The 144,179-nt window shown below is 35.1% G+C and overlaps 7 protein-coding genes across 10 annotated transcripts in view; 3 read left to right on the forward strand and 4 right to left on the reverse strand.

Moving 5' to 3' along the window:
* Positions 1–964: 964 nt before the first annotated feature.
* sec22c (SEC22 homolog C, vesicle trafficking protein) lies at positions 965–10,220 on the reverse strand. Its single transcript, XM_051097991.1, has 7 exons — positions 10,047–10,220; positions 9,005–9,216; positions 7,517–7,680; positions 7,213–7,392; positions 7,009–7,127; positions 4,757–4,822; positions 965–4,642 (listed from the first exon to the last, which is right to left on the reverse strand). The coding sequence occupies exons 2-7, from the start codon at positions 9,184–9,186 to the stop codon at positions 4,442–4,444; spliced, it is 912 nt and encodes a 303-aa protein (XP_050953948.1). The 5' UTR covers positions 9,187–9,216; positions 10,047–10,220; the 3' UTR covers positions 965–4,441.
* Positions 10,221–10,746: 526 nt separating this feature from the next.
* Positions 10,747–27,365, forward strand: nktr (natural killer cell triggering receptor). Of its 3 annotated transcripts, XM_051097978.1 has the most exons (17): positions 10,747–10,880; positions 13,235–13,313; positions 15,183–15,257; positions 16,371–16,478; positions 16,575–16,619; positions 18,628–18,715; positions 20,291–20,320; positions 20,408–20,553; positions 21,842–22,052; positions 22,593–22,751; positions 22,990–23,077; positions 23,271–23,419; positions 23,533–26,214; positions 26,299–26,382; positions 26,468–26,524; positions 26,611–26,703; positions 26,786–27,365. In XM_051097978.1, exons 2-17 carry the CDS (start codon positions 13,256–13,258, stop codon positions 26,850–26,852), a joined length of 4,140 nt encoding a protein of 1,379 aa, XP_050953935.1. In that variant the 5' UTR covers positions 10,747–10,880; positions 13,235–13,255; the 3' UTR covers positions 26,853–27,365. The 3 variants fall into 3 exon arrangements, with proteins under 3 accessions (XP_050953935.1, XP_050953936.1, XP_050953937.1); XM_051097979.1 differs by lacking the exons at positions 10,747–10,880; positions 13,235–13,313; positions 15,183–15,257 and adding an exon at positions 16,886–16,913 and having other exon boundaries at positions 16,403–16,478; XM_051097980.1 differs by lacking the exons at positions 10,747–10,880; positions 13,235–13,313; positions 15,183–15,257; positions 16,371–16,478; positions 16,575–16,619 and adding an exon at positions 16,626–16,913.
* A 532-nt stretch (positions 27,366–27,897) lies between these two features.
* zbtb47b (zinc finger and BTB domain containing 47b) lies at positions 27,898–61,272 on the forward strand. Its single transcript, XM_051097987.1, has 7 exons — positions 27,898–28,175; positions 35,422–35,524; positions 49,991–51,222; positions 53,115–53,262; positions 55,686–55,801; positions 57,434–57,578; positions 58,999–61,272. The coding sequence occupies exons 3-7, from the start codon at positions 50,062–50,064 to the stop codon at positions 59,400–59,402; spliced, it is 1,974 nt and encodes a 657-aa protein (XP_050953944.1). The 5' UTR covers positions 27,898–28,175; positions 35,422–35,524; positions 49,991–50,061; the 3' UTR covers positions 59,403–61,272.
* A 4,460-nt stretch (positions 61,273–65,732) lies between these two features.
* Positions 65,733–72,058, reverse strand: klhl40b (kelch-like family member 40b). The gene is made up of 6 exons (XM_051097988.1): positions 70,785–72,058; positions 68,911–69,071; positions 68,651–68,758; positions 68,380–68,565; positions 68,124–68,273; positions 65,733–66,292 (listed from the first exon to the last, which is right to left on the reverse strand). Exons 1-6 carry the CDS (start codon positions 71,916–71,918, stop codon positions 66,181–66,183), a joined length of 1,851 nt encoding a protein of 616 aa, XP_050953945.1. The 5' UTR covers positions 71,919–72,058; the 3' UTR covers positions 65,733–66,180.
* A 4,093-nt stretch (positions 72,059–76,151) lies between these two features.
* Positions 76,152–83,320, reverse strand: hhatlb (hedgehog acyltransferase like, b). 2 transcript variants are annotated; one of them, XM_051097989.1, is made up of 12 exons: positions 83,178–83,320; positions 82,312–82,432; positions 81,365–81,432; positions 81,164–81,277; positions 80,875–81,069; positions 79,207–79,416; positions 78,940–79,114; positions 78,710–78,854; positions 78,587–78,622; positions 78,290–78,491; positions 77,953–78,094; positions 76,152–76,850 (listed from the first exon to the last, which is right to left on the reverse strand). In XM_051097989.1, exons 2-12 carry the CDS (start codon positions 82,415–82,417, stop codon positions 76,624–76,626), a joined length of 1,620 nt encoding a protein of 539 aa, XP_050953946.1. In that variant the 5' UTR covers positions 82,418–82,432; positions 83,178–83,320; the 3' UTR covers positions 76,152–76,623. The 2 variants fall into 2 exon arrangements, with proteins under 2 accessions (XP_050953946.1, XP_050953947.1); XM_051097990.1 differs by having other exon boundaries at positions 76,155–76,850; positions 78,940–79,111.
* Positions 83,321–85,583: 2,263 nt separating this feature from the next.
* On the reverse strand, positions 85,584–95,244 carry gars1 (glycyl-tRNA synthetase 1). The gene is made up of 17 exons (XM_051097986.1): positions 94,952–95,244; positions 94,403–94,504; positions 92,347–92,449; positions 91,888–92,029; positions 91,718–91,806; positions 90,335–90,411; positions 89,912–90,057; positions 89,668–89,817; positions 89,401–89,563; positions 89,166–89,330; positions 88,966–89,074; positions 87,839–87,983; positions 87,647–87,732; positions 87,459–87,568; positions 87,275–87,368; positions 86,096–86,286; positions 85,584–86,015 (listed from the first exon to the last, which is right to left on the reverse strand). The coding sequence occupies exons 1-17, from the start codon at positions 95,204–95,206 to the stop codon at positions 85,890–85,892; spliced, it is 2,253 nt and encodes a 750-aa protein (XP_050953943.1). The 5' UTR covers positions 95,207–95,244; the 3' UTR covers positions 85,584–85,889.
* Positions 95,245–100,964: 5,720 nt separating this feature from the next.
* The window catches only part of ctdspla (CTD (carboxy-terminal domain, RNA polymerase II, polypeptide A) small phosphatase-like a), a 55,863-nt gene continuing 12,648 nt past the window's right edge, over positions 100,965–144,179 (forward strand). Inside the window, 5 exon segments of the mRNA XM_051097992.1 lie at positions 100,965–101,390; positions 129,658–129,815; positions 132,940–132,972; positions 138,007–138,108; positions 143,870–143,926. Of these exon segments, the coding sequence (XP_050953949.1) occupies positions 101,315–101,390; positions 129,658–129,815; positions 132,940–132,972; positions 138,007–138,108; positions 143,870–143,926 (426 nt within the window). The 5' untranslated portion in view covers positions 100,965–101,314.

Consider the following 144,179-nt stretch of genomic DNA (forward strand, 5'->3'; position numbering starts at 1 on the left):
AATCGTGACAAACAGTTATATTGAGAATAATATTGATTTATTATGTTTGCTTGGTTTATAAATGATTTATCTTACAAATCTGATGAAATGGCACAGATTGTGTACCCTGATTAACATTATATTAAACAAACTAACAACAATATGCAGAGATATTCTGGTTAATTATCAATACCATTTTTGAGTCAGCTATCTATTAGGAAAAAATGTGAACGTACATACACAGCTTCAAACATGAAAAAATGATCAGTCAAATAAGACACAGTTTTCATATGTTCAGCTGTTGATTTATTAAATGTCTGAATCTGTTTTAGCAACAAAGAAGTTGCAACAAAGGAATAATATTGAAGCTTGTTTCCACCACATAACAAAATTGATCAAATAAACAATAAGTTTTTATCTCACAGTACTGACCGTATTTCTCATAATTCTGACTATTTCCCTCATATTTCCAAGAATTTTGAGATATAAACTCAGAACTGCATAATTCTGAGAAACAAGTGTCAATTGTGAGAAGTAAAGCTGCAATTTCCTTTTTAATTTTTTGTAGTGTTTTCACGATGCGTCATTAACTGGCCACACTGGCGGCACTGAATGTAAACAATGCCACTGAACTGAATGAAACTGATATTTTGCTGATTACTGGTGTTAAAAAAGGTCAGTTATTATTATGTTTTGGGCTGTACTAATTGGTGTGACTGGGAAAAAACATTTGGAGTATTATAGACTGCCAAAAGTTATGACAAATCAAAGAGAAGAGTGCAAAAAACTATCTGAGGAAAAAATGCATTTGTGGCTGGCAAAACTGAACCAGGATTTCCAGGGCAAGAATCTTGACAACATTGGTGTTGGTTCTTATCATTTTCAGTCAGGCAGGTGAAATTTTAATATGCTAATATTAACTGCAATTATTACTGCTTGTTTGTCAAAGTATTGCGCTGTTTGCTTTGCTATATGATTTAGCAGCTTTCACACATTTTTTTCCGAGCAGAACAATGTATTCAGTAGTAAATTAATCGTCAATTCATGCTGTTGTTTACATCTGAGTATCACCAATATGGCCGCGCATCCGGGTAACTGACCAAATTGTGATGTAATGCAAACTCTATCCTCTATTCTGTGGCAGAAACAAAAACAAGTTTATTTCTTGCAAATCTGACTCTTTTCAAGAATTTCTCAGTATTCTGACTGAAAAAAAAGTCTGAATTGTTAGATAAAGTGTCTAATTATTTTTATTCTATGGTGGAAACAGGCTTCCACAGAATAGTGCTCACATTACTCCTTACTATTTAAAAGACTATTACTTGGTTGCTGGAGGTTCATGTTGGTTGAAGGTAAAAGGGCAGTTCAACTTGAGTAAAACAAAACCAATTCTAATATCTATCACAAACAAAATGTGTGTCCACTAAGCAGAATCACTTGTTAAAGACAAAATTGGCATAGTCTTTGATTTAAAAAAAAAAAAAAGTTTCAAATGTAGGTTGATGTAAGACAATATTGGTCTCAAGTTTTCATTGTTACTAAGCATATAGGTATGCACGTAATAACCCCCAGAACCAATTACAGTTCACCGACACAGGCTATAAAAAACATGGGTCACAAATGCATGAGATAAAATTCATCTAAATACAGGTTCTCTCATTTGAGTAACTAAACTGATCTACAACATGAAAAACTATTATTATAAAAATACATATCTCATAGATTCAACAAACACAGAACTCCATGTATTACATGAGGAGTGAGTAAATATGTATCGATTTAAAAGGCTGAGGGCACCACTGTGACCTCTGAAATCCTCATCAAAATTGTATTATAAGAAACCTTGTTTACAAATTGAAATACGTTGCATTTTTTTTGTCATGCTATCCTGTGAAGAAAGCCTAAAAATCAGTAAAATAGAAACAGAGCCCTTACATTACTATTATTACAATTAGTAGTGGACTTACTGCACATTGGTTGCCATTTTCACACTTTAAAATGATCATACATACATTCTCACTCCTCTGTTTATATATCTGCAATCATATCGTGTAATAAGGCATTGACATGAACATACTGTAGGTTTACTGCAGCACTAAATGTTATCCCAGACGAAAACTTTACATGCAAGCTGCTGCTACAACACAGCAAAATGACATTTTTGCCAACTCTGCACCAACCATCTAGAAGCACAGCTTGCTTGTAAAAATTCAGGAATCCCGCTATAGTTCTGGTATTTATATCTACGCTTATTAAAAGTATTTGAGATTAACATAAACGGATTTTTCCATTCTGATTGCTTGAAGTGCAATAAACAGAAATGCAGTGTACAAACTTACTATTCTTTGTCAGTATAACATGACGACACATCCTTATTTTAAACACACTGGACTGATGAAAGATTAACGTAAACAACCTGAACTTAATCTTAAGTTTACTCATAAACTTATTCAATTATAATACTGTCTGCTGCAAAATAAACAAACAAAAGGTCTAGTGGTCTATTTCATGAAGAATAGTGCAAATAAATCACATATTAATATGTAAACTAAGCTCTGTAAATCATGCAAATGTATGTGAACAAATTTTTTTTTTAAATAAATTATCAGGTTTTTGTTCGTTATTAAACAGATGTGGACTTCAACAAATTCAAGTTCCTGAATGTTGTATTATGATAAGTATCAAAATAATTTCTGATTTGTAGTCTTTGGGAAAAGTATTATAGAAATGTAGGCTAGACAAAATTAGTCTGTGTGGAAAAAAAAAAAAATGGTAAGACTAGTTAAAAGACCCGAATGTGCTTTGTATACAAATTATAGTACTAATATAACTAATATAATTAAAGTATTGTGGAGTAGCCTATTACTATAGATGCCTGTTTCCACCACTGGATAAAAAATAAAAAAAGTTATTTTTTTCCAGAACTGCGAGATATAAACTCACAATTGTGAGTTATAAAGTCAAAATTGCAAGACAAACTTGCAATTCTGAGAAATACAGTCGCAAGAACAGAATTGCAAGATGTAAACTCACAATTGTGACCTTTTTTTCCGCAGAATTGCGACTTTTCTGATTTTATAACACTACTGCAGGTTAAGTCAGAATTGTCAGACAAACTTGCAATTCTAAGAACACGTCAGTACTTTTTTCCTCTTCAAAATTGGAGTTTATTACTTGTAATTGCGATTTTATATCTCACAACTGTGATTTAAAAAATAAAAGTCAGAATTGTGAAATATGAACTCACAATTGCAAGTTTATACATCACAATTGTCACTTTATCTCAGAATTGTAACTAATCTCTCAGAACTGTGCATTTATATCTTGCAATTGTGACTTTTTTCTTAAAATTGCGAGTGTATATATCACAATTGTGACTTTATATATATTGCAGTTGTGACTTTTTTCTCAGAATTGCTAGTTTATATTTTGCAATTGTGACTTTTTTTTTCAGAATTGCTAGTTTATATTTTGCAATTGTGACTTTTTTCTCAGAACTGCGAATTTATATCTCATAATTCTGATTTTATAACAAGCAATTGCGAGTTATTAAGTCAGAATTGTGAGATATAAACTCACAATTCTAAGAACATATCAGTGTTTTTTTCCCCTTCAAAACTGGACTTTATAACTTGTTCTGATTTATAACAGTTCTGATTTAAAAAGTGAGAAATGAGAGAATAAAAGTCAGAATTGTGAGATATAAACTCACAATTGCGAGAAACTTGCAATTCTGTTTTTATCTCGCAATTCTGACTTTTTTTCCTCAGAATTGTGAGTTTATGCAATTCTGAGAAAAAAAGTCTGAATTGTGAAATAAAAAGTCATAATAACTTTTTTGAGTTTTTTATTCAGGAGTGGAAATGGGCTTTCCCCTTCATAACCAACAGTGCCCAAAATAAAACCAAAAGACCATGTTCAAAAGGACTGCAAAAGTTATTGATTAAATATCCTTCATAACCTAAAATACGCCTGATATTGAAAGACCATGAATCACCCAAAGTTACCACCATGCCCACTTTCAGTAATTTACATGCGATATATATGGGCATTTATAGCTTTATAACAACTATACGACACAAAAAAACCCTTCCTACAGAAACGTACACAAAGATTAACAAATTAAATTAGCTTAAAAATATGTATTCTTATATTTGCAGCAAATAAATAAAATAAAATAAAATTAACTTTTACTTCAAATTAACTTTCAGAATCAACGAAATGCTTACTTCATGTCAGTTTCTCCATATTACATTCACAATATGTCATTAAAAACTTGATTTCTGATATGCAATGGAATTGAAGACCCCTGTAGACTATCCATGTGAGAAAAAATAATCAATTGATCATAAGATTAGATCAAAGCTAAAGCAAAAACCAGTCCCAGTTTTCATTAGCCACCACGTCTTGTCCATTTTTTTTGGTCTCTCACCCTACTGCTGTCCATGGCCAGCAGAAGTCCTCATACTCCACAGTCCATGTTCTTGTCCAGCAGTTTGCGGTGGAGGGTAAGCAACGTGGAGAGGCAGGCCACGGACATGTGGAAGGCCAGCTGCCAGATGTTCCTCAGGCCAAAGAGAAAAGCATTGCATAAGATGATGAGAGTCAGGAGAGTAAAGGATTTCAGCTTCTTCTGGCAGGTATGGAACAAGTACAGATGACACTGTGTGAGAAAAAGATAAAGATCTAGTTAGACGACTTAAGTAGACACATGCATTTGATAGTGTTATAAATGGAAACACTGTGCATCATTTGTAAGAATAGTAATAAAATTTACCTGGCAAACACAACAGAGAAATGCCAACAGAAATGCCACCACGTTCCACAAACCATCATAATCATCCTGTAAAAAATGGGAATATTATAATTATGACATTTAAGCACTTCATTTATTACAATAAAATTAATTACAAACCATCATAATGATCATGTAGTAAAAAAAACTAACTTTCTTTTGTAAACTGCTTGAGGTCATTCAGATTTGATTTGCTTTGAGTCCAGATTTGATCTGGACTCATTGCTGGCCATTTCAAAACTTTCCAGCGCTTTGTTTGTAACCATTTCTGAGTGCTTTTTTAAGTGTGTTTCAAGTCACTGTCCTGCTGGAAGACCCATGACCTCTGGTGGAGATGCAGCTTTCTGACACTGGCCACTAAGTGGCGCCCCAAAATTCTTTGGTAATCATCAGATTTCATGATACTGTTCACACAGTCAAGGCATCCAGTGCCAGAAGCAGCAAAGCAAACCCCAAAACATCTTCGAACCTCCACCGTGTTTGACTGTAGGGACTGTGTTCTTTTCTTTGAAGACCTCATTTCTTTTTCTGTAAACAGTGTCATGATGTCCTTTACCAAAAAGCTCTACTTTGGTCTCATCTGTCCACAGTACGTTCTCCCAGAAGGATTGTGGTTTTGTCACATAGGTTTTGGCAAACTCCAGTCTTGCTTTTTTTATGCCTTTGTGTCAGCAGTGGTGTCTTCCTGAGTCTCCTACCATAGCGTCGCTTTTCATTCAGCGAGCTGACACTGTTGTACCCTGTTTCTGCAGATCAGCTTGAATTTGTTTTAAAGTTCATCTGGGTTCTTTATTCACCATTCGAACATTCCTTGTGTGTAATTTTTCATTCACTTTGCTCTTCCGTCCACATCCAGGGAGGATAGCTACAGTGCCATGGGCTGTAAACCTCTTGATGATATTGCGCACAGTGGACACAGGAACATTAAGATCTCTGGAGATGGACTTGTAGACTTGAGATTGTCTATGTTTTTCCTCTCAATTTTTTCTCTCAAATCCACAGACAACTCTTTACACTTCTTTCTTTTCTCCATGCTCAGTGTGACACACAACAGGTTGAGTGAACTTTTCTCCATTTTAACTGCAAGTGTAATTACTATATTGCCCACACCTGTTACTTGAAACGTGTGTATAAATACAAATTACAGGAGCATCACATGCTTAAAAAGCAATTATTTCTTACAATTTTGACAAGGTGCCAATAATTTTGTCCAGTCCATTTTTGAGTTCTGTGTGAAATTTTATCAAGTTTGACTTTTCTTCTCTGTTTTTTGTGTTGTTGCAGTGCAAACAAAAACAATAAGCACATGAATACCAAAACATTTGCAATTGGAACAATTTTCTAAGAGGAGTGTTGTGTTTTCTGACAGAATTGCAAGGGTGCCAATATTTTTGGCCATGACTGTATATGCATATTCAAAGAAATACACAAACATCAATAATGACTTGTGGCATGACAGCCTGATTCGATATATAATATATATATTTTTAAGCCAGTATTGGTCAATACTGGATATTTAATTTTACGTTTGTGTCCCTGGACCACAAAACCAGTCATAAGTAGCACGGGTATATTTTTAGCAATAGCCAAAAAAAAAAAAACACTGTATGTGTCAATATTTTTCTTCTATTCCAAATATCATTAGGATATTAAGTAAAGATCATATTCCATGAAGATATTTTGTAAATTTCCCACTGTAAATATATTAAAACTTCATTTTTGATTAGTTATATGCATTACTAAGAATGTCATCTGAACAACTTTAAAGGCAATTTTCTCAATATTTCAGTGTTTTTGCACCCTCAGATTTCCGATTTTCAAATAGTTGTATTCCAAACAAATATTGTCTTATTCTAACAAACCATACATCAATGGAAAACTTAATTATTATAGCTTTCAGGTGATGTATAAATCTCAATTTTAAAAAAAATTGACCCTTATGACTGGTTTTGTGGTCCAGGGGCAAATTTAGTTTACATTTGCTGTTGATAATTAAAAAACAGTAATATGTTAACAACTGTTAAATATAATCTTTTGCAAGATGAGTACAAATTTTTCATAATGTACATTAGAAAATTGTGACATTTCAGCATTTAAAAACCTTACTTTAGTGTTTAATATTTAATTATTTAGACAAAACAGTATAGAATTTTAATTTTGGCCATTTATCAGTTATCATTCATAACATCTCCAATCAAGACCATTCTGTCTCAAATCTTGAACCAGAGTGTTACCTGGAAGGTGTATTCAATAAGATGGACACCACGTATAAGGTTGAGGGCAGCACACATGATGTTAAGAACTAGAGAGAGGATCCCTGGTGCTGAGATTGGCTCCAATCTCTGACTTTGACCTTCAAAATCAACAAAGATCAAGAAGTCAAAATATACTTAAGATGCAGCGCTTATGAATTCACTGTCTTATTCGCTATCACAAACCTGATGCAGATGTTTGTTCTACATGCCCATTGGCTGCTCCATTGGAGAGCGCCACATCCTCCATGGTGAGAACCTGAGGGGGGCTGGTCCTGAGGTCTTCCTGTACTTCCGCCAGGGTGACCTCCAGAGACGGACCCCCTTTCTGGTTATAATGCTGCTGAAGTTTTTGAATGGCACTATCTGAAATAAAACCATCAGACAAACTCATGATCAGCTTATGACATACCTTAATTTGGATGTTCATGGTTTAAATACAGCATTAATGACATCCATAACTCATCCAATCACTTTTATGTCACCCTACCAAACTCCAGAAATGGGTACGGCCTGCTTGCCAGGGCCACTGCAGAGTTCTCAAAGCATGCTGTGAATTCCCAGCGCAAGTCCTCCAAGAAGCAGAAGGCCGTGGCAGCAGGGAGACTGCATGCACATACGGTCATGTAGGACACACCCTCGGATGAGAGGAAGCTACAACACAGAGAGACCAATTAGTTAACAAATGATTTCACAGGGCGGCCACCAATTTCCTTGGCTTATCTTAGACTCTGGAATGCAGGAAAACAAGACCAGGGACATAATTATTGCTCCTATATCTGACGCTTGATCCAGAGAAGAAGGAATTGTTGAATAAATTCAATGTTTTTGTTTTCTTTGCACACTAAAAGATTTTTGTAGCTTTGTAACATTACGGTTGAAACACTGATGTCACATGGACCATTTTAAGGATGTCCTTACTACCTTTCTAGGCCTTGAACGTGTCAGTTGTGTTGCTGTCTATGCAGGGTCAGGAAGCTCTCAGATTTCATTTACAATATCTTAATTTGTGTTCCAAAGATGAAAGGGTTTGGAACGACATGAGGGTGAGTAATTAAAAGAGAAGTCCACTTCGATTCTGAAGTTGTAGGAAAAAAAAAAAAAAACATGGAGTTTTTCAACATACTCTACCTTTTTGAGCCGGAGTACACAGACGATGAACTTAGACGTGATTCATAGTAACGTTAGTGATGGGAAGTTCCGACCTTTGAGTCTCGTTCAGCAAAATGAATGAATCTTTTTGAGTCATTTTGTTCATTTTAGCAAAATCAGCATCACGTGACAACCCCGTAAGATGAACGAACATCTCGAAAAACCCGAAGACTTGAAAGAGGTGAACTAATTCCAGTACAGAATCTAATAGGATGCTGCATATGCACGACTGAACGAATCACTTTCCGAGACGACTCATTCCTCCCGAGTCACATTAAAGATTTGTTCAAAATGAACGAATCGTTCAAGAACGCCTGTGAGCCTGTGCTACACGAGCTTTTGTGCTTAAAAAGTATACAAATTTTTATTTTTCGAAAACAATGACCAATTGTTTCACTGGATAAGACCCTTCTTCCTCGGCTGGGATCATTTAGAGCCCTTTGAAGCTGCATTTAAACTGCATTTTGGAAGTTCAAATCCGGGGCACCATTGACGTCCATTATATGCAGAAAAATTCTGAAATGCTTTTCTCAAAAACCATCATTTCTTTACGACTGAAGACAGAAAGACATGAACATCTTGGATGACAAGGGGCTGAGTAAATTATTTGTAAATTGTTGTTCTGGAAGTGGACTTCTCCTTTAATGACAGAACTTTCATTTTTGCGTGAACTACCCCTTTAAGAGTGTAAAGACAGCATATGTCTGAAAACTGATTTCAGGCATTAAACCATAAGCCTTTTTACAGCTTAAAGTTCACATTTTTTGGTTTCCTGCCCAGATCTTTTATTACTAAGAGACATTATTGTCCATAATATTGCACTTACTGAATATTGAGCTCATGGCCCTTGACTGTCCCTCTCTCTGGTAATGAACTCAGGGACTTTGAGATCACTTTCAGCTGTTGCTTTCTCTCCTGAAGTTCCTTGTTATGCAGAAAATCAGTGGAGGCGGAGAGAGGGAGTCCATCCCCGACCCGGACCACAAAGGCAAACAGGATCAGTGACATGCTCCTCGTGGGTCTATATGAGAACACATCCTGAATACAAAGCAGAGGGAAGATACGGGTGATTTTTATGAAGTAGCAATTACAACACTTGGTATAAAGCATGTCTGACAAGAAAGACGGAGGAAAAGGATGCTATTCCTTTAAAAAGCATAGCTGCAAAATGTACTAATACATTACAACATTTACTAATACATTAAGTATTGAAATCAAAAGTTGCATCTGTAAATGTTTAACCGATCTGGGGTCACATGACCTAACAATGAAGTTATATTTTTATTAATTAATGTTAACAAACTATAAAATGTTAAATACTTTAAACTGATAGATCTTATTAAGTTATTAATTCGTTTTCCAATATTTCACTATTTGCGCTATAAAAAATAAATTAAAAATTTTTTGTATGTATTTCAAACATTTAGGCATAGACCTTAAGATCAAAACATTTTTAAGATCATGAAAAATTCGGTGAAGTGTATCCAAACGTGTTACTGATAACGTATATCTATGCAATATAAAGATCAATATGCATATTGCAAATATATACAACATATTACAATACTGTTCAGCATGTTTCATTGAAAATAAATTTGATTAGCAAATAAAATCTCTACGATGTCAAATTACTTTAAAAGCTAAGAACTTGCATTTATTTTAAGAGGTTTAATATTAGAAAAGGATTCCACTACTGTTCTGGTACTGTAAGATATCCTGACCATTGGTTTCAATTACATTGATTACATTTGCAAAGTTTGGATATAATGTGTTATTAAATGTAAACTGGATTTCATCTGTCTGTTATTTTTGTAGTTTAAATCCAGTCGTTCTGCTAGCAGGTGCAGATGCGCTTTATCATCCCTTACCTTACAACAGCTCAGTACATTTACGCTGAGTATGTGAAACAGTGAATTTGAAATGCGCAAGAGCACAACAACTATGTTTCAAAAATGTCTCAAGACAATTATTTCAGAGTTACTTATGACTTAATGATATTAAGAAGCGACAAGAGGCTTTTTGTTTGTGGTTTGTCTCTCTGAATTATGGGAAACAGGAGCGTCAACAGCAGCCGTTACTTCAAAATAAAAGTCCGTACGTTGATTTATATCTGAGGATCCGTTTCAAAATGTCAAATACAGATTTATTCTAATCTCTGTTTTTTTACAGACAGTATATATTAAAAAAAGAATAATTAAATTAGCTAAGATGAAAAAATAAATCTTAACTACATTCGTCAAGAAATACAGCGTGAATAATATTAACTTATATAAATCATTTTCGATATTCTCGTGGCAGAAGAAACAACTATTTTTGATATTGGTAACTGTTGGCTTCCGACAGTCGGCGGCTGTGCAGCATCTCAATGTAAAGCGGAATATAAACTAGAGAAACACTGTTGCCACGTCCTCTTTTTTTAATCCCCTTATAAACTCTAATCAAATTTCGTGGGTTACGATTTTTAGGATTATATACAGAAAATATTCCAGTTGGAGAGGAAAGATATGTGGTTGTTACAGTAGTATTTATGAAAATGAATCAATTTATCAATTTATCAGGGCATTCTTTCACCACACCCCTCAAACAAAAACATCATGCTCGGTTCTCATGAGAGATCTGGCAACACGGTAGGAGCTACAGCGGATAGCAGACAGAGCGGGTTTAGTTTTTAAAAGCTTTTTGCCCTTTAACTACTTACGCAGGTAAGTGTAATGCAATTAAACGTTACGTCTATGTCAGCACTACGACTATATGACTATATCTGAATCATACTTTTTTTATATAATTAAAAAATTGCCTTTGAAGATCCCTTTCCGGGTTCTTAAACATTACCAGTTAGCATTGAATGTTAAACAATGTTAGCCTGCCATCAACCAAACGACTTTAGCCTGAAACCAAAACATTGAATCGTAGTATCTATAGTTATATTTTACAGTTGAATAAAAAATTGTTTTTTGTTTGACTTCACTCATGAGGTGTTGTGTTAGCTAAGTTAACGTTACGCTCCATCAGTTTAGCCATTGGCTAACGTTAATAGTCTCAACGAACACCTCATTTTGCATTCTCTGAAATGCTTTAGTTTAATTTAAGTTTGTTAATTGATACAGTCATACTTGTGATATTTTTTAAATTGAATTTAAATTTAAATTTTATATGTAAATGTGCACATTATGCACATTTCTTTAAACCTCTCCATGACTGCTACTGTCATATTGGTGTAAATAAACGTGTTATTGTGTTTATGTGTTATGTAGTACAAGTCGGCCTGATCTACATTATGTAACCTGTCTGAGAATGGATTATAACTGCAGATATTGTCTGTTGTTGTTGTTAAGAGTGCCCTGTGTAATGCTGTTGAACATCAACTCTGTGCTTATTGAAAATAATTATGCAACCCATGGATTTGAATCTGCAGAAGTCATGTAACTGAACGCTGCTGAACGTCCTTGAAAGCATTAACAGATGTTTTGTTCTGGAAGAGCTTACTTGTTAAATGAACTTTTAACATTGATTTAAAGTTGTCAAGTTTTAATCAATCTCAAAATTTCACTTAAGCAAGCTATTCTAGTTCAGTTGGATCTGGGAGGGTCTTATGTATTTAAGGTGTTTTCCAGATCTGACACATGGAAGTGTTCTTTTTCTCCTCCTGTGACATTCACTCTGACATTTGCCATTTTCCCCAAGCAGACAGCCTGTGTTAGCAATCAGAGAACTGATAAACAGAGTTATTTTGATATGGGAAAGCAGCTGGCATGACATTTTCCGCAGTTGTAACATGATATGTACCATAAGGAAGTTCAATAACTTCATTCCCTTCTTGTAATTTGAGATGTTGTGTTAATCTGATGGCAAGTCATTCCACTGCTCAGCTAAAAGACTTGAGTGTCTGTGATTCGAGAAAATGCTGTTTGACGTGCCGTGAAAAGTTTTGAGACAGATCCAAGATTCGAAACAGATTTGGAGAAATTCAGCCTTACATCTCTTGCTCACCAGTGAATGGGTGCCATCAGAATGACAGTTTAAACAGCTGATAAAAACCTCTCAAGTAATCCACATTACTCCAGACCATAATGTGATGTCTTCATACCTTCATTGCTTTCGGCTAACGTAGAGTCCTCTATCCATAGTATTGTGTTCTCAAAAACAAAAAAAAGTAATATTGTCTGAATCAGGAGAGAAATATGCACAGATGAAGCACAGTTTAAAAGCAAAAATAGTTCTAAACAAATATATCAGTGGGTTTTAATGTAAAAAGATACTGGAGGATGCACTGTTATGAATTATAAAGTGGTATGTTGGCCAAACGTGTCAATTTAAAGTTAAAACGCCTTTATGATGGGCTAGTTTCTTATAGAAATGCAGCTTTTCACTTCACAAGGTGGTAATTTATGGACTTGAGTCGTGATGATTGCTTGTGGATTATTATGATGTTTTGCTCAGCTATTTGAACTCTCACTCTCACTCTCATAATGCTAAATGTAATCAACAACTGATACATACAACCAAGTCCCAGACACATTTTTTTTCCCCTAATAATCTATTAAAACTATTAGGTACGTCACAATACAAGAAGAAATGATCTGTCGCTACTTCTATTTGTTTGAGTTCTTGTTCTTGTTTTGGTCGTTACTAAACAATGTTTTGAGCTCCTCCCCAATCAAAAGCTAAACTGTCTCTAAACACAGCCCAAAGATAGCACACATCTGGTTAAACCAGGGTTCCTAGTTTAGGATGACAGCACACATCACGGCAACAATGTCTCATTCTTCACACTAGGGTGGCGTCCAACAGCAGACCCGGTGACAGACAGAGCAGTGCTCGAAAAAGGGGGTGGAAGTTGAGGTTGGAGGGGCATGCAGGGAGATTTGCATTTCATTGGTTAACCAAAACACTTCCCCAATCTCAGTGTGTGACTTTCTGTTCACTTTTTGTTCATGTCACCTGGAGAGAAAAACAGTATCCTGGAAGATATCTGAAATGAAATGTATTTCTTTCTGGCATAGGTGATTTGGAAATACAAGATTTAACAGTGTTTTGCTGTGATTTTACACTACAGGAAGCCCACTCTCTTTACAGAATGGGGGTGAAAGATCGCCCTCAGTGCTATTTTGATGTGGAGATCAACAGAGAACCAGGTAAGACATGACAGTGATTTCTATTTGGTTGTAAAATAGTCTTGTCTGAAGGTCAAACAGTACATGTTTTAATAGAGAAACGCTTAAAATGTTTTCTTTTAGATTACATTCTGCAAATCGTAAATGTTGAAGTTTTTATAAAAGATAAATAGTTAAACCACATAGTAATAAACATCAAATAGTGAAAGTAAAACATTAAATGTGCATGTTTTGTAATGGCAGTTCTAATACCTGTTCCAGTATACAGTATGAGAAGCTGTTGTGGCAGTCCACACCCTGACCTGCAGGGCTCTTTTAATGAACCACAGATGTAGTGTGCACTAAATAACGTCTGGGTTTCACCTCAGTCTACCACTAATGATGTGTTTTAAGAGAGATGTCTGCGTCATAAAACCAAAACCTCTTATTTTGTGATTTTACACCCCGTATTTTACAAAGCAAATGTTTTAACACCCTGTTTATGTTCATTTTGTTGCTTATAAATAAAATGGATAAGCCTAGCTTTATGTACTATGCAAAAACACACCTAAATTTAAATGCACCTATATTTGAATATAAAGATGTTCAGTGTTGCACTACACTGAAGTTAACATGAAAGTTATAGCCTGTAAGTTGAATTGCAATAGTCACACTAATCTCATAATGGCTTTCTTTAAGCAAGCTTAAATCTTGCTTTAAAATATGCTGGTTTTAGATACAATGCAAAAGCACACTTAATTTGAATGTGCCTGTATAGTTGAAGTCAAAAGTTTACATACACCTTGCAGAAAATGCAAAATGTTAATTATGTTATCAGAATAAGAGGGATCATACAAAATTCATGTTATTTTTTTATTTAGTACTGACCTGAATAAGATATTTCACATAGAAGACGTTTACATATAGTGTACATAGTCCTTTTCAAAAGTTTACATACACATTCAGAACTTTTTGAATGTAAAGATCAGGGTAAATTAAATTATTTTGTCTTCTGGGAAACATGTAAGTATCTTCTGTTGATTCTGAAGGACAGTACTAAATGAAAAAATATGATATTTAGGCAAAATAAGAAAAAACATCTTCATTCTGTTCAAAAGTTTTCACCCCTGGCTCTCAGTGCATCGTGTTTACTTCTGAGGCTTCAGTGAGCGTTTGAACCTTCTGTTCAGAAGCTACAGAAGATACTTACAAGTTTCCCAGAACACAAAAATAAGTTACATTTACCCTGATCTTCAAATCCCAAAAGTTTTTACCCCCTAGCTCTTAATGCATTGTGTTTCCTTTTGAAGCAAAAGTGAGCGTTTGAACCTTCTGTAATAGTTGTATATGAGTCCTTCAGTTGTCCTCAGTGTGAAAAGATGGATCTCAAAATCATACATTCATTGTTGGAAAGGGTTCAAACCCAAAGACTTTGTGGGACCTGAAGAACTTTTCTGAAGAACAGCAGGCAGTTTAACTGTTCAGGACAAACAAAGGACTTATGAACAACTATTACTTAACAAACAAAAAAAAACACAGCTGTGGATCATCCAGGTAACAACACAGTATTAAAAATCAAGTGTATGTAAACTTTTGAACAGGGTCATTTTTATAAATGCAACTACTGTTTTATCTTATTCAGGTCAGTACTAAAAAAAAAATTCATGCATTTTGAATGATCCCTCTTATTTTGGTAAAATAATTCACATTTTCCAGATTCTGCAAGGTGTATGTAAACTTTTGACCCTGATTGCATTTGAATGTGAAGGTTAAAGCCTATAAGTTGAATTGCAGTAGTCAAACTAATCTAAAAAAGGCCTTTTTATCATTAATTTTAAAACTTATACACAATACATACAGGTGTAAGATTTGTGATCCATGATTATAGTGTTTTCTTTTGCTTTCTTCCAGTTGGACGAATTGTCTTTCAACTGTTCTCCGATATTTGTCCCAAGACAAGCAAAAATTTTCTTTGCCTGTGCACTGGTATGTATACCTAACATAGACTTTGTATTTAAACCTGTAAACAACTCCTTTAACCAATATTCTCTTAGGAAATTATATTACTTCACACACACACTTAATTTGTTTTTTTTTTAACACAGTCAACCTTGGATCCATTTATAAAAAACATTTTTTTTTTTACATAGCTCTTTTATACTATTTCAACTTGTTAATCGCAGTGAATATAGTCAAGTAAGCTGGCAACCAACCTTTATATAATACCTATTCATGTCCAATTATACAAGCATAAGCTTATAGGGCAATAGCACAAAAATAAACCTGGAGGTGACTAAATCCTGGCTGTATAATGACAAGTGCAGGTGTTTTGCTGACAGCACTGAAGAATGAACCAAAGCTGTATTTACAGCCTGTTCCTAGAAAACAAAAGCCACATTAAGTCTTGCATTGAAAAGGTTTAGTCGTAAATTACAGCTAGTAATGGTTTGGATCAATACAGGGATCTTTTTTCTCACCAGCTGAGATTGAAATAAGAGACACATGCCTTCAGCTGACTGTTGTATTGCATATATGCCAATCCCCATGGCACCCACACCCTCACCCACCCGTATTCATTTCAGTTTATTGGCATCTCTTCCATGCTGATCGGATAGGATTAACCTTTTGGTGTCTCTGTAACTGTATACTTCAGAACTGAGTCCAGTTCAGAGTACAGTACTTTATAGTATTAGTATTAGTTTGTTAAAGGGATAGCTCACCCAAAAAGATAATTCTGTCATAAATTACTCACCCTTTATGTTGTTCCAAACCTGTAAGATCTTCGGATGCCGCATGGACTATTTCAGCAATGTCCTTCTTACCTTTCTGGGCCTTGAACATAGTAGTTGCATTGCTGTCTATGCAGGGTCAGAAAGCTGTCAGATTTCATCAAAAATATCTTAATTTGTGTTCTGAAGGTGAACGAAGGTCTTATGGGTTTGGAAAGACATGAGGGTGAGAAATAATGACAGAATTTTCATTTTAAAGCAAACTATCCTTTTAAGTTTGTCTGTGTCTTTTTAAGAGCTTAGTCTGTGAAATGTTGGTTTTTGGTTTGGTTTATGTAATCAAAAATATATTTCTTTGGTTTGCTTGCAGGCGAGAAAGGCAGTGGCAGAACTACAGGGAAAAAATTATGCTATAAAGGCTCAACTTTCCATCGAGTGGTAAAGAACTTCATGATCCAGGGGGGTGATTTCACTGAGGGTATGTGCAGTGATCCGGATATGTGGAGATCTTATGCCTTTATTAGTTATATTGAGTTGTCTGTTCTTGTAAGTGAATGTGATTTTGTTTGCTTAGGCAATGGAAGAGGAGGAGAATCTATATATGGTGGTTTCTTTGAAGGTAAGCCATTTTTAGATGTGTTCTGTTCTTTATCAAGCACTCCGTAACCTTAATTTGAGTGTTTAAACAACTTTTGCATGACTTGGGCATCTCAGTTCTGTGCATGCATTACCAGTCATAGTTTTTATCTCGCCGTAGCTTTTGTTTTATTCCTGTGATCTTATAATGATCTTCTTTTTGAGTCAGCATGGAGAATAAGGGCTATTTATTTATTTAAAGGTCCAGTCTTCTTGCCTAAAATTTTCAACATATTCTTTTATTTATAGAGATTGTGGTCTTTTGCAAAATGAGAAGGTAAGAGATGTGCACAGTGCAGTAACACAATGTAGACTAAACATTCCTCATTCCCAATCCTTAATGTGAACCATGACAAAAACGTCCACGCTGCACAGTGTGCTCATGGATATGTGGACCATGAAATTGATTTGGTTAACTGACTTCTCTTTTTTTGATGGTTTATTTAGTTTCTTTCTTTATTTTTCCAGGATGGGTTGTCATAAAATGTAATGCTTCTGAACGTAATCCAACTTTTAAAAGGATTAGTTCGACCAAAAAGGTCATGTTCATCTCTCATGTCATTCCAAACCTACATTCCTTAATTTAGTAGAGCAAAAAAGAAAATTTAAATATCGTGCTGGTCAATCTTTTCCAAGCAATTGTAATTAACTTTTACAATACTTCTTTATAAAACTTTTATGGATATTTTACATCTTTTTTGAAGCTTGAAAGCTGAAAAGCAAAAAGCTGTATGTGATTATAAACTTATCCTTTGGTGTTCCTCATCACCTGAGTTGGAATGACATGAGAATAAGAAATTAATGACAGAATTTTCAGTTTTGGACGAACTGTTCCTTTTGTTGAAACAATTGGCCCAACTTGAAAAAAGGTTTTGATGTACACTTGCGGTCAAAAGTTTTTGAACAGTAAGATTTTTAATGTTTTAATGATTTTTAAAGTCTCTCCTGCTCACCAAACCTGCATTTATTTAATCTAAAGCACAGCAAAAAGAGAAAAAATTTGAAATATTTTTACTATTTTAAATAACTGTTTCTATATGAATACATTTAAAAATGTAATTTATTCCTCTGATCAAAGCTACATTTTTAGCATCATTACTCCAGTCGTCTGTGTGTCACATGATCCTTCAGAAATCAATCTAATATGCTGATTTGCTGTTCAAGAAACATTTATTATTATTTTTATTATTATTATCAATATTTAAAACAACTGAGTACTTTTTTTCAGATTTCTTTGATGAATGGAAAGATCTAAAGATCACCATTTATCTGAAATAAATACCTTTTGTAACATTATACACTATTTAAAAGCTTAGAGTCAGTATAATTTTCTTCCTTTTTTGGAAAAGAAATTATAGAAATTAATACTTTTATTTAGCGAGGATGCTTTAAATTGATCGAAAGTGATAAAGACATTTAAAATGTTATGTTTCACATAAATGCTGTTCTTCTGAACTTCCTATTCATCAAAGAAACCTGAAAAAATTGTCTGTTTTCAACATAATAACAATAAATGTTTTCTGAGCAGCAAATCAGACTGTTACAATGATTTCTGAAGGATCATGTGACTGGATTAATGATGCTAAAAATTCAGCTTTGGAATCACAGAAATATATTACATTTTAAATATACTCAAATAGAAAAGGTTATTTTAAATAGTAAAAATATTTCAAAATTGTACTGTTTTTGCTGTACTTTAGATCAAATAAATGCAGGCTTGGTGAGCAAAAGAGACTCCTTTAAAAACATTCAAAATCTTACTGTTCAAAAACTTTTGACTGGTAGTGTAACCAGTAGTTGTTTTAGTAGAAAATCTCTCGCTTTTACACTAAAGAGCATGAGAAACACTCAAGAAGCAGCATAGAAGAATCACTGATATCAGGTGTTCATGAACATCTCTTTGCCTGCTTCTGTCCTTCTCCTTAACACCACTTTTCGAAGCATTCGACAAGCACTCAGTGTCCTTTTCTGTCCGTATCTCTCTTCAACAGATGAGAACTTTACTCTCAAACACGATAGAGCCTTCCTCTTGTCGATGGCCAACCGTGGCAAAGACACAAATGGGTCCCAATTCTTCATGTAAGTACTATTTACTCTGGTATAAAACACAGAAAGGGTGTATGTGTGATTAGAAACAACCATTCATCACCAGATCTTCTGCTTACCATTTAATATGACTGACTGGTCACTATTAAATGACACATGCGATACGTATAGATTATGTATTCCCTCAGTATTCAGATCATTTCTACACAACTCTTTTGCTTCAGTCATAGCCTTAATAATGATGTGCGTACGAAAGCCTGTATGTGTTTTAAAAGCTTGGCCAAAAACCACAAAGAGCATCTGGGCTTTTAACTTTGACCCAAGTGATGTACTTGCATCAATCTCAAGTTGTTGGCAACATCAATCCAATTTTTAAAGGAGAAGTTCACTTCCAGAACAAAAATTTACAGATAATGTACTCACCCCCTTGTCATCCAAGTTCAAGTCTTTCCTTCTTCAGTTGATAAGAAATTGTTTTTTGAGGAAAACATTTCAGGATTTTTCTCTATATAGTGGACGTCAATGGTGCCCCCAATTCTGAACTTCTAAAATACAGTTTAAACGCAGCTTCAAAGAACTCCAAACGATCCCAGGCGAGTACAATTTATATACTTTTTAACCTCAAAGGTTGGAAGTTCAAAATCGTGGGCACCACTGAAGTCCACTATATGGAGAAAAATCCTGAAATGTTGTCCTTAAAAACATAATTTCTTTACGACTGAAGAAAGAAAGACACAAACATCTTGGATGACAAGGGGGTGAGTACATTATCTGTAAATTTTTGTTCTGGAAGTGAACAACTTCTTTAAAGACCACTAGTGATTTTTAATAGTAAAGGAAAATGGTGAAGACAGAACATTTTATTTGTTCTGCATTAGTAGAACAATCATCTTAGTTTCCCCTTTTGCCGTTCACAGTCTCTCTAACTTTCCCACACTTCCTCAATCTCTCTACCACATATATACATTTAGTTTGGAGACTCTACATAGTCTACATGTTCATGTGGGATGCAGGTGCATTTTCATCTCCCTTTTCCCTTGTCAATGTGCATTTAGAAATATTTTATAATCAGAAAGAATTCCTTTTTGCCTACAAATGTATTACAATTTTTCTCTTGCCGTTTTTGTGTAAAATTTGCAGAAACTCTAGCATCCTGCTCTACCAAGGTAAAGTGTCTCTCCAAGGCTGTGCTTCTCTCTCCTGACTGTATTTCTGGTTGCTTTTAGCTAGCACTGGCTTCTTATTTATCTTTAAATAATTTTTACCTCATTAAAAAACTGTTCTACCAGCACAGAGAACCTGAGGTCTTTCATTGATTGATTTCTAATTGAAGTTGTCCCTATGATATTTCTAAACAGGTTTAATTGGTTTTGTCAGCATAATGTTGGCAGAAGTTGGACATGTTCCTGTTCATCATTAGTATTTATTCATCCAGCCAATGTTATTTTGCAAGCACTGCTGGTTTTAAATTCCTCAGTGTTTGAATTGTTTCTTACAAATTTCTTCTTGATGACACACTGAATGCTTTTTAACTAAATTTATTTCCCTTTATCTTTCCCTACTCACATGTCCCTGTTGGACGACCTGGACTTCATTACCTGACAACAGAACTACTAAAACAGCACCTCATCTAGATGGGTATGTTCATAATGATGTATTAGGAGTAAGGTTTTCCCCTAAATCCTACAATTTCTTATAACTGTAAGGATTGTTGGTCTAATTTAGAGTGCATGTGGTCTTCGGGCTGGTCATCTCTGGCTTTGAGGTCATAAAGAAAATCGAAGGGCTGAAGACCGACTCAGCCAGCAGGCCCTACGCTGACGTCAGAGTGATTGACTGCGGACAGCTGATTACAAAGTCTGCTAACGACGGTAAGCTTGTTCCTGAGTGTGAGAAATAAACTGGGAATTTTGGCTTCACTCCTTCCGCCTGTCACTATGCTGTCTGAATTTGTCTTTACCTAATGGAGAATATTTTTTAATCCATACATCAACTATGTTATGGAGTGAAATACGGTGTTTAAAAATGGAACTGTGAAAGGTCAACAAAATGACGGGTGCTTTGAAATACTGCAGGTGCCAAGTTTAATACACATGGTTACACTGTGTCCTAACCATGCGTGACGCAACAAAGCGTCAAGTAACAGTCACATCTCTTCCATGTTGAGTTTTTGCCTTAACCACACACAGCAAGTGATGTGCAGCCAAACCTTTTTTCCAGTCACTTGATTTCTATTTTTATCATGTCAGTCTGAGCAGATATTTATGCACTATTCTGTGCATATCATGAAAAAACTTTCAGATGCCAGAATGACGCACTTAATTAACTGAAAAAATGTTAATTAAGTGTGGAATATTGGACACCTCATACACTTAACTGTCGCATCTTTAATTACTTACTGGAGGGGGAAGGGCTATTAGACTTGGATGACAGAGTAATCTTATATAGTTCATACACTAGACAGTTAAAGGGACAGTTCACCCAAAAATAAAAATTCTGTCATTAATTACTCACCCTTATGTCATTTCAAACCCGTAAGACCTTCGTTCATCTTCGGAACGCAAATAAAAAAATTTTTTTTATTAAATCCGAGAGCTTTCTGACCCGGCATAGACAGCGACGCAACTCGCGTTTAAGGGCCAGAAGGGTTCTCGTGAACACGTCAAAGGCTGACACCGAAGAGAATAAATTGTTAAATGAAGCCGTAATTTTAGTTTTCTTTGCGCACAAAAAGTATTCTTGTAACTTCCTAAAATTAAGGTTGAACTACTGATGTCACATAGACTATTTTAATGATGTACTTATTACCTTTCTGGGCCTTGAATGTGGTAGTTGTGTTGCTGTCTATGCAGTGTCAGAAAGCTCTTGGATTTAATCAGAAATATCATAATTTGTGTTCCGAAGATGAACAAAAGTCTTACAGAATTTTCATTTTTGGGTGAATTGTTTCTTTAAATGCATAGTGTATAGTGTACCATATGGAACACAGATAGTGTTGTTCAGTATATATTGTTTATGCTGTGCCTTGTACAGAAAGCTCTGGCACAAAATAAATGCACATGCTTTGCACATTGATAATGTAGTCATACATAAAGAGAATGAAAAAATTACATTCTGTGGTGTACATTTTCAGACTGAAGTTTGATGTATCTTCTCTAGTTCTTCAAGGCAAAAGAAGGAAAGCATTCCATTCTGAGGATGACTCTCAGAGTTCCTCTGAGACATCTCAGTATTCCTCATCTGATGGAGAGTCTGACAAAAATTATGCATCTCGAAAGAGGAAAAGAAACTCAAAGAGTAAGCTCTCAAAGAGAAAACGAAGAGAGACAAAGAAGGACAGAGAGACAAGTAAAGCAGCAGGACATGAAAGGTAAATGATTGTAACCAGTTCCTGATATGCACAGTGAAAGTTTTATTGAGTTTTATTGAGTTTTATGCATTGCTAAGAACTTCATTTGGACCACTTTAAAGGCGATTTTCTCAATATGTTGATCCTTTTGCACCCTCAGATTCCAGATTTTCAAATAGTTGTACCTTTGGCCAAATATTGTCCTGTCCTAACAAACCATACATCAGTGGAAAGCTTATTTATTCCACGATCAGATGATGTATAGATCTCAGTTTTGAAAAATTATGACTGGTTTTGTGGTCCAGGGTCACATATTTGCATTTATTTGTTTTTAAGCCAGTGATCTATAGGAATAACACTTTTGGTATTAGCCTGTACTGACACTTTTCAGCTATCACAGTCACGGTAAAAATAGTACATTGATATCCTTTTCAAACCCAAAGGAGTCACCAAGGAATAATTTAGAAATCTGAGCTGATGTTTTGTTGATGCTTTTTATGGTCGGCCTTTGTTTTGGTTGTATAATAGAAATACACTGCCTACTCTTGTCCTGATTCACAGTCATGCTGAGGGAGAGATGGCGGAGGAAGATGATGGTGAGGCTGAGCAGAATGTAAAGCGGGAGAAGCCTGTGGTTCGACCAGAAGAGATCCCACCCGTGCCAGAGAACCGTTTCCTGCTCCGCAGAGACATGCCTACCCAGGAGGAGACAACAAAAACGTTTGTCTCTTTTGTACAATTCAAGAAACAGATGTTCCTCATTTCACTTAAACATCACGAGCATCCTCAGTTATTAGATAATATCTGACATTCTCTGGGCTCAGATTTTAAAGCATTACTATAAAACCTAAAGTGATTTATATTTTAGCAGCTTTTGTCCTTGTTTAATGATTAATGTTTCAGCTTTGATAATATATATTAAACCAGTCTTGCAACTGATACTTTTCCCCCCCAATAGGGCTGTGCAGGACACAGCCGTGGCACCAAATGACACCAAACCAGCTGTCACAAAATCTGGACGCAAGATCAAAGGCCGTGGTACTATGGTATGGCAGCTGTAAAATACATTTATACCACATACAGAAGGCACTGAGTGACACTGAATAAAGCACAGTGGACAAAATGCTTTTTTACAAACCCAGCTGTTTTAGTTATTATTATTAAAATTATTTAATTTGAATGATTTCACATTGACTTGACCATGTTTGAAATGCTGTTGCTTTTTTATTCCCTCTGCAGAGGTACCATACACCCCCTCGGTCGAAGTCCCGTTCAGAGTCTGAAGGGGAACGGGGGAGCAGTGAGACTCCTCCACATTGGAAAGAGGAAATGCAGAGGACCAAGGCTTACCAGCCCCCCAGTGTGGAGAGATGGAGTAAAGGAGAAAGGTGTGTTCTTACACCATTTGAATGATCATTGTGAATTTCAAAATTATTGTACGTGCCAAGCTAATTTCTGGTTTATATAAAGTTTATATTCTTTTGATTTTTTCTTCAAACAGATGGGATGACAGAAGTGACACCCCAAGGTCTAGGTCAAGATCAGAAGAGCATTCCTTAAGTGAGGCTTCTGTATATTCCAGCCACCATCGATCTAGAAAAGAAAAAAAGAAAAACAAACGCAAGAAGAAAACTAAGAAACGAAAGCACTCAAAGAAACATAAAAAGGACAAGACCAAGGAGACCTCCCACTCTGAGGATGAGTTGTCTGGGTCCTCAGGCAAGAGGTCAAAACACTCAAGTCGTGCTGAAAGGAGACATTCTCGATCACGTTCTCGTTCTTACTCTCGCTCGTCGTCGCGTCACTCCCACAGATCGTATCGATCAGAATCCGAAAGGAGACGTTACTTATCGAGCTCTTCTAGAGATTCACGATCTTATTCGAGGTCCAAGAGCAGATCCTATTCCAGAAGTCACTCAAGGTCTGATAAGCAGGTTCGATCAAGTCGTAGTCATTCAGGACGGTCTGTTACACATTCTAGGTCTCGTTCTCGATCTAGATACAGGACAAGGTCAAGAACCAGATCAAACTCTAGGTATAGTTCAGAAACCCCACCACGTTCCAGGAAAAGAAATGAGCTGAGATTCTCTCGAAAGTCAAAGCCTACAGAGGGAGGTATTTCCAAATCAGACAAGCCTGTCTCTAAATCAGTTCAAGGTGAAGAACCTAAAGCCCAACCAGCAGCAACTTCAGAGAGTGTCTCCGTGTTGCCTTTGAGTGACAGTCCACCTCCTTCACGATGGAAACCAGGCCAGAAACCCTGGAAACCCTCTTACGTCCGCATTCAAGAGGTCAATGTAAAATCAGCCCCAGCTTCAAATGCACTAATCAGCCCATCATCAAATGTACCTCTGGAGGAAATGTCCTCTCTAAAGCCAGACACAGCTGTTAGTCAAAGGGACCCCAGCGGCAATAACAATAATGTAACTGATAGGCTCCTGCAAAGCAGTTTGTCCAGGAGCAGGTCACCTAGTCAGTCACGAAGTAGGAGCAAATCACAGAGTCAGTACGGCAGCAGATCTTCATCCTGCAGTAGGTCAGAATCTTATGATTCATACAAAGAAAGATCTACTGAAAAAAAGAGAAAACATCGTAGATCTCACAGAAGTAGCCAAAAGAAGGACAAGCATGCAAATCACGGTAGTGGCCATAAAGATTCATCTCCCTCCTCAGAGGACATATCAGATAATCCATACAGTGCTATCCACGGACACCAGAGAAACACACTGAAAGGCACGAATCCCAGTCAAAGGAAAGAACCATTAGTGGACAACAATAATGCATCTGGATGGGAAAGTGAAGGAGAGAACTCAAGTAAGACTAATACTGCTCTGGAACGCAACCAACTCCCTATTAAGCATGAAGGACTTACTGAAATGAAAAAGAGACAAATTCTGTCTCGTTGCTGGGAATCTGAGAGTGATTCTGAAATGCCAGACAAAAAGGTAGTTAGTGATGCCAAACATGTGTCTGAAAAAGAAGAGGGAGAGGCTAGTTCAGAATCGGAGTATGAATTCCCTTTATGGCCACCTAACAAGTCAAACCAAGGTGCAGAAATGTCTAATGAATTAAAAAATGATGAGGAACCATCTGCAGACACAAAAACTTCAAAGCACAAGAACAAGAAAGCCAAGCGGAAGCACAAGCACAAGAGAAGGAACTCTTCCAGGTCTGGATCTCGCAGATCCAAAGCCAAGAAATCCAAGAAGCACCAAAAGCCGAAAGAGACATTTCACTGGCAGCCTCCACTGGAGTTTGGTGATGAAGGGGAGGAGGATGATTCAGTCACACAAGCAAAGCAATTTCACATAGCAAATCCTGATGCTGTAAATGACAGCACAAAAAGGCGTATTAAACCTGGAAAGATTAAACCCCAAGTTTTGGAAAATAAGAATGAGGATCAAGGGACTCTCGAATCATCACAAGATGCATTTTCAGTAGAGTCTTCTAAAGGAATTGATGAGAATGGAAAGATGACTGAAAGCCAAAAATCAAAGCTAAATAGCAATACTGAAAGAAGTCCAGCTCAGAGCCATCTAGAGATCCATACCAATCGTTCAGACACTAACTTGGCAAGTAGCAAACCAACAGATGCAAATAAAGCTGACGTATGTCCTCCAGAAGCTAAGCAACCAGGTCCCAAAGCGATTGGCTTTTCCCCTCTAAAAAGTATTCAAAATAATGGTAGTGCACTAGTTCCACCTCAAATAGAAAAAGGAAACTCTGTAAGTACTGGATCTGTTTTACCTCAAGGCAGTCAGCCAGAGGAAACTGCACCCGGTGACAGTTCCTTCTCAGCAGTTGAAAATAAATGGAAACCTTTGACAGGCATGACTGTTGTGCAGGCCATTACCACAAAACCTTTGATTACAAAAATAAATAAGCAGAAGGATCAACTGGAAGGAAAGACCCAAGGTCTCAAGATCGAGATCAAGAGCAAAAGTAGAGTCCGTCCGGGATCCTTATTCGACGAGGTACGAAAGACGGCTCGGTTAAATCAGAGACCCAGGAATCAAGACAGCTCAAGCGAAGAAGACTCCATTCCGGCAACAGGAGAAAGGGCCGGATCCCACTCTCGGAACAAGTCAACGTCCGTGTCCAGTCACAGATCCCACCGCAGAAGTAGGTCCCATTCATACAGCCGCTCGAGGAGCAGGTCCAGAAGCTACACCTACTCTTCCAGGTTGGTTACAAAAGACGTTTTATGTCTTCATGTGTCCAATCTTTCAGGTCAAGTCAATTTTGTATGTTTTACTGGTTGACACAGGAGCTACAGTAGAAGTAGAAGCAGGAGTAGATACAGCAGAGGACATTCTCGTTCTCGAAGTAGCACCTACCGAAGATACCGTAGGTAAGTGTTGAAACATATTTATCTAATGACGTCTAATGTCGACTAAGATGTTTTTAATTAAGATGCCATGGTGATCTTGTTGCAGCCGCACAGACAGTAGAAGTCGTTCTAGAAGCCGGTACAGAGGTCGCCACAGATCAAGGTAAACATTGAGCCAAAATTATTAATGCATTTTGATTGCAATCCTAGTGTCGCTTAATGATTCTCAATTATGTCCTGGAAATGCAGGTCTGACTCTTACGATAGTGATTCCAGCCGCAGCCGTAGTCGTAGCAGGAGAAGAGGGCGTCGGAGAAGCGAAAGCTCTGACCGCAGGTCCAGGTACGTCATAAATCCATGTATTGTTTGAATTTGATAACGTCCCTCACTGAATCTAATTCTTTGATGCTGTCTTCCCGTTCAGGTCGTATCGCTCCAGTCGCAGTTCCTCCAGGAGGCGGAGTCATAGCCGAAGCAGTCGATACAGCTGAGCTGAACTGTAGCATTAAGTCTTCCTATCGTCCTTCATATGCTTTTCTGATTGAATTGCTCAGTTTAAGTTTGGTGAAGTACTGTATCATCATTCAATGTGTAATTCACATACATCCTGCTGTATTTTTTCAAATAAGTCTATGAATGTACATTCGAAACAAAAACAGTCACTGCTTTATTATGGTACACTTTTTAGTACTCCTAAGAAAAGGAGCATATAAACTTTTCAAATGTAAATCCAAGGTTTCATATCAACAGCCACTTACCTCAGTACTTAAAACATGAAAATCTGTGAAATGTAAGTCACGTTTTGACAAATCAGTAGTAGACATGATTGGGAAATGTTTAGTTTTGACAAATGAATGTTTTGTTTTAAAGACTGCCCTCAGTGCATTTTTTAATTTGTACATAAAAACTACAAACGTCTTGCTGAATGTATCTAGTGCTGCTTATTGATACACCATTTAAATGAATCTTGCCACCTGTAAATAAAACTACATTTGTTTGTGAAATCCTTCAAGTGTTGTATTTATTTTGTGAAATAAATTTGTTTCAGTGCTTCCTCTACATATATACAAAGTTACTATTGGGGGAGCTGTACATCCAGAATTCACTTTTGGCTGTTAATAAATTATTCTAGATGTACTACACATACTAATAATCATCAAAGTACAGTTTAACCACAAAGAGCGATGTTACTGCTTCCTAACTTTTCCACACGACAGTTCCTTCGCTCCTATAGCCTCATGGGATGGGGTTTACTGGTTGCTCACTTCAAAATCTCAGCAGGTACAGTATGTCATCTGATTTAAGTTTGCCTACTCTATCACAAATACTGTATACTCAGACATCCTCACTGTTTAGTAAAAAAGTATGCATATTTGAACACAAGGGATATGGATTGTTCTGGTTGCCTGCTGTTTCAGGATGGTGAGATGCTGTCAGACATACAAGGTCATGAGCACCTGGGAGACAAATGCTTCATGTCCCCACAAGGGCAGTTCGTATTGAATACACGTTTTTAGCAGTAGATGTAGACTAGAGCCCAGGCAGGGGAAAAAATATCCAGTGCAATGGCCCTTTAAAACTTCTGACAAAAGCCCATATGATCCCTGAGCTCCAATCACCAATTCCTACTGCAAAAGCAGCCTCTGCATTTTTGTCTGTCTGAATGCTGCTAGCACGGCGAAAAAAAAACAGTGAGGGGAAGGAAAACTGAAGAAATGTGAAAATCCAACGTACTATTACATGGCGAGCGGAAGTCCTGCGCAAATGGAGTTATTCGCGGACTCCTTCGATGCTAGAGACCTCGGATCAAAATGGTACAGTAGACAACGACATTTTGATCATTTTATATCCATATTTTATCTCTTGTAATTTTAAACGACTTGGCTAGGCCGTTGAAACTTGCAATAGTTTGTCCCGGGATGTGTCTGAGTTTGGAATATGTTAGATAACGCGATGTCGCCAATAATTTTGACCGCGAAATGAAGTTTGCTTCACAGAACTTGCACAGAACGCCGACAGCCACCGAAATTGGAAGGTTAACAAGAATGCAATGGCCACAATAGCTACATTGTTGCATTTAAACAGTTAAATTCTCTCATATCAATGTGGAGGATCACGTCGTGACTGGTGCATTTTATAGATATTGATGCGTGCAAAATTAAAATTTAATTCCAAATATACTTTTGAAATGAGAGACTTTGTTGTACGGGACGAGACCGAATTCATGTCACAACACTGTTAACTTCACATGACCTTATATTTGTTGATCCCCCATCCATAGAGTTCATGTTTCAGTTGTGCAATAACTGCGAGTCTCCAGATAAATACTTAAGGCGCTACACATTTTTTAGAGATACAGGAGCTTAGAAATATTATACTTTGAATGCCATTGAAATTAGTTTATGATTAGAAAAAAATTCAAATGTTTCTACTTCTAGATACAGTTAGATATATCCCAGAACAAACGTAAGTTTGCAGCAAATACTTATTATTTGTAATAATAATAATAATAATAGTCACTAATGTTTTAGTGTATTGATGAAGTACTGTCAAATCAGAAACAAAATAATACGCTACCAGTCAAAAGTTTTTGAACAGTAAGATTTTTAATGTTTTTTTTAAAGAAGTCTCTTCTGCTCTCCAAGCCTGCATTTGATCCAAAATACAGCAAACGCTGTAATATTGTGAAATATTTTTACTATTTTAAGTAACTGTTTCTATTTGAATATATTTTAAAATGTAATTTATTCCTGTGATCAAAGCTACATTTTTAGCATCATCACTCCAGTCTTCAGTGTCACATGATCGTTCAGAAATCATTCTAATATGAAAAACATTTTTATTATTACCATTATCAATATTTAAAACAGTTGAGTAACTTAAAAATTAATACTGTTAATTTAGCAAGGATGCTTTAAATCGATCAAACGGAATGATAAAGACATTTATAATGTTACAAAAGATTTCTATTTCAGATCAATGCTGTTCTTCTGAACTTTCTATTCATCAAAGAAACCTGAAAAAGTTCTACTGAGCTGTTTTCAACATAATAAATGTATAATAAATGTTTTTCGAGCAAATCAGAATATTAGAATGATTTCTGAAAGACTGAAAGATCATGTGACTGGAGTAACGATGCTAAAAATTGAGCTTTAATCACAGGAATAAATGAAATTTTAAAATATGTTCATATAGAAAACAGTTATTTTAAATAATAAAATATTTAAAAAGTTGTACTGTTTTTGCTGTACTTTGAATCAAATAAATGCAAGAGTCTCTTTAAAAAACATTACAAATCTTTTGACTGGTAGTGCAAAAAGTAAACATTGTTCTGCATATTGGTTATTCTATATATGTGTATAAATTAAATTATTTCCAGAATTCACTGAAATGGAGAAGAAGAAAAAAATAGGTTATGGAACATAATGAATCATTTTCTTTAGTATCTTACCGTTTTTTAAAAATCCTCATCCATACCTAACTATATATATATATATATATATATATATATATATATATACAAAAATAAAATTGTTAAATAAGAAGAGAATGATAAATGAGATGTCTTAAAAACAGTTTGTTTCTTTATCAGAACTTTTTTTTCTAGTATTTTAATATTTTATTGTCTTAGTAGACAGAGAAAGATCATCAGAGAGGTTGCAGCGATGAAAGCAGTGTTGATTTTAGGAATGCAGCATTATTGTAGTACAGTGGTGCTGTAATCCAGAGGTCTCTTCACATCTGGAAGCCGGGTTAATATTTGGGTCAGGTCACTGCTTTAGTGCCACGACTGTATCTTTTTGACCTTTGCTTGCTCGCTTGACTTTTTTCACATGACCCTTAAAAAGTGTTATTATATTTGTTATTTATACAGTGCGTTTCCTCTTTGCCTGTAGTAGACAAAAAGTGCTTATATATGCATTGTCTATTGTTAGTTGGCATGTGAAATGAGTCAGAACCCAAATAATTCATTACGCCCCCTTTGATGCATTTTATATGAGAATATAATCAATTTTAGACAATCACTGCCAGATGATAACATTAACCAGTTTAATTTCCAAACACTCTGTAATAACAGAAAATGAGCTGAACTTTTTGACCTGCATCTTGCACTTTCTGACTAGTTCTCATTGCTAAGTACTGGTGGTAAAAGCACCAAGGTTTTAAATGCATGCTGAAAAAGCCTATGACGAATGAATAAATGCATCGAATGCACTGTACACTGATGATTACCTAAAATGAACCTACATGAATTGGCCCTTTGTTAACTGTTCCCCATGAAAGCGCTCATGAAAATTTGTGCTTTAGGAAGAGCTGAAATAGAACGACTCCTGCTAAACTCTGCAGTCTTGTCCTTTAGTGCTGCGGCCTGGAAAAAAGCATCATGCTGAGGGTTTTTATGTAACCATCTATTCAGGACATTCCTGCCCACCCTTGACTTTGAGGCTTCGTTGTCTCTCAGCGCACTGCTGTTGGGGTCACTTAAATTCATGTGACAAGTGCTTCTCGAACGGCTCCCAGCATTCAATTCGAGTCATGTTCTTATTATTATCGACGTTGAAAATGAAAGTGATGCTTAAAGGAGAAGTCCACTTCAAAAACAAAGATTCACATATAATGTACTCACCCCCTTGTCATCCAAGATGTTCATGTCTTTGTGAACATGCAAAGAAGATCAAACACCCTTAACAAAAAAGGTAAAACAGCGATATAGGACGATTTCGAAGTTGAGGGAGAACATGAGATGGGAGTTTTTTGACATACCCTAACTGTCATGAACCGGAACAAAAACAGTCCAGGCAGTAAGACAAGAAGAGTAAGACAAGATCAGCATTTGGCATTAAAAAGTATATAAATTGTATTATTTTTATTAAAATAATCGATCGTTATGCTAGATAAGACCCTTCTTTCTTGGCTGGGATCGTTTACAACCGCATTTGGGATCGTTTGAAGTCGCATTTAAATTGCATTTTGAAAGTTCAAACTCGGGGCACCATATCAGTCCGTTATATGGAGAAAAATCCTGAAATGTTTTCCTCAAAAAACATAATTTCTTTACGACTGAAGAAAGAAAGACATGAACATCTTGGATGACAAGGGGGTGAGTACATTATTTGTAAATTGTTGTTCTGGAAGTGGACTTCTCCTTTAAAGCGATCACCCTCACCCTCAAGCTGTTCCAAACCTGTATGAGTTTCTTTCTTCTGTTGAACATAAAAGAAGATATTTTGATGCATGTCTACAGTAGCCATTGACTTCCATAGTATGGAAAAAAATTATGTAGAAGTCAATGGCTACCATCAGCTGTTCGGTTACCAGCATTGTTTAAAATATCTTCTTTTGTGTCATTTAATGTATTTTTAAGCTAAACAAACACATTTAATTCTTTCTCCTTGTTGGTTATGGGAATGGTTGTCAGGTTCAGTTCCTCTTATTACTGCATACTTAGGTCAGAGTCTACATGGAGAGGAGTTGGCCCATGAGCGGAGTTAGCAGATCTGTGGCAGTTTGTGTTTGTGCTTTATGTGGCAGAGACATGCCAACTCCACAGGCTCTTCTCTTGGCCAGAAGTCCTGACTCAGCTCCTGCTCGCATAGCTCAGGCTGAATTCTCCTGGCAGTCCTGTTCTGGACATGGTAACGTAGCAGATCGCAGTCTACAATCTGATTATTCAGTTCCTGCACTGGATAAAATGAAGTTCCGTTACAGCCACACTTTGTGCTTGCTCGGCTGTTTGAGAAAAGTGGGAGAAACTGAAGAAATCTGACAGGGTCATATTTCAGTGCAACATCGAAAGGAGGATGGTAAAATATTTTGATAAAATGATCAAATATTTGGATAAAAATTATTCTTTCCCCTAAAGTTCTTATCCTAATGAAGAGGCATTTAACTTATTTTTTTAAGTCTCACTGTTCTTATTTATGACTCTCATTATTGAAATTCAGTTTTTTGTACTATAATAAAGTAAATTACTGTACATTAACTTTTCAAAAGTTTTGGGTCGCTTAGATTTTTTAAAAATGTTTTTGTAGTCCCAAATCAAAAATACAGCAAAAACAGTATTATATTACAAAACAAGACTATTATTATTACTACAATATTTCTATTATATTATTACAAGACAAGACCAATTTTTGACTTAAAAAGCAGCATTTTTTAAAAATAGAAATATCTGAATATTTTATATATATATATATATATATATATATATATACACATAGAAAATACAATTGAAAGCAGCGCGATCTAATAAAACATTTTTGAGGAACTACTACTGTATGTCTGATATTACATCTTTGCATGCATCATGGTGAAAGCTGCTGTTCATTGTTTTTACAGAACATACATAGTTAATAATAATCTTTTTTTTAATGCTTTTTCATCTAATTATTTCTGAACATATATTATATGTAAGACAAGTTTGTATAAGATGTAGTTGAGGTTCATGCATTTTTCATGCAGTTTTCTGCAGAGATATTTAAGAAGTGATTTGTTTAACATTTACATCATGTTGAAAACTTCAGGTGTGGTTAAAAATCATTAAAATTCAAGAATCAGTCAAACGTTTTGAAAAAAATCGAACATTTTTTGCCATATCGCCCAGCCCTAGTAGCCTGTTTGTGCGCCTCCCATTAAATAAATCGCAGTAAGCTTTGTGCTTTGTTACAAAGTCTCAGATTTTAAATTCTGTCCATTTTTTTTACAACATTCAAACAATAAATGCCATTTTGGTGCTGTTTAATGTGGAGTGACAGATCGCTGTGGTGCCTCAGTTCAAGAGAAGAAACGTATTCCTATTCACCTCTATAACAAGTTTCAGCTTGAAATAAACATAAATAAACATCTGAAGATATGTTAAAAGAAAGCGTAAGAGCTTACCGGAATCCGTATCCTGTCTCATGTAATCGCTCAATCAGTGTTTCAACTGCAAAAAAAACGTCGATAAAACAGCTTATAAACAATGTCACATAATGTCACTTTTACCTCAGAAAAAAAACATTCGGTGAGCATACACTCGTTAGTCAGCTAGAAAAATGAACTCTAGAGACGAGGATTTTGCTAAATATATGCCCCGTAGAGCATATTCATTATCATTTTTTACTGTTCACTGAATAAATCAATCAAGTTTTATGACAGTCACCATTTAAATGTTTATATTTCAAAAAACTATTTGGATTAAAACTACAATTATGCAATTGTGACTATTATTATAAAAACCTCATTGAGTGTTATTTAAATGTTTATGTACAAATCAGTTAATTTTAACCATCAGTATTATAATGTAGTACCAGCAAACTCTCAGCAGTTGAGAGATTTTGTTCCTTGAGAAAATTTGCCATGTCCTGTACCTGATATAGGGCCCTATGATTTCTGCGATGCGGAAACGCGGATGAATTTGCAGAATCCAGTCATAAAAACGGAATTTACTGAATAACACTGAATTTGTCGAAGTTTGGATAAATTAATCAAAAATAGGTCATTACACTTAAATCAAACCGCGATATGGACTAGTATCTGTAAGTAGCCCCAAAAATATGTTTTAAATACGAATCCTGCATGTTCTGCGGGTCTCTGTGTTAATGAATGCCGCATTTGTTTACCACACAAATAGGATACTAAAGCGTGCATGACGCTCGCTTTGACTTCAACGTCTGTCGTCTCACTAAATGAGGACCTAAAAACATGAACAACATCTGCTGAGAGTCACTTCATGAATTTGACCGTTCCATTTGAGTAAGAATAACGTCAATAACTTTAAGACTTTGTGCCAGAAATATATTACTATTGTTCAGTAGAATATACATAGCCTACTTCTTAGGGTATAATCAAACAAAATATCTTCCATGTTTTAATTTTAATAGTAAATCCCCTTTGTTTGCCAAAAATATTTTTGCTTTATTTTCAATAATTTGCTTCATTTTCAATAATTAAAAGATAATGTTTTATGCCTTCATTTGATAACCAGAAAATTTTAAATACACAACACAGAATTTCTGAGGGGTAAAAAACATTTCATAAAGCTATTTTAAGAATAAATGTGAATAAATGAAGTACGCATTTAAATAATTAGACATGTTAAAACACAGTATTTGCTAACAATAAAACTTTCAAAAAAAAAAAAAAAAATCATAGGGCCCTAAACATGTCATTTTTGTTAAACTTTTAATAAATTGATGGGAAATTGTATACGTTTCATGATTTTAATTAATTAGACGTGCTCTTTGATTAATACAATTTAATTTAACCATTAAAAAAATTAAAAATTAAAATGGAAAAATCTGAATTGTAAAAAAATAAAATGGAATTTGGGAAAAAATATCATAAAATTTCATAGGGACCTGCTGATATATACCCAAAATAATTGATATTGAATCGAATCGCAAGCTTGTGAATAGAAATTGAAACGAAATGTGAAATTTGTCAATACTCATCCCTTCTAAGAAGTAAATGTCTCTCTCTGTTTCTCTCTTCAAGAAAGATTAGCACCCTGAGATTCTAGTACTTTGCAAAGTTGTTTGCTGTTCCTTTTCACTGCAAATATAAATTTTCAATTTCTCCTGGCGCTGTCACAGTGATCTCACACGGCTTTGTTTGTGTCGCCAAATGGTTCTGGCTGTGGATATACTGTCTCTTTTACGAGAACCTGATTTCTCTCACCTTGTCAAGCACACCTTTTATTATTAGACGCAGCAGACACATGAGAGGTAAAATCCTTTGTTTGTTTGTCTGGCTCAATTTCATGCCCCGCTTGGCACATAATATTTCAAACTGCGATTCAGTTGCTCTTGGTTGCATTAACATATAGATGGAAATGGGAAGTCTTCTAAATATATCTGCCTTACTCGGCACAGGAAAAGTGCAATGAGTCGTAGACGTTCCCGTGTGGTTTGTAATAAAATAAATGTTGTACGACGGTTGCAGTATCCAAAGGTTACGAGAGATACTTAATGCGTTAATGTTGTCATAAAAATGATTTTCATTTAAACTAAAACAGTCCCAGCGTAGTCGTTCAATTTTTGGATTTATTGATTGATTTCTTATGCATTTTTTATCTCACAGCCGATGCCGATGAGGACTTCCCTGAGCAGCATTTGCTGGACGTACAGAAACTCTGCAGTAAGCACCTGCTATCCTCCCCTGTTTGAGTAAAACCATAGGAAAGGTGAGTGTTTCTGGCTTTCTTTCCTCTTCAGAAAAGAGCTTTCACTGGCTTCCAATCCGATATGCTGTTAATTAGCTGCTGAACCTGAAAAACAACTGACAGGGGAGCGCCATCCCTAATCACTTATTCTGATTGAACTTGGTAATTAGATGAAGGGATGACACCCTCTTTCAACAATATTTTCTAACCTAAGGGAAATATTTATCTTTGTCTAATGCATTTGTGTTAGAGTTAGAGTTTTCCACAAAATTTTCACTATATTGTTTTTTCGTTTAGTATTTTGGTTTTCTAATTTAAAGTTGTAGTTCTGTATGTATTTGTAATTTTTTAAAAGTGTTTTTTAGTTTATAATTCATTCATTTATTTATTTTTATTTTTTTGATAATGTTTTTAAGTGGTGTGCCAGAGCACTTTCCTTGATTTATCATTATTTACAAAAAGCGAATTGTGGTTGGTTGTACATATCAGTCACACTCCATTTTCATGAATACACTGATAGTCAGAGGCCAATCTTGAAATATCTTGAATTAAATCAGACCATTCAGCATTGATTCAGCATTTTAAAGCTAACATAATTTTCTCTTTATTTACTTGTTGTGGATTTTTTGTAGTTTCAAATTATAGATTTTTATTGTTTTGCAATCACAAGGTTTTTTTGTGCTGTCGAAACGATTAATCACATCCCAAATAAAAGTTTGTGTTTACATAATATATGTGTGTACTGTGTATATTTATATGTAAATAAATGTATATAAATAAGATATGACTCATGTATACGTATATATATATATATATATATATATACACTACCGTTCAAAAGTTTGGGGTCAGTAAGACTTGTAATAGTCTTTAAAGAAGTCTCTTATGCTCATCAAGGCTGCATTTATTTGATTAAAAATATAGAAAAAAAACAGTAATTTTGCAAAATGTTTTTACAATATAAAATAATGTTTTTTATTTTAACATACTTTAAAATAGAATTTATTCCTGTGATGAAAAGCTGAATTTTTATCAGCTGTTACTCCAGTCTTAAGTGTCACATGATCCTTCCGAGATCATTCTAATATGCGGATTTATTATTAGAATGATCAGTGTTGGATAATGTCAACAGTTGTGCTGCCAAATATTTTTTGGAACCTGTGATTTTTTTTTTTTTTCAGGATTCTTTCATGAATAACAAGTTTAAAAAGTACAGTGTTTATTCAAAATATAAATATTTTATAACAATGTAAATTATTTATTATTAACTTTTAATAAACTTTTAATTATTAACTTAATACATCCTTGGTGAATAAAAGTATTAATTTCTTAAAAAAAAAAGAAAAAAAAAAAAAAAAAAGAATGTATATGTAATATGAGTACTGTATATTGGAGTATATAGGAGTATATGTGTGTGTGTGTAAATGTTTTTAATATATACATGTATGTGTATGTATTTATATATACAAATAAATATACACAGTACACACATACATTTTGTAGAACACAAACTTTTATTTTGGATGCAATTAATCGCTATTAATTAATTTGACAGGACAACTGTTTTTATATTTATTTTAAATAATTACTTAATTACATATATAAATTTAGTAATTTAATTTAATAATTCATTTTTATGTCATTTTTGATGTGGCTATACTATTGTTCAGATGATTGACATTTTTATATAAATATTTCTATTTGGCAAGGACACATTCAAAATAATCAAAAGTGACAGATTTTTATACTGTTAAAACAAAAATTATATTTCAAATAAATGCTGTTCTTTTGAAAGTTCTACTAAGCAAAGAATTCTTAAAAAAATGTATCACAAAATTATTAAGCAGCTCAGCTGTTTTTAACATTGATAAAGAATGTTTCTTGAGCAGCAAATTAGTATATTAGAATGATTTCTGAAGGTTTTTGAGACACTGAAGACTGGAGTGATGATACTGAAAATGTAAAAATATACTAAAATAGAAAACTGTTGTTTTAAATTGAACGCCTAGACAAATAGTAATTATGCATATTTCTACAATAAAGTTTATTTTTGCTTATACACTACCAGTCAAAAGTTTTTGAACAGTAAGATTTTTTGTTTTTTAAAGAAGTCTCTTCTGCTCACTAAGACTGCATTTATTTGATCCAAAGTACAGCAAAAACAGTAAAATTTTGAAATATTTTTACTTTCTAAAATAACTGTTTTCTATTTGAATATATTTTAAAATGTAATTTATTCCTGTGATTTCAAAGCTGAATTTACTCCATTACTCCATTTGCATGATCCTTCAGAAATCATTCTAATATTCTGATTTGCTGCTTGAAAAACATTTATTATTATGTTGTTGAAAACAGCTGGGTAGATTTTTTTTCAGAAAGTTCAGAAGAACAGCATTTATCTAAAATAGAAATCTTTGTAACATTATAAATGTCTTTACAAAAGCTTTTTATTTCAGATAAATGTTGATCTTTGAATCTTTCTATTCATCAGAGAATCTTGAAAAAAGTACTCAGCTGTTTTAAATATTGATAATAATAAGAAGAAAAAATGTTTCTTGAACAGGAAATCAGCATATTAGAATGATTTTTGAAGGGTCATGTCACACTGAAGCCTGGAGTAATGATGCTGAAAATTTAGCTTTGATCATAGAATTAAATTACATTTTAAAATATATTTGAACAGAACACAATTATTTTTAAAATATTTCAAGATTTTAGTGTCTTTGCTGTACTTTGGATCAAATAAATACAAGCTTAGTGAGCAGAAGAGATTTCTTTAAAGGGGTTAACGGATGCTAAGTTCACATTTTCACGTTGTTTGAACATTAATGTGTGTTGGCAGTGTATGTACAAATCTACCCTATAATGATAAAAATCCATGCAGTGGTTTTTAATGAATCTGTAAAAATAATATCCCCTTTTTCAAATCAAGCCATTCTCAGTTGCCTATCGGCGTGGCGTCACACCAACAGAGGCCGCTCCCACGATAGTTGATTGACATGAGCGTCTTACCTCAGATCAGCTGTAACAGTCCGACCTCCATTGTTTCGATGCCGGAGCAGGGATGTAAGTTAGACAAGAATATCTCAGACTGAGCAATTGAACTGTTGTGTTGATGGATGTAATAATAAACATAGTGGTTGTCATTTACTCCCGACATCTAAGCTGCTGAAGATGCAGTAGATTACATTTGTTTGTGAAGGGAATGCGGCTCCCGATCTACATATATCCGTCTATGTTCACGCAAATCATTCGTGATCCAGCTTCACTTACAGCAGAAGTGAGTATAAGGGGTCTTTTTTTTAGTTAGCAAGTTTAGCGGGTAAACGCAGCTAAATGCGGCTAAAGTAAACAGGCTCGTCACTCCACAGAGAGAAGAGAGGGGCGGGGTGAGCAGAGCTCATTTGCATTTAAAGGAACACCCCCTTAGAATGAGATGATTTTTGCAGAACTCATTTTGACAAGGTAAAAAGGGAGTTGTTTTACACAACCAACGAGAATTTTTAACCAAAGTATATTATAGACTTTTCATTAAGACCCTAAAGAATCATATCAACTTGTGGAAAATGGACATCCGATGACCCCTTTAAAAAGCATTAAAAATCTTTTGACTGGTAGTGTATATTTTTTAAAATACCTCTCGCACTTTTTAAATGCCTGACATTTGTGAATTTAGGAGGACACTCTAAAAACCATTGTGACAGATGTGATGCGTACAGAAGTGTTTTTCGTATGGAGATGTACCGCACTCTCTGTTCTACCTTTGCATTCCCTGTATTTAAAGCTCACATTATTCAGCACTAGACAGACAGCTGATCCGAGGAGCTCCAAACAGCCCTGTTCATTGAACTGGCATGTGTAATAGCAGGTGTTATAGTTCAGGAGGTTTTCTCAGTGAAAGTGATGCTGTGGTTTGTGGCAGCTCTCTGACAGTGTGTAATTATCAACTGTGCTGGCTAGTCCGAATGGGTGAGAAGACGATATCTGTATCTAAGAGACCTTAAAGCGATAGTTCAGCCTAAAAAGAAACTTATGTCATCATTTGCTCAACCTCATGTCGTTTCAGTTCTTATGGAAAAGAGCATTTCGGACATCATGCCTACAGGTAAATAAGTAAAGCTGAATTTTTACTTTAGTACAGGCAATGAAGATCTTTCTCTCTCACACACACAGATGTGCTCATAACTGAAACATGTCACTAATTTACAGCGCATACACACAGGCCGTAAGTCATTTTGGTGTCTCCGTGAGGGCTGTAAGTGTTTGTCTGTCTAGCTCAAGGTCAGGACTGAACGTGTGTCCTGATTGAATCGGGGAGGGTGTAGGCATCGAGCAATACCACACGCATACACAGACACCCAGGGCATCTGTTTCTCTGTCTCATTTTTTCGGTCCTGTGAGGACAGCTCCATCACCTTGGAAAGTGGCTCTTCTGAGAGGGCGATTGGTACACAGGGGCTTCAAAAGTAGAAAATCTGCTCCGGAGTGGAAAGCAAAACTGAATCTTTTACATATGGTCCACTGAGGCTCTTTCCTCCTCACAACTACACACAGTTTCTTTGTCCTCGGGGAAATTACCATAGGTACTAACAGATTGACTCAAACAAAACTGGTCTCTGCTCTGTTATTTCTTTGCAATGTCATGAGGATAATAGACCTGTGCAGAAGGGGCTGTCTGTCCATTTTTATCTATCTGCCTGCCTCTAGTCTCTGAGTGTGTACAGCAATAAAATAGTAATTAAATTCTCTGTATATAATAGGGCTGGCAAACGATTAATCTCGATTAATCGCATACACAATAAAAGTTTGAGTTTGCCTAATATATGTGTGCGTACTGTGTGTAATTAGTATGTATATATAAATACAAACACATTCATGTATATATTTAAGAGATGTATGTTGTGTACAAAATATTTTTATTTATATATAATATAAATTCTATAAAATTATAATAAGTACATATACTTGTAAATGTTTCTTAAATATATATATGAATGTGCTTGTATTTATATATGCATAATAATTACACACAGTACGCACACATATATTAGGGAAACTCAAACTTTCATTGTGTATACGATTAATCGTGATTAATCGTTTGCCAGCCCTAATATATAATTTTCTTTATTCTTCATTAAAAAAATAAAGGCAGTTAAAAAAGTTTTTTTTTTTTTTTTTAAAAAAGGAAAGAAAATAAAGAAAATATAATGTGCTAATTTATTTTATATAAAATTAAAATTGTACCAAATATTTCAGAATCTAAAATTGGAATCTAAAAAAAAAACTATAAAATGAAGTTATGTTTCAAATTTGAAGTTGATATCACAAAAATTGAGGTTTTTCATGTGATTTTGTTTTTTTTTTACACTATATACCAAGAGTAATGACCATTAATGCCCACTGATTTTTTTAATGCATTTTCCTGTAACAAATTTATACATTTCTGTCACAATATTACTTTTATCACAAAGTAGTCATCAAATATTGAACCCTGAGATTCCAAACCTTTCCAACAATGTGTTTTGTCCAAAAATTAGATTAGATTTTGTAGTTAATTTTTATATATTTTTGATGTTTTTTAAATATTTCGTAATATGACAAAATACAAAGTGCAGCAAAAACTGTAAAAAAAAAAAAAAGTAAATATTTTTTAATATTTAAAATAACTTTCTGTTTTAATGCTTTATAATGTAATTTATTCCTGTGATTTTAAAACAGAATTTTTTGCATCATTACTCCAGTCACATGATCATTCTAAATCAGTCTAATATTCTGATTTGCTGCTCAAAAAACATTTATTATTAGTATTATTATTATTATGTTGAAAACATGAATTTTTTCAGGTTTCTTGATGAATAGAAAGTTCAGAAGAACAGCATTTATTTAAAAATAGAACTCTTTTGTAACGTTACAAATGTCTTTGCCATCACTTTTGATAAATTTAAAGCATCCTTGCTAAATAAAAGTATTAATTACTATCATTTATTACCATATATTATATATATATATATATATATATATATATATATATAAATATAATGTTCTCTATTTATAAAAACCATAATGGTTTCAAGCTTGATGGCGGCAGTAAAATCCAAACTGAAAATCTTCTAATTATTTTAAAATTGTTTTGTTTTCAGCTTATTTTCTTACAGACCTTCTGTTACCCATTTTGTTGCTTTTTTTCCAATACCAGATCCAGGCTTTCTTTAGAGCTCTATTGAAATGCAGGTCATTTCTAATTGTGCATATTGTCTCGGGCAGAGAGACTCCAGATGCCGAGTCATTGTTTGGCATTTGTGTATGATTGATGAGGAAACAGTGCCAGACAGCAGCGCCTCTGCATCTTGCAGCGCTGTGAAACTTCCCTTCGAGCTGGCAGCACAGGAAGCGGAGAAATCCAGAGGGCAGGAGGACAGCGATTAGTCTCTCGTCTCTTTAATAGCAGCCTGATTAGATTCCCATGATAATGCTTGTTTTTCATTAATACAGAGTGGGCAACAGCCTCAAAGTTTAGTTGAAGGTCAAAAGAGTCATTGTTTTGTGCCACAGAAGCGTAGTTGCTAAAGATGTTGACCTGCTGGGAGGGTTAAAGAAACAGACGAAAAATTGTGTCTTTGAGATCTAGGGGAATTAGATTTATAGTGAAAATCAGTTTTTATGAGGCTTAGTGCATATCTAGTGCATATAAGTCATATCAACCACCATATTAATCATTTATGCTGCTTTTTTGGTTGTGTTCTGTATAATATTAGGGTGACTAAATCAGTCAATTATTTTCTAGGCAGTCTAGTTGGTGACTGGCTTTTTCCAGTATTTTTGAACTCCCTTTCAAATTGTCTCTCTTTATCACTCTCACTTTTTTTTCCGTAAAGTCTGTTCTAGTTTTATGCTGACTCAGGATTTAGTGTGTGTCTGTTCAGATCAATGTTGAACAGTCGTTCTGAAGCTCCATCCTAGCCGTGTCTCTGGCCTGTCTGAGGGAGATTCAGGCTGGCGTGATGCCAGTTCTGGTTCTTGAGGGTGTCACTCAAGCCTCCCAACCCTGAGCTCTTGTTAGGACAATGCTGAAGGGGGAAAGGATCGCTGAGTTAGCATTTCCATCGTTCTGTCTTCTGCCTGACAGCAAGAGCCTCCCTCTCCTCACTTTTTGAGGTCTGTGGTAACAAGAGAAAGAAAAGCTAGCTGGACAGCTTGGGTCAAGTTACCAGTTTTTTCCGACAAGGAGACGCTATTTTTGTCAGTAGATAACTTGAATTAAAATATTAATAGTAGTGTTTGTTTTCCCTCCCGGGATAAAATTATGAGTTGATTCTTCGTTCAAAGTTTTATGAAATTCCTGTGGCTTGTTGGTGTGGTTTGTTGAGTTTGTGTTGCGGAATGACATCTTGGTGGGTTGCTGAAATTGCGAACAATTCATCAAAAGTTGTTGAGAGGTTGGTCAGTGGTCTTCATAGTGGGTGCATTGTTACAGTATGAGATGATGTACTCATTGCGCTCAGTCCCATGATTCTCACTGAAGACATCCAAAATAACCTAAACTTACAGTGATGAGATTATTTAATATATGGTTTTTGTTTTTCTTTTTAGGGGTTCAAGCGCATAGCTGAAACCCTATTGTAATTGTAATAGGTCACGGATCACCGATCTCCACATAAAATTGGCCGTGCATACCAAACCGTTAAGTCGTAGAGACTTGAAACTTGAAGGGATGGTAGTACTCACACCGTCTACAACATCACCAAGGCTCGCCCCAAACGGCCTGACGGGGGCGCTACAGCGATCAAAAGTACAAAATCACTTATAACTTCTAAACCGTGAATCACGGGGCTGAAGTTTCTTATGTTATTGAAATCCTTGGCTCATGCCAAACGAAGCACAAACCTCAGATTTGATTGTGAGCCTGGTGAAAATTTGGGGTATTTCACACTTTTTTTTTTGAAGAACCTACTTTTGCGAATTAGTTTTAGGTTGTTTGCCGGATCGGAACCAAACCAGTGCAGAAAGATTCTCTGGAGAGTGAATATCAATAATTATCAAACGAGTCGCCGTTTCGATTCACCGTCGCAAAGTGGCGCCAAAATGTTTGAAAGGGGGCAGGGCCACTTTTTGTAAAATGCCTATAACTCCTGAAGAATGAGATATCTCCACCAAACTCAGAACACGTTTGTAAGAGCTCAATCTAAGGTTACAGCAAAAAAAATCATGGAGCTTGGCCACTTGGTGGCGCTATAAGGAAAAAAAAACAAATTTTTTTCATTTGTTCCATCAACATGAAAATTGGTGTGCACGATCTTGGTCCAATGTGCTGTAAGTGTCTACAAGGACATTTACGTATCTCACGTACGTATACACACACATACAGTATATATTTTGAAAATATTTGTAAGTATTCAAAATGTATATATTTATGTTCATATAATTTATATTACAAATATATTTTTAATATATAAATATTTAATTTAATATTTGTTTTAAATACATGCATGTGTGTGTATTTAGATGCACAGGACACAAATATATATTATGTACACAAAAACTTTTATTTTGGATTGCGATTAATCTTTGCCCAACACTAGAAAAAAAATGTTTTCGCAATTATATTGTTGGGTAAATATACTGTATATCAATAGCGGGCATCAGGTAGCCCCTATTAATATGCGGGGCATTGAAATCACTTTTGAATGTGCACTCGCTTTTTACTTCCACTTTCAAGATTCGTGATTACACATACTCTGTGTTTACTACAGAGCGGCAGTACTTACCACACATTTTACAAGATACGATATTTGTTAATGGTGCTCAGGATCTGTAATCTGTAAGATCTGCTCTGGATCATTTACTATCATCCTATCAGTCATCTCTTCTTACTCTGTTTATGTAGTAAGTGAAATTTTATGTACTGCAATGTAACAGGCAACCGCTAGTAAGCGGCTAACCATGTCTCTTTAGTAGCTTCGTAAAACGCATTATTCATTTTCTGTGGCTTTCCGAATACGGATTCACTATTCAGGAACATCCCTACTTCCGATTAGGGTTGTCAAAAGGTACCGGGTTCAGTACTTTCGGTACTGAAATTTTAAAAACGTCCATTTCCCGCTCACATTTGAGTGCTGTTGTTACTTCGAAAGTACCGAACCCGGTACCTTTTGACAACCCTACTTCCGATAATAACAAAATATCAATAAATATTTTTCCAAACACTTGCCCTCGCTGAAAATGGGGCAGGATGTATTTGTTTTTCCACCTCCAAACCCATTTTAATAGACAAAGAGGAATCATTGTCATTTAGAAATAAGATCGCATGAGTGTTTGAATCGAGATCACAATCTCGTGCAGCTCTAATCCTTACTGAATAAATGTATTCATTTTTTCCAAAGAAACTGAAAGAATAAAAAAGAAAAGTAGCTAATGTGAAATTTATTTTCATTGGACGAGAAAACAAGAACGTCCATTGACGATGTTATTGAGTGGAATTCCAGCATTTTCTTTTTCGCTTTCCATCTCACCGTTTTTGACAGGAAAAGAAAGCAGCATTTAAAATCTCTCTGAAGACATTTCAGCAAAAACAGTTGCTGTTATTTGGGAAGTGTGGTAAACAGTGCAGTAAAGACCGCAGAATGAAAGTCAACTGAGGGTAGATCTCTTCCCCCCGTCGCTCTGCTCTCTGCTGCCTGGCACTGTGGTGAACGTCCTCGGCCAAGTGCATACCAGCCGGCCTGGCCAGCAGCCCTGAGTCACCTCTTATTACGTTAAAGCATTACGGGTTTCTGCGCTACAATGAGTTCAGCTTTATGAAACAGAATGAGGAGCGTTTCACTACCTGTGTTGCTGGTAATAACAGGTCTAATTAACAAGGTTTGGCAAAGATCATGCTGTAGGAGTATTAGTTAGCTGGCAAACTAACTGTGTGGAATAAGTAACAGTAATTAAAGGAGAAGTCCACTTCCAGAACAACAATTTACAAATAATTTTCTTACGCCCTTGTCATCCAAGATGTTCATGTCTTTCTGTCTTCAGTCATAAAGAAATTATGCTTTTTGAGGAAAACATTTCAAACATTTCAGATTTTTCTCCATATATATAATGGACTGATATGGTGCCCCGATTTTGAACTTCCAAAATGCAGTTCAAATGCGGCTTCAAACAATCCCAGCCGAGGAAGAATGGTCTTATCTAGCGAAACGATTGGTTATTTCATTTAAAAAATACAATTTATGTACTTTTTAATGTCAAACGCTCATTTTGTCTTACTCTGCTTGGAATGTTTTTGTTCCTGTTAGGGTATGTCGAAAAACTCCCATCTCATGTTCTCCCTCAACTTCGAAATCGTCCTATATCGCTATTTTACCTTTTTTGTTAAGGGTGTTTGATCTTTGCATGTTCACGTTGCAAAGACTGGGTCGGTACTTCTGCAGTGATGTAGGATGATTTTGAAATGATTTTTGAAGTTGAGGGAGAAAATACGATCAGAGTTTTTCGACATACCCTAACTGTCTTGAGTCAGAATATACAAAGTTCATGGAGAGAAAGGCAAGATGAGCGTCTGAGATCAAGAAGTATTTAAATTGTATTTTTTTAAAATGAAAATTACAGATCGTTTCGCTAGATAAGAGACTTCTTCCTCAGCTGGGATCATTTACAGCCACATTTGGGATTATTTAAAGCCACATTTAAACTGCTTTTTGGAAGTTCAAAATCGGGGCACCATAGCAGTCCATTATATGGAGAAAAATGCAGAAATGTTTTCCTCAAAAAACATAATTTCTTTACAACTGAAGAAAGAAAGACATGAACATCTTGGATGACAAGGGTGAGTAAATTATATGTGAATCTTTGTTTTAAATGTGGACTTCTCCTTTAAAGAAATAGTTCACAAAAAAATTGAAAATTCTGTCATTTGTTACTCATGTCATTCCAAACCTGTAAACCTTCGTTCATCTTCGGACACAAATTGAGATATTTTTAATGAAATCCAAGAGCTTTCTGACCCTGCACAGACAGCAACGCAACTGACGTGTTTAAGGCATGTTTAAGAAAGGTAGTAAAAATATAGTTTAAATAGTCCATTGGACATCAGTGGTTCAACCTTAATTCTATGAAGCTACGAAAATACAATTTCTTCTCTTCTGTGCAGAAGTTATGGGCTCTGTCTTATTTTAGACTTCCTACAGTCGCTCTTTTGTTAAATTTTATTGATGTCAGTGAACATGATTTTCATCTTGTCATCTAGTCACAATTTTCAAACAGAGAAAGCAAATGAATGTGCTTCCAGTTTGTACATTTGCCTAAATTGCTTTGAAACTACTGAAGACAATATTGCTGTCATTTATATGCATTAAAGTCAGTTTATTTTTTTAGGGATTTTATTTCACAGATGTAGTAGATAGCGACAGGAAATTCTTGAGGAGAGGGAGAGAGACCGACATGCACTAAGTGCACACTCACTAACCGCTGTGCGACAGCTCAAACCAATTTAATGTCTTTCAGAAATGTTTCATGTTGCCAGTTTTGAATTTGATACAGCTGACTAGGTATTGTTTTGGAAAAACAAGCCCTTATCTCGTTTCAATTATTCCTGGTGGCGCTAAAGAATTTTATTTGTTTTTTATCCAAATTAACTGCCTGAATGCTTCAGAACTAAGTTTGGTGACTTGAGTTTTCTGTTTACCTGTTGGGTTTTACTTTTTCCCAGTGATAATCCACTTCCGAATATACAAAATGTCACAAATGGAATGCATTAGAATTATATTTGAACTCTTAAGCCATATCTCCCTCATTTTTTTTTTGATTATAACATAATTCCAAGTTTAAATACTTTCTAAAACTGTATCGTTCCACAGTAGGGCAGATAGAACAGTTTGATACAGCCAGCTGTTTTCCAGAATAATTATAGATATTTGTATTGCTATGGTCACTGTGAGTATATATGTGACCCTGGACCACAAAACCAATCATAAGCAGCACAGGTATATTTGTAGCAATAGCCAACAATACATTGTATGGGTCAAAATTATCGATTTTTCTTTTATGCCAAAAATCATTAGGATATTAAGATCATGTTCCATGATGATATTTTGTTAATTTCCTACCGTAAAACTTATGTTTTGATTAGTAATATGCATTGCTAAGAACTTCATTAGGACAACTTTGAAGGATATTTTCTCAATATTTACATTTTTTGCACCCTCAGATTCTAGATTTGTAAATAGTTTAATGTTTTCGATTCAAAAACTGACCCTTATGACTGGTTTTGTGGTCCGGGGTCACATATGTGGATGGATGTGACTGTATTCTAAATAAGAGTTTATACTTTCAGTTCTGTGTAATTTTTGGTGACATTTAACAAGATCGATTGGATTTTAATGACTTCTGAAAACAAACTTATCCTGTTTACGGAGATAAACCGTGAGACTGTTAATTCTGCTTGTTCTAAGTCACATAAAAGTCAGCGTAACCAATCCGTATAATTGTTTGGAGAGTCTGATATTTACTCTCTCCTTGCTCTTTAATTGTTTACTGGCCAGTGTTTTGTCTTGTGCATAATGATAACTTAGAGAGACAGGACGCAGGAGGAGGAAGTTAATGGTTTGCGTGCGGCTCTGAATATCAATGTGCTTTTTGCATGCTTCTCTTTCTGTCCTCTTATTTGGTTTGTCTTTTTCTCTTTTTGCTTGCTGCCTCTCCCTCTGTCCCTTTCCTTTTCCTCTGTGGAGTTTTTAAAGAGATGCTGTCCGGATCGAAACCTTGTCCTTCCTGATCTAAAATAAGCCAACCTTGGGAGCAGAAGGGGAGGGCATAGCAGCATGCTCCAGTGGCTTCTGCCTTTCTCACTCTCAGATGGCCATTGTTGGATATTGTTTTCAAGGCTGCTATGAATGAAATGAACTTCTGTGCAGAATATATTATTATGTGTTCTGATGGTTTTTGTCCATCTTTATATATTGCTACTATAAAATTAGTTCTATCATGACAACTCTTGGAAGATTTTAGTATGGTAATGAATATGACAATGTGAATGTATTTGGTCTTGGTGGAATGGATCTGCTTGATTATTGCATATATCATAACCTGTAGCAGATCTATACAGGTGGAGCTGGGGAGGTGGAGGAACTCTGAAAGCACACTGCGAACTCCTCTAGTGAATACTAACCAGCCATTTCAAAGTAAAGCAGCAAGCTCATTGGCTGCGTATACAGGAGGAACCAATCAGCTTGTGCCATCTAGAGTAGTGTAAAATAGTGTAAAGAATCTAGTTAACAATAATCAAGCATATTTCTCATGGTTTTGGAATAGATAAGGATAAGGAATTTGTACTTCTATTTCCCAATATAACCAAATAGAATATTAAACAGCGAAGATTTCCTATATTTTTTTGTACTTATATGAAACTTTAAACATTTATAAAGATTTTGTGATCATTAGGTAGTATTGTTATTGCTATTTTAAACTGAAATACATGTTATATGTTAATTTAAATAAAATTAAAATAAAGTATGATTATTGAAAAAAAAACAAAAAAAAAACTTGAAATTAAATAGGTTAAAGTAGTAAAATTTATATAATTACTTCAAATTCTGTTTTTTTTTTTTTTTTTCGTTTTCGTCTCTCTGAATTTTTTTATAGGTAAATTAAAAATTGTTACATTAAAAACTATGAATGAAAAAGCATGTCTGATTAATTTAAATCATGAAACAACACAAATTAATAGGGATTTATTAAAAGTTTAACAAAAATTGTATTTTTAAGGCTCTGTGAATACGTTTTTTTTCTCTCTCTCAAATTCAGTTTCATTTTTACCAAATTCTGTTTTCCATAAATTTTCTGGATTAAATTTTTTCTATTTTAATTTTTCTGAACTCTGGTTTAATAGTTACGTTGAAAATGTTTACATTAAAAAATCAGAATCAAAAAGCATGTCTGATTAATTTAAATAATGATACAACACAAATTAATGGAAATTTATTAAAGTTTTAAATTTTTTTTTTGTTCGTTTGTTTTCCTCAAATTCAGTTTTATTTTTATCAAATTATGTGTTTTCCATTCATTTTCTGGATTCCATTTTAATGGTTTCATAAAATATTAATAATCAAAAGCATCTCTAAATAATTGATTTTATAAAAAATTATTTTATTAATGTCTCATTTTTCAGAAATACTGTGTTGTGTATTTACATAGTTTACCATAAATATATTCTGGTAAATAATATTTCTGGTAAATATTCCTTAAAAAAATGTTTTAATAATAATTTTATTAGTAGTAGTACTACCATTACAAATAAGTAATATATTTCTGTCACAATTTCTTCAAGTTAAACCGAAATTTCATTTTGACTGTGTTGTGAAGACCTTTAAGTTTCTGTTTGTATATGATATAACGATAATTTTTCTCAAAAGAAATGGTAAAATGCTCATGAGGAATTTATAGATTAATTTATGATGAATTGTAAGATTAATATAGTTTTGCTCCTGTCTTGTCTCAAAACAGAGAGGACTGCTGACTTCCCCTCTGCTGAGTTCTTTCTGCTAGAGGATGCAGCACTGCACTTTACTCGTTTAATGGACAGGCATCTCCACCAGCCTCACCTATGCGACGTGGACCTCGTGCTGGTGTCCCACTGTACGTTTTCCTCCCACAAGGACGTGCTGGGTGACCACATCCCCTACTTTCAGACCCTCCTCTCCCAGAGTCAACCACTGCACCACATAAACCTGGCCTTTGAGGTGTTAAGCATCCTCAACCTCATCTATATCTCCATCTTCGAAGTCCTACAAGTGGCCACTGTGGTCCAAATGAGTTCCTGCCACAAGCTACTTGTGTCCAATGAGATGGCAGACACAGACGGGCAAGGCAATGCCTCGTCCAATCAGATGTACAAGATGAAGGAGCTTGAGAAAATGTACACACAACAAGGAAATGGTACATTCTCGTTGCTTGTAGAGGGCAGCGGGGTCAGCAGGGATGTTGCCCAGTCACATTCATCTAGCGTCCACTCCAGCCCACAAGCCAAACACTTGTATAAAAAAGATGACAGCGGAGGTGGAGTGGCTAGCGGAGGAGGGCGGGGCTTATGCACAATTGAGGGCGGAGCCAGTCTCAATGAATCCCAGGATAGTTCTGTTTCGTTTAACAGGGAGCAGATTATCGTGGAGGTCAATCTCAACAACCAGACTTTAAATGTTTCTAAAGGGTCCGATGGTAAGAGCGTCACCTCAAGTACCTCATCCCTCCTCGTTCACCGTGGGGTGGAGGGTAAGGAACAAGATGATAACGAAGATGTTGATGAGGATGAAGAAGAAGAGTATGAACACAGAAAGGAAGGGATGGAAAATTGCAGCGATGACGAGGACGATGAGGATGAAGAAGAGAATAATCTCGACATTCCAGAAACAGGACGCACCAGTGTAGAAAGACGCCGTGCTACGAGAATACCAGCGGAAGCCATCTCCATGAGACAGACGCTAATTGACACCACGCTCGGGGAGGGGAGGAAGAGGAGTAAAGAGCAGGAGAGTCTGGGCCAGAAGGTGAAGCTTGAAGAAAAGCAGCACTTTTCTTGCAAGAAGTGCCCTCGTATTTTTAACAACCGTTGGTACTTGGAGAAGCACATGAACGTCACCCACAACCGCATGCAGATCTGCAATAAATGCGGCAAGCGCTTTTTACTGGAGAGCGAGTTGCTGCTACACCATCAGACAAACTGTGAGAAAAACATACAGGTACACACTTGTCTGCATGCACAAGGTCAATCTATAAAGCTGATTTCACACAAGTCTTTGGTGCAAAGTCAGGGTTCGGTTGGTTTGCTTGGTGATTGATTTCAAATAATACAATAAAAAGAGAGACAATGCAGGGTTAGCGGGAGGGAGCAACAATTAAATTGGGCACAGCCATCAAAACCGAATGTGAAAACAGTCTAATTTACACATACAACTCATAAGTAGGCCCACACAAAATCTGTGCCCAAGAACTGGGTCACTTATTATTCGCAAAGTTAGAATTTTTAGGAAATTAACCAGTATGATGATATTTTTGAATGACAATCATGGTTATTATAGTTTTTTGAAACTACAATTAATACTGAAGTTTACTTAAATATATTAAAAACTCTTTTCAGCTAGCTGTCAAGGCCAAAGTAAAAATTTGTTAAAATAAAATAAAAATAAAAATAAAAATAAATGAACAACTAAATAGACTATATATAACTATATAAAAAAGAAACTAAAACTAACAAAAACAATTAAATTACTACACTTTGAATAAAATTAAAATGGAAAATATAAAAATTAAAAACAAAAATAAAAAAAAATATATATATATTAATATATAATTATAACTAATAATATTCAGCTTTTTTTTTTTTTTTAGCCAGGAACATTTATTATGTTATGAAAGATTTGAAACTGAAGAAATTTATTAAAAAGTAAAAAAGAAATTAAACATTAAAAATTTAATTAAATTATTATAAATTAAATTATTATAATAAAAAAAAAAAAAAAATTATTAAAATGTAAATCATTTAATTAAATTATTAATAAAAACTATACAGATTACATATTACAATATAAAAAAAACTAAAATGACAAAAACAACACAATTATTAAACTTTAAACAAAATTCAAATTAAAAATATAAAAAACTTAAAATGTAAATATATAATGAACTAATAATATTCAATATATAATTATAACTAATAATAATCAGGTTTTAAAAAGAAATTAATACTTTTATTCAGCCAGGATACATTGTATTTGCAAAAAGAACATTTGTTGAAAGATTTATGTTTTAAATAATAACAGAAAAACAAAAATCTTACAGCCCCCAAACTTTGGAACAGTAGTGTAAGAAGCATTGGTTAATATTGCATACGTAAATCCTAAATATTTAATTTTGCATTTCCTCTCTTTGTAGCTGTAGACAATCATCTAATATTCACTTCATGTTAATCTTTAAAAACACTGTTAAATGTAAACAAATTCAACTGTAGTTTTTTTTGTAGATTTATTTTCAATTATCTTTTAATATATTTAGACAATTTTTAGATATAAAAATGTATTGGTTAGTGGTCAGAATATGAAAATAATAATAAACTTGTCGATTTGTCAGTGCACCAGTTTTCATCTAATAAAAAAAGCATAGACCTTTAGCTTCTCATTGCACGTTTTCCCTTGTCTAAAGGTGAATGATCTGTATTCTCTTCTGGTGCTCTGCTACGAGTGCATATTGCAGAGCAGAATGATAGACCCGAGATTTGGGATGATATATAGGCACAGACTGTATTAGGCTGTGGAGAACAGCTGTTTTCAGCCACTAAAGCAGGTCTGCCAGGCCATTTCCTCCTCCAGCTTGAACTAGGTCTAAACCATCCAATACTCATTTGTCTCTGCTGTATAAAGCACTTACAGGGAATTCAGTGTAATTAAGGTAATAGTGCTGTTGTGCTTAATTTGATATAAATGAATTTTAAGCTAAAGGTGCCCTTTGCAATATTCATTCTTTATTTAGCTTACGCCGTTCTCAGAATGATAAAATCCTGTTGTGTTTTCCATCGACCCCTAAGGGAGAACTGTTTAGTCTAATGCCGCTCATTCGGATCCTCTGATCTTTGTAGTGCGTGACTTGTGGAAAAGCCTTTAAAAAGCTGTGGTCTTTGCACGAACACAACAAGATTGTCCACGGATATGCCGAGAAGAAGTTCTCTTGTGAAATCTGTGAAAAGAAGTTCTACACCATGGCACATGTCCGGAAACACATGGTTGGTGAGTACTGCCTCATTTACTGGGTCATTATTTACTCACTTTTATGTCATTCCAAACTCGTATGGCTTCTTGTTTCTCACAGTAACACAAAAAGTGATTCTTTTAAAGAATGTTCTGGATTCTGTTAAAGGAATAGTTCAGCCAAAAAAAAAAAAAAAAACTTAAAAATTGCTCACAGTCAGGCCATCCAAGATGTAGACGAGTTTGATTCTTCATCAGAACAGATTTGCAGAAATTTAGCATAACATCAGTTCTGCAGTGAATGGGTGCCGTCAGAATGAGAGTCCAGACAGCTGATTAAAAACAAGTCCTCTATTCATAATATCTTTTCTGAATCAGGAGAGAAATATGCACAGATCAAGCACAGTAAAAACAGTCCCAAAAAATTCTAAACAAATATGTTGTTAGATTTTGATGTAGGAAGGCAACAGGGGATGAGCTTTTTCACCGTAGGAAGTGTTATTATGAATTATGAATGTATGGGTTTTGGCCAAAACTGGCGGTGTAAAGTATTTTTTTTAAGTTGTTAATGGATGGAGTGGAGTCGTTTGGATTACTTCTGGATTTTTATGATGTTTTTATTAGCTGTTTGGACACCTATTCTGACGGCACCCATACACTAAATAGGATCCATCGGTGAGTGATGTAATGCAATTTGTCCAAATCTGTTCTGTTGAATAAATAAACTCATCAACATCTTGGATGGCCTGAAGGCAAATTTGTATTTTTGGGTTAATTATTCCTAATGACAAATAAATGGCTTTGTGTGAGGAAGAAAATTAAATTTGAATAATTATCCAATTAATTAATCACTCTTTTGAGTCAGATCTTCACAATAAGTTAGTTCGTGTTTTATCATTAGTTCAATCATTGAATCATTAGTTCATTTTTTTAAAGAAGTCTCTTCTGTTCACTAAGCCTGCATTTATGTGATCCAAAGTACAGCAAAAACAATAAAACTTTGAAGTATTTTTACTATTTAAAATAACTGTTTTCTATTTGAATATATTTTAAAATGTAATTTATTCCTGTGATTTCAAAGCTAATTTTTTAGCATCATTACAACGGTCACGTGGTCCTTCAGAAATCATACTAATATTCTGATTTGCTGCTCAAAATATATTTATTGTTATTTTTAATATGTTGAAAACAGCTGAGTAGAATTTTTGGGGTTTTTTGATGAATAGAAAGTTCAGAAGAACAGCATTTATCTGAAATAGAAATCTTTTGTAACATTATAAATGTCTTTATAATCACTTTTGATTAATTGAAAGCATCATTGCTAAATAAAATTTTAATTTTTATAATTTTAAAAACAAGCATTTGAATGGTGTAGCTTTTTTTAAAGATAAATGCTGATAGATTTTCTATTCATTAAAGATGAATCCTAAAAAAATGACTCAACTTTTTAAAATATTAATAATAATAATAAACGTTTCTTGAACAGCCAATCAGCATATTAGAATGATTTCTGAAGGATCATGTGACTGTAGTAATGATGCTGAAAATTCAGCTTTGATCACAGGAATAAATTACATTTTAAAATATATTCAAATGAAAAGCAGTTATTTTAAATAGTAAAAATATTTGCTGTACTTTGGATCAAATAAATGCAGGCTTGGTGAGCAGAAGATGCTTCTTTAAAAAACATTAAAAATCTTTTCAAAAACTTTGGACTAGAAGTGTAGTTTACAAAACAGTACAAATGATCTGTCTCAAGCCTCTGCTTTGCAGGCAACAGGCCACACCTTTAAACTTTATCCTTATCTGCACTGTGCATTACATTAACAAATTAACTCATGGATCCATTTTAACATCAAAGACAACCACCGGCTGTCACAGCTAGGTGGCAGTCAAGATGCTTTGAAATACAACAGCCCTGTCATGTGCACAAAGACATATTGTTGTGTAAATTAACCTCCAGGCAGATGTAATGCAGCACACCCGGGCCTTCATACCGTACGGTACTTTCATCTCCTGAAGCTTGATCTTCCCAGAGCTTGGTCCAGCACAATAGTGAAATACCCAGCTCTGTTTTGAACAGGGGAAAAGAGCCGCTCTGACCTTGCGTTACCATCCAGAACAGACTAAGCTGAGGACAGAGGCTGTATTGTTTAATCTGCCCTCAGAGCAGAGAGGAAATATCTTATCTAGAAGTGCTTCCTTCTACCACAACCCACTCTGTTGTCTGTAGGGCAACAAGTTACACTTACTCATCTCACGCTGACAACAGAATATGTGCAGTAATTATGCACTGTATGTCACAAAACGCTCTTGCTATCCATAAAATGAGCACTGAGGCATGTGATTAGGATGTTAAATGAAGTTTTAATACATTTTATTATCAGTTAATTGTTACTAGGAGCATTCTGAGGAAAACAGGATGTATTTTTAAAATGTGAATTTTGTCTATTTTGTTGCAGCTCACACTAAGGACATGCCGTTCACTTGTGAAACGTGTGGGAAGTCCTTCAAACGCAGCATGTCTCTTAAAGTGCACTCTCTGCAGCACTCTGGAGAAAAGCCCTTCAAGTGTGAGGTGAGTTCAGTCATGCGGGTTATCAGGCGTAGCCCCGAGGGATTCAGGTATCGGGTTTTGTCTTTTTCTCAGAAAAATGTAGTTTGCCTTCAGTTCACACAAGTGTCTTATCAGAGTGACCATGTGCACATATTTGGGGTTGAAAAATGTCTCGTATGTTTATAAAGTCTGCATTTATTTGATCAGAAATGCAGTAAAAACAACATTTTATACAATTATATACCAGTCAAAAGAACAGTTTTTTTTTTATGTTTTTTTAAAGAAGTTTCTTCTGCTCACTAAGCCTGAATTTATGTGATCCAAAGTACAACAAAAACAGTAAAATTGTAAAGTATTTTTACTATTTAAAATACATGCTTTCTATTGAATATGTTAAAATGTAATTTATTCCTGTGATTTCAAAGCTGAATTTTTAGCATCATTACTCCAGTCACATGATCCTCAAAAAACATTTATTATTATTATTATTATTATTATGTTGAATTTTTTCAGGTTTTTATATAATAGAAAGTTCAGAAGAACAGCATTTATCTAAAATGGAAATCTTTTGTAACATTATAAATGCCTTTTTTAGCATTTTTTATTAATTTAAAGCATCCTTTCTAAATAAAAGTATTAATTTCTACAATTTATTTCCCAGCAAATTTCTATAATTTCTTTCCCCCAATAAATATATATATATATACACTGCCCTCCAAAAGTTTGGAAACACCCCTGGCAAAGTGTGGTTTTGGATGATATTAGCATAAATCCTTATCATTTTTTGGTGCAAATACATTAAAGCAACTTGACATTATCATTGAAGACCAGCAATAATATTTTTCATTTTGATTGCATAATAATGGCAATATATACATGTCAAAGTCAGACATGCCCCTTTGCCAGCTGTGATGCCTGGTTACTGGTTTAAACTTGGCCTAGGTTTTTAAAAGATTTTGGGGTCAGCACACCTTAATAGCTTCAACAATTGATTGCCAATTAAGTTTAGAATACAATGAATTTAGGCCCAGATTGTGCAGAGCTTTACCTGCCAATGCTGGATATTTTGATGAAACGAAAATTTAAGTTTTTTCTATGTATAAACTGTTTATGTAATACAATATGTTTTCGTAGTCCCTTATCAATGCAAAATGATTACAAATTAAAAAGGATTCATGCCAATATTGTCCAAAACCCCACTTTTCTAGGGCATTTCCAAACTTTTGGAGGGCAGTGTATGTATATGTATAAGACTTCTTTAAAAAGAAAAACATTAAAAATCTTACTGTTCAAAAACTTTTGACTGGTAGTGTGTGTTAAAATGTAATTTATTACTGTGATGCAAATATGCTGATTTGCTGCTTAAGAAACATTTCTTATCAGTAGTGTTGATAACAGTTGTGTTACTGTATGAATACAATTAATTTCTTAGAAAATAAAGATAGAACTTTTGAACGGATGTTACACTAATATTTGATAAGGAAGTGACCAAATGCTTTGTCTTTTAACCAGTGTCCAATATTTACTGTTTTATCATTTCTAACTTTGTGAAATTATGCCAAATCCAATTAGATTTAGTACCAAGACTATAAGCAGAGAAACACTGATGTAAATTATAATGTTAAATATCTGATGCTTCTGCTCATGTTGTAGAACTGCAGCGAGAGATTCCAGTATAAATACCAGCTGAGGTCACATATGAGCATCCATATCGGACATAAGCAGTTCATGTGCCAGTGGTGTGGAAAAGACTTCAACATGAAGCAGTACTTCGATGAACACATGAAGACCCACACTGGTGAGAATCACCACTTTGGTATCCATCATAACAGTCAACACAATAGTAATATATTAAACAATTATAATAATAAATTAATATAAATATAATAAATATTTATTGTTATTGTATCCGTTGGTGTTTCCTCATCTTCTTCTTCTTCCGCTCTTGAGTCTATGGCTGCCCATAGAACCGCTTGTGGGAAAGTTTTGAAATTTGGCACACTGACGGTCTCAACATTATCCACAGCAAATTTGGAGTCTTTAACTCAAACTCTGTAGCACCACCACTTGTCCAAAGTTTCACTCATGTTTATGCTAATAACTTTTGAACTGTAAGGCACAGAAGGAAAATTCTTTTTTCCTCTGAATCTCTGGCTCACGTCAAGTCGATTGAACAGTTTAATTTTAATAGTTCATTAAACCTACTTTTTTGAACTCGCCCTAGATAGTATGTCTGATTTTCACCAAAATTGGCTCAGATCATCTTGAGACCATGCTGGCAAAACGTTATGGAATTCAAGTTGATTAGTCAAACCATTCTCGAATAACGTGCAAACGAATTCTACAAAGAGCACTCAGAAATGGATGTGAGACTATATCTTCGCAACGGTTTGGCATATTGAGACCAAACTTGGTGTGTGTTATAACAAGCATGACCTGAGGCTACCTGCAGTGTTTTGGGACAGTGCTATCTAGTGGTCAGGAGATATGAAAAATTGCTCTTTTTGTTTATAACTTCTGAATGGTTTGGCCAAAAATCACAAAACTGGTCTCTTTTAATTTGGTGGAGCATGCCAAGTTGAATTTTTCTAATTTTCCCATATCAACTGTTTTGAATTTTGTCAAAAAATGCTATATTATTTAATATTATTTACCTATAGTTACTAACCATTTAATTATGTAAAATAATTATTATATTTTAATAAAAATTCTAATAATTATAAATGATAAATAATAAAAAAAAAAACTAATCATTAAAAAAATAAAAATGGTTAAAGGGATAGTTCACTCAAAAATGAAAATTCTGTGAATAATTACTCACCCTCATGTCTTTCCAAATCCATAAGACTTCAGTCATCTTCGAAACACAAATTAATATTTTTGATGAAATATTTCTGACCCTGCATAGACACCTGGAAAAGGCCTGGAAAGGTAGTAAGGCCATCATTAAAATAGTTTATGTGACATCAGTGGTTTAAATGGAATGTTATAAGCTGCAAGAATATGTTTTGTGTAGAAAGAAAACAAAAAAACGACTTCAAATATCAAAAATATCTCGAGTTCCGAAGATGAATGAAGGTCTTATAGGTTTGGAAAGACATTAGGGTGACTAATTAATGACAGAATTGTCATTTTTGGGTGAACTATCCCTTTAAAAAATGATATTAAAAATGTATATATTTTTAATCCAAGTTCTTCCATCTGTTTGTCTGCTTTAGGAGAGAAACCATATATCTGTGAGATCTGTGGAAAGAGCTTCACAAGCCGGCCCAACATGAAACGGCACCGCCGCACTCACACTGGCGAGAAGCCGTACCCCTGCGACGTCTGCGGACAGCGTTTCCGCTTCTCCAACATGCTCAAAGCCCACAAGGAGAAGTGCTTCCAGGTCAGCAACCCCATGGTATCCGATACCGCCAACCTTGTGGGCCTGGACCCTACGTCAACTGATATGGACACACCAGCCAGTCAGTTACCCAGCCACCCCATGACCCCTCCCAGTGAGGCGTCCGGTCTCCACCAGGTCAAGTCGCTCTCACTACCCTTCGTTCACTCTATCGTAGGTCTTCCATCTCCCCCGGCTCTGTTTTCCACTGAAAGAGTTAACTCCGGTAACAACTAGTTTTGAATATAGGGTTGAAGTTCCTTTGATTGTTTCTTGTCTGAAACCCAAAGCTTGCAGTAGCTCCCATGAGCTTTTTGATTCGCATCCAATGTGAATCACTCTCATAGGGGTTTCCAAACATCCAGAGTGAGGTCTAAGACCTCCAGCGGTGTTTGAACAGTGTGTGACACTGAATATTCCTTTTAAACTGTGCAAATTTTCACTTATCTTATTCTCATAGAGATATTTTATATACTGTTCAAATAAGCTTCTCGTATTACAGAAAGAAAACAGACGTTCTCATTATTTTTGTTGTTGTTAAATGCGTTTTTGTGAGCTACAGGATTAGCATTTAGCATCGCATTTCTGCATTTCACATGCTCTTGCCATAGACGTTACGCTTTGTTGTTCCCATTAGCTACTGTATGAAATATAGATACGTACTGAAACGAAGTTTCGGAACAGCTCTTCAGCCAATAAACATGTAGCAGCTGTGTCCCCCTGCCATAACCAAATCCAGATGTATTGCAGTAACCAAATCCTGTTAGCTTATATGTTATTACTGAATATGAAGTGTATAATCACTCCAGCACCTTATTTTTAATCGTAGATATATTTATATTGTCCTGTCTTCTTCGTATCCTGAAAGTTTAAAGTTTTATCACATGGGCTCCTCTGCGTATTTGCAGAGGTTTGTTTTTTGAAGCATCTGTGCAGGGCACAGATGGGACAGTTGGATTGTGTCAAAGGTTATATGTAGCAAAGGCAATTGAGAATAATTGATGTTTAAAACTTAAAGGAATAGTTCACCCGAAAATGTAAATATGCTGAAAATGTACTCATCCAATATGAGATGATTTTGTTTGTTTATCAGAACAGATTTGCAGAAATTTTGCATTACATCACTAGCTCACCAACGGATCCTCTGCAGTGAATGGGTGCCGTCAGAGGGTCCAAACAGATAAAAACATCACAGTAATCCACAAGTAATCCAAACCACTTCTGGCCAAAATACCAGTCTATAATCCATAATGATGCATCCTCCAGTGAAAAACTCTCACATACAAAAGCTGAAGCGAAAAAAAAACTGTTTTCACTTGATTCAGACAGCTGTTTGGACTCTCACTCTGACGGCACCCATTCACTGTCACTGTCAGGGTTAAAGTGCTTGAAGTACTTTTTGAAATTTAAGGCCTGAAAAACTTTAGAAAATAGCAATATTCCTGAAGAGGTACTTGAAAAGTGCTTGAATTACTGAAAGACAAATGTATCTATAAAAGAATTGTTTAATTTTGTCAATAAGCACATATTTTCACGCAAAATTCATGCAATTCGAAAAACATCATACTTTTTTTACTTATTTTAGTAAATGTGAAAACAATTGAGCTAAGCAAGTAGTAGTACTGACAGTGTCGTGTAAACATGGCTGAAGATGCGAAAAGACGAACAGATGAACCATATCAATTGAGTCATTTACGTTCCGACTGATTCAAACTCATGACTTCGATCATTCATTTCAAGTGATTCACTAGCAAAAACCAGATCACATTAAAAGAGCCATTCATTTTTGAATTTCGACATCGCTTGTAACGTTTTCAAAAAAGCACATAGTGATGGGTGAGACTGAGCTTTACGAATCAGTTAAACCATTGTTTAACTGATTCACTATTTCGAAGCGCTCCAGTCGGATCATGTATCGCGAATAATTTGATTTAGATTGGAATTTAGCGTATCGTTAATCATTTGATTCAAGTCAGAACTTCGGAGCATGTATTGCTAATAATTGGATTTAGATCAGAATAGGTTCGTGAATCGTTTAGCTAATTTAATCATTTAAATCAAATGATTCACGATAAGCGATTTGAAGTCCCGATATAAATCAAATTCAGATCAGGACTTCAGAGCGTGGATCATGAATCATTTGATTCAGATCGGGACTTCGATATGGGTCCGCGAATGATTCGGTTCAGATCAGGATTTCGGAGCGATCTTTTTTTTTTCAGATTTTTTTTTAAACAGTAGAAAACATCAAACTCTTAATGTAGTACAGTTCTAAAAATAAAACAAAGAAAAAAGAAAGTATACACAAATACAAATCCCTTTTATTATAGTAAAAATATAGTATACTTTGTAATACTTTGCATGTGCTTCACTTTATTTTTGCCATTTTTTATTAGTATATTTTTATTTATCTATTTCTCTTTTTTTAGAATTTGAAATGGAAGACATTGTTCGATAAGTGAGATCTCTGATTGAAGTCCTTGAAAATCAAAAAAAGTAGTGCTTGAAAAGTCCCTGAAAGTCCTGGAATTTCATTTTACAGTATTTGTATGAACCCTGATTAGTGAGCGTGTAATGTATTACTAAATTTCTTCAAATCTGTTTCGATGAAGAGACAAACTCCTCTGCATCCTGGGTGTTTTGAAGCCGAGTACATTTTCAGCAAATTTTCTTTTTTGGGGTGAACTATTTCTTTAAGAAACTTTTATTATTTTCAAAAAATCCCAAAGAAGGATGTTACACTTTTTTCTTTCTCTTTCTATTATTTTAAAACTTCCAGAGCACTTTACTCTCAGTGTTGGCCATAATGGCAAAATCTGAAACACCTAGACCACTTGTGAAGAATTGAGTGTGAAAAGGAGTGCGTTTTATTTGCACGGAGGCAATATCAAATCTGGATGAACACCAGGGTGTTTTTGGTTTAAAAACAGTTTTGTGTTGAATGTCTGAAATGCTTTATGGTACATCAAGCAGGTTTATCAGCTATTTTTACACTGAATTATCGGTCATCATTAATGCTTTTCACTATTTTAGGATGGTTTTGAATGACAGACAGTCTGAAAAACCAAGTAATTAGCTAAATGATGGAAATCATGTTTTTGTTTTGTGCCCTAAAATGTAATTATGTAGCAAACTATTAGACTGGCCTTCTGGGACTCTTGTACACTGTAAGATGGTGCAGTCAAGAGGCTACATAGAATCTAAAGAGTTTATAGAAAATTTCTAAAAAATAAAAAAAGTCCCTACCCAATGTCAGAGAGGATTTATATAGACATAACATAGTTCAAGAAAACACTCTAACAACTCTAGGAGCAGTAAAATGTTGTAGCTATAATAGGTATTATCCAATTTATATATATATTTAAATATATATATACATACACACACACACATAAACATATATATGATATATAGAAATATACATAGTCTGTAAATAAATTCTGTGTTTCCTGTCAGTTTTTGTTTAATCACTTTTCTTTGTTTACAGCCTTTATAGAGTCAATTGAATGTGATGAGATGAGGTCAGCACTCATGAAAGAACTTGCAAGATGGAAATAAGCTTAAATATGAGGAATAAGCTCTAAATTTGATCTTAAATCTTACCTTACTTTGTTTGTTCACAGTAGATCAGTCATGTTTCTGGGTTAAAGGAAACCTGGGTATTAAGACTTGTCTGGCTTAATATAACATAAATGATGTTTCTTACTGAAATATGTAGTAGAAACCCCACAAAATTTATGTTACTTTAAAAAATCCACTTTGTTTTATACATATTTTGCACTATGGGGGGACGCCATTATTTTGATGATGTTAAATGGTTGTTCTCTGCGTTTCTATTTTTTTCGCACCACAACTTGGAAAATAAAATGCTGATACGATGCCCATTGTGCGGCTTTAGGTTGTAATTTTCAGTCGGAGATCAACAAGAGAAGCAATGTAAGTCTTCACTGCTTTTCCTAGCAATAAGAAGAGGAGAAAATAATGGGAAGATGCCTGTGGATGAATAAAACTTCTTAAAGACCTGTGTCTTTATTCTCTCCACTTTACCCCTGAATCCTTTGAGGCTTTTAGTCGACCACAGCTACTGAAAGAGTTTACAAACGGCAGAGACAAGAAACGCTAGATGCCATCCTGGCAGGATGTAAACATGCCAGCGCTTGTCATGACGAAGGAGTTTCTCAGTTTCTAAAGAAGATTTCACTCCATATACGGGGTGTTTAGACTCCTTGTGTGGAAAAATCAATGGTACAGCTTATATACATCGCTTATATCCCGTGGTCATCATATCAGTATTTGATTTTCCAAGTTGTGTTGTGGTAAAAATAGCAACAGGTAGCGCCAGTAGCTCACCGAGTGCAACCATATGACATCATCAAAATAATGGCGACCCCCATAGTCCAAAATATGTATAAAACAATGTATATTTTTTAAAATAATGTAAATCTTTAATGGGTTTTCTGCTACATATTTACATAAGAGACATCATTTACATTATATTAACCTATTCAAGTCTTAATACCCGTAGTTCCATTTAAGAAAACTCAGCTTAATGTAGGTAAACGCAAGTGTTTTTAAATGGTATGTGTTTCTTTAATAAGTTTTTGAAAGTATCAACAGAATGGTCAATTTAAGGAATACTTCACCAAACAAAATGTAAATTCTGTTACCATTTACTTATCCTCATGTCGTTTGAAAGTTACAGTACTTTATTCTTCATAGACGGCGCTATTAATTATGGAAGAGTGTTGGTGCCATGAAATAAAAAAGGTAATAGCGACTTGAAAATTGCAATTACCTATTTTATTGTTTTATTCCATGATGGAAACAAGGAAAAAAACTGAATTGCAAGATGTAAACTTGGAGTTGTGAGGAAGAAGTGAGAATTTAGTTGCAATTCGGAAAGAAACAAAGTCTGAATTGTTAGATTAAAAAGCAATAACTTTGATTTATTTGTTTTTAATTCTGTGGTGGAAACTGGCTTCCATAATTTAATAGCAGAATGCTCAAGCAGCTACATAAGTAAATGATGAAACTATTTTCATTTTTTGGCTGAAGTATCTCTTTAAGGTTGCAAATGTAATTGTAGAACTTCTAGAATCAATTAAAAAGCAGAGCTGATTGAACAGACATAACATCCTGTCTCTTGTAACATAGTACAGTGCTTTTTGTTAAACAATTAGACCCACAGCAATTGACGTAATTGTCAGTTTTCTGTGTTTGTCGGTCATAACCAGCTCATTGTGGAGGCACTATGACAAATCTGCCTTAAGTTTGTAACGGAATAGAGTTGCCATGATCATGAATGTGTAGACTGGAATCACGGCGGCATGATTGAAGTTAATGGTGATCTGAGTAGAGACCATCACTAGGAAGTCTTTAAAAAGGACATTTTTAATTTGGTAGAGAAATCCTGCAATAATTTTATGCCAGATGATGATTGTTGAAGCCTTTTAATGGTTTTGCCACGGATCGAATACAGTTGTCAGTGTTCTTTACATGTTTTTTAGTGTCATATTGCACCTTATACCTAGCAATGTCCTCAAATCAATTTGAGATGCTTGTTTTTTTAACCCCGTTAATATAGTTAAACACATTTCATCTCATTTTTATTACAATATTTATTTAAATATTAAAAAACGTCCCCAGAAAGATTTCTAAGATGCATGTAGCACTTGCATTATAGTCTTATCAATGATTTAAATTGCAATCGAATTCCCTTTTTACTTAATGTTTTGTCTGCACTTTATTTGAATATTAAAATTGTGGTACAAGGTTTTGGATAACACAAGTTTTGTTAAAGATACTGCTGAAGGTTTTTGTTATGCCCATCTTTTTTCTATCTTTGTTAAACTAAAGTCTTACATTTTATGTGAAGTGAAATTGCACAGAGGTAAATAAACCTCCATCTCTGAGGATATTGTAGTGCGTAAAAGCCCATTAAGGAGCTAAATGATTTAATTTTGTGCATCTGAAAGAACACGTTTCTCTTACAGTAAAAGTTGGACGTCTTTCATTTTTTTTGTATTTTGCATAGCGTGTATTTTTAGTTTGCTGCTTACTGAGAACGATTTGGGATGTTTGTGGCCTTCTTGTTTTTTACTTTTTAAATATGTATATTTAAGTGATCTCGGAAAGAAAGCAAGATTTATATTAAGAAGGTTTGGCTGTTGTTTTCAGTTTGTTCTGGTGTGTTCTGGTATTCTTTGTAATAAATAATAAGTGATAGCGAAAGATGATTTGCACTTCAGAGTTTGGGTAGTTTTTCTTATTGTCTGTTAAATTTTTAAAGAAACCACTTACCTTGCAGTCACCTTGAACATTTTGAAACCAAATTCAAGAAATATTTTCACTTAACTAGTACCTAACATGTAATACTCAAACTTACCCATACTTTCAATGTATTAAACCAATCATGAGTGTGACTGTTCATACATTTTAATTCTATACACTAGTATGTCTTATTTAACTTTGTGTACATGCAGTTGGCAGTCATGCTGGTCCTGTCAGCAGAATACTAAACAATACAAGGACTAGAGTCTAGCGGTGCTAATAAAATGAGGCTGTATTTTGTCATTTATTGTACCGGGTAGTATTTATTGTCTGTAATAAAACAAAATAAAATGCAAATTTCAATAGTGAACTAAATGAAACCACACCAAGCATTTTTGTGTTTGTTTTTACTTTACCCTGGGAGGTTTCTCACATTCAGAATAAGAATTAACAATAAATTTAAAAAAGTACACAACATAACACAAGCAGCTATAATAAATCCATAATAAAATTGTTCAGAAACAGCATTGTTTTGACAATATCTGTGTTTGTTCTCTCTGTTTCAAAAGATCAAGTGTGTTTGTGTGTTGAATATCACATGAATCGCTTTCATGGAATGAGTTTGAGAACAGATGTTTTGTCCTCTAATGTTTCACACTGGTTCAGACTTGGTTTCATTTTGTCCCAAGTTTGTACCTCCTTTCCATTTTGGTACACTGAATCGTTGGACGGCACTGGTGTAGTCTCACATTTTAGTGAGCCGAAGAGTGTTAAGTCGAACTCCTAGAACTGTTGCACCAGATGCATATTGAATCTCCCTCAGGATGCCGTTCCATTTCTTCTCGCCCTCATCGTACCTGTGAACAAACATGAACTTTTTTACATATTTGGATTGTTGTAATCATGTATATGTGGTCAGATTTACAATTTATCGATTTGATTTCAGTTAATGACGGATGTTGTGTTTTTTTTTTTAAATATTTATTGTTATTTACTCACTCTCATGCCATCTAAAATCTAGATTATTTTTTGTACTTGCACACCAGTGGATCCTCTGCAGTGAATGGGTGCCGTCAGACTGAGCGTTCAAACAACTGATAAAAACATCCACAAATAATCCACACAATGTTGCTTCTGGCCAAAAGTCCATATGAAGAGTTTATTTGCAAAAACAGATTTTACAGTTTTTACGATTTTTTCAAAAAGCATGTTTTTTATGTTATCATGGTTTTATGTTGGTTAGCTGTAATAGTTTATATCAAAAATAACCAGATGCAGTTTGATTGAGATTTATTAGAATGTACAATGAAAAAATACATGATTTTTTTTAATTGTTAAAAGCAGAGTTATCTGTTTTTGCAAATAAACTCTTCAACTTAATATTTCTCTCCTGATTTAGACAAGACAGCTTTGTTTTACTGGTGAAAGCAATATTACGGATAGAAGGTATTTTAGCTAAAAAGCTATTTGCGTTTTTGAAGTTAAAAATGTCTTAATGGATTTGTTTCTTATCATCATGCAAATTTTCACTTCATTAGATGTTAATAGTTGGTCTGGAGTTGTGTAGATCATTGTGATGTTTTTATCAGCTGTTTGGACTCTCATTCTGACGGCACCCATTCACTGCAGATGATCTAGTCAGATGGTGAGCAAGTGATTTAATGGTAAATTTCTCCAAATCTGTTTTAAAAAATAAACAAACTACGTCCTGGATGACCTGAGGAAAATGTTCAAAAAAAGATTCATTTTTGGGTGAACCTTTCTTCTAATTAGAACAATTACTAAGTGGATGCTTCCTTTTGCGTAGTTCCACTTAAAGGATTAGTTCACTTCCAGAATAAAAATTTCCTAATCATTTACTCACCCCATGCCATCTAAGATGTTCATGTCTTTCTTTCTTTAGTCAAAAAGAAATTAAAGCTTTTGAGGAAAACATTCCAGGATTTTACCCTATATAGAGGACTTCAATGGGGATCAGTGGGTTAAAAGTCCAAATTCTCATTTCAGTGCAGCTTCAAAAGGCGCTACACGATCCCAGCCAAATAATGGAACGTAAAGGAACGTGATTGTTTTAAATTTATATACTTTTATAACCACAAATGCTCGTCATCCACTAGCTCGCATTAAGTAGTCACGTTGGAAAGGTCACGTGTGGTTAGTTCTTCGTTTGTGTCCTTTGGTTCAAAAAAGTAGGGTAGGGCAAAATCTCCATCTCATTTTCTCCTCCAGCTTCAAAATCGTCTGACGTTGTTTTACCATTTTTTTTTTGTTAAGGGTGTTTGACTTTCTTTGCACATCCGCTTTGTAAACACTGGGTCGGTACTTCCGCCTACATCACGTGTGACCTTTTCAACTTAATGCGCCAAGTCGAGCTAATTTGTGTTTTTTTTTTTTTTAGAAAATGACTGATTGTTTCGCTAGATAAGACCTTTATTCCTCAGCTGGGAACGTGTAGAGCCATTTGAAACTGCAACTTGGACCTTCAAGCCGTTGATCCCCATTGAAGTCCACTATATGGAGAAAAATCCTGGAATGTTTTTCTCAAAAACCTTCATTTCCTTTCGACAGAAGAAAGAAAGACATGAACATCTTGAATGACATGGAGGTAAGTAAATTATCAGGAAATTTTTATTCTGCAAGTGAACAAATGCTTTAAAGACTGATTGGTGTAGTGAATGGATGTCTCACCTCCAGATGTCATTCATTTCCTGTGGCATGAGATCGTCGCTGTCCTCCTTGGGGAACATGGCAAATCCACCCACAGCGTAGAGGATGCCACCCACACTGACCAGGCTAAGCGAACTACGGTCCTGGGGAAATTCTACAAACTCTGACCACCTGGAAGATAGAGAGTGTTGTGGTTAAATATTACTTTACCGCAAGCTGATTATGAGTATGATAAACCTCAGATAATGCTGCATATATTGCATGTGGTCACACTTACTTGTTGGTTTTGATGTCGTAGACCTCAGCGTTGCCTGTGAGGCCAGTGTCAGTTACACCAGCTGCCACGTAGATCTTGTTTTTGTGAATTGTGATCCCAAATAGTGAGCGAGCGGTTTTTAATGGAGCCAGATCCTTCCATTGACGTGTTTTAGTGTCGTACACACACGCGCTATTCAAACACTCTCTACAAAATAAGACAGATGTGTGGATAAAAGTCAGATACAGTGTCAGCCTTAGTACTAGCTTATTGAAATAGCTTATAAACTTACTTGTTCTCTCCCTTTCCTCCAATTACATAGATCATTTCATTATGGGACACTACTCCATGGCCATATACTGGGTAGGGAAGAGGATCTGACTCGGCCCATTTAAGATACCTTGAAAAAAAAACACAAGGTGGTTTGAAGTACACTGAATGAAATTTGGTGTAGAAACAATTTTTAGTAGTCAAGAGCTTGCTAGTAGATTTCACAAATAAATACAGAAGAAATGGACAAATAATTAATGTGACATCTACAAACATACTCACTGTCTGTCGTAAACCATGACTGTGTCCAGAACACGTTCTCCTTCCTTCATTTCTTTCCCTCCAATAACAAAGATGAAGTTTTCTGCCTCACCCATCCCAAACAGGAAGCGGGGAGAGGGTATGGGAGGCATGCCCATCCAGTCTGATGTTGCAGGGTCAAACTGTCAGACATAATGACAATACATCATCCACTATGTATTTGCTGATTATTTAAAGACCTCGTGAAATCTAAAATCTAAATTTTGTGGTTTTTATTGCATGTCTGTTTCAAAGTCATCCCTAGTAAACACAAAACTGTCCCTTAAAGGAATAGTTCACCCAAAAATTAAAGTTCTGTCATTAATTTCTTACCCTCATGTCGTTCCAAACCCGTAAGACCTTCGTTCATCTTCAGAACACAAATTAAGATATTTCTAATGAAATACGAGAACTTTCTGACCCTGCATAGACAGCAATGCAACTGACGCATTCAAGGCCCAGAAAGTTAGTGAGGACATTGTTAAAATAGTCCATGTGACTTCAGTGGTTCAACCGTAATTTTATAAAGCTACAAGAATACGAAAAGCAATAGGTATTAAAGCTCTCGGATTTCATTAAAAAATCTTAATTTGTGTTCAAGAGGATCAAAGGTCTTACAGGTTTGGAACGACCTGAGGGTGACTAATTAATGACAGAATTTTCATTTTTGGGTGAACTATCCCATAATGTTAGGGTATGGTTCTTGTTTGGTGTGCCTTTAGTTTTTTTCCAGAAATGTCTTGCTCGTGCTTCCAATTTCTTTGGGCACCATTCTAGAAATATTGCTAAAACCTAGCTAAACATATTGGGTATTCAAGAATAAGAGACAGGCCCATCTAAATATCCTGCCCAGGCTCTCAGTTTCTTAGAAAACCAATGATTCCTTGGGGTCTTTTTTACATACAAAAACACACTGATCTATTTACAAATGTTGTCTTATTTATGTACACTACATATACAGTTGAAGTCAAAAGTTTACATACACCTTGCAGAAAAATGTTAATTATTTTACCAAAATAAGAGGGATCATACAAAATACATGTTATTTTTTTATTTAGTACTGACCTGAATAAGATATTTCACATTAAAAAACATTTACATATAGTCCACAAGAGAAAATAATAGTTGAATTTATTAAAAAAAATTATGATCCATTAAGAGCCGGGGTATTTTTTTTAATTAAAAAATAACTTTTTTAATTTAAAGATCAGGGTAAATGTAACTTATTTTGTTGTCTGGGAAGCATGTAAGTTCTGACGGGCAGTACTAAATGGAAAAAATATGATATTTAGGCAAAATAAGAAGTAAGAAAAAAATGTACACATCTTCATTATGTTCAAAAGTTTACACCCCCGGCTCTTAATCCATTGTTTCTTCTTCTGAAGCATCAGTGAGCGTTTGAACCTTCTGTAATAATTGCATATGACTCCCTCAGTTGTCATCAGTGTGAAAAGATGGACCTGAAGGATTTTTCTGAAGAACAACAGGCAGTTTAACTGATCAGGACAAACAAGGGACTCAAGAACAACTATCACTAAACAAGAAAACAGCTGTGGATCATTCAGGTAACAACACAGTATTAAGAATAAAGTGTATGAAAACTTTTGAACGGGGTCATTTTTATAATTTAACTATTATTTTCTCTTGTGGGCTATATGTAAACATCTTTTATGTGAAATATCTTATTCAGGTCAGTACCAAATAAAAAACAGCATGCATTTTGTATGATCCCTCTTATTTTGGTAAGATAATGAATATTTTGCAGATTTTGCAAGATGTATGTAAATTTTTGACTTGAGTATGACTCCGAAAACTAGACTGTACAAAAGCAGTACATGAAAAAAATAGTCCTTTACCTGCAAAAAGTATGAATAGATCTGTTCGTCTTTGCTCTGCTCATCAAAAAACAGTCCACCTGCCACAAATATCTGATTTTCCTTTGTAACCAGACTGCAGTGGTTTTTAGGAATTTGGGTGGAGAGTGACGCCACAAAACAATCATTTCCTGTTGGGTCATAAGCCACCGACGCAGTGTCATTGATCAAGAAGACCAAGTCTCTCAGGAACATCCCGAACCGCAGATTGTCATTCAAGATTCCTGGAAGTAGCTCCTCCTGCTCTTCTTCTTCTTTTTCTTCATCTCCCTCCTTTTCTCCTTCCTCACCTTCACTCTTTTTGCTTTTGGTCTTCTTGACTTCAGGAAGCTTCCCAGCACGGGCGTCTTTGACCAGTTGCAGTTTCTTGGTGATCTCTGGGTTCAAGCTCAACCATTCGTGTTTCTCCACATTTTTGGTGAAGTAGTCCTCGGGAACCAGACGTAACCTGACGCAATCCAGGAGACCCGCTAGGTCCTCCAGCCTCTTCTCTTGGTCATGTCCAACCCACTTAATCAAAGCCTCAAAAACATCTTGCTCGGTTTCTACATTCAAAGAGTCTGATGCGATAACGGCTGCCAGTTCGCTTGGAGTCAGCTGCAGGAATTCTTCATCCCGAGCAATTAACTGAAAGCGTTCACAAGCGAAGTTCCTCGCCGATATGGCGAGACGAGGACAATCCAGCATGAGGCCTAGGCGAAAAATTGCCAAACAGTTGCTCAAACTTAATCTCTTTTGCAGGAACGAAACACATACGGTGAAAATGGAGGGGATCTGAAGCATGTTGGCCAGAGCGAAGATGTCTTGTACGTTTTGCTCCGTCACATTGATGTTTGAGGTGTACAGGTACTTCAAGATCATCCCCATGACTCCAGGCTCCACATCCTCCAATACAATCTCCTTCTTTTTACTCTCCTCCACACCTGACTTGAAGAAAGCTCTGAAGTACGAGCTGCAAGCAGCCAGGACCAACCGGTGGCAGGGAAACTCCTTGTCTTTGATCTTCAACACACAGTCAACCATCATATTGCTCTCCAGAAGATCGTACAGACCATCCTGGAGCAGGGTTTGCTGGTACATCCGCGGCTCCTCCATGGGATCTATGGGTAGAGCCATATTGATCGTGTAGTATCCCTGACAGTCACAATGAAGTCGGTGGCTAGTCCGGCGGGTGTCTGTACCACACCTCTGTTACTGGCTGAAAAGAAGAGGAAGGGCTGAGTCAGTTCCGCTTTGCTGTCAGGGACTTCAGGCTTCATCAGCTGTCCCAATACTTCAAGCAAACTCCAACTGGGGACTATTTATAGGTCCTTCACAAAGATGTGGAATCCATACTTGTACATGTGAAACACAACCCCCTGTCCTGTGCAACAGCTGACACACTTCCCCATGTGAGACACTGGCTTTCTGGGTGAGATCACAGGCCACTACATAGTACACTTATAGGAATGTCAATCACCCTCTTATTACTTTTATATTATGTATACTATATTATTAATAAAAAATACATTTCATAACAGAGATTATCTTATAATATTGCTTTAATACTTAATTCCATACAAAAAGGTGACTACATTACTACAGTAATAGCAGTAAATTTTGCATAAGTACAAGAAACTAATCCTAAATCAGACCCTAACCTTAACCCTACAGTAAGTACATGTAAATAACTGATGATACACAATACCACTTGTTGTAAAATCATCCCGGTCTACTAACATTTGTTATGACATCAGCTTTGAACATTTCAATGCACATGATAACTTCTCAGATATAAACTCACAATTCTTTGAAATTAAGTCAGAATTAAGAGATATGAATTCACAATTCTGACTTTTTTCTCACAATTGAGAGTTTATATCATGCAGTTCTAAGAAAAAAAGAATTGCGTGATACAAACTCGCAATTTTAAGTTATAATGTCAGAACTGTGACATAAATTCACAATTCTGAGAAATGAAGTCAGAACTGTGTGATATAAACTCGTAATTCTGATTTTTTTGTCACAATTGTGTGATATAAACTCGCAATTACAAGTTATAAAGTCAGAATTGTGAGAGAAACTTACAACTCTGAGAAATTAGGGCAGAATTGCATGATATAAACTCGCATTTGGGTCATTCGTACTATTCGGTGTCATTTCAGCTTGGTAACTTTCTCTCAAATATGTTTAAATTTCCATGATGACATTTATAATGACATCTGCTTTGAACATTTTAATGCACGTGATAACTTCTCAAATATAAACTCACAATTCTGAGAAATGAAGTCAGAATTGCATGATATAAACTTGCAATTCTGACTTTTTTATCACAGTTGTGTGATATAAACTCACAATTATGAGTTATAAAGTCAGAATTATAAGATAAACACAATTCTGAGAAATTAAGGCAGAATTGCGTGATATAAACTCGCATTTGGGCCATTCTTAGTATTCGTTGTCATTTCAGCTTGTTAACTTTCTCTCAAAAATGTTTAAATTGTAAGTTTATATCACACAATTGCGAATTATAATGTCAGAATTGTGAGATAAACTCACAATGGTTTTTCTACTGTACAAACTGTATTTTCTATACTGTATCTTAACTATCTTACCCTAACCTACCCTACACCTAAACCTACCCCTCACACAAAGTTAATGTTATTTTAGATTTTCAAAACACCTCATTCTGTATGACTTTTAGCTTTTTTCCTCATATGGACAAATAAATGTCCCCACAAGGTCGAAATTTACTGGTATTACTATACTTGTGGGGACATTTGGACTAGAAATAGAAAATACTTGAAAATATAATTGGATAATATTATTTGTCAATAAAACACCTTGTGAATAGTTATATAGGGCTAATGTGATTTACCTCAGAAGAGACAATAAGCGTTGGAGCCCACATTAACCTATAACATTTGGGGGTCCCTACAAATGTTTTTGCGTATAGGCCGGGGCTGACTTGCTATGCCACTGATTTAAACCTATTATTGGTCTAGAGTCCACATCATTCAAGTCTGTGGAAGATTTACATCTTTTTGTATTCTGTCCAGTATATTATTTTCAAGTTTATGTAAACATGCATATTTTGGATACTGCATCATCTTGCTGGATTTGAATCATGACTTGAATCATGTGTTTAAATCAACAACAACACAAGAATCACTCACTTTCAGCTCTGAGTTTATTGCATTTCATTGAATATCATTTGATGTATTTTTATCTCTTTTGTAATGTATTTGATTTCTATCTACTCATAAATATGGTTTATAGCAGGTGTTGACAGTGATTAACAACCATTACTAATGAAGGACGGGGTAGGGTGGGGTTGCTATAAACCATTAAAGCTCATTTGGTGATAGAGAATAACCACCCCGTCCTCCGGTTGTCAATCGCCGTGTCGCACCCCCCACCACACACAACGCACTACAACACACCGGTCGTTTACGACTCTACTCGGTCCCCCCCTGCACGGCTGCGCACCCGCAGACCACCACAGCCCGGCAGGGAGGGGCAACTATGCCGACGTGCTTTTAAATATTAAAAGGGGTCTTCACGTGAAGCTGGGTGCAAACTTGTGCCGGTCGGCACGCAGAGTACCACGGAATTACTACAGAGAAACGTGTCAGTATTCCCGCGAGGAGACCAGTTACCTCAGCCGCTGAACCTCAATTTTGAACTTACCAAGAGTCATTTAGAACGCTTCATTCCAGACCGCTTTATGTGACGTCATAATAAGTCGTCTCTGAAGGACGATTTAAAAATAAATAAATACGTAATGTCTGCAATTTAAAGGACTCACAGTCACTGCTGACATATTAGGCCGTTCATTTCAACATAAATACCAAGAACACTCGCACACATAGTGTTATAAGGGGATAATACTTAGCTACAAGAATATTTATGATGGGAGTTTATATTTATTAAGTAATAAATTCCCTGTTTTGTGAAAGTCACATTGAATTTTTTTTTATGTTTTACAGTAAACATTTTTACCACATCTTTTACCACATTTGTTACTTTTTGAATGCTATTTATGCATATAGGCTATTGTAGTTTGTATTCTTCTACTCTTTACTCTTCAAACTTTCAGTTAACAATAGAATGTTTAAAATTATGATATAAACAAAGGATGTTGTGTTACAATCTGCATCACAGCTATTTGAAATTGTTTTCTTCAAATTATAGAGGGTTTGCACTTACGTCACGCTTTGGTCAGTTACCCGGATGTGTGGCCATATTGGCAATACTCAGATATAAACAACAGCATGGATTACACAGTTCATGTACTTCTTAACTTGTGTAATCAAGTTAAATATTTTGACAAACTGAAGATAATAGGTGATAAAGATACGTACGGGCAGTATTAATTAAGATATCAGCCTAATATTTCACCTACCTGACCGGAAATGATAAGAACAAACATGAATGTTGTCAAGATTCTTGCCTTGGAAATCCTGGTTCAGTTTGGCCAACCACAAACGCCTTTTGTTCCTCAGACAGTTTTTTGCACTCTTCTCCTTGATTTGTTGTAACTTTTGGCAGTCTGTAATACTCCAAATGTTTTTCCCAGTCCAACCAATTAGCACAGCCCAAATATGACATTAATTGTCCATTTTCAGAAGCAAAAATGAGCAAAATATGCGGTGTTTCGTTCGATTCAGTGGCATTGTTTACGTTCAGTGCCGCCAATATGTCCGGCTGATGAAGCGTTGTGAAAACACTCTATTGGGTGGCTGGCACACTACAAATAATGAATAGACTTGAAAACATTAAATATTATTTCCAACCATTTATACCGTCAGTAAAACAGCTTGTGAATAGTCATGTGATTTACCTCAGAAAAGACAACAATAATGAGCTTTGGAGACCACATTAACTAACCTGTAACCTTAATGTTTCTGTGGTCGTTTCATTTATTATAAACTTAACTGATCTGAATTTGCATTTGTTACAAATTTTGAGTGTTAAAATAGGGGTCACCTGGTAAAAAGGTTGGGAACCACTGCTTTATAATACATAAAAAGTAACATATAAGGCCAACTTTTCTGTTTTCCTGTTTGATTTCTAAGAAAAACTTGTCACTGATAATATCAACAGTTCATTCACGGTCACAGGTTACCTTAACGCTTGAACAAACAGAAGAGAGCTTATGCCAGCTCATATAAATATCCCAGAGCAAAAGATTTAATGACATCAAAGATCTTGAATGTTCTCAGTGACATTTATGCTTTTGTTAGGAGTCACAGTTTAATTTAAGCAACGACGTTGTCATGCAGGATGAGTGTCCCAGATGATCGATGTCTGTCATTTACAACTTAGCCATTTCCTTATTTGTAGAAATTTAAAACATGAATGAAACACATATAGTCACTAATGAAGACTTTAATGCATATCACAAATTCATAAAACAGTCTTTGTGATTGTTAGTTCATTATTTATAAGTACATATTAGTAATATATAATGTATAGTAATCACTTGTGATATGAACACTGAATATTTAATTAAAACTGTTATAAAATTTGTAGTATTAAAATCCATCCTCTAGGTTCTTAACTACAAATCACATACTAACACTCTATAACACATACTGTCACTAATTTAAAAAGCAGCCAATGAGAGTAAAATTGTATTGAAAGTAATATTGAATTGAAAAAATCTGTAAAATGTAAATAGCTGTTATGAATGCAGACTCTTTTTTTTTTTTTTACAGTACTGTCTTACATTTTTCTCCATATTTCTAGATCATCATCGTCTGCAGAATTCATAAGAAGACACAAAATGTGTAAGTAAACCATTTAGGTTTCATCAAAATGTAAGCATTATGTGTAATCTCTACTCTGCCTTTTGCTTGTTTGGGTCCACAAGCTGGGCAGCAGCGCCGTCTGTCTGGGTGATGCTGGGATCTGTGGAAGTGGGTGCAGCTGTGGGTGCAGGAGCGGGCGCTGGAGGAGGCATTGGATCTGGATCATCAATCAGAGCCTGTCTTCTTTCCCTTTCCTTAATCAGCTGAATCAAGCAGTATGTAACGAACATCACAGTGATGGTGGTGAAGGGGAAGCCTGAGAAACAATATATGATTTGATTTAAGGATAATGTATTTTTGGAATAACAGCAGAAGAACATTAACAATCTATCTATCTGAGCTGACATCAAGTTTTTACATACACCTTGCAGAATCTGTAAAATGTTAATTATTTGACCAAAATAAGAGTGATCATACAAAATGCATGTTTTTTTTTATTTAGTATTGACCTGAATAAGATAATTCACATAAAAGATATTTACATATAGTCTATAAGAGAAAATAATAGTTGAATTTATAAAAAAAAATTACCCTGTTCAAAAGTTTACATACGCTTGATTCTTAATACTGTGTTGTTACCTGAATGATCCACAGCTGTGTTTAGTAATAGTTGTTCATGAGACCCCCCGTTGTTCTTCAGAAAAATCCTTCAGGTCCCATATATTATTTAGTTTTTCAGCATTTTTGTGTATTTGAACCCTTTCCAACAATGACTGTATGATTTTGAGATCCATCTTTTCATACTGAGGACAACTGAGGGACTCATATGCAACTATTACAGAAGGTTCAAACACTCACTGATGCTTCAGAAGGAAACACAATGCATTAAGCATGAGCTAGGGGATGAAAACTTTTTGAACGTGAAAATCAGGGTAAATTTAACTTATTTTGTCTTCTGGGAAACATGTAAGCATCTTCTGTAGCTTCTGAAGGGCAGTACTAAATGAAAAAAATATGATATTTAAGCAAAATAAGAAAAATGTGCACATCTTCATTCTGTTCAAAAGTTTTCACCCTCTGCCTTTTATACATCGTTTTTTCCTTCTGAAGCATTAGTGTTTGAACCTTCTGTAATAGTTGCATATGAGTCCCTCAGTTGTCCTCAGTGTGAAAAGATGGATCTCAAAATCATATAGCTATTGTTGGAAAGGGTTAAAATACACAAAAAAGCTGACAAAACAGAATTTGTGGGACCTGAAGGATTTTTCTGAAGAACGGCAGGCAGTTTAACTGTTCAGGACGAACAAGGGACTCATGAACAACTACCATACATATTAAATTCTTACAACATAACAGTTATATAAATTCTTTTGGTTTTTAAAATACATTAATTGCTCAATATATCACCAGTACTTCACCTTTCAGCAACATTCTTTTTGCAACCAGTTTGGCAAATTCAAGATTGTTCAGTGCCAGGACATTGTAAAGGACAATTGTCCAGAAGTTGAAGGTATTAAACACAGCCCTGATCCTGCGTGACATAGATTCTGATATCGCCATCTGTGGGTGGAAAGAATGATTTCTAGATGAGATTATAGCTTCTATTACTAGCAATTTAACATTTACCCACTAGAGAGAGCTAGAGTACATTTTTAGCAGCAGTGATTTAACATTTAACCACTAGAGAGAGCACTGGAGCATCCATGTTACAGTACATGACTAGAAAATCCAGCAAATTATTACTGGTCATCTTACCTCAATAGAAATAAAAGGTTCCATCATGAAGAACTTGGTAGTCCACAGTTCAAAATTAAGGCCAAAGCAGTTTAAGAAAGCCCAGATGAAAACCACCCAGCCTGGTCCCAGCCAGAGGGCCGTGATGCCAAACGTGCACAGAGAGGCTATCAGCTCATCCAAAACATTGTCATGCTTCCCGCCGAGATAGTTATAAACATACCTGTGAAGATGACAACATTCTTTGTTACAATACCAGTGGCTAAAACAGCACTGCGTTGGTTAAAAGTCTAATAAAAGTAACAATATCAGTCTTACTTGCAGAGAAAGTCGTTAATTCCTCTATCAAAGTGTCTGTGAAAAAATAGCATCAAATCAATTGTATTATCATTTTTAGAATTAAAAAGAAAACAAGTAATAAGGACACACTGGCTCACTCACATCTCAGAGAACACATAAAGCATTGTAATGCATTTGGGTGGTTTGGGAGGGTCCAGATAATCCAGTCTTGATACTGTGTTTATCACTCCAAACATCACTGCTGCTTTCACCCAATCGTATACCAGATTTAAATAAGCCAATCCAACTGCATAGTGAAAGAAGAGAAAGCCTATTGTAGTTTTTATGACATTTATTAACTAAAAGGTGAAAACAAGCACACAAATACTTACCAAGGGCCCAGTCAGAGATGTGTTTAAGCAGCTTCATGTCACTCGGTATGGTCAGAATGTACATGAAGTGTAGGAGGACTGCTACTATCATAATAACCCCAAGGTGTAGCAGGGCCTGAAGGGAAATGTTCCACATTTCTCCATCCTTCCTTGTCAGGTTTGGGTTATTGGCCTGCTGGGGTCAAAGGGCAATGCTATAAAATCAGAGTCTAATTATGTGGACAGTAATCAAACCATGATTTTTTTTCGGTTCATTTAGCTACAGACCTGAACGTAGAACTTGTCGAAGGTCATTATGGGTCCAAAGTAAAAGAAGGGAAGGTAGAAGTTGTACTTGAGAAGCTCCAGGATGCTGTAGTTTCCATCTTTTTTCTCACAGTTCTCTAGAGCGAAACTCATACAGCGCATGATGGTGAACCCACAGCCGCCGTAGAACAAAAGAGGACGGAGGTCAAAATTGCCAGTCACAAACCCTGCCTGAAAGATGAGCAAATTAACAATGAACATAATCGTAGACGTAAAAGGACAAAAATCAATAAAATAATGATCAATAATAATTTATTTTAAGTTATTATTATTAGTAGTATTTTCAATAATCATCATAAAAATGTATTAATTTTATTAATACTAATTATTTGAATGTTGCATATTTTATTTTATTGTTTTATTTTAATCTTTATCTTATTTAATATTATTGTCATCATTTTTTCATTTTAATCATCATAATAGTATTTTATTGTTTTGTTTTACTTTTATTATTAATAATTTCATAATTTCATTTCTTATAATTTTAATAATAATAATAATTATTATTATTATCTATACATCATTATGGCTATTTTAGGCTCAAGTGGTGATAAATATATGATAGATGAGCCATCTGTCATCTATCATTAACATAATTATTGACACAGAAGGAAAAAATGAAATAAAATAATAAAATAAATTATTGTTAATCATTAATAATTATGAAAATGATAATGCTTGTTTTATTTTATGTATTTTATTTTAGTGCTTTATTTTAACAATTACCATGATCATCCTTATCATTTAATTTTTTTATATTAGGAATAATATTAATTGAAAGCATATGAGTCAAATATTTGGTCCTCAAATCTGTGAGTGCGATATTCTAGTGATATTAGAACCATTTCGCCGTTTGTATCACTCTGCTTGCGGTATTTCTCGCAGTGAGTGTCATGGTGGACGCCCAAATCCACTATAATTTTATAAATAATACTGTTTTTGTGTCATGGAATGTAGATTTTTAGGCGAGAATGTAATTGTTCAGACTTGCAAATATGCAGTTTGTTAATAAAGATATCGTCTATTTGAACATTTGCTTAAATGTTTTCAGAGATTTGAGCTCCATCTGTGGCTGTTCAGCCTTACCTCGACCACATCTTCTGGAATTTGCCACTGGCTCTGATGTGAAATAATAGTACGACAAAGATATTGTTTTCCTCAGCGGACATTCAAATTAATGTTCTATTGTGAAAATAAGATTGAGCATGAATGCTGTATCAGATGCAGGTAATCATACTTGCTCAGTCCATCTCTCTCTCATTATACTCTACATAATACAGTGAGCTTTTAATACAGCTTTCAATTAAGTGACTCACCATTCCAATTCGTTACTAGTTCTAAAGTGACATTTTCGAATTAGTAATGGAGGTTTGGGCTCAGCTGTTAAACTAAGATTTGAATCCATGGGGGAAGGAAGTAGTTTGCACAAAAGAGGGTTTTTAGAGACACTCCACTGTTGTTTCTCATGTATTTACACACTTGTGCCATCTAATTGTTGTATGATTAGTTTTATCTGTGATTACCTACAGTCATGCTGATGTACAGCCATATCGCACTGCTACTTGTGTAATATTGCTCATGTTTAGTTATTTATTAACTGTGGCACATTTTATATTTTCAGAGGCATACCTGCCAGGAAATGAAGGGCTCCATTTTGAAAGTCGCCAGTGTAGTGAGTCCAGCGACGAAGCAGAGCCACCTGAGCTTGACCAGAGAGATGCTATAGAGCAGGACACAGTGAGACAGGATGAGCGTGACATAGGCCCAGCCCATACTGGTGAACACCGCCAGCATACCGTACACCATGAACACCTGAGATCTGTACTGTAAGACGAGAGAAGACAAGAGATTGAATATCTCAGGTAGGCTGTATGGAGTTTTATATCTTTATAGATTTGTTTGGACATTCAAGAAGCACCTGTGGAGCGAGCAACGAGCAGATCTTGGCAAAGATCACATGACCTGAGAGTGCAAAGATGATATGCTCTCGAAACGTCGAAAACCACATCATCCACTCAACATCAGCCGTATCCTGCCACGTGATATGGATAAATCAAAGTAAATTCCCACAATGTTAAATATACACACATAATGTAAACTTATACAGACAAAATCTCACCATTTTTCGGCCAGAGTAATACCATCCTGGCTGAACACTGGTCTTGAAGGTTTTTTTGTTGGAATTTGCTGGATATAGAATATAATGAGACAATTAATGCTCTATTAATTACTAAATATGATCAAATATTTGACCTTGGACCACAAAACCAGTCATAAGGGTCATTTTTTGAAACTGAGATTTATACGTCATCTGAAAGCTGAATAAATAAGCTTTCCACCGATGTATCTGTATCTGGAATCTGAGGGTAAAAAATCTAAATATTGAGAAAATCACCTTTTAAGTTGTCCAAATGAAGTTCTTAGCAATGCATATTACTAATCAAAAATGAAGTTTTAATTTATTTACGGTAGGAAATTTACAAAATATCTTCATGGAACATAATCTTTACTTAATATCCTAATGATTTTTGGCATAAAAGAAAAATCTATAATTTTGACCCCTACAATGTATTGTTGGCTATTGCTACAAATATACCTGTGCTACGTACGACTGGTTTTTGTGGTCCAAGGGCACATATTAATTTAAAGCAGAGTTTCTTTAACTGGGTTTCATGAAGAAACAAGTCGATGAAAACTAATAATTAAATCATAAATCTGTATATTCAACTCAAATTTGGCAGCTTTTGGCACAAGCCCATAATAATACCTCTTTCTCTTCTCTGTCACTCTGTTTCAGTCTCTCATTCTTTGGTATATTAATACTGACATATGATCCCTGCTGCGTACTTTGCATAGCTTTCTGAGGTTAGCAGATCGCTGTGCTGTCTTTTTCCTCATACAATATACAGTAGTACTATTTTTGTACTCTAATGGCAAGGTTTATGAGTGAGAAGTGGATGTAAAATGGTAAAAGCCTCAGAGAAACCACTCCAGAAACTTTATTTGCACAATGACATCATTTTAGGGCCACATCAGATCGGTGTGCATGTGTTCATTTATACTTACAGCTGGATACATCAAATATCCATCTGGCAGACCAGAGCATTGCCATACACAGCACTACATTATAAAAGTAGAGCTCGTACCTTGGAAGAGCTGCTTTGACCCCCATTGTGTGCAGGACAACCTGAGAGAGTTTGGAAAGGTGCAGTTAGAATGAATGTCCAATTTGGTCATTAAAATATTTCCCAATGAAGACAATGAGCCAGTGAGCGTTTAGGATCCTGCTAAAAATACAGCTTGGTACTTAGTAAACTACTATGGGTTGAAAGCAAGCTTGTAGTGTTACTGTAACTGAACTTGTAGAACATGGCGCTAGCATGACCAAGGTCACAGGTTTGCTTTCCAGGGAACAAATGAACTAAGAAAATGCATGTAAATGTACTGTAAATGTACTGTTAAATTGCATGAGTCATTACAACAGGAGTTATACATTCAACACTTTCGTACAAAAACTAAACAGATAAAACAGAAAACAATTTGATCTTTGTGGGCAGGGCAGAAGTTTCCAGTGATTTGAATTGTGTGAGCAGGAAGCATCTACACTATGTGAGCTCTTGCTATTTTTAGCTGGGCTATTTTCTACTGTAATTGTATTGGATGAAGCATCACGCTAAAATATCACTTTTACATTACAGACAAATTCTGTATGTTTTTTAACCAACAGATGATTCTTTCTTCTCAAGTTATTTGAAGATACGAAGCCAAATGCCAACCTGGTCTGCTTTAATTGTGTGAGGAACCATGCAGGTAAGTTATCAGCTTATTAGCTTATTAGTTCAACTCTTTTCTCCAATATTTCATTTAAATGTTAGTGGATCATGCGCTGCACGAGGTGCCAAGCAGATTTTAAAAACACCTGTTGTACTAACCTTGAGCACAGCAATGCCACCGTAACCCAAATACTGAAAAATCCACTTGAACTTACAATAATCAGCTAAACAATAGTCTAATGCATTCTCTGTGTTTCTACAAAGTGTCAGTTGGGTGCACAAACTGCCTGTTGGGCAGTTGCGGACAGTTAAAGGTGAATGGGAGATGTATTTATATTCATCTGAAGCAGCCCATAGGGGGGCGGATCCATTGTGCCGTGTTGTATCAATAGAAACAGGCTTGAAACTCCATTGCTTGCATACTGAATGCCCTACATAAGAAAAATAAGGTGGGTTAGAACAAGAAGCGTAGATGTGCAAATATGTATCATTAAAAACAATCTTACCTGAGAAGCACAGGTGCACTATCAAGTATAATGTGCTTATGCTTATTAGAAGAAAAACTATTAGCTGCAAAAAATGAGACACCATTGAGAAATACATGTCTCACCAAGATCCTCATGTCGTTCCAAACCCATAAAACCTTCGTTCATCTACGGAACACATATTAAGATATTTTTGATGAAATCTGAGAGCTTTCCGGTATAGACAGCAATGCAACTGACACATTCAAGGCCCAGAAAGGTAGTAAGGACATTGATAAAATAGTCCAGGTGACTTCAGTGGTTCAAGTTTAACTTACAAGAATACTTTTTGTGAGGCAAAAATAACAACTGTATTCAACAAATTCAGCAATTACTTGGATGCACTGCACCTTGTTTACAAGCAGAGGAACGCACACAGATGCGTTGTGGTACTCATGCGAACGCATATCGAAGGATGACATGGAAGAGAAGAAATTGTTGAGTAAAGTCATTATTATGTTCTATTCATAAAAAATGTATTCTTATAGATTCATAACATTACGGTTGAACCACTGATGTCACATGGACTATTTTAACAATGCCCGTATTACCTTTCTGGGCCTTGAACATGTCAGTTATGAAGGGTCAGTAAGCTCTGGGATTTCATCAATAATAGGCTTATTAATTTGTGTTCCAAAATGAATAAAGGTCTTACAGGTTTGGAACGACATGAGGGTGAGTAATGAATGACAAAATTGTCATTTTTGGATTAACTATCCCTTTAACAACGTGTCAACACCGTGTCGCGACAAAATACGCTACTATTGAGTCCATTATAATCAGTGACGCTGTCTACACAGGATACGGCGCGATGTGACGCGACACGTCAAACTGATGTCTCGTTCCGTACATGTGCATAGTACATTGTTTTTACATAGTTAAATGAACAGACTCATAATAGATTGGACTTTCGCAGTCCCCTAAAATAACTTGTGTGTATTTTAGGCCATTAGCTCTTTAGCAGCCTTTAAGAAAAGCCAGGAGCCCTGGCATACATTCACACTCTTCCACACCTGTTTCTGTCAGGGTCAAGGCTGTTTTTGGATGATTATAGCCTGTTGACAATTTAGACAGGGCCTCCATTTCTGTCTTCTAACCTGAATAAACCCCCTTTATACATATATAAAAGAAAACAATTCATATTAGCAACATTTCAAGTTCTAAATGAAGCCACTGTGTATGAGTACCATATTAACAATACCTGAAATACCAGATTTAGCCATGATGATTCAGATCAGCAAGACCTAGCAGATCAGCAGATTAGGTTGTAAGCAGAACAATGTCACATGTTAACATATTCCTGCTTAAATATTAATAGCATGTCTGAATAGGGAGATCACTAAGCCCCTCTAGGTCAATATCACCAAGCTTTGACCTGAGAACCATTAAAAATATTAACTATTAAACCAGTGATTCTCAAACAGAGGCCCAGGGTCCACTAGGGGGCATCAGCAAACTTCAAGATGGCAAAAAGTACACTGTAAAAAATTATTTGTTGTACATAAAAAGTTGAAGTTGTAAATCAAAGATTATTAGAGTATAGTTTACAAGAAAATACTGTTTAATCCTTTATGCTTAAATAAATTGAGTTTAATTTGATGTGCTACCTGCCAATTTGTAATAAATAGTGAATTTACTAGCTTTTTTTGTTTCCAAATAGTTTTTCAGTGTATTGATAAAATTTAGAAATGTAAAAAAAAAAAGTCAAATGCTAATATGAAATGGTAACAAAATTTATTAATTTTAATAAACAAAATGTATTAAAATTAAAATAATAAATTAAATAATCCCCCAATAACTCATTTCTAAATGAAGAACATAGTTCTTGAAACCTAACTCACAAAAAGGACTAGTTAATTATAATTTATCAATTATATCTCCCAGTTTCTGTTAATAAAACCATTTAAAAACAAACCTATAATAGTCTGTCTTGGGGAGTATTCAACTACAGTAAGGACAGTAAGTTATGGAAAAATCAACTGGCAGGTGTTACGCCCTCATGTGGTCAAGATACTCAAGTGCATTTTTCACAAAAAACTGACTCAAGACACTGTTATAGGTCCAGAAAGTGCTGGTTTGATTTATTTGACCATACATGTGATTCATGTCTTTATTTATCAACCCATGGACAGGAATGGTGAAACCCTTTTACTAGTACAGTAACCTAATTAGTCATCCTTAGGTCCTCAAGGAGTACATAATTATAGTTCCAGTTTTGTGGAACATCTGGTGCACATTGATTGGTTATATGTTACAATTGCCATAAATTTGATCCTATGAATGCAAATGTAAAAATGTCCTTGACTGCCTTCAGCAAAAAGGCAGATGAGATAGACAAACAGAGAATCTACTCTTCCACAGTTTCCTTTTTGCTGGTCTCCTGGCCTTCAAAGATCGGGTACTTGCTTTCCACCTCTGCCCATGTGATGGCACCATTGGCCAGGTCACGAACGATTTCGGGCAACTCACTAACCTGTAAATAAACAGCAAAATAGTCAACACATTGCCTCAGTGAATGAAATGAATATACACAAACTTGGCCAACTGCTTTACCTCAGCCCTGATCTGCCTCATGGAGTCACGGTCTCTCAGAGTGGCCGTGTGAGGCGTCTTATTAACCGTGTCAAAATCAATGGTGATGCCGAATGCCACACCAATCTCATCCGTTCTGGCATAGCGTCTGCCGATAGATCCTGAGGAATCATCCACCTTATGGGAGACACCATTCCTGGTCAGGGCATCAGCTGTAGAACAAAGCATTAATTGCAAATTATTATTTGGATAGTATCTATGCATTTTTATAAGTAGGGCCCCAATTTTCCCAAATTTTCATTTCTGGTTTCCATTTTTTTTTCTAATTTTAATTTTAATTTTAATTTAAAAACTAATTTTCTTAGTTTTAATTTTTCTACACTCTGTTTTAGTGGTTAAATTAAAAATATGAATCAAAAAGCATGTCTAATTTATTGAAATTATGAAACATGCACAATTTAACAGCAATTTACTAAAAGTTTAACAAAAATGATATTTATAAGACTCTATGAAATACTTCTTCCCCCCTTCAAATGCAGTATTATTTTTTTTTTACCAAATAATGGTGTTTAAATTCATTTTCTGGATTCCATTTTAAGGATTTCATTTAATTTTAATGATCAAAATCCTTAATTGATTTTATTTTTTATAAAATGCATTTTTATTTTTTTTTCAGAAATACTTTAAAATTTCCTTTAAAAATAAATGTTTTAATAATAGTTTTATTACTAGTAGTAGTACTATTGTTACATTAAGTTATATATTTCTGTCACAACTTTATATTCTGATGAAAGACCCCAAGTTTGTGTTTGTATATATGATGATAGTTTTCTCAAATTAAACCATAAAATGCTCAGAAGGCTCAGTTCTAGACATTGTGTTCACACTTCACTATGCGTGTCGTAAATGAAACCGCACGTCTGCGTCATTCATTCACACAGAGGCGCAAAATATGCAGGACTCATTTAAATTGTATTTTTGCAGCTTAATATTCACAGACACTAGTCCATATCGCATTTTGATTTACGTGTACTGACCTACTTTGGATTTATTCATACAAAATTTGTCAAATTCCATGACATTCTGCGTTATACATTAAATTCCTTTTTTATTACTAGATTCCGCGTTTCTGTCTGCATTTTCTGCATCGTGGAAATCTTAAGTGCCCTATATAAATAATAATAGAGTTAAACTACTCACATAACTCTCGAACAAATGGCATAAATTCCTGATTTTGGCTCAGTGGAAGGACGGAGCATTTGTATGGTGCAACTGTGGCAGGGAAGCTGAAAAACTGAAGAGAGAAAACAGCAAAGTTCATAAATAAAGCAAGACAAACATATGAAATTATTAATTACAGGCTATTACAGCATACTGCGTTTACCGTTCTTTGTTCATCACCCTCCCTGATACGGAATGTGTGCTCAAAGATGGAGTACATGATTCTCCCGATGCCAAAGGAGGGTTCGATCACATTAGGAACAACCTCCTCAACTGTGGAGCAGATGTCAGTTAAAGTCAGTTTTGAAGTCACTTGTTGTTTAAATGAAAAGCTTAGCTTTTGTCTCTTACCATGCAGGGTCTTCTGGAACCGCTTGACGTTAACCATGTCCTTGGTGAGTTTGAAAGTCTTGCCCTCAGTCTCAATGGTGAACTCGCTGCAATGACAGAAGAAACCAAACCTCAAACTTTTATGCCTTTATATTGTGAATCTTCATATCTGGCGCTTATTGGTTTACAAATTTCGGAGTACTTTCATCATACCCATTCTCGTTGAGAAGTTTCTCTTGCTCTGTGATGTAGCATTCATCACAGATGGCCAGGTATTCCATGGCGAACTTGGCATCCTTCTTGTATGCTTTGCCGATGGCTCCTTTGTTTGGCTCGAACTGGACAACATTTACAACTTTGTGTGAAGCAGTTAAGGAAGCTGACTGAGGACAAACAGAACTAACATTCTGTGTTGAGACAGTTCAGATCCCATTCAAATGCTTTGATTAGTTCACACCTGAATTAAAATTTCCTGATAATTTACCTCACCCTCATATCATCCAATATGTTCATGTCTTTCTTTCTTCAGTTGAAAAGAAATTAGTTTTTTTTTAGAAAAACATTCCAGGATTTTTCTCCATATAGTGGACTTCAATGGGGATTGATGGGTTGAAGGTCTATATTGCAGTTTCATTGCAGCTTTAAAGGGCTCTACATGATCCCAGCTAAGGAATAAGGGTCTTATCCAGCAAACAATCGCTCATTTTCTAAAAATGTAAAGACCTTTTAATCTACAAATGCTCGCCTTGCAGTAGCTCTGTGATAACGACTTTGCATGTTACGTAATTACGTTGGAAAAGTAGTAAGCAATTAGTATTTCATCAGAGTACTCCAGTTTAAAATGGTAGGGTAGGGCAAAAAACTCCATCTCATTTTCTCCTCCAACTTCAAAATCGTCCAGACATTGCCGTTTTACCTTTTTTGTAAAGGGCGTTTGACTTTCTTTGCACGGTCGCTTTGTAAACATTGGGTCGGTACTCATGACCTTTCCTACGTGACTGTAACACATGAAGTTGTGCATTTATGGTTAAAAAGTATACAACTTTGTATTTATTTTTAGAAAATAACAAATTGTTTCGCTTGAAAAGACCCTTATTCCTTGGATCATGTAGAGTCCTTGAAGCTCAATTGAAACTGCATTTTGGACCCTCAACCTGTTAGCTTCCATTGAAGTCCACTATATGGAGAAAAATTCTGGAATGTTCTTCTTAAAAACCTTAATTTCTTTTTGACTGAAGAAAGAAATGAACATCTTGAACGAAATGGGGTGAGAAAATTACCAGGAAATTTTAATTCTGGAGTGAACTGATCTTTTACGTCTTGCTGGAAGTTGAAGGATATGGGTTCCTTTAAGGGTTTCTCAGCAACCAGAGGGACTTTGGTGGCCCGTGCGTGGCACAAAAGATCATAACATGAGCGATCAGCACAGCCCACGATCTCAATCCACCCCTGAAAAACAGCATGTACAAGCACATAAATAAACACCCATTCTATTCTATGCAATGAAGTCAGAAGCTCCTCAAGCAAAAACCGAACATACATAAGAGGTTTTGGTCTCAGCGTCCCAGCAGTCACAGGCATAGTGAGCCATCTCATTGTCCATGTGCTGACGGAAACGTAGCTTGTCTTTTGCAACACCAACTTTGATGAGATAAAGGTAGATTCTTCCAATGAAGTAGCCCAAGACGGAGTTGTTGATGACGCCCTACACAATACAAAAGTTTGTTAGTACAACCAAAGTGTTAATTATACTCATCAATGAGATCTTCACTGACCTGCTCCACTGCATCACCCAGCCTCATTATCTGGGCAGATTGCCCACTAGTCTGTGCTTTGGACGAGTACAGCATGATCTCCAGATCAGCAACATTGGAGAACTTGGAATGAACCTTCTCATTCGGATCTACAAAGTGCTCAATCTCAGCCATCGTAAACTCTCTATGAGGAGAAATATTCACGTCAGTACATTTTAAAAATCATAATAATAAAAAAAAAGTGACATCTGAATAACCAAATGTTCAAAGGGAATTCATAATTCGCACCTGACACGAATCAACCCAGAGCGAGGAGAGATTTCATTCCTGAAGGAGTTTCCGATCTGGGCAGCAGCAAATGGCAGCTTTCCCTGGTTGAACTCCAAAAGACGTTTGAAGTTGAGGAAGATTCCCTGAGCAGTTTCGGGCCTCAAATAGCTATGGAAATAATGTAGCCCCAAGAGTAATGCATCCGTTTTCTCTCTTTGGATTTTTTAAATGACAACATGTAGCCTGGTTGTGTCAAACATACCCTTGCATGTTGCCACCAGGCCCAATGGAGGTCTGGAACATCAGATTGAATGAGATGGGAGGTGTGAGATCATTTCCTGTACTGGGAGACTTGACATTGTATTGCACAAACAAATCTGCCAACTCCTGCTGAGTGTAGTTATCCATCTGGAAAAAAAGCAGTATAAACCCATTAGTAATCAATCAATCAAAAAAAAAAAAAAAACAACAACAGTAAAGGCCTCACATCAAGAACGATAAGAACTATATTAATGTCCACATCAATGGACAATAATGCTGCCATAATAAATGCACAAGATTATTAAAGTGGGAAAAAAGTTCTGAAAATTATTCCAATTATATAGAATAAGAATGATTATTAAAATGTTGTGTTTTATAGATATCGTCCTATATTTAACCTTATTGCATTAAATATGAGACATACCTGAGTGATGACACCTTCCATCTCAGTTTTCTTTTCTGCTGAACATTTTTTGTCGCTCATTAACTTCTGAAGATGAGCTAAAGAAAAATAAAATAAATTGCAAGTATTTTTATTATTAGTAGTAGTAGTAGTATTTTACTAAAATTTAATGGAAATATGAAAAGTTGTACATGCGTATTGGTACTGTCATGAATGTGCATTAAAGACTTAACATGGAACAGAAGAAATTGTTGAATGTTATTTTTGTTTTCTTTGCACACAAAAAGTATTCTCGGCACTTCATAAAATTGAAGAAGTCTACTTCCAGAACAAGAATTTACATTTAATGTACTCAACCACTTTTTATCCAAGATGTTCATGTCTTTCTTTCTTCAGTCGTAAAGAAATTACATTTTTTGAGGAAAACATTTCAGTATTTTTCTCCATATAATGGGCTGCTATGGTGCCCCGAGTTTAAACTTCCAAAATGCAGTTTAAATGCGGTTTCAAACGATCCCAAATGCGGCTGTAAATGATCCCAGCCAAGGAAGAAGGGTCTTATCTAGCGAAATGATCAGTTATTTTTATAAAAATAATACAATTTATATACTTTTTAATGTCAGACACTCGTCTTGTCTCACTCTGCCTGAACTGTTTTTTCCCGGTTCATGACAGTTAGGGTATGTGGAAAAACTCCCATCTCATGTTCTCCCTCAACTTCAAAATCATCCTATATTGCTTTACCTTTTTGTTAAGGGTGTTTGATCTTCTTTGCATGTTCACTTTGCAAAGACTGGGTCGGAACTTTCTGAATGATATTGAAATGATTTTTGAAGTTGAGGGAGAAAATACGATTGGAGTTTTTGAACTGTCTTGAACCAGAACACAAAGAGTTTAGGCAGAGAAAGACAAGATGAGCGTTTGAGATTAAAAAGTATTTAAATTGTATTTTTAAATGTAAATAACCAATCGTTTTGCTAGATAAGACCCTTCAAAATGCATTTAAACTACATTTTGAAAGTTCAAACTCGGGGCACCATAGCAGTCCATTGTATGGAGAAAATTCCTAAAATGTTTTTCTCAATAAACTATTTCTTTACGACTGCAGAATGAATGACATGAACATCTTGGATGACAAGGGGGTGTAATTAATGACAGTTTTTAAATTTTTGGGTGAACTATCCCTTTGAGGAGTCCAGATTTAGCTTAAATAAAGCACTTATTCATTTCAGTCAGGTTGGTGGTCCACAAATCATGAAGTCTGGTTGGAGGCCTAACAAAGCCTTTGTGATTCTTACAGATCCCATTGTTTTCTTTTACTCCTGAACATCAGAGGATGTCTCAACACAGTCAAATTATACAGTACTACTGGAGGAGTTGTTATTTTAAGAAACAATGACAAACCTTTAAGGAGGTGGTCAGCACGGAAACACTCTCCGTTCTTGACATCCTTGACCATGTAGTCGGCAAACTTATCCACATGCCCTGATGTCCTGAAACGCAACAAAAGCACTGAGTAAGAGTAACAGAGATTACGAACAGATAAAAGGGAGAATAACCAGATGAATCCTCACTTGAGAACGGGTTCTGGTGTAAGCATGGTGCAGTCGATCTCCAGAATCTGCTCCTCCTGGATAAAGTGCTGCCTCCAGACCTGAAGAATGTTGTTCTTCAAAGCACATCCGACGGGCCCAAAGTCATACAGTCCACTCACACCTTTTCCCCCCACACACAAATAAAGAAAACTATTAGATGACAATAACAAGCGGTCCTAATTACTTTTAGTATTTGCTCCATACAATTTTGTTAAAGTGATAGTTCACCCAAAAATCCATCAAAAATATCTTAACTTGTGTTCTGAAGATGAACGAAAGTCTTCAAGTTTGGAACGACATGAGGGTGAGCAATTAATTGCAGAATTTTCATTTTTGAGTGAACTATCCCTCTAAGACTAACCTTTCAAATTCAAAATACAGCTACAACAAAGCTATTAAAATATTTATATGAGAAAAAACAACACACAAAACACTCACCGCCATAGATAGCAAATGCCTGGTCATAAAAGAAACGTCTTTTTAAAGTGTCTTCCATCTTAGTTCGGTCCACAATGTCATCTTTGGGCTGTAAGGCAAGCTCCTGCAAAATGGAAAAAAAAAAAAAAAAAAAGAGTCAAATAAACTTTGTAAATCATTATGATAGGACATATAAATATTAAATTTACTAAAAATCACTTATTCAAGCTACCGGTCTTCTGATATTTAAAAATGTGGTTTTTAATGTGTTTGCACTACTAGCATAATCAAACAGAACTGTAAAAATAATGGTTGTTTTTAAAAGGTTTCCAGAACACTCCCACCACCCACCATTGGCTGGTCAAACAAACAGTCCCGCCCCCAAACACACACCATTGGTTAAACCAATATAGCTGCTGGCAGACACATTACAAGAACCACTACAAATAGCTACAGTATAGGAGTGCAACAGTCAGGTTTTGAAAAAGTTAAAAGCTCATTAAAAGGGAATTAATTTATAACAGTAACTTATAAACCGATTAAGACCTACTGTGCCCACATCATTTCAACTTATTTATGTTTAATACTGAAATTCCTTGTCAAAAACCACATGAACCATGATTTTGCGAAGAAATTTTCACCAGTCAGAAAATGGTGAAAAGCAAATCATCCCAAAAAGCATTAGCGCCCATAGTATGCATACATACATAATTTACTTTTTCATCTTTCTGTCTGATTTTCATAAGCGTTTGATTCAAACTGAAAGCTGTGATTCATCTCTAAGCTGGTTGGTTTGTTTCATATCTCATAAAGCTTTAACAAAGCCTTTGTAAAAATCCCTATAGGAAATATTTATTTAAAAAGAAGACTTATATGGTTTACTGAACTATGTAGTAGAAAACCCATAAAAGACATTATTTTAAAAATCCATTGTTTTATACTTATTTTGGGACTATGGGGGGGCGCCATTATTTTGATGACATCAAATGGTTGCACTGTGTGATCTACTGCCGCTACCTGTTGCTATTTTTACAACGATAAATACACTATACCACAGGGGTGACCAACCCTGTTCCTGGAGATCGACTTTCCTGCAGAGTTTAGTTCCAACCCTAATCAAACACACCTGTCTGTAATTATCAAGTGCTCCTTGAGATCCTAATTAGCTGGTTCGGGTGTGTTTGGTCAGGGTTAAAGCTGAACTCTGCAGGAAAGTCGATCTCGAAGACCAGGGATGAGCACCCCTGCTATACCACAATAAAATACTAATACGATGACCACAGCTACTAAAAAAAGCTTGCAGGTGGCAATGTATATAAGCAATGCTGTCCCATCGATTTTTCCCCACAAGGAATCTAAATGCCTCAAGATATCGAGTGAAATCTGTGCTGAGAGACTCCTTTAGTGGCTGCGGCGTCATGACAAGCGTCCACATGTTTACATCCTGCCAGGATGGCATCTAGCATTTCTTGTCTCTGCCATCTGTAAGCTATTTCAGTAGCTGTGGTCTACTAAAAGCCTCAAAGGCATCAGGTCTAAAGTGGAGAGAACAAAGATGCAAGTCTTTGGGATGTTTTATTCGTCCACAGGCATCTTCCCATTCTTTTCTCCTCAGCTTATCGCTAGGAAAGCAGTGAAGACTTACGCTTCTCGTTGCCCCTCTTACTGAAAATTACAACCAAAAGCCACACAATGTGGCATCGTATCAGTATTTTATTTCTGAGCTTGGCTGAGGTAAATATAGCAACAGGTAGTGCCAGTAGCTCACCTAGTGCAACCATTTGACGTCATTGACATAATGGCACCCTCCATAGTCCAAAATATGTATAAAACAATGTGGATGTTTTAAATAACGAAAATGAGGTTTAGCCATACACTTGTTACTACATGGGGTTCCCTTTAAATACTCCTGGAACCGAAGCTGTTGGAAAAGTAGGCAGGCACTGTTGCACTCCATGGTTGTTTATACACATTAAACTGACACAAGAAAAAGTATTTATCATAAAAACGACATTTCATCTTTAACAGCATCTACACGTTATGTAAGTAACATAAATGACATCATAACATTTCTCACCTTGGCCTCAAGGATTCTCTTGCGAGCTTTCAGTTCTGCCACGGCCTTATTGACATCTACTTCAGGAGCGTTTTCTGCCTTCAGCTTACGCACAAGATCACCCTTTGAGGAAAAATAAACAACAGTAACGCAACGTTTATTATTGATTGCTATATATTAGAATGCGAACGCATGCAAAACATTTTCCAGTTTCGTTTTAGCTGTGATTTCCTCCACCCTCTGTCTTTTGGTTTCTGCATTGTATGTCAGAATGGCTCATATTAAACGTGGCACTGACAGACTGAATCATCCAGCAGTATAAACCCAAAATATAGCCACCGCCCTGTTGTTGTTTTTTTTTTCTATACAACATCACTTTTTCAAAAATGCATTATGTGGTTTTTCCATAACAAGCCATTTAAAGCATTTTGCATGATTTAAAGGGATATCTGATTCCATGGCTCTCCCTCGTATAAAAGGCATATAGGCGTTTAATGCAATGTATGACTCTGTGAAATAACAATGCAGCACATTACATATGCTTGTTATTCTCTTTCATAACCGTGTTACCTGCTCCTTTACTGCCAGCCTCAGTGGAGCCAGAACCTCTTCAATATTGCCATCCATATTCTGTCCTTCCGTCATCTCCAGCCACGCGCTTCTCTTCTTCTTCCACAAACAGTCCGACAAGTAGAGCTCTCTGATCGGAGGGGAACCACACAGGCGTACGGGACTGAATCGGACCCTCGGAACCGTGCGGACGGTGGCGATCTGTGTACCGGTCCTGAGGAGGAGTGCTGATGTTGCGCTCCGCAGAGACAGCATGGACCGAGAGGAGGAGCAACCACACCGCGGAACTGAATGATGAAATCTCCAGAAATGAGTAAGTGAAGACGGGGATTCAGTTCGGTACTTTCGCCATTTTTTTTTGTATAGTTGGAATGGAGTTGAGTTGAAAAATGACACATTCGTCACAATCTATCGTTTAGCGATTGACATAAAAAAAAATTAAATCGAAAAAAAAAAAGCTAAATAATAATAAATCGTGCTTCTTGTATTATTGTAATATTCTTAAGTGTTTTCAGTGTATTTATCTCGATTTCTTTTCTCGAAGTCCACATTTTGGGTGGGTAAACAAAAAAACAAAAGACTAAATAAATAAATATTTTATGATTTATTGAATGAATGAATGAATGAATGAAAAAACGAAAAAATGAAATAAATAAGAAATTAAAAAAGAAAAAGTAACATTTAATAATAAATCATTATAAATAAAAAGAAAGAAAGAAAGAATTAACACTGTATAATAAGTCATACATTACAATAAATATAACACATTTAAAAAAAATCATCTTGGGTGGGTAAGTAAATAAATAAACAAAAAACCAAACAAACGATAAATAAATAAATAATTTACCACCACCAAAAATATTTATGACTTATTGAATTCCACACATTGTGAATTAATGAATAAATGACTGATAAATTAATAAATAATGCTTTTGAATGTAATAATTAATAATAAATCATTTTAAATAGAAAGAATATAATCGTTCCCCTGTTTTGAAACTAAAAAAACAGGGGATTCAGGCCTAATTCACTTGATATCAGTGATTGCCCTGCTGGAAAAAAAAAAAAAAAAAGGAAAACCAGCCTAAGATGGTTGGCTGGTCTTAGCTGGTTTAAGATACAAAGTAGCTGGTTTTGGTTAGGCTGGTCAGGCTGGTTTTACCTGGCTGTTCCAGCTGGTCTCCCAGCCTGACCAGCTAAAACAAGCCTAGCCAGCTAAGGAAGTGGCCAAAACCCCTCTAAAACCAGCCTGCTAAGACCAGGCTGGATGACCAGTTTACCAGCTTAGGCTGGTTTTAGCAGTTTTTTTTTTTTTTTAGCAGGGTGGGCACTCAAGCAAAAGTCAGCTCTTGACAATTGACTCAATTTATAGTTTAGTTATCATTACTATAGTTTCTAAAATACATGGACATTTTATTTCAAAGAACACTTGTTCAGCCTTTTCTTTTTGCAACTTAAACCTAAATACAGGTTTCATGGTAACAAACATAAACATTCTTCTGATTTTTTTAACATCCATTCTCCAAAAAAATAAATAAATAAATAAAATAAATAAATAAAGCCTATGAAACTGGGGGCTTGCTTATTTTCTTTTCTTTTATTTTTATAATTAATTTATAATTACTTTCATTAAAAGTTCATAATTCTATTTAAAGAATTCTATTTACTTCATTGCAGGGCCCAGGACTGACTCACAGTGACCAAGCTCTGCATAGCAGGTCCAAACTCTGCTGTAATTTCCTTTGGTTTCCACCACGTCCTGTGGTCAGTCTGGAAATGTAAAGTAAAGGGACAGAAAAGAGACAGAAAACAGGAGGGACATAAAGATTAAAGTTGCTACTCAGTTCTTGGCTATGACTGAATGAAAATGTGTATATACATATGTCCATTTAAAATGAATATACTTCACTATATATGTGTAAATATATATAGTTTTTAGTGTGGTAGCAGAAAATCGAGGACTTCACTATGATGAAGTACAGCTAATACATTACACTAGTGATGGGAAGTTCGGATCATTTTACCGACTCGGTCCTTTGAGTCTCGTTCAGCAAAATGAACGAATCTTTTTTCGAGTCATTTCGTTCATTTCGTTCATTTTAGCAAAATATAATTAAAATGTTACGTTTTACCTCCCTAACACATCTACTGCTTACACAAACGTTGATCACACTACAAACAAAATAAAACTATAATGCTATAAGAAACAGAAAAGATTCATTCATTGTTTACCTGGGTCTTTAGTCTATGATTCGCTCACCTCGCCTCTTATCTGACAAGTTTTCGGGTTTGAGTTGTTCGTTCATCACGTGACAGCCCAATTAGCTAACCAACGCAGTCTGAGCCGGAAAGAGAATTGATTAGTTCATCTCTCGAGTCCTCGGGTTTGAGTCGTTCGTTCATCACGTGACATCCCCGTAATGTTAACCTATGCAGCCTGAGCCGGAAGGAGAATTGATTAGTTCATCTTTTGAGTCTTCGGGTTTGAGTCGTTCGTTCATCACGTGACATCCCCGTAATGTTAACCTATGCAGTCTGAGCCGGAAGGAGAATTGATTAGTTCATCTTTTGAGTCTTCGGGTTTGAGTCGTTCGTTCATCACGTGACATCCCCGTAATGTTAACCTATGCAGTCTGAGCCGGAAGGAGAATTGATTAGTTCATCTTTTGAGTCCTCGGGTTTGAGTCGTTCGTTCATCACGTGACAGCCCCATAAGGTGAACGAACGACTCTAAAACAGGTGAACTAATTCCAGTACAGAACCTAATAGGATGTTGCGCATGCGCGACTGAACGAATCACTCCCCGAGGCGACTCGTTCGTCCCGAGTCACATTAAAGATTCGTTCAAAATGAACGAATCGTTCAAGAACGACCCATCACTACATTACACCCAGTGATGAATGGTGTAGAGTTCAAGACCTAAGTAGTTCAGGATATTACTATCAACAGTGTTATGATTCTAGATATCAATCAAAGTAAATATATGGCCCAGTCTACAGAATTGGTCCAAACTGCTGTCCCACAACCAAAAAAAAACACATTTATAAAGCATTTAAGTATTGAAAACTTAGATGTTTACATGTTTACTGAAGTCCTTCTATTATCTATTGAACCCACAAATGTCACTACCAAAAACAATGTATGTTTTAGTCCATTCGCTGAGACTGATTTTAACTACACTCCTACATTTATGATCAAGAAATATTTGTGTCACTCTCTCTCATAGCTACATGGTACGTAGATATGTCCCATCATTTTGAAGTAAATGTGTGCAAAAATCTGAAAAATCTCTATGTAACTTTAAGAAAAGTCCCTACTGAACACCTTTTTTGTGCAATTAAGCACACTTTATTATATTACGGGAGTTGTTCCATAATATTTAGTTTTTATATGCGTACCACTGTTCAGAACTGTGCTAGTTAACCATGTGCCAATTAGCACAGTCACAACCAAAAAAGTCATCATTGTTTTGGTAGTGACAAATGAAGAAGACGTAATCATCATATTTGGGGGAAATAAACAAAATTTCAGTTCTGCTATGCTTTTTTTTTTTGTATTTTAGTTTTAGTAATTTTTTAGTATTTGGGTTCAAATTTTGTAATGTAATGTGTTCGCTACCAAAGCAATACTGTCACAGAATATGTGCAGTCATGACTGAAACCTGTTTTGTCAAAAATAAAGTACATTAAATTATCAAACATCACCTGTGGTGAGAACATAAATCTTTTTTTTTCTACCTTTGGAGCTGTGGTGTGCCTACTTGGATTTTTCTATGTTAATTTTTTGTGTGGTTGAGCACCCACATTGAGCTTTTGGCCAGCTGGATGTGTGCAGTTTGACTGTTTTTTTATTTATTTATTTTTTTTTATTGATTTACTATAAAATATCCAAGGAAAAAAAAAAAAAGACAATGTATATGTATGCAAAATCTTAATAGGTCAATATAACCCTTCTAATTAAATTATATATTACTGTGTTTCGGTAGTGACAAATTTGGGGAGAGGACAAATATTCCAAAACTTTCTGAAAATATAATATGAGAATTAACTGCATAAATACTAGAAGTGCATACCTTGGATATTATACAGTTTGCATACATAAATTTTTTTTAGAAAAAGCCTTTTTTCCCCCAAGAAACTCTGTAGGATGGGCCATATATGTGTGATAGAAGTTGTCAAAGTTTTACTGAGACTATACTTTTGTATTCAGTATTTACTGTGATGTCAAGAGATGAAAACATTGTGTTCACATGATCTTTTATATTATAGTCTGCATTAACCTATTACACTGTAAAAGAAAATAGTCCCAAAAAGTTGTTTCAACTTAAAATAATTTGTTACCCCACTGCCTTAAAATCAATTAACTTGAAATTTTAAGTTACTTAATGTTAATTTAAGTGACAACTGGAATATTTCAGTTGACTAAGCTAAAAAAAATAATAAGGAGGGTAAACATTATTTTAAGTCAAGTGTGTTGTTTTAATATAATATAATATCTCTTCTGAAACACTTTGCAGAATTCTTTATTTGTACGAATCTCTGTTGAAAACATCTGCTAAATGAATAAAACTGAATAAATCTCAGCCTTTATCCATCATCTCCTTCAATCACAGGACAAAACACTCATTTTTGAAGATGAGTTGAACTGTTTTACAACCTGGAATTGAAATGTCAGGGCAGACAATGAGTTGAAAATACAAAACCACGCATGGGTAAATGTGTAAATACACATTTGCAAGGTGCACTTGTCCATGTAAACTATGAGAAATTACTCATTTAACACTTCACTGTTCGACCACAAGATGTCAGTATATGCATACATGTAAATACCGCCTCAAATTTAGCAACTGTGGAATAACAATAAATAGTGAATCTATCAGTTTATATTCTAAAACACAATCGCCACAAATTAAACACCGTCATTTCTTTTCATATACACGACATGCGTTAGTTATATACTATTATTAACCTATTTGTATTCCATACATGTGTTCAGAAGAATATTCTGTATTTTTGAATGTTTCTTTTGAGTTAAAATAGAACAGGGTGTTTGCAAAATCCAGTAATTAATTTAGCAGCTCAGCTACAGCCAACGAGTAAAATGTACTATTTTAATAGTCAAAAATGTGATATGGTATTTAAATAGGCTGTAAAACTATGTTGAAGTGATGGTTGCATCACACAGGCTGCCTTATTAAACATTAAGATCAAACACCCACCTTCATAAAATATTCAGTAACCCTCCCACCTCTTTCTGTCATTAAAACACTTCTGAAATCACTGCAATTTCTCTTAGATTTTGCTTAGTATCTCAGCAAAATCATTTCCCTTTTAACCACAGATGCCTACACTTAATGCACTATCGATTATATCGTTTTCAGCATCAGTCCACTTTTTTAGATTCTTTAAATCTTTATGGTTTCAGGTCATTAGGACTGAAACAGCTTTGAAATTACTTTAAAAATGCAAGTTTTTCTGTTCTAAGTGAGAGCTAACACTTAGGTTAATAATACAGGTTATAAAACAGCTTAATAATTCACTAATTTAGAGACTAACTTTGTTGTTATTTTATATGCTTTTGCCTTATCTTTGTTAGATGTTCAAAAAATATTCAAGCTGTTTTTTAAACTTTAGGCTACTTGAACAAAAACAAGTCAGAAAACAACAAAAATTTAAAAGATTTTTGCAAAGCATAAATTGCATAGTATATTACGTTTTAAGGTGATAATTAGGTGATAATTAATTAATTAATTATGAATAAACAAACAGTACAATTATTTCGCCTTTGCAACGTTACCTACATATACGCTACGCTTTTTATGCTAAATTATCATAATAAATGAATAATTCATAGAATCATACTTTCTCATTTCCCACTTTTTATGACAGTGTTGCTAATATCAAGTAACAGTAACTGCAGTAACTATGGTTACCATGGTACATTTTCGTAAAGGGTAGTTTCACACGGTCACATCGTGTGCGTGAGTGTGTGTGCGTGTGTGTGTGCGCGCCCCCACACACGCACGCACACACACACACGCACACGCACAAGGGGAGCGAAAGCGCGGCTGCGGATCAGACTCTTTGTTATTACACACTCTGTCACTGATCTCTACAGACCTCAAATCACACGAGGGTTGAGATGTCGCCGATTCCCGCCATCTGACAGGAGTATCTCGTCTCGCAGCGCTCGCCGTATGATCTTGAAGTGTGTGTTGTATGTTTATTTGGATGCGGTGGTGTAAGACCGTGTGCGGTGTATGGTGCGTCTGCCATCTGGACTCACACCGCTAGCTCGCTAGCATCAGGCTAGCTGAAAATTATCAAAACATAAGTGACTGAGGAGGAATAAAATCCCGTTTCCATGGACAACACGTCCATCATTACCCAGGTAGCAAATCCAAAGGAGGAAGAGATCCTTTCTTCTTGCCAAGAAAAAGGTAAGGCGAGTGGCCGCTGTTTATCTCACTTAAAATTGGATGTTTTTGTTTTGACAGCCGAATCACTGCGGCTTTGCCGCTGATGCTCTTAAGATTTTATTAATCCATACGATTTTAACGAGTAATAATTATTTTCTGAAATATTAAAAACGTATACGTATACATATATATGTATGTTCTTATATTGCACAATTTGCTTAATGTTTTTTTATTGGATATCAAGACTTAAATGTTGAATAAGAATGTATTGATTTGTATAGTGTACGTTTGCCAGCTCCTGACTGTGAATCCCAAAACAAGTGTTTCCAGCCTTCTGCCTTCTGTTCATGGTATTAGGCAACAATGAGTTTGACATGAATGCACTGTACTTGATCACAGTTATTTTCCTAAGCATCAGAGCAAACAATCTTAATGCTTGTGGCTAGATCCCTGTTAAGCGGATCAAATTATTTAATTCCACTAAACCTGAAATCAAAATATTTGTGAACTGGCTTTGCCGTTCTTGGAGTTTACGGTGGTTTGGTATCCAGCATGTTTTCTGTTCAGATACACTACCAATCAAAGGTTTTTTAACGGTAAGATTTTTAATGTTTTATAGTCTCTTCTGCTCACCAAGCCTGTATTTATTTGATCCAGAATACAGCAAACACAGTACAATTTTGAAATATTTTTACTATATTAAATAACAGATTTTTATTTGAATATATTTTAAAATGTAATTCATTCTTGTGATTTCAAAGCTGAATTTTTAGCATCATTACTCCAGTCACATGAATCATTCTAAAATTCTGATTTGCTGATCAAAAACATTTATTATTATAATTATTATTATGTTGATAACAGGTTAGGTTTCTTTGATGAATAGAATCATTTTTGATTAATAATAATAATAATAATAATAATAAATAAAAAAAAAACAAAAAAACTGATGCCAAGCATTTAAATGGTATAGTGTATAATTTTACAAAAGCTTTTTATTTCAAATAAATACTGATTTTGGATCTTTCTATTCATCAAAAAAAATCCTGAACTGTTTTAAATATTGGTAATATTAATAACAAAAATGTTTCTTGAGCAAATCAGCATATTAGAGTGATTTCTGAAGACTGGAGTAATGATCCTGAAAATTTAGCTTTGATCACAGGAATAAATTACATTTTAAAATATAAACAAATAGAAAGCAGTTATTTTAAATAGTAAAAATATTTCACAATATTACTGCTTTTGCTGTATTTTGGATCAAATAAATGCAGGTGACCAGAAGACTTCTTTAAAAAAACATTAAAAATCTGACTGGTAGTGTGTGTATTGTATAGAGCTGTACAGTAACTCCTGATGTAGTAAAGAAGTATGTTTATCACTACTATGAATGTATTTTCCCAGTTTATGTATCAAATGCATTGTTGTACTGGTCAGAAGTGTTGATGGTTTTCTCTCTTACTGTGGAAGACAGAAATGAACATCTACTAAACATTTAATGATATAGTAAACAGTGTGTTTTGCTGTCATCCATCTTTAAAGCTTTTTAATTTTAAACATTGCTTCTGGCCAAAATACTAGTTTGCTTCCTCTAGTGATACTATAAAATCCATCCCCTGTTGTCCTCTCACATCAAAATGCACCGACATATCTGTTTAGACCTGTTTTAAACTCTTCACGTATTTAATCTGTGCAAATTTCTCTCCTGATTTAGACGAGACAACTTTTTCATTGGAGAAATCAATATTATGCATAGAGGTCTCATAGTTTAGCCAGAAACTATGGTTTGAAGTTATAAACATCTCAATGGATTAATTTATTACAAAAACACAGCTTTTCACTTCACGAGACGTTAATTGATAGGTTGGAGTCGTGTTGATTACTTATGGTTTGCTTGTTTTTATCAGCTGTTTGGAGATTAATTCTGACGGCACCCATTCACTGCAAAGGATCAATTGGGTAGCAAGTGATGTAATGCCGAATTTCTCCAAATCTGTTCTGATGAAACTCAGATCCCACATCTTGGATGGCTTGAGGTTGAGTACACATTCAACAAATGTTAATTTTTAGGTAAACTATTCCTTCAACAGCGCTGTATGTTTGTTTTTCACAAATGTTGAACGTTTTATTCATGTTAGCGTGTCTCGATTCTCTCGTTGGATTTTGCAGCGCTTCTAAATTAAGATTTATTTTACTCAGTAAACTTTAGTGAGGTTGCCCAGCAAATCAATATCTCCACCAGCCTGGCACTTTTCCCAAGTGCTCTTGACACGTTTTGAGTTGTTGTGGTCACCATCTGAAGCCTAATGTGGTTAAACCCCTAGTTTTTCCAATGTGTTAGTTGACTGAAACAATGTAGTATCAAATTCTAATTGAATTCCAGAGCACTTCCATGAAAACAAACTCCTGCTTATATAGTTATCAGTGGCTTTTTCTAATTGCTTCTTCATTTAACTAGTTCTCAAGAGAACGTTTAGCCCCATGGAGGTCTTGTGCCTGCTTAAGTCAACACAACACGCACTAATGTGAAATCAAGTTATGAGATTAGCCCAAACAAATTAATGCGAGAAAATAAATCACGCAAATTATTTTCATGTGGCTTTCGGCTGCTTTTCTGAGGATAACGACACGATATAAACATTTTACTGCCACTTAGAGCACAAACAGATGGTAGTCCACATGTTGGGGGTCTTACTAGAAGAGTGAGGAGCAGAAGGACGGGATCTGGTTTTGGGACATAAAGCGACCTCTCACTGCTTCCATGCAATGAAGTTGGATCAGTTGACTGAGGATGTGTCTGTTAGAGAGGATCACATGACGGAGGAATCCCTCATGTCCTGATATCAGTATCTTCACGAGCAGTTAACATACTCTTTGATTTAGAATGAGACAGGATGCTTGCTAAACTTGAATTATGAGATCTTGCAATAAAATATTGGTTTCCCAGGCTTGGCTTCTCTGTTTGTCAGCCAGGCGTGTTTTGTTTTTGTGATGAAGTGTTAAAGCAGGGGTCCTAAATTAATCTTAATTTATGCCCGTCCATGTTTTGAGAGCAGGAAAACGCACGCTCTCAAATCAAGCCGTAGCTGCCACCTCTTATATTATTAACATCTTAGTAACTACACTATCAGTCAAAAGTTTTTGAACAGTAAGATTTTGAATGTTTTTAAAGAATTCTCTTCTGCTCAACAATCCTGCATTTATTTGATCCAAAATACAGCAAAAGCAGTAATTTTGTGAAATATTTTTTTTATTTAAAATAACCAATTTCTATTTGAATATATTTTAAAATGAAATTTATTTTTTAAATTTAAATTAAATTTCCAGTATCATTATTCCAGTGACATGATCCTTCGGAAATCATACTAATATGCTGATTTGCTGTTTAAGATTTTTTTTAACTAATATTATTATCAATAAAAAAGCTTTTGTGACATTATATGCTATACCATTCAAAAAAAAAAATATATATTTTTGGGGGAAGAAATTATAGAAATTAAACCTTGCTGATGATACAATTTTCAATTCAGATAAATACTGTTTTTCTAAACTTTCTATTAATCAAAGACACCTGAACAAATTCTACTCAGCTGTTTCCAGCATAATAATAATAAATGTTTTTTGAGCAGCAAATCAAAATATTAGAATGACTTCTGAAGGATCATGAGACTGGAGTAATGATGCTAAAAATTCAGTTTTGAAATCACAGGAATGAATTACATTTTAAAATATATTTAAATAGAAAACAGTTATTTTAAATAGTAAAAATATTTTAAAATTTTACTGTTTTGCTTTACTTTGGATCAAGTACATGCAGGCTTGGTGAGCAGACGGTACTTCTTTAAAAAACATTAAAAATCTTACTGTTCAAAAACTTTTGACTGGTAGTGTATGTGAACATATTTAAGGTGATTGATGATTAAAAATAAAGAATATTCAAGGTTTAATACAAGTAAAGCATAATCAGCAATACAAAGTAATTTCAGAATGTCATTTCTTTTCTTAAATGTGTAAATCACTGGAAGTGAATGGGGCAATCCCATAAAGGAAGTTTCCTTTAACTTGAAGTCCATTCAGAGTGGTTACGCACTGTGATCTTTCATATAACAAACATAAATGTAACGACACTTAAAACAACTTTGCTTGATGTAACAAGATGGCCACGAATTCCCATTGCCATTGCAGATTTTGATATTCAGAGCTTTCTGTGGGATTACATTTAAAGAATCTCATTAAAAGATGCCGCTGTCTCCTAGCTACAGCTAAAAAGGATAATGAAGCATAGCTTTCGAGGTTTGTCATGCATAAACGCGACCTCCCCTTTCCAAAATGAAGCTTTGCGCACCGGTCCCCTCGTATGGTGAAAAGCCTCCCTAACCCAGTGGCCTTGGATGTTGGCCACACTTGCTGAATATTTCAAAGCCAGATGGGGCTATTTTCAGAAAGCTATCAGTTTCATTGTAAGCGAAGAAGCGTCTGACAAATGCATGTCGTGTTTTGAGTGCGGCGCTGGTGTTGGTGCTTATAGATCGCACCTTTATGCATAATGGATAGAGTTTAATGAAGTTGCCATTGGAATCTCATTGCTGAGGGTTTCGGGACAAACGCTGTCACAGGTGATAAAGCGAATCCGGTTGTAGATGCACATGATCGATGAGGTCATGGAGACTTTTAGGGCTTGTAAAAAGCTTTTTACCCTTAAGCCTCTAAGAAAAATGGTCAGTCAAGGTTAGGCGGTCTCTATGCCACTTTATTTGGGAATACTCTCTCATTTTGCATTCTTGTTGCAGTCTTAGCCTTGCATACCGAATGCGGTCGGGCGTACAGTCTTGAGGCCTTTTTTGGTCTCTGAGTGAGCAGCAAATTACAAATATGTGCTCATAATTCTGGTTGATTAGAGTACACATTATGTTTGTTTGCAAGGCATGAGGCATTGTTTTGTCTGTCCACAAAAACTCATGTAGCATAAGCACTGAGGAATTGGCCAGCTAATGTCAGGAAGCACAAACTAATAGCATCATACAATCAGTATGAAACACTATTATACAACCAACTGTAAAAACAGTCCCTGTATCATCTGGTTGGCGTCCAGTCTGTTTTGTTTTTTTGCAGCTTGTTACATTATGGTTTATTAGCTTTATGCAGGCTTCACAGTGTAGGGCCATATGAAATCCATTTTATTTTTCCCTAAATTTCCGTTTTCTGAATTCCTTTTTTTTCTGTTTTAAGAAATGGATTCAATTTTAATTTTTCTAGACTCTCTTTTAATGGTTAAATAAAAAAATATCAATAAAAAAGCATGTTTAATTCATTGAAATCATGAAATGTACACAATTTAACAGTAGTTTATTTAAAAAGTTAAACAAGTAAATTTTTTATGTCAGTTTTATTTTTACCAAATGATGTGGTTTCTGTTAATTTTCTGGATTGTATTTTAATGGTTTCATTATTTAATCAAAAACATTTCTAATTGATTCTTATATAATATTTATTTTCAGAAATACTGTGTTGTGTATTTACATTTTTCTGTAAAATTTTGGAAAATATTTTTTCAGGTAAATATTCCTTAAAAATGTTGTTTTTATATTATTAGTAATAGTAGTAGTAGTAGTAGTAGTAGTAGTAGTAGTAATATTAGTAGTATTATTGCATTAAGTCTGTCACAATTTCTTCAAGTTAAACCAAACTTTTATTTTGATACATTGCTGTAAAGATCTTTAAGTTTCTGTTTGGATGTGATACAATGATAATTTTTCTAAAAAGAAACTGTAAAATGCTCATGAAGTGACTCAGCAGTTCTAGAGATGGTTTATTTATTCATTAGGGCTGTCAATAATGATTATTTTGGTAATCGAGTAATCTGTCGATTATTCTGACAATTAATCGAGTAATAAAATAGACCTAAAGTACATATATAATAGCAATAATACTTAGTTCAAATAAGTATTAAAATCAAGTAATCATATGGTTTTGCTGAACAAAACTGTTAAAATACATAATTTATTATAAACAATAGAGCTAATGTACATTATGCATTATAACAAATGAATGCAGAGGGGATGCCAACGGCCTGATGTTTGTTTTTACACTTTACTACATGATTTAATCCTTGTTTAATATTGTCTAAACCACATTTAATTCAATGTCCACTTAATCTTTAATATTTGGCCATTTCTTTATGATAGAAAAGCTACAGCCACTGCAATTTCTTAAATATATGGACATCAAAACATGTAAACTCAGAGTGAGCGTTTAAATTTTTATTTTGAAATCGCGATGAACAGTTAGCATATTGAGAACAATATTAATGTATTCTCCTGTGTGCGTAGGTTTATAAATGATTTACCTTACAAATCTGACGAAAAAGCACACGTTGCATTCGCAGATGATCGTTATAATAAACCCAAACTTACAACAACATGCAGAGATGGAGATTGAGCAGCATGTACTGTGAACGGAGCCATTCTGAGACTGACATACTTAACCTCCACGCATATAAATAATTAAAGTGCACATATTAAACCTGCATCGCATATATTTATTTAACTGAATCATAGCGTTTGTGAATTATTAATAGCATTATGCTTTATTATGATTTTTAAATGCGTTTAATATGTGAAGAGTGCAACTATTTTGACGATTACTTATCAAAAGTCAATTATTCGTTTTGTTTTTTAATCGCATAATAGAGTGAAGGAAACATTGCAGCCCTAGTGTTCATGTACATATATTGAAGCGGCAGAGGCCGAAAACACTGTGCACATCATGCGCTTCAGTATGTGTGTAGTAAACAAAACCGCGCGTCTGCGCTATTCATTCACACAGAGACACGCAGAACATGCAGGATACATATTTAAATGGTATTTTTGCTTCAGTGCTACAGTCATATGTTCGTCTATGATTAATTTAGGTGAGTGACATTTGACAGTGAAATGCCCACACCATTGAGGAGACATTCTATAAGGACGTCTCTGGCTTCTCCCATCATGCTCTGCTGTCTATAAATAGCCTTTTGGTACACGATGTGCTAATAGAGTTCAGAAGGAAGAGTTTCCCCGGCACTCGCAGGCTGTCCCGAGGCTAAGAGCTACGTGCCCTCATGGGATGGGATTGAATTGAATCAAATGCACTGTAGTGCTTGATGATTTGGTGTTGCATTGCAGCCAGACTGACCAGCTTTGCTGTAATGCGTCTTAACTTTGTCAGGTATCATTGGATGAGCCGTTTACCTTAATCAGATTAGAAAGCGTCTGAGCATGGATGTTTATCCCCACACAGCTCAAACCACCTGCCAATTAGAAGCAGCCTGGCGTCTCCTACAGGATAATATTTCACTAAGGAAGAGCCACCAGCGCTGTGCTCCTTATGCAATGTGCCATTGTTGCTTGCTCAATGGCAAAAGATATCTTAGTCTTGATTTACTTTCTTGTCTCACAGCTTAGGCACAATTAGTTCTCAATAAGAGCTCTGTAGCAGGAAAATCTTGGAGGCTTGGAGAAGGTGTTGAGTTTGGTGAAATTCAGGAGTTTGAGGCATGTGAGAAACGATCCGTACTAAAGATCAAAGGTTTTAGTTGTCTTTTAAAGACTCTCTTCATCTGTAATTGGTAATATCATCTCTGAAGACTTCATCATTGAAGGCTCAGTGGATTTGTGGCTTTTGGAAGGCTGCATGGAGGTGCTGAAAGGAAGCTGAGGAGATGAAATTCTCTTCTCCGGTCTGGCCAGCCAGAAGCCATCAGGGTCAGATAGAGTGGGTGGGCTTTGCTTCCGCTTGTGTAATGATACCCACCGGCACCCTCCTGAGTTCTTCATTTGATGGCGCTCAGTGTGTGTTTATGTGTTGGTATATGTTATGTTAGTGTGAATGTGTGAATTACTATGTCTCCCTCAGTCTTTCAGTATTTAGCACCTCTATTGACTTCGAGAGTGGCAGTAATAAATTTGTGTTGCAGCATATGTTTGTGCTCGCTGCGTTATTTATGCAGCAGATCTCTTGTGTGTTGTCTGAGCTTTGCTTCTGGTTTGTTTTGGACTGAATGTTCATCGACGTTCCAGCAATAGTACAAGAGAAGGCATTTAGTGCCAAAAACAATACTGTGTTTTCATTAACGTTTATTTTTCTACCACAAAAGTATGTAATAATGTAATTCATGTTTTTATTTCATTTCGTTTAATAATAGTTTTTCTATTTTTGTTCACATTTTATATTTTAATTTAATATGAATGTAATATTTTATTATATTTTATTAATCATTTTCTTTTTTTGTATTGACAGTTTAATAGCTAGAAATAATACTATAATGTAACTCCATAAAATGTTATGTGTAAGGAATATCACATAATTTTTCTTCCTTGTTTTAATTTTAACAGGAAATCTATTTGCTTTTAAAAAGGTAGTTGTTAAGGTATCATTTAGTTACATTTAAAAATATACATTTAAAAAGTTAATCAAATTAGTTTATGATTAGTTAATGTTAAATGTTTTATGTCTTGTTTTTTAATAAGTCTGTAATCATAAATCCAGAAAAGTTAAAAGAGAAACAGGAAAAAAAGGTTTCATAGGGCTTTATTACTGTTAACACTGTAATAAAGTATTAACAGAAAAATTAACTTAAATAAAAAAAAAAAATGCAGACTTTAAGCTTTAGTTCAAAGGGTTGAACAAAAATATAACATAAAATGCTAAGGAATTACAACCATTTTTATACAGAGACCCCCCCCATTTTCAGGGGTTCAAAAGTAAATGGATAAATAAATATAATAATAAATAAAATGTTTATTTTTAATATTTTGTTGAGAATCCTTTGCGGGCAATGACTGCCTGAAAAACATTAAAAAAATATATTTAAAAAGCTGGGTCATAAGTTTTCATTCTTGTATTTTTTTTTGACTTAGGCTACGTTTACACCAGTGCGTTTTTGTTTTAAAATGCATAACTCTCGCTATGGTTGCAACTGACATATAGACTACTCTGCCACATTCAACTCTCGAAAATGAAGCCTTTTGAAAACGCTGCAGACCCTGTTTTAATATGTAAACTCTAGGGTTGCATTTCAGTGTAAACGGACCAAAATGGAGACTTTTGAAAACGATGGAGTGGCTGGCCACATTCGCTCTGCGTATCCTTAATGACCATGTAAATAATAAAATCATGCTTATTATGAATGGTCATGTGGCATTTGTTTTTGATTGTGTAGTATGGATGGAGATTTCTGAAATGCAGTGAAAACGCCAGTGTAAATGAGGATTGTTTTAATTTTAAAACGAAAACACACTAGTGTAAACAGGGCTTTACTCAAGCCTATAATAACAGTATGACCTTCCATCATAATTGCATTACACTGTATATTACACCATTCTCACAGTAGCACAAACAGCCGTTTCCTCCAGCTGAGAGAGTCTCAGTATCAGACCTACCGACATTTGCTCTGTGGGCAGTCAGAGGTCCCCTGGGCTCTGAGCGCTTCTCTCAGTGAATGTGTCCTAAACTGGGTATAATGGCTGAAGCTCACTCTATTTGCTGAGGGTTAATAGTGGCTTGGAACAGGAGATTGTCAAAAGCGAACAACACTGAAACAGGCTGAGACATGACCAAAAAATGCTATAATGATGTTGACGCTGTTTCAAGCACCGCTGCCTTTTGAATCAGATCGTTTTTAACTGGCAGATCTGTGGTGAATGGATAAAGTACTCACAGACACAGAGCCTCCTACACTCCAATCGACTGGTTTTATAGATGCTTGCTAAGGCAAGCGTCAATATTATTATAGCTCATACTTCTAAAGTTAGAGCTTTGAACTTTGCCGCATGATCCTTCCCACACATTTGTGCTGCTGATGTGAATGATACCTCAGAGGATGCAGACTGATGAAAGGAGGTTTGCTACTGTATTATTTTTCTAACTGATTGCTTTTTTTCTTACCTACTTGATGAATGGGCAAAAAAAATCTATAGACATACGTTGCTGAAGAGACCCAATTCGTATTTAGAGACCAGAGTATCACACAGTCTTGGGAATAGGCTCTTTATTTGTTCTGTTAACCGGCTGCCCAAAACCCATTAGCAACTACATAACAACTTGTTAAAACCCACTCAGAACACCTTAGCAACTGCATAGTAATGCCCCGGCAACCATCCACAACACTAGCGATGGGTTTTGTAAGGTCAAACCTACTGACATTTTATTCTTTTGATTTTAACCACCCAGAATACCCTAGCAAACACGTAGCAACAAGCTTAAAACACTTGTTTTCCCCCATAGTAGCTGCATAGCAACACCCTGGCAACAGTCCAGAACCCAGTGTCAACATGTGGGTTATGTATGGTCAGTCCCACTCACATTTTCTTGAATCAGACTAGTAAGCGACCATCCAGAACACCCTAACAACTGCATGACAGCATGCTGAAAACACTCAGCATACCTTAGTAACTCCATAGCAACACCCTGATAACTATCCACAACACCCTCAAAATGTGGCGGCAGGTTTTTGTATGGTCACATTTTCTCCTTTTGATCTAGACTAGCGAGCATTCACCCAAAACACCCTAGCAACTGTACAAGAGCACATTAAACACTTAGAATACCTTAGTTACTGCATAGCAACACCCTGATAACCATTCACAACACCCTAGATATGTGGCGGCAGGTTTTGTATGGTCAAACTCGCTCACATTTTCTCCTGTTAATCCAGACTAGTAAGTGACCACCCAAAACACCCTAGCAACTCCGTGAGAGCATGCTAAAAACATCAAAATACCTTGGCAACTGCATAATAACACCCTGGCAACCATTGTTAACTCCCTAGAAACAAGTAGGCAGGTTTTGTTTGGTCAGTCCCACTCACATTTTTTTTTTGATCTGGCCTGGTAGGCAACTACCAAAAGCACCATAGAAACTGTTTTGAGCACACCAGAAACACTCAGAATACCTTAGGAAATGCATAACAACACCCTGACAACCATCTACTACACCCTAGAAACGTGGTGGAAGGGTTTGTACAGTCAATCCCATACACAGTTTCTTCTTTTGATTTGGGCCAGTAAGCAACCTCTCAGAACACCCTAGAAATCACATTGCAGTACTCTAAAACTACTCAGAATGCCTTAGCAACTGCATAGCAACACCCTGGCAACCATCTATAAAACATTAGCAAAAGGTTTTGCTTGGTCAATCCTACTCACATTTTCTTGTTTTGATCTGGACCAGTGAGCAACCACCTAGAACACCCTATAAACTGTTTTTGAGCACGCCAGAAACACTCAGAATACTTTAGAAAATGCATAGGAACACCCAGACGACCATCCACAACACCCTAGAAACGTGGCGGGAGGGTTTGTATGGTCAGTCCCACTCACATTTTTTTGGATCTGGACCAGTAAGCAACCACTCAGAACACGCTAGGAACTGTTTATGAGCACACCAAAAACACTCAGAATACCTTAGCAACTGCATAGCAGTGCCCTGGCAACCATCCATAGCACACTACCATCAGGCAACAGGTTTTGCTTGGTCAATCCCACTAAGATTTTCAGATTTTGATTTAGGCCCGTAAACAACTTCCCAGAACACCCTAGAAATCACATAGCAATGCTCTAAAATTATTTAGAATGCTTTAGCAACTGCATGGTAACGCCCTGACAACCATACACAACACCCTAGAAACGTGGCAGCAAGTTTTGTATGGCCAATCCCACTCACATTTTCCTTTTTTGATCTAGACCAGTAAGCAATCACCCAAAACACCCTAGAAAATGTTTATGGGCACACCAAAAACACTCTGAATACCTTAGTAGCTGCATAACAACACCCTGACAACCATCCACTACACCCTAGAAACGTGCTGGCAAGTTTTGTATAGCCAATCTCACTCACATGTTCTCATTTTGATCCAGACTAGTAAGCAACCACCCAGAACACCTTAGTAACTGCATGACAGAATGCTAAAACACTCAAAATACCTTGGCAACTGCATAGTAACGCCCTGGCAACCATTGACAACTCATTAGAAACAAGTAGGCAGGTTTTGTTTGGTCAGTCCCACTCACATTTTCTTGTTTTGATTTTGGGTCCTTAAGCAACTTCCCAGAACACCCTAGAAATCACATAGCAATGCTCTAAAACTTCTCAGAATGCCTTAGCAACACCCTGGCGACCATCGACAACACTCTTAGACTGTGGTGGAGGTTTTAATATGGTCAAGGTCATTCATATTTTCTCCTTTTGGTCCAAACTAGTAAGCGACTACCCAGAACACCCTGGCAACTGCATGACAGCATGCTAAAACCACTCAAAGTACATTGGAAACTGCATAATAACACCCAGGGTGTTACTATGCAGTTTCCAATGTGCTTTGAGTGGTTGTTTGAGTGCAATCATTGACAACTCACTAGAAACAAGTAGGCAGGTTTTGTTAGGTCAATTCCACTCACGTTTTCTTGTTTTTGATCTGGGCCAGTATACAGCTTCCCAGTACACCTTAGAAACTGTTTATGCATACACCAGAAACACTCTGAGTGCCTTAGTAAATGCATAGCAACACCCTGACAACCATCCACAAATGTGGCAGGAGGGTTTGTATGGTCAGTCCCACTCACATTTTCTTCTTTAGATTTGTGCTAATTAGCAACTTCCCAGAACACATTAGAAATCACATAGCAACACTCTAAAACTTCTCAGAATGGCTTAGCAACTGCATGGCAACACCCTGGCAACCATTCATAACGCACTAGCAATGTGGCAGTAGGTTTTGTATGGTCAAGCCCGCTTATATTTTCGTAATAACATGTTAATATTGAGAATTTGGGAGGTTTTCTCTTACTAATCTATACATTTTTAATGTTTTTCCTAAATGTAACGTCTGGATTATCATGCTCCTAAATTTCATTTTCACTGTAAAAGGACACCTCAGAAGAGAATATTTAAAGTTTAGGTCAGTAAAACAATGCCATTGTGAATGAAATCTGAGAGAGTGTCTGTTGAGTCTTCAAAGTGAAGGGTGAACTACATTTAACAGTGAGCTTGTCTCCTGAGAGATGTATAAAGTGGAGCAGTAGTGCTGTAGGGGAATGTTTGCTTTTGGAAACGGCATGATTACCTGCTTTCAGCAGACAGGAACCACTCCACTAACCTGCACATGACCACTGACATTCTCCAACTTCAATAACAGGGACACCCCACCAAATTTAGATACGACAATCTGTATTCCAGTCATGGGGAATCCACCTGTCAATCCAAGCACTTTTATTTGCATAGAAATCAGCTCACAGGCACACGTCTCTTTGTAAGACTGTCATTGTTAGCAACGTGCCCTTTTCACGACAGTCCCGAGAGACCGTCCCTGGATCAGATGCTAATGTCAGAATCAGTATGACACAGAGACAGAGCACAAAACATATTGTATGCAGCAGTCCTACATCTGCTATCTCCGGTCTTTTTTTCCTCCCTCCCACCTCATCTGCTCTGCCTCTGCTTTTCAAAAACAACGTGGGACGTGTTGTGTAACAGGGTTGAATAGTCACATCTCTCTTATTATTTTCAGCGGCTAATTCCACCGTGCCTGTCACATCCTGCGTTTCTTCAGCTGCAGTAAACTGGCCGCGGGGTCCGGAGTGGTCTTGTCAACAATGAGGCAAACTCGCATGAGAAATTAGGTCTTTATCCACACCGATACTGTCACTACTGAGTAGTTTGGGGAAAAGTTCAGATTATTCGCTTCATTTTTTGTTGTGGGTACAAGCAGTACATTTTAATTTTCCCAGCATACATGGCCTGATATAGCAGAAATATTGAAAGTACAATTTTTAAACATGAAAAGTTATTTTTACAATAAGGTGTCATTTGTTAACATTAGTTAATGCATTAACTAACATGAACAAACAATGAATAATACATTTATTACAGTATTTATTAATTTTTATTAATGTTAGTTAATAAAAATACAGTCGTTCATTGTTGATGTTAGTTCACAGTGTGATAACTAATGATTTAATGACTTAGTAAATGCTGAAATTAACATTAATTAAAATTAATAAATGCTGTGGAAGTATTGTTCATTCTCAGTTTATGTTAACTAATGAACCTTATCATAAAGTGTCACTCATCAAATAAAATAAACATTAACTGAAATAAAAATATAAAATGGTATTTCAGCTCATTGTCAAGGCAACATTTTCATTTATGATTAGTTGAAGTACTAAAATAATTAAAACTAAACGCAATAAACTATATTTTTTGTTATTTAAAAAACATAAATTTAATAAACAACAACAAAATGACTAAAACTTTACCTAAGATTAAAATGAAAACAGAAAATATGAATGTAAAATCTAATTAACAAAAACTATAATAGTACGAATAATAGTACGAAATAAAACTTTTAATACGAAGTAAAATAAACTATAATAAAAATAAAATAATAATAAATAATACAAAAAAATATAATAAAAATTATAAGTAAAACTATAATAATAATACTAAAATAACACTGGTGCACATAGGGTTAATAAGCAAAATAAATTATTTATTATTATAAAGCTAATTTCTAGGAATGCAACCTGATTTTTTAAATTTACAATATCATATATCAGTTTTGATTTACATTAAATATATTTGTAATTATGTGAGCTCATTTATTCATACTGTTTTTACATTTCGATTACCAATGACATTCTTTAATGGTCATTTTAGATTTTAAAAACAACAGTAATTTAATAAAACAATTAAATGTAGTATTAGTAAATATATATTTTTCATAATAATGATTATAATCATAATATTGTGAAGCCTTAAATGTATTCATAGCATTTAAAATTGATTTATGGCATTGAGTTTTTAATTTATTTCATTCAGATATGGTATTAATTAATTTTCTATTGGTAAATATATATATATATATTTTTTACAATAAAATGTATTTTTTAAAATTATTTTTATCTTGAGTGGGTTTTTTTTTTCTGTGTAACTAATCAAGTTATAATTAACCCAGTTTGAGTGCCTGAGATTGACCAGATATTATTTTATAATTTTTCAAGTCTGCTATACCTGCATTGTTTGTAGTTACAGCACTGTAGTATGAGAATAACGCTCGTTATACAGTATGTACTTTTGGCGGGATGAGTTTTTATGGCTCTTTATATGAGACTCACCACTAAAATGTGATATTGCTTTTGCTGCGCATGTGTTACGTAACACTGTGTCAAGCCAGGATGAAAAACACACCAAGGAATGTTGTATTACCTGAAAGGTGCCGAAGACCATGACTGTGTTTGTAATGATGAATTCACATCACCAGCTTTGAGATCACTGTAAATGTGCAATGTTTAATAGCTTCTTGTCTATCATCTTCTAAAAAGAAGCTGCTTTTCTAAAGCTGCATCTAATAGACTGCCTTTCTGTCTGCCTTATTTCTCATAAACTTGTGTGTAGCTGACTGTTTTGCGTATGTTTAAATAGAAAAATGTAGAACAGAAAAATGTTGACATCTCCATCAGTTTGTAAAGCCGTATTAGGAAAATCGTTGACTCGAAACCACTTAACAATGAAAGTCTGTGTCCCAATATGTTGCCCATAGACTTCCATTGTAAACATTCATCTGTCAACACATTTTTTGTTTGTTTTTATTATTGTCACATTGCTTAAAAGACAATTGGAGTGTTTAATGTGTCTCAGCCTTATAATCAGACTTCAAACGCTAGCATTTCTCTCTTTCCTTGTCTCACTCAATGCATTGTAATGAATAGTTTCCTGACAGATCATTCTTCTTTTAGTCCGCTCACTTGGTGCTCTTGTTAAGATGTTGTTTTGGGCAGTGGAGCGAAACACTGAATTGTAGTTCTGCTGTACCCAGTCTTACTTCATGTTTTTGTATTTAAAGGCACACCTGGTCCACCCTGGGGTTGAGTAGAAGGAACTCCCTGCCTCAAGGTGATGCTTGGAGTCGGTACATCATGTGTGTGCTTGCACACTGCAGTCTTCTTTGCTCTTACAAAGATATCAAACATAAATGCTAGTTATCTCCAAAGGAAACGACAAGTACTTTGATGCTAATCATTGGTAAGGCTTCAAACAAGTGCTTACTTGACATCACAGTAAGAGGCGGCGTTTGTGTCGTAATCAAAAACAACTGTTAATGATAGTCGTCTGCACTTCTATTCAGCACTGAAGCTGGTTATTATATATATTAAAATATATTTGACCTGATTTTTATTTTTTTCAGTATTATTATCGTAAGGACCCTATTGGAATTGCTCAGTTTCTTCTTCTTCTCCTAAATGAATCACATTTTGAGGGCCTAAACATGCTCGAAAACTCATGAAATTTTGCACACACATCGAAAGTAGTCAAAATTTGCATCTGATATGGATTTCAGAAGTGGCAAAATGGTTCGATAGCGCCACCTATAAAATTTCCACAAAGTGCCCTGAGAGATACACACATGTAACACACCAGTAAATACAAAAATGTCTCTTGGTACGAAGTCTGAAACCCAACAGGAAGTCTGTTATTTTGAATTTTCTCTGCAAGTTTTGTGCCGTTTTGGCCATTTTCAGGCATATTTTAACAAACTCCTACTAAAGATTTAAACAAATCAGTACCAAATTTGGTCAGTGTAATCTAAAGCCCTTTGTGTTAAATTTTGAAGATCTTGAGTTTTCGTTAAAGGGCGAGTCCGTGGCAGCCTGACAAATTTTTATGTTTCGCAGTGAAACAGGAAGTTCAGGCACACAATGTCCAATCTGCACCAAAATTCATGTTTGACGTGTCCTGTCCTGAACACGTCCACGCGCATATTTAGTTATAGTCATTGTGCCACCTGCTGGCAACAGGAACTGGCGTGTTTATGCTCTAACAAACTCCTCATAGGTTTTTATTGACATCAACATTATTTTTGGTCAGTCTACTCTAAAGGCCTTTGCAATTGAGTTTTTGTTAAAGGTGTTCGTGGTGGCCTGACAAAGTTGTTGTTTTTCCATGTGAAAGGAAGTTGTTAGAACTCAGCCACACAATGTCCAACTGCCGCAAACTTCACCCGTTCAGTAAGAGTCCTGGCCTGAACAGATGTAAAGGCCAATATACTGTTATAATCATACCGCCACCTGCTGGCAACAGGAAATTACTTGTTTTACATAAACTTAAACATGCAATATCCAATCTGCACTCGACTTCACATGTTTGGTAAGAGTCCTGGCCCGAAGACATCTAAAGGCCAATGTTCAGTTATAATCATAGCACCACCAGTTGGTGACAGGATATGACAATATATGTCATGTTTTACACTTTTAACATGTTTTGCATGTTTTAACTCAAACGTACCATGTTCAATCTGCGCCAGACTTCATATGTTTGTTTAAAGTAAGAAGGAAAAAAAAATGTTCTATATCTATATCTTTAATTATTCTTTTTAATAGTTAACTTTTAAGCATTTTTGATTTTAGCGATCATCGGTCATCAAAGCTCGATAAATGTTGGTCACAGACACAGAGATTTCAAATTTCACCAAGCTGATTACTAACTAAAAACTCCCACAGATCATGTTTTCATGCCATTTCAAGTCTTATTTTAACGTAACAAAGTGGTTATATCCAAGTGTGTGACAAAGATACTTACTTGTTTAAATTAGTCTTCCTATTAACGCCAGTATATTGTTCATTTAGACTGATTCGCGAATGCAAATGCAAACGTACATGAACACACGAGGCGGGATTTATCACATGAACCAATCACAGCTGATCATAACCATTCTTATCCAATCATATCACGATGGAGGCGTTGTCTTTTTTCATTCTTTCTCAATTACCCCCCAACAAACTCATGGCATGCTTTAAGGGGGTCTGTTAAAACTCAGTGGGCTCAGAGGAGGCATGGACGTGGACTCCGGGTGTAATTTTACCCACTGGTGTCACTGTTGAATAGTGTTTCTATTCTAATAATATCATATTTTGTAATATGTTATCATCTAATATTTCTACCTAATCTCATGACAAAAACGTATCTGTGGGAACTTTTTCGTAAGACGCAAAATACGCATTAATAAGTAAATATCACTTATCAGTAAATATATGCTGTTTCCAACAGAAATTAACACTAGAGGCGTAAAACAGTTATAGATTATAGCTCCAAATGTTTCGTTTTATGGACGTAACAAGCTTGCTCGGTAGCTCAGCAGGCCCGGAATTGGATGCGGAATCCTCGGGTACGAATCCCATAAAAAACATGACTCACGATGAAAGAGCTACAAGATGAGATCGAAAAACAAGCTAAAACGGCATGCTTGCAAATGCGTTTTTACATCACATTAATTTTTGCTCATGCTATCGGTTAGTTAAATGGTACGTTATTTTAAAACATCATGGAGCGTTAGAGTTATAGCACCACTCAATGGACATTTCAAGTCAGATGTGGTGACACAAATAAAACCAATGTCACATAAAACGTACCATATACGTTTATCTGTTCCGGGGGAGCAAACAAACAAACACTCTTTTTAGCGCCACTCAGTGGACATTTTACATCGAATATGTCACGAAACATACATGGCGGTACGTATTTCACGTTTTTGCTTAATATTTTGATGAGACGCTGCCTCTGTTGCCTCCTCGGAGGAAACGCCCCAGTTTTCTACAGATGACAGGAATGGTTCCGTAGACAGTCAACAGTCATTTATGTCTTCATCAGTCGGCTGTCTTGGCTCTCTGATGTCCTCTGGTTTACATCATCCTTGCAGACCTGAGAGCGACAACGTGAGCTGCACACCGAATATGCAAACATTTAAAAACCTATGATGTAAGACATGGATCTTCACAACTCATCTTGCTGATTAGTTTAGGAACTAGCCGGAAGGAAGATTTCAGCAATTGGCTTCACTAAGACAACACAGATTGTTTGAGTAAAATGATACAGTGTAAAGGGGGTGTACAGTTAATCTCTTTCTCATTTTTCCTTTCGTATCAGCTTTCGGAACAAGACCGCAAACAGATTTGTGAACTGCTGTTGTGAATTCCTGTGTTCCTGACCATCTTAATTATTAAAGCAACAACTGAGCGGGCGTTTGACGCTTAACCCGACCTTCTCTCTGCTTCTGTATCCCTCTCTTCTTTAACCTTTTCCCCATTTCCTTCACGCCACTCTCCCCTCCAACACACAGACCACTCTGACCCCTGTAATGAAGCTGGGGGTCTGTGTTCTTTGCAGATGGGCATTTTTCCACGCTGTGGGTCAAAGGGTTATTATCTCTTCCTGTCAGGAATGCAAGGAATTTCCTGTGCGTTCCTCTTCCGGCTGGGAGAGCAAAGAGACCGTGCCCACCCATGTGACCGCTCTGCATCGGATTACCTCACTTGCTGTGGGAATGGTCCTCACACGATGAAAACAAAACTTCAGTTCTGTTTGCTAACCTGGAAACTGCAGACAGGGGAAGAAAATTGCTAGAATTTGTCTTCGCAGCTCGTGATTTCCCTGTGCGTTTGTGTTTCTGTGCAGTGTGATTTTCCAAAAAGACAGCTGTCAGTCAAACGTCAGTGTTTTTGGAACGTCAGGCCTTTGTAGACTTGGTTTTCTGTCATTTGTTGTCTGCAGGATTCTGAGTTTTTTATTTAGTATTTCTACACCATCTGCACGATTTGGGCAAAATCGATTTTTAAAGGCTTGTGGTTTGTGGCCAGAAGCTTTGTGATTATATATAATGACTATAATACTACTACTACTATTATTATTATTATTATTATTATTTTATTATGATTATTATTATTGGAACGAAATAAAAATATTATATAAGAATTATAAAATAAGAATTACATAAAACCAAAGTGAAGACTTTAAGTGGCTTCACTAAAACAACATAGACTAATCATCAGTCTCTCTCTCTCTCTCTCTCTCTTTTTTCAGCAATAAAATAACAAAAGCAAACTTTTTTGTAAATTTGTGAAAAAAAAAAAAATCTCCAGGTTTGTTGCCAGAAACCTTGTGATTATACTGTACAATGACTATAATAATAATATTTTTATTATGATTATTGTTACTAAATAAAAAACACATTAAACAGTATTGCTATTATAATATTTCACATTCATTTATTATTATTATTATTATTATTATTATTATTATTTTGGCACAGTGCACCTGTGAAATTACTATTTTGAAATTAAACTATTACTTTTGTGATATTTCACATTAAAATATAAAAATCTAGTATTTAATGAAAATGATAATTAGTATTATGGCATAAATATTACTATTGTAATATTTCACAGTAAATAAAAAAAACCTAGTATTAAAAATATATATTTATGATTATTATTATTATTATTATCACACAGTAAAACTGTGAAATTACTATTCTGATATTAAACAGTATTAGTATTGTAATATGTCACAGGAAAATATAAAAATGTAGTATGTTACAAAATAATAATAATAATAATTTTATTATTATTATTATTAATAATATTATTATTGTTGTTATGGCACAGTACAACTTTGAAATTACTATTCTGATATTAAACAGTTTTACTATTGTAACATTTCACAGCAAAATAAACAAATATTATTATTAATATTATTATTATTATCATCATCATCATGGCACAGTACAACTGTGAAATTACTATTCTGATATTAAACAGTATTACTATTGTAAATTTCACATTAAAATATAAAAATCTAGTATTTAACAAAATATTAATAACGATAATATAATGATAATTATTGTTGTTAAGGCACAGTACAGCTGTGAAATTACTATTCTGATATTAAACAGTATAAACAGTATCACTATTGTAATATTTCACAGTAAAATAAAATTAGTATTTAACGAAATTATTATTAATATTATTACTATTATTATGGCACAGTACAACAGTGAAATTAGTATTCTGATATTAACCAGTATTACTATTGTAATATTTCACAGTAAAATATAACAAAAATGGTATTTAACAAAATAATATTAATAATAACAACAATAATACTAGTGATGATAATATTAATAATTATTATTACTAATATTGTTATTATGGGACAGTACAACTGTGAAGTTACTATTCTGATATTAAACAGTATTACTATTGTAGTATTACACAGTAAAATATACAAATCTAGTATGTAACAAAATAATAATGTTTTGTTGACGACAGGCGGTTTATAATTACATGTTTAGGGAGATGGTTGGCACATGTTGTGTTCCCAAACATCATAAACGATCCGAACTCGCAACACATGCATAGATTTACTAGGAACCAAGACGCTCTGAGACGCTGAAAACAGGATCGTGAACGTCTGTCGTGTAAAAGAACACACTGCCGTGCTTCACTCTGAAATATGCAGCTCATTTAATTAAATGGCATTTTTAGTAATATGATAATCACGCTAAGCCTTAGCGCCATTTTGGATTTATGTTGATTAATCGTGCAGCCTAATCTCTGCTTTGTTAGACAAATGCTTGCATTCATGAATACAGACATCTGTTAACTACAGTGTGTGGAGTGAGTTGAATTTGAATAGAATACACAACACTTCTTCACACTGTAGCAGGGACGGCACGGCCATGCAAACCGACTCCAGCCACATTCCTGTGGTCAGCCAGAGAATATGTTTTTAGATGGGTATGTTTGTGTGTGCGCGTGTGGAGAAAACCCTGTTTGTGTTGGACAGAGGGTTGTTCAGGGGGCTGCTGCAGGGTACAGGCTTCATCGCACTGGCCCACCTCCCTCCCTCTGGCGTCCTTCCCACCTGCATATTATTAGACTGCCGTGCAGGGCAGACGATCAAGGCGGGAAAATACCAACAGCCTCAAAATGGAGGCCCAGGAGGGAGGGATCGCTCCGGAACGGTGTTTTGGGAACGTGAGCGCAGAGGTTGGATCGTACCGTGTGTTATGACAGACTGTGTATTCTCAGTAGACTTAGTTACTTAGTTATTATAATAAGCCTGAGAACTTTGTTCAACAGTGCAATTATGTTTTAAAATACTCTATTAAATCACCCTCTGAGTAGCGTTTCTGTGCGGAAGGTCGTTCGGCTCGTTTACATCTCGTTATGCCTCACAGCCCAGCTTGTCAACTGACAGGTAATTATAGTTAGATAGAAAATCAGAGGGTCTAGTGCCTCTGTCTTCTTTCTTTGGAGACGCCCCTCAAATTAGTTTCTCACAAGCACCTTACAGTCTGTTTATAGACACTTGCTGCTTGTGTGACTGTTCTTTTTTTCTGCAAAATACCAGAATAAAAGCTTTTATTTAATTTTATTTTAAGCTTCTTTTGTACAGTACTGTTTTGTTTTATTTTATTTTAGGCTTCTTCCATAGTTTTATTTTATTTTATTTTAGTATTATTTTATTTTAAGCTTCTTTTGTACAGCTATTGTATTTTATTTTACTTTAGGCTTCTTCCATGCAGTTATTTTAGTTTAGTTTAGTTCATTTTATTTCATTTATTTTATTTTATTTTAAGCTGCTTCCATATGGTTTTATTTTATTTTATTTTTTTAAGTTTCTTCCAAGTTTCTTCCATACAGTTATTTTATTTTATTTTATTGTACTGTAGTTTAGTTTAGTTTAGTTTATTTAACTTTATTTTATTTTATTTTTTTAAGCTTCTTCTGTACAGTTCTTTTATTTCATTGTATTTTATTTTACTGTACTGTATTTTAGTTTAGTTTAGTATAGTTTAGTTTATTTCATTTCACTTAATTTATTTTATTTTAAGCTTCTTCCATACAGTTTTATTTTATTTTAAGCTTGTTCCATAAAGTTATTTTATTTTTTGTTATATTTTATTTTACTGTACTGTATTTTATTTTATTTTATTTTATTTTATTTTAGGCTTCTTCCATACAGTTTTATTTTCTTTTTTTTATTTTAAGCTTCTTCCGTACAGTTATTTTATTTTATTATGTTTTATTTTACTGTACTGTATTTTACTTTACTTTAGTTTAGTTTATTTCATGTAATTTCATTTATTTTGTTTTAAGCTTCTTCCATAGTTTTATTTTATTTTAAGCTTCTTCCATACAGTTATTTTATTATATTATATTTTATTTTATTGTACTGTATTTTATTTTAATTTGCTTTATTTATTTTGCTTTATTTTATTTTATGATTCTTCCGTACAGCTTTATTTTATTTTATTTTATTTTAAGCTTCTTCCATACAGTTTTATTTTATTTTATTTTATTTTATTTTATTTTATTTTATTTTATTTTATTTTATTTTATTTTATTTTATTTTATTTTATTTTAAGGTTCTTCCATACAGTTTTTTTTTTTCAGCTTCTTCCATACAGTTTTGTTTTATTTTACTTTTATAATAAAACTGATAAATCAGCATATTAGAACGATTTCTGAAGGATCATGTGACACTGGTTAATGGAGTAATGCAGTTTTTTTAATGCACCTTTAATGCAGTCACTTCTGAAAATAGAAGCAAGTGACCTGTTGTACTCATACAGGTGGTTAATAATGGTTCTAGCCAAAGCTTGTTGTTTGGGGATCATCATACGGACTGAAGTACTTGGGCTGGACTGAGTTCTTGTCAAGCTCATCAAGCTGTACAGGGCCGCAGGAAGCGGATTTCCTCGTGGTCTGATGTGACCTTATGTGTTTTCCAATAGCAGTAATCAGACAGATGCTGTAAGCTATTACCCTAATGCTTCTTCCATTATGAGATTGAGACCCGTTTGGCTCACTGGTTTTTTTATTTTTATTTAACCTTTATGTAAGGAGGTTAGACACGCTGAGATTTAAAAGCTTTCGAACAAGACATACTGTACCTGGCCAAGACCATCAACAGCACAAAAAGTTTCAGAGAAACACAAACCTCACATAATTAGATAAAATACACATTCAAGTGAACCCATTTAGCATATAATCATAAAATTTTTAGATTGGAACTAAACTAAATTGGAACTTTGGAGCGGGTTCGTGAATCTTTGCTTCACATCAGAACTTTGAAGCGTGGATCCCGGATCACTTGATTCAGATTGAGACTTCGGTGCAGGTTCGCAAATCATTTGATTCAGTTTTGGACTTCGGAGCGCATATCACAAATCTTTTGATTTAGATTGGAACTTCGGAGCAGGTTCACAAATCTTTTGCTTCACATAGAAACTTTTGAGCTTGGATCCCGGATCACTTGATTCAGATTGAGACTTCGGTGCAGGTTCGCAAATCATTTGATTCAGTTTCGGACTTCGGAGCGCATATCACAAATCTTTTGATTTAGATTGGAACTTCGGAGCAGGTTCACAAATCTTTTGCTTCACATAGAAACTTTTGAGCATGGATCCCGGATCACTTGATTCAGATTGAGACTTCGGTGCAGGTTCGCGAATCATTTGATTCAGTTTTGGACTTCGGAGCGCATATCACAGATCATTTGATTTAGAATGGAACTTCAGAGCAGGTTTGTGAATCTTTTGCTTCACATCAGAACTTTGGAGCATGGAGAGTGAATCATTTGTTTCAGAATGAGACTTAGATGCAGGTTCACAAATAATTTTATTCAGTTCGGGACTTCAGAGCATGTATCATGAATCATTTGTTTTAGATTGAGATTTCGGAGTGGTTTCACAAATCTTTTTTTTTTTTTTTTTTAATTAAAAAAAATATATTATTAAACAATAGAAAACACCAAACCATTACGGCAGTACAGATATAAAAACAACAAAAAAAAAAAAAGAAATTATACACAAGTACAAATCTCTTAAGAAAATTAACTGGTTTTACTTTGAAATCATTGTTTGATAAGTGAGATCTCTGATTAAAGTCCTTAAAAATCAAAAAAGTAGTTCTTAAAAAAAGCCCTGAAATTTCATTTTACAGTATCTATACGAACTCTGGTATATGACTTTCTTTCAGACGAAAACAATCAGAGTTGTATTAAAAAATATTCTGGCTCTTCTAAGCTTTATAATGGCAGTGAATGGGTGTTGAGTTTTTGAAGTCTGATAAAGTGCATCCATCCATCATAAAAAGTACTCCACTCCGCTCTGGGGTCTTAATAAAGGCCTTCTTAAGTGAATTGATGCATTTTTGTAAGAAAAATATAAATATTTAACTCTATAAACCGTAATCCCTAGCTTCCGTTAACTGACGTACGCACGTTCACGATAGAGTGGGTCATTTTTGGTTGAGCTTTCCCTTTAACATACATGCACTAAAAGAGTTTTCCTGCTAAAAGACTGTACTGCACTAGTTCTTGATTTAATGAAAGTGTATAATTGGCTGATTGTTGCCACTTTAAGCTGCAGTAACAACAGGCATTACTGCGACAATGAGAGCACTTGGCCCTCACGACTGACCTGGATAGCGTGAAACCCTATCTGTACTGTGCCACTTTAACACGCAGCAGGTCACAAGATAGCAGTATGACTAGAAAGACACATCTAGAGCGACAACTCAGTCATCAGTGATTGAGCCTGTTGTTACTCAGTTTAACAGAAAAAATATAAAAATACACATTTTCCAAATGTTTTGCTTACCCCCTCTATTTTGCCAAGCGTCTGCTGCTGTCAAGAGCGACCTGTTCTTCCAATAACAATACCTTGGCCTGCATGCCTCATTAGATCACCTATGGAGAGCCAGTTTTTGTCATCCAGCCTTTCTGTTTATTACCCAGCAATCAACTGGAGTGCAACCAAGTGATGTAGGCTCGCAAATATTCAGTATTTCTTTTCATAGTGCTGTTTGTGTACTTCCTGCAGTTACTAGGCAAAATAGAAAGCACATATGTGTGCATAACCAGAATGTTATTGTGAGACGGGCAGATGGGTTACTTTAAAAGGAGAGCTGCTGTTTTGAGTTTTTTTATTTTGTTTTGTTTTGTTTGAAAAAACAACTTTCTTTATTTTGGGGTCTACAAACCTTATGTGATTCTGCTTTTACAACAAAGAGGACATAATATTTGTTTTTTGTTTTATTGTTTTGTTTGAAAAAAGGCTGCAAACCTTGTCAGACTTTTTTTTAACAATAAGGACATTTATTTTTGTGTAATTTCTTTCATTTATTTGGGGATCATGCAAACCTTCTGTGGCTATTTTTCTACAACAAAGAAGACATTGTTTTTTGTTTGTTTGTTTTGTTTTGTTTGAAAAAAGGCTCATCAATTATTTTGGGATCATGCAGACCTTCTGTGACTGATCTTTTACAAAGAGGACATAATATTTTGTTTTTTGTTTAGTGTTTTTTTGTTTAGTTTAGCTTAGTTTTGTTTGAAAAAAGGGTCTTTATTTTGGGATCATGCAAACCTTCTGTGACTGATCTTTTACAACAAAGAGTACAAAATATTTAGTTTTGTTTGAAAAGGCTCTTCATTTATTTGGGGATCATGCAAACCTTCTGTGACTGTTCTGTAACAAAGAGGACATAATATATATTTTTGTTGTTGTTTTGGAAAAAAAGTCTCTTTGGGGACTGTGCAAACCATGTGAGACTTTTACAAGAAGGAAGACATTTTTGTTTTGATGTGTGTTTTTTGTTTGAATTTTTTTTATTATTTTTTTTTTTATTTTGGGATCATGCAAACCCTCTGTAAGTGTTCTTTTACAATTAAGAGGACACTATTTTTTTTATTTTGTTTTCTTTGTTTTGCTTTTTATTTTTAAAATATTTAATGTTTTGTTTTATTTATCAATTTTGTTTTGTTTATTTTGTTTTGTTTTATTTGAAAAAGGCTCTTCCAGTTGAAGAGTTTAAACCTTATTTGACTTCTTTTACAATAAAGAGGATGTTTTTGGTTTTGTTTTGTTTGGTTTTGTTTGAAAAAAGGCTCTTCCTTTTTTGGGGATCGAGCAAACATTGTGAGACTTGGTTTAACACTAAAACTTTTTTGTGTGTGTTTTTGTTTAGTTTGAAAAGGATTTTATTTTTATTTTGGGATCATGCAAACTTTCTGTGAGTGTTTTTTTTTTTTACAATAAAGAGGACATACTATTTGTTTTTATTTTGTCGTTTTGTTTGTTTTGCTTTTTGTTTTTAATATGTTTAATGTTTTGTTTTATGTAAAATGGCTTTTCCTTTATTTTGAGTGAAACTGTATGTGACTTTTACAATAAAGAGGCCATTTTTTTGTTTTGTTTTTGTTTTGTTAATAAAAGACTCTTCCTTTTTTGGGACTATGCAGACTGTTCTTGTACAATAAAGATGACTTTATTCTATTTTATTATTTTTTAAATTATTTTATTTTATTTTATTCTGACCCTTGACATCATGCATATGTTCTTGCATATGTACACTCGATTTTAGACCCACTGCCATCAGCCTAGTCATTTGTTTTGTTTTGTTTTTGTTTTGTTTTGTTTGTTTTGTTTTGTTTTTTAAAATTTGTAATGTTTTGTTTTATCTGATTTCCTTTATTTCCTTTATTATGCAAAATTTGAGAGATGCCTTTTACAATAAAAAGGACTTTTTTTGTTTTGATTTGTTGAAAAGGTCTCTTTATTTTCAGACTGTGCAAAAAATTGGCTTTATGCAGACTGTTTATTTTATTTTATTTTATTATTTTATTATTTTACTGTAACCCTTGACATCATGTATATGTTCATGCACATGTGCACTCAGTCATCTTAATCATTAGTTGTTTTGTTTTGCTATTTTTGCTTTTTGTTTTTAAAATGTATAATATTTTATATGACAAAGACTGTTTTTTTTATTTTGGGATTGTGTGAACCTTGACTGATGTCTTTTACAATGAAGAGGACATTTTTGTTTTATTTTGTTTTGTTGAGAAGGGAACTGTGCAAACCTTGGGATTATGCAAACAGTTCTTTTGCAAAAAAGGGGACATTTTTAAAATTTGATTTAATTTCACACCACATTTTAGACCAACCGGCATCATCTTAATCATATCTTCCTCACATTCAGCATTTACAATGTCTGCTTTTTTCATCAGATAGAGGGCTTTTAAAGCAGGTTGTGTAACTGTACTTGAGACATATTGCTGTGCACGATGACGTGCTGTTGTATGCACGGAATGCAATCACAGAACAGCAGGCGTGCAAGCGCAGGGGGCAAAGGTGACAGAGTCGCCCATGGAGACGCGTTCTGTGTACCATAATACAAAAAAGGAGCTGTTTGCACACTCGTTCGGTCATGTGAGCCGTGCACGGTAACCAATAAGCAAACTCCAACAGACCGTTGTTTTTTCACTCGTTACGACCTCCTTCGTGAATGCGCGCTGTACGCGAGGCCGACGGGTTTTAAGTTACAGGGCAGGGAAGGTAAAGCCCCAGATGTTTTGAACAGTTTGTGCATTGCAGTGACCAACGTGTGGTGTGTGTGTGTGTTTTTCTCTGTCACAGTCTCCCAGTCCAACAGCAGTTTAAAGAAACACAGGAACAGAAGTATCTTTAGTCCCTTCTTCTGCTGTTTCCGGGACTATAATGCGGAACCACCAGCCACCAACAACAAGACCTGCTCCCTCCCTCCACCTGCCGAGGAGAACAGCAGCCCTCCGAAGGTGAGGCCTCATTTATTTCTCTAACGACAGTTTTAACGGCGTGCAAATCTTCGGCAATGGATGCATGAAATTGGAGCGTTTTCTGCGTTTGAATTGCTAATGTCGTTCCAGCTCAGAATAAAGTCTGCTTATTAGCAAACTTAGCTCTTTTTCTCTCGGTTTAGCTGAGTTTTTTTTTTTTCCTTGTTTGCGAGCTGCGCCCGAATGCAGGCTCTGTGCACGCTGTTCCCGTGTCCATACCGCAAAGTTTTCCAGCTGTTCCGAACTTGGTGAACCCGCCGTGATGTTTACCATCCAGTTCTAGAAATGATGGGCCCGTTTCCCCTCACACACATTCTTCAATTTCCACCCACCCACATACACACACACTCTCTCTCTCTCTCTCTCTCTCTCTCTCTCTCTCTCTCTCACATTCCTGAACTGCTTCTTTAATTCCAATAAAGTGTGTGTCTTGTGTGATTGATTACTTGCTGCCCAGTTTGTTCCTTCCCCTCCTTCTTTTTCTTTTTCTTTATTTTTCTTTCTCTTTCTCCCATTGGCTTTGTAGACTTAAAGGGGAATAGACTTCAGCTGCATTGCGCCTGCTGATAGTGTTGTCTGTTTGCATGTCGTCTACGCTGTTATAAGGTTAATGAAGTAATTATGCAAAACAGGTCACCATGTTGAAAAGTCAAAAGCACAAATTAGATCTTTTATCTAGGTTGTTTCTTCTAGGAAGCAAAATCAAATTGAGACTTGTGCTCTTGATTTTCAGAATGTTGTACTGAGAAAAATTCTCAAACTAGTCTGAGTGGAATCAATAGTCAGTAATGAGCTAATTCATTTTAACATGCCTATTTCTGTTTTTATTTCTTTTAAGTAATTTTAGAAGACACAACTGAGACAAAATTCATACTTGAAGAAAACACAACCAAGAACTCAAAAAATATTCCAGAGCTGTAAAAGGGCAACGTTTTTTATTTTAGCAATAAAACTTTACACTGGGATGGTATAAACATGTCATGTACTGTGTGACATCCCTGTGTGACAGTTCTTTTACCATAAATCAAGGGGCATTTTATTATTATTATTATTATTTTTTTTTAATGTATATTTTATTTTTTAATGATTTTGTTTTGTTTTGTTTTTTGTTTTATTAGATTTTTTTCTTGTTTTATTTTGTATTATATTTAGTTTTGTTATTTTATTTTTTTCTTGTTTTTTTTTTTGTTTCTTGTGTTTGTTTTTGTTTTATTTTTGATTATTTATTTTATTTTATTTTTTGTTTAGTTTTTGTTTTATTTAGTTTTATTTAGTATTTAATTTGGGATTATTTAGTTTTATGTTATCTTATTCATTCTTGTTTTTTGTTTTGTTTTATATTAGATATTTAGTTTTATGTTATTTTATTTTTTGTTTTGTTTTTTATTATGTTTTGTTTATTTTATTTTGGATTATTTAGTTTGATTTAATCTTCGTTTTTGTTTTGTTTTAGATGTTTTATTTTTTGTTTGATTTTAGTTTTATGTTGTTTTTTTTGTTTTATTTTATTTTATTTTTTAGTTTTATATTATCAAATTTTTTATTTTATGTATTGTATTTATTTAGTTTGTTTTTTTGTTTTTTGTGTTTTATTTCAATTTCGTTTTATGGGTTTTTTGGTTTATTTCGTTTTATTCTGTATTTTTTATTTTTTAGTTGTGTCTTTTTCTTGTTTTTGTGTTATTTTATGTATTATTTTTAATTATTTAGTTTTGTTATTTGGGTTTTTTTGTTTTGTTTTGTTTTATTTTGTGTTTTATTTTATTTTTGATTATTTCATTTTGTTATTTTATTTTTGTTTTGGTTTGTTTTATTTAGTTTTATGTATTTTATTTTTGATTATTTACTTTTATGTTTTTGTTTGCTTTGTTGTTTAATTTGTTTTGTTTATTTTATTTTATTTTTGATTTATTTAGTTTGATGTTATCTTTTTTTATTTTGTTTTGTTTTAGGTATTTTATTTTATTTTATTTTTTGATTCTTGTTTTGTTTTTTCATTTTTTTTAAAATTTTGTTTAATTTTTTTTTTTGTTTTCTGTTTTTTTATTTTTTATTAGTTTTATGTAGTTTTTTCTTGTTTTGTTTTATTTTATTTTATTTAGTTTTTATTATTTAGTTTTGTTATTGTTTTTTCTTATTTTTGTTTTATTTTATGTATTTTATTTTTTATTATTTAGTTTTATGTTATTTTATTTTGCTTGTTTTATTTTTTATTATTTGGTTTTGTTATTATTTTATTTTTTTCCTGTTTTATTCACACTCATCACAAAGAGCCTAATAAAAGCTGTTTAATTTTACACGGAGCAGGCCACCTCATGGGGGCTGCCATGTTGACATCACATGACCAGCTGAATACTTCTCGCTTTATCTTGGTAAACCCCTTTTATCAGACACTTTTGTTCACGTAAGACTTCTTGTTCACCAAGAACACTGGCGCAATATTACCCAGAAATAACAGACTGCACTTTTACAGTGAATGTTGTAGAGTCTTTTCAGCACATTTAGTGTCTTGTACCGATTATTTAGTGTATTTTCTCTTTCTTGTTCTTTTTCTTTGTCTCTTGCACTCATCCAAACACACACACAAACGCTGGGCAGCGTACCGTGTGAAATGACCTCACTGTCCGTGGCGAAACTTTAAGCCACAGCGCTCCACAAACACTCATGTGTGCTGCCAAAGCAGGTACAGGCAGCTATAAATGGATGTGAATCAGATCGCATTACCGCCAGTGTTTGCCTGCAAATGACTCGCGATCTGCAGAGGAATGTCCTGTTATTTTACATGTGCATGCGCTCGAAGCAGCCCCGTTTTAGACCCACAGACACTTTAAACGAAACCCATGTGTTCTACAGCCCTTACAGAGAGAATCCTGGCAGGATTATGTTGTGAACAAGGATGTGATTTTATCAGCATGTCTGTCTGTCTTAGTCATGTAATAATAATGTACAACTGTTCGTAATCTCTGTTGCAATGTTTGCTTTCACAGTGTCGTGTTTGTTGTGCTTGTGTGTGTTTTTTTTTCTTTTTGATGATTCTTATCCCTCCGTTTTGTTTTCTTTCTTTCTTTTTTTTTCTCTCTTTCTATCTGGTTTTGTTTCTCAGTGTGATCAGGTCCAGGTCATCCCTATTCCCAGTGTATGTATTATTCTTTTTTTATTTTGCCTGCATGCTTATGCATATATTTTTGTCTCTTGAGAGAAACCTGCCTGGCTTCATTTTTCTGGGATGCATTAAGCTTCTACTCCACTTTACATAAAGTATGCAGCATCTTGGAAAACAGCCACGTATTGTGCATAAATGACAGTACGATTTAAACCTTGGGCTTTCAATTGATTAAACATTTGATACTGTGACAAACGTATTGAATAGATTTGACAAAAAGTGGCTTATTTTCATGTTGTTTGACATTAGTCTATGACTTACCATAGCAAAATGTTTTGTAATGACTTGTACAGTCCTTTAGTGCAGTTTTATTTTTTATTTTTTTGCCTGCATCTACTTTAATTCATTACAAAAAAAGCTTACACACAGCTCAGATCACATCAAAATGCTTTGATCGAAATCAGTACTTCAGTAAATATCTCTGGTCTTATTTTCCATATCATTGCACATTATTCCAAAGGAAATAGAGTAATCTTTCATCAAAATGTAATAGCCTTTGATGTTGGTTTTTCTACTGACAAAGCCTAAGCAGCATGGGTGAGGCGAAAATATTAACGTTAATGTCAAAATATCATAGCCATTTATGATGAAAACAAATCCACAAACTGCCCTTGATTATTTCCAATTGAGTATTATATTTCACTTACAATTCAAAATGTAAGTTAAACGGATAGTTCACCTAAATTGAAAATTCTGTCATCGTTTGCTCACTTTTATGTCATTCCAAACCTGTTTTTTCTTCTGTGGAACACAAATGATATTTGGAAGAATTTTTTACAGTTTTTCCCAATAGTCAATTGTATGGAAGGCCATTTCTGCCACTTAATTAAAAAATAAAAATAATTTAAAAAAGGTAATTGCAGCTTTTTCACAATTCTGACTTTTTTTCTTGCCATTGAAAGTTTACATCTTCAGTTTTTTTTCTCAGTATTGAGAGATACAATTGTAATTGCGAGTTATACAGTCAAAATTGTGAAATATAAACTCTAAGCTTCTTTTCTTGACTTTATTTTATTTTTCTGACCTTTTTCTTAAGAAATGAAGTCAGAATTATGAGATATAAACAGGAAATTCTGCTTTTTCCCCCTCAGAATTGGACTTTAGAACTTGCAATTATGAGTTTATATCTCACAAAGTCAGGATTGCGAGCTATAAACTTGGAATTGCGAGAAAGTCTGTTATTAAAAAAATTATTTCTCGTAATTACAAGTTTTTATCTTGCAATTCTGAATGTATTTCTTGCAATTTAGAGTTTTCATCTTGCAATTCTGACTTTATAACTGGCAATTGTGAGTTTTTATTTCATAATTCTGAGGAAAAAAGTAACAATTGTGAGAAAAAAGTGAGAATTGCACTTTTTATCCTTTGTTTCTTGCAGTTGCGAGTTTTTATTTTGCATTTCTGACTTTATAACTCACAACTGCATAATTCTGAGGAAAGAAAGTGAGAATTGCTCATTTTTATCCTTTATTTTTCGCAACTGCGAGTTTATCGTGCAATTCTGCCTTTATAACAGATAGAGATTAAAACTCACAATTCTGACTTTATAACTCACAGTTGCGAGTTTATATCTCCCAATTCCGAGAAAAAAGTTGGAATTGTGAGGAAAAATGTCGGAATTGCAAGTTTTTATTGTTTAGTTATCGCAATTGCAAGTTTTTATCTTGCAATTCTGACTTTATAACTCGCAATTGCGAGTTTATATTCATTTCTAAGAAAAAAAGTCGGAATTTTGAGATTAAAAAAAAGTCTAAATTTTTGTCCTTTATTTCTCACAGTTGTGAGTTTATTTTGCCATTCTGGCTTTTGTTTTTACCTAGCAGTTCGGACTTTATTTCTCGGAGTTACGCAGTTATCTCACAATTCTAACTTTATAACTCGCAATTGCAAGTTTATATCTCACAATTCTAAGAAAACAAAAGTCGGAATTGTGAGGAAAAAATGTCAGAATTGCACGTTTTTATCCATTATTTCTGACAATTGTGAGTTTATCTTGCAATTCTGACTTTTTTTTTTCTCACAGTTGCAAGTTTTTATCTCACAATTCTCCCAATGTCTTGCAAATGTGAGTTTTTATCATAAATTTCTGCCTTTATAACAGATAGAGATAAAAACTCACAATTCTGACTTTATAACTCACACTTGCGACTTTATATCTCACAATTCTGAGAAAAAAGTCGTAAATGTGAGGGAAAAAAAAGTCAGAATATCATATTGTTTATTTCTCGCAATTAATATTTTTAAAAGATAAAGTTTTTATCTTGCAATTCTGACTATTTCTCACATTTGTGAGTTTTTATCTCACAATTCTGACTTTATGACTCGCAATTTTGAGTTTATGTCAAAATTTTGAGAAAAAAGTCAGAATTGCAAGTTTTTATCCTCTATTTCTCACAAATGTGAGTTTTTATCTTGCATTTCTGCCTTTATAATAGATAGAGATTAAAAACTCACAGTTCAGACATTATAACTTGCAATTGCGAGTTTTTATATCGCAATTCTGACTTTATAACTCCCATTTACAAGTTTATATCTCACATTTCTTAGAAAAAAAATTCAGAATTGCGAATTCTGATATTATTTCTTGCAATTGCGGGTTTATTACTTTATTTATGACTTTATAACTTGCAATTGGGGAGTTTAAATCTCACAATTTGGAGGGAAAAAAGTCAGATTTGCAAGATAAAGACATGCAGTTACCTTTTTTTATTTTTTATTCAGTGACAGAAATGGGATTCCTTACAATTCTTAAACAACATAAGTGAAACGAGTCGTCAGAATTTTCATTTTAAGTGTGCTATCCCTTTAAATGTGTTGCGAATGCAATTTTATTTTGTCCTTAATCCTGGTTATAGAGTCATATGGTTTAGGTAATTAGGAGACTGGTAGTGCTGATAGCAATAAGCTGTACTTTAGGACAACAGCAGTCTCAAAAAGTCAAATCATCCCACACTGCACCTGCTAGAGGAAGAGCGTGCGGAGAGGTTTGCTGATCTGAGCCAGGCCTTCACACTGAGTCTGAGATAGGGGAGACCCAAATCCTGAAACGCACTCCACCTGCCTCTGCCTGCTCAGCAAAAACCGAGCATCCACGCTGAGAAAACGCTGGCAGGAGTTTTAATTCTCACAGTAATTGTAATCAAACCTCGCATCCGCTGGTGTTTTCTAAGATGACAGCTGGGAATGTCTCACTGCCTGCTTCCAGATCTTCCCGCTCTGACTGGCTGACACTAATGACTGAAAATGTCAACTGCATGATGTCAGGCTTTCAGTATCTTCTCTCTAATGCGTTTTGAAAGTGTCTGGATTGGGGCAAAGGTTAAGTTGGGAATCTAGTGAACCACAAAGTGTTGACTGTCATTGTCACTCAGAGCAAACAGATTATCATAATGCAAGCAAGTCATAAATCTTACGCGTTTGAAAACCATGAAATGAATGCTGGAAATGACTGACACAGCATGAGGCTTCAATTATGGTTAAAGCATTGTTTAAAAAACCAAGTCTTCAGAGTTATAATGTAATGATGTAATTGCCTGTACTCATGGGGCATGCATAAATTTGACCATCTGTGTGGTCTTGTTTGTGTACGCATGTGGGGACAGAATGTTCCCTCAGTGATGATAAAACCAGAAAAAAAAGTATTGTAAATATTATTTATTAGTGTTAGTGAATACTGGATATGTAATTGTGCATTCTCATTTCCCTTTTGTCTTTTTATTTAAATAGCATTTGCTGTCATCCAACACTCACTTAGTCTTTAATCACTAATAACCAATTAAATAATTATTCAATTTATTTAATAATAAAAATGCACACTTCCTCTTTAAGAACAGTACAAGTTAAAGGGACAGTTCACCCAAAAATGAAAATTCTGTCATTAATTACTCACCCTCATGTCATTCCAAATCCGTAAGACCTTTGTTTATCTTTGGAACACAAATTAAGATGAGAAATTGTTGAATATAGTCATTATTTTTGTGTTCTTTGCACACAAAGTATTTTCGTTGCTTTGTAAAATTAAGGTTGAACCACTGATGTCACATGGACTGTTTTAACGAGGGCTTTACTACCTTTCTGGCCCTTAAACGTGACAGTTGCGTTGTCTATGCAAGGTCAGAAAACATTCGGATTTCATCAAAAATATCTGAATTTGTGTTCCAAAGATGAACGAAGGTCTTATAGTTTTGGAATGACTTGAGGGTGAGTAATTAATGACAGAATGTTCATTTTTGAGCGTACTGCCCCTTTAAGGTCACACACTGATATTCACGTTATAGACTATACAGTAGGTTTATTCCATGTTTGACACAATTATGAGTTACATTAATAATGAATTAAGCTTTAATGTAGTTTAATGTCATTAGAATTGCAAATAGTTATTCAAACCTGATGAGGTGGAAATATTGGCAGTGAAAGGTCATGCAGGATTCCAGCAGATTCATACTGGCACAGTTAAATCATCCAGCCCGTGCACTGTCCTCCATGACCTTTTCTCCACTGAAATGCACATGTAAAGAATCTTCAGCATATTACTGTCATGAATGTACATACATTATGCATGCCTGCATGTGCTCTGGATGACTTCGCTTGCATCTTTGGATATGTGAGAATGTATTTTGCTCCCATAGGCAAGTCCATCTGCCTCTCTCAGGTCAGGCTTAGTAAAGGACATCTCTTTCCCGTTACTGGCAGACCATCTACAGAGGCAGCTTGTGCTTAGGCAACACGACTTGGCAGTGAAGCCAAACCGGGGGGATAGTCACTTAAACACAAAAAAGCTATGATCGTTTCAAGGTTATCCAAAACCACCAGATCCCGGTACATCATTTGGGACAACAACAGAACAATCTCCAGTGCATGTTGTGTCTCACTGGAGGAGGGCCTGTAGCTTTTTATTATAACTCTGAATGTCTGGCTGATATGATAAGCATGCATCTTTATCCTCCGTTGAGTTGCTTGTTTGCTCTCCTCTCCTCCTCGTATTCATCTGTGCCATATTTCCTCCAGCCTCCAGCCAAATGCCTCTTGCCTGAGGTCAGCATCAATGACTATGGCAAGAACTGTGTGGTCATTGACCTGGACGAGACCCTTGTGCACAGCTCCTTCAAGGTACTTGTGAATACACGCACATAAACACAAATATGACAATTTTTGAAATTTCATATACCAAGTGGCATTTTGAAGCTAGTAATGACCTTTTGCAATGCGTTGCTAATCAGTTTTACCTTGGCAGCCATCGCTTTTCTTTATTTGACAAGCTTTTGAAGAGCGGCAAGTATTGTTAAAGACACAGTTCACCCAAAAATTTCTCACTCTCATGTTGTTCCAAACCCATAAGACCTTCGTTCATCTCCGGATGACAAATTAAGGTTTTTTTGATGAAATTCAAGCTTTCTGACCCTGCATACACAGCAATGCAACTGACACGTTCAAGTCCCAGAAAGGTAGTAAGGAAATTGTTAAAATAGTTCATGTGACGTCAGTAGTTTAACCTACATTTTATGAAGCTACAAGAATACTTTTTGTGTGCCAAGAAAACAAAAATAACAACTTTTTCAATAATTTCTGTCAGTCTTCGACGCACGTTCATGAGAGTACCACGACGCATACAAAATTGTAGAATAAAGTTGTTATTTTTGTGTTCTTTGCAAACAAAAAGTGTTCATGTTGCTTTAAAAAATTAAGGACTATTTTAATGATGTCTTTACTACCTTTCTGGGTTTTGAATGTGGTAGTTAAGTTGCTGTCTATTCAGGGTCAGAAAGCTCCTGGATTTCATCAAAAATATCTTAATTTGTGTTACAAAGATGAGCAAAGGTCTTACAGGTTTAGAACGGCTGGGTGAGTAATTAATGACAGAATTTCTATTTTTGGGTGGGCTATCCCTTTAAATATTGTTGTTTAAAAACCTAGTTAGCTGCCTGTGTAGGGAGCCTTTCAATGTGTTTTAAAAAACTATTCTTAGCGAAGAAGGAAATCCCAGAACACACAACCATCCATGATGGTGGAGAATGCGGGCAAAATGTTAATTAAGCATTGTTTTCATTCAGGACTGACAAAAATAGTTACAATTGTTCAGTGTAATTAGAACTAGATCATTTTAACCTATAATTGTCTGTGTTATGCATTTTTACGTTGTTAACTTGGCAACATGCTAATGTCAAACTCCATTGGAAACAATTGTGCTACAGTGTGTTGCGAAAGTATTCATACCCCTTCATTTTTTTTCATGTTTTGTTATGTTGCTGCCTTTTTAATTTTATGTTTTTACCCACATCATTCTACACTCCATACACTATAATGGCAAAGCAAAAAATGATCTCTGCAAATGTATTAAAAATAAACTTCATTCCGTTGCATAACTAGTCATTTATCTGGGACCTTATCTCAAAAGCATTCATATTGCTTGTAGATGTTGCTACACTTTGAGTGGAGTGGAGAATCTGTGGGAAATTCAATTGAATGGGAGTGATTTGGAAAGGCTCACACGTCAAAACAACAGGTCTAACAGCTGAAAATGCGTGTCAGAGCAAAAACCAAGCCCTGAGATAAAAAAAAAAAACTGCTTGTAGAGCTTAGAAACAGGATTGCATCAAGCCACACATTTGGTGAAGAGTTCAAGAAAAATTCTGCTGCATTGAAGGTTCACAGAAACATGTAGCCTGCATTATCCATAGTGGAAGAAGTCTGAAACAACCAGGACTCTTCCTAGAGCTGGCCTTCTGGCCAAACTGAGCAGTTGATGGAGAAAGGCTTTGGTTAGACTGGTGACCAAGAACCTGATGGTCTCTCTAGTTGAGCTCCATGATCATATATAAAGATAGGATAAACATACAGAAGAACAAACATCACTGAAACACTCCACCAAACTGAATCCTCTCCTCAGTGAAGACGCATGAAAACCCACTTGGAATTTGCAAAAAGCACCTAAAGGATCCTCAAACTGTGAGAAGCAAAATCCTCTGGTCTGATGAACCTCAATTTCAAGCATCATGTTTGGAGGAAACCAAGTACTGCTCATCACCTGCAGAGTACCATCCCAAAAGTGTGCTGGTATACTTTTTCAGTGACAGGAACTGAGGGACTCATTAGAGTAAAAGTAAGACTCAATACAGCAAAATATTGAGACACAGTCCAGAACATTCAGAACTTCAGACTGGGCATAAGGTTCACCTTCCAACAGGACAATGACCCTAAGCACGCAAGAAGAGTGGCTTATAGACAACTCTGTGAATGTCCTTGAGTGGCACAGCCTGGGCTTGAACCCAGTCAAATACTTCTGGAGAAACCTGAAAATGTCTTCTAGCCCCCATTCAAGCTGACAGAGCTTGAGAGATGAAGAGGTGAGGAGAAGAATAACAGATAATTGTCAAATGCAGATGTGCAAAGCTTGTCGCATCATACCCAAAAAGACTGCAGTAAGGGTATGAATACTTATGCAATGTACTTATTTCAGTTTTATATTTGTAATAAATTTACAAAGTTGTGACAATTCTGTTTTTACTTTGTCATTATGGTGCATGGAGTGTAGATTGATGTGGAAAAAAGGTAATTTGAAGCAGTTTAATATAAGGCAGCAACAACAAAATGTGAAAAATTAAAGGGTGAATACTTTCGCAAGGCACTGTATTTGTATGGCATTTCTGCCTATCTAGAGCATTCCAAATCGGTCACTTACGAGGTTCCATTTCAATTAAAATGCTCCCTTGGAAGACAGCTGCCTGTGTAGGCACTAGACTTAGTAGGTTTTGGAGCAGAGCTTCCATTTCAGTCCTCATTTCTAAATGAACATTAAGCAAATTCAGGAGCTTCACACCTGCACAGTGGTTTTTAGTAGCCAGATGATTTATTTGAGCAACCTAAGACATAACAGAAGGCATGGGCAGGTTGTTGGGGTAGATTTTAAGTCCCAAATGATTTAAATCCTCTTCTGAGATTAAATGTTTGTCTGGTCCCTAGAAAGTAGCGCTTCGGGGAGCCACCTGCTGAGTGCAGTGACCCACTTCTCTGCATCTTGGTTTTAGGCTGGTTTTTAGCTCTCTCTCTCTCACACACACGCACACATGGTCAAATAAACAACCATGGCCAGTTGATTATACGCAGTCACCCTCCATTTACATATGTACACACATCCTGCTTAATGCATACATGTCTTCCACAGCTGGATACATCTCCAGTCCTAAAAGAGAAAGACAGTGACGGATACTGAATGTGTTTGCTCTAAGACTAATAACTGTGTTTTGTTAAGCCTGTCCTCCTTTAAAATGTCTGCCTGGCAGCTCCTGTTTTTGCTCAGAGAAGAGAGAAAGGCGGCGACTGAGAGAAAGAGGCCCAGAGAGAGGGATGCATGCCTTTGTGCGCGTTCACAACCTCACATACACACACAAATACACCCATCCCAATACACCAAAACACACACCCACATCACATTAAAAAAAGGTTTGCTGACAGTTACACAAAAAATATTTGACCGTGACCATACTTGACGAGTGTTTGCAATATATTCTATTACTTACGATTACGATGTGGCTTGTTTTTCTTTAGTGACAGAAGATTTGTTTTTTTTTTCTTTTTCTTTTTTTGCATTTACACAGTGGCTACAAAAATATTTGAACATTTGATCAATTTTAAATATTTTGTATCTAATGCAAAGAAATATTTGAGTTTTAGACTCAATATTTTGTCCAAAAGTCTGTACTTTATCTTTTTATTTGTATTTTTTAACAAGGATTTAAAAAAAAAGAAATATTAATTTGAATTGTTTAAACATTTCTAGTATATGGCTTATTTTTTATACATATATTTTTGACAGCTGATTTATTACAGTATTTTAGTTTCATGTTTTACTCGCATAATAAAACAATTTAATCTCATTTCAAGCTCCAAGTTGATGTATTTTCTTGTGTGGTAAGAAGCCGTGTTTTAAGTAGGATAATGTACAATCAAATGGTCAATTTTTACAAAATGTTATGCATGACCCCTTCTGACTACAATTTATGTGTGGGGTTACATTAGAAATATATTGCATTTTTATCTAGGTAATAAATATTGCTATGCCAGTGTCACAATCCCGTTCATATAGATCACATACTCCTCCTGCTGGCCATATTATGAACTGATGTGTAAATCTGACTCTGAAAACTGATCTGAAATCAGGCCCTTCATTAAATATTTATTTCAGACAGACATTAAATTACTAAAACGTGCATAAATGTATTTCTAGATAAACATCTGAATTGTTAACTGAGAAAAATCAGTTTCTTAATGGTTTATCTTGTTTTTCTGTAAAAACATTCTTAAAATATATGTGCTTAATAAAATATTAGCAAAATATTTTTCTGAGAATTTAATTTAATTTTTGATTTAATTTAATTTAATTTTAAGTGTACTTTTCTTACCCATTAGTGGACAGTTTGATGTTGTTTTGAGCATAAAATGATTTGAAATTTTGGTAAATTTATGTGTTTTGTTTTTTGTTTTTAAAGAATGAGACAATTGGTAAACACAATTATATTAGAAATACAAAACTAGTTATTTCAAAATTATGAAATGTATATATTGATAATGTTTTGAGAATGTTCAGCATGTACATTACCAGTCAAAAGTTTTTGAACAGCAAGGTTTGTAATTACTTTGCTCACCAAGCCTGCATTTATTTAATCTAAAGCATAGCAAAAACAATTTCGAAAAAAAATTTGTACTATTTAAAATAACTGTGGATATATTTGGATATATTTTAAAATGTCATTTATTCCTGTAATCAAAGCTAAATTTTCAGCATCATTACTCAAGTCTTTAGTGTCACATATTATTATCAATATTTAAAACAGTTGAGTACATTTTTTCAGGATACTTTGATAAATGGAAAGATCCAAAAGCTTTTGTAACATTATTCACTGTCCCTTTATAAAAACTAATATTTTTATTTAGCAAGGATGCTTTAAATTGATGATAAAGACAATTATATTTCTATTTCAGATAAATGCTGTTCTCCTGAACTTTCTATTCATCAAAAAAACTAAAACAATTCTGCTCCGCTGTTTTTAACATAATAATAATAAATGTTTTATGAGCAGCAAATCAGAATATTAGAATGATTTCTGAATGATCATGTGATTGGAGTAATGATGCTAAAAAGTCAGTTTTGAAATCACAGGAAGAAATTACATTTTAAAATATATTCAAATAGAAAAGTTATTTTAAATAGTAAAAAAAACTTCAAAATTGTACTGTTTTTGCTGTACTTTGAACATTAAAAATCTTACTGTTCAAAAACTTTTGACTGGTAGTGTACTTGTTTTGGAAAACAAGACTAAATAAGAAAAAAACAATTTTGCAGTCTGCCTGTTGTAAATGAAACTACCCATCACAGTCATAATGTTATGCAAAACAACTCAGATATTGGATGAGACTTCTCCTCTGCCATCCAGTCAGAACTGAGATCCACATTTCCTTGTTTTTAACAAGCCCTTGAAAAGTGCAGAGAGCAAAAGTTTTCATCCTCATCTTCCTTTCTCTGTTTGCATGAAGACAGCTCATGGCCCCCCCGCTGAGTCTCTTTCATCGTCTCCCAGCGCGTCTCCTCCTCTCTCTCCCTCTGCTTTCTTTAAAAGCGTATCAAGTCTCTTTTCAAAGACGCTTGCAGTTTCCAGCTCCATGCAGTCAGCTGTCAGAAACACACACACTCATGCACATACACTCTTAAAGCTCAAAGAAGTCTAATTGAAAGTCTTGACTACAGGTATCTGTGAAGCGATGGATGCCTCCCTCTGGCTCTCTCAGAGAACAGCGTAGCTGATACAGCTGTAACATACTTGCAGTCGGTTTCAAACAGGCTCCTAATGTGTGATTTCCTGTTTTGTGCCTGCAGCCCATCAGCAACGCAGACTTTATAGTCCCTGTGGAGATTGACGGAACAGTTCATCAGGTACCGTGCAAATAGGTTCAGATGTAGCCATGGGTAAATGTTCACACTTTGTCGGTAACGGATTGTACAAAGCTTCAAATCTGGACTCTGTTTGTTGGGCTGTAATGTCACGTAACCTTGACAAGCCGTGGAATGAATAAAAAGTTAAGGGAATATTATGGGTTCCATAGAAGTTAAGCTCAGTTGAAAGCATTTGTGGGATAATAAAAACAAATATAATTTTGATTCATCCTTTGTTTCCGTTAAAAACAAA

The sequence above is a fragment of the Labeo rohita genome, chromosome 24, assembly GCF_022985175.1.
Source record: "Labeo rohita strain BAU-BD-2019 chromosome 24, IGBB_LRoh.1.0, whole genome shotgun sequence".
NCBI lineage: Eukaryota > Metazoa > Chordata > Actinopteri > Cypriniformes > Cyprinidae > Labeo > Labeo rohita.

Coding starts and splice junctions, on each gene's coding strand:
- sec22c (XM_051097991.1), bottom strand. CDS start 9,186: ATGTCACTGATCCTGTTTGCCTTTGTGGTCCGGGTCGGGGATGGACTC. Junction 7,681..9,004: donor GGCCATGAGCTCAATATTCA/GTAAGTGCAATA, acceptor TCTGTGTTGTAG/CTTCCTCTCATCCGAGGGTG. Junction 7,128..7,212: donor AGAACAAACATCTGCATCAG/GTTTGTGATAGC, acceptor TTGATTTTGAAG/GTCAAAGTCAGAGATTGGAG.
- nktr (XM_051097978.1), top strand. CDS start 13,256: ATGGGGGTGAAAGATCGCCCTCAGTGCTATTTTGATGTGGAGATCAAC. Junction 15,258..16,370: donor TTTTCTTTGCCTGTGCACTG/GTATGTATACCT, acceptor GTTTGCTTGCAG/GCGAGAAAGGCAGTGGCAGA. Junction 26,215..26,298: donor AGCTACACCTACTCTTCCAG/GTTGGTTACAAA, acceptor TGGTTGACACAG/GAGCTACAGTAGAAGTAGAA.
- zbtb47b (XM_051097987.1), top strand. CDS start 50,062: ATGGACAGGCATCTCCACCAGCCTCACCTATGCGACGTGGACCTCGTG. Junction 53,263..55,685: donor TGTCCGGAAACACATGGTTG/GTGAGTACTGCC, acceptor ATTTTGTTGCAG/CTCACACTAAGGACATGCCG. Junction 55,802..57,433: donor AAAAGCCCTTCAAGTGTGAG/GTGAGTTCAGTC, acceptor CTCATGTTGTAG/AACTGCAGCGAGAGATTCCA.
- klhl40b (XM_051097988.1), bottom strand. CDS start 71,918: ATGGCTCTACCCATAGATCCCATGGAGGAGCCGCGGATGTACCAGCAA. Junction 68,759..68,910: donor GTCATGGTTTACGACAGACA/GTGAGTATGTTT, acceptor TTTTTTTTCAAG/GTATCTTAAATGGGCCGAGT. Junction 68,566..68,650: donor GGAGGAAAGGGAGAGAACAA/GTAAGTTTATAA, acceptor CTTATTTTGTAG/AGAGTGTTTGAATAGCGCGT.
- hhatlb (XM_051097989.1), bottom strand. CDS start 82,417: ATGGGGGTCAAAGCAGCTCTTCCAAGGTACGAGCTCTACTTTTATAAT. Junction 81,433..82,311: donor GATATTTGATGTATCCAGCT/GTAAGTATAAAT, acceptor TTCTATATCCAG/CAAATTCCAACAAAAAAACC. Junction 81,278..81,364: donor ATTACTCTGGCCGAAAAATG/GTGAGATTTTGT, acceptor ATCACGTGGCAG/GATACGGCTGATGTTGAGTG.
- gars1 (XM_051097986.1), bottom strand. CDS start 95,206: ATGCTGTCTCTGCGGAGCGCAACATCAGCACTCCTCCTCAGGACCGGT. Junction 89,818..89,911: donor CCTGGTGGCAACATGCAAGG/GTATGTTTGACA, acceptor TTATTTCCATAG/CTATTTGAGGCCCGAAACTG. Junction 86,016..86,095: donor TGAGGCAGATCAGGGCTGAG/GTAAAGCAGTTG, acceptor GTTTATTTACAG/GTTAGTGAGTTGCCCGAAAT.